Source organism: Phoenix dactylifera, chromosome 4 (assembly GCF_051530095.1).
Source record: "Phoenix dactylifera cultivar Ajwa chromosome 4, Ajwa_hap1_PhDact_Kaust_v1.1, whole genome shotgun sequence".
Lineage (NCBI taxonomy): Eukaryota > Viridiplantae > Streptophyta > Magnoliopsida > Arecales > Arecaceae > Phoenix > Phoenix dactylifera.
In genome coordinates, this window is record NC_143193.1 from 2,646,329 (window position 1) to 2,765,403 (window position 119,075).

Sequence of the window (119,075 nt, forward strand, 5' to 3'; positions counted from 1 at the left end):
GGCTCAAGCTGGCGAAAGAACTGAAAGTGAAGGACCTAAAAGCCTTCAGCGACTCCCAGCTGGTAGTGAACCAGATCCAAGGAGACTTTGAAGCTAAAGAGCCATCCATGCAAAAGTATCTCCAAAAGGTGCGGGAACTCTCGTCTGCCCTGAACTCCTTCAGTATTCAGTACATTCCCAGAGCGGAAAACCTCAGGGCAGACCAGCTGTCCAAATTGGCAACCTCCCGCATGAGCGAGCTTCCCAAGGGAACTACGCTCGAATATCTTCAGGTCCCCAGCACGGAGGAACCAGAGCCCGCCATGTGCATCGACTCCGAGCCAAGCTGGATCGACGGGTTCGTTTGCTATCTCCAAGACGGGACCCTACCTCATGACGGGACAGAAGCTCGCCGAATCAAGCGCCAAGCCCCCCGGTATGTCTTGTACGAGAATAGACTTTATCGTCGATCATTTACTTCTCCCCTGCTCAGATGCCCCCGCCCCTCCGAGGCGGACTACGCTCTCCGAGAGGTCCATGAAGGAATCTGCGGAAATCACCTGGGGGGTCGGGCACTGGCCCATAAGATCCTGCGGCAAGGATATTACTGGCCCACACTCCAGAGGGATGCAACAGATTTCGTCCGCAAGTGCGACCGATGTCAACGGAACGCTAATATCCAGCGCCGACCTTCGGCCCTGCTGACCTCCATCATCGCCCCCTGGCCGTTTGCCCAATGGGGGATCGACATCCTGGGGCCCTTTCCCCTGGCCACCGGACAGAGAAAGTTCCTGGTCGTCTCCATCGACTACTTCACCAAATGGGTTGAAGCCGAACCTGTAGCCCGGATCACCGAACAAAAGATGCGGGACTTCGTGTGGAAGTCCATAATTTGCAGATTCGGGCTACCTCGTATCCTTATATCCGACAATGATCGGCAGTTTGACAATGTCCATTTCAGGAAATTTTGTTCTGAGCTCGGCATTGATCACCGTTTTACCTCGGTTGCCCATCCCCAGGCAAACGGGGAGACTGAGGTAACTAACCGTACTATTTTGCAGGGACTCAAGGCTAGGCTCGATCGGTCCAAAGGACAGTGGGTCGAGGACTTGTATAACGTCCTCTGGGCGTATCGGACTACTTTCCGACTGCCCACGGGAAAGACCCCCTTCAACCTAGCATACGGCACTGAAGCCGTCATCCCGCTAGAGATCGGCCTTCCTTCCCCAAGGGTGGAGCATTACGACCCCGACACCAATTCCTCCCAGCTCAGGAGCAACTTGGACCTCGTCGAAGAGACACGAGAGGTCGCCCGGGTCCGTATGGCAAGATACCAGCAGAAAATGGCCCAATACTACAACTCCAGAGTCAAGCCCAAGCTCTTCAAAGTAGGGGACCTCGTCCTCAGGAGAGTCGAGGCTTCTCAACCGACCGAGCAAGAAAAGCTCGCCCCGAATTGGGAAGGGCCATATCAAATCGTCCGAGTACAACGACCCGGAGCATACAAATTGAAGTCCCTAGAGGGGACCCTGATCCCGCGAAGCTGGAACTCCGAGAATCTACGAATGTACTACCAGTGAAACTCCGAGGGGTTCAAAACAATCAGGGCAATAGACTCAGCCTCTTTTCTGCAAATAATTCTCCCATTTTGATAATCATAATTCTCTTCTAATGTTGGGTCGTCTGTGATCCCCAGATCCCCCGACCAAAATCGGGATGCCTCGAGGTTCGACCGTAGAGTCCCAAACTCCCTCGACCTCGGGAAGTATCGCAGGACGATGGAACATCGACTTGGCGCAAGATTCCCTCGACTAAGGTCGGGATGCCCCGAGGGTCGATCGTAGAGTCCCAAACTCCCTCGACCTCGGGAAGCGTCGCAGGTCGATAGCGCGTGCCCAGACCCATCGACCTGACGAACGATCCCTCGACTAAGGTCGGGATGCCCCGAGGGTCGACCGTAGAGTCCCAAACTCCCTCGACCTCGGGAAGCGTCGCAGGTCGATAGCGCGTGCCCAGACCCATCGACCTGATGAACGATCCCTCGACTAAGGTCGGGATGCCCCAAGGGTCGACCGTAGAGTCCCAAACTCCCTCGACCTCGGGAAGCGCCGCAGGTCGATAGCGCGTGCCCAGACCCATCGACCTGACGAACGATCCCTCGACTAAGGTCGGGATGCCCCGAGGGTCGACCGTAGAGTCCCAAACTCCCTCGACCTCGGGAAGCGTCGCAGGTCGATAGCGCGTGCCCAGACCCATCGACCTGACGAACGATCCCTCGACTAAGGTCGGGATGCCCCGAGGGTCGACCGTAGAGTCCCAAACTCCCTCGACCTCGGGAAGCGTCGCAGGTCTATAGCGCGTGCCCAGACCCATCGACCTGACGAACGATCCCTCGACTAAGGTCGGGATGCCCCGAGGGTCGACCGTAGAGTCCCAAACTCCCTCGACCTCGGGAAGCGCCGCAGGTCGATAGCGCGTGCCCAGACCCATCGACCTGACGAACGATCCCTCGACTAAGGTCGGGATGCCCCGAGGGTCGACCGTAGAGTCCCAAACTCCCTCGACCTCGGAAAGCGTCGCAGGTTGATAGCGCGTGCCCAGACCCATCGACCTGACGAACGATCCCTCGACTAAGGTCGGGATGCCCCGAGGGTCGACCGTAGAGTCCCAAACTCCCTCGACCTCGGGAAGCGTCGTAGGTCGATAGCGCGTGCCCAGACCCATCGACTTGACGAACGATCCCTCGACTAAGGTCGGGATGCCCCGAGGGTCGACCGTGGAGTCCCAAACTCCCTCGACCTCGGGATGCACTGCAGGTCAGCAAAGCGTCCTCAGACCCGCCGACCTGACGTAAGATCCCTCGACCAAGGTTGGGGCGCCCCGAGGTCCGACCATAGGGTCTCAAGCTCCCTTGACCTCGAAAAGAGCTACAAATCAATAAAGCCTCCCCAGGTCCTCTCAACTTCGGCGGGTGTCGTCGGGTCCGTGAGAAGCCCGAGCCCTCACAAGTCAAAAATGACTCCGGAAGTCGACGAGGAAGGGAAGCACCCTACTCCGCCATGTGGAGCACAACTCTGAGAATGCGAGAGGTACATCTAACTCGATGCCCTCCTTGTCAAATTTTATCTACATATTGCTAAGCAGAGTCTCATCTAACGTTGGGGACTTATTTCGCCCAAAGTCGGGCTACTCCAATGGGTCGGCTTAAGACCGATCTCCTGATGACATTATGCATGCTCCGCTCGTCAAATCTCCACAACTCGTACAAGTTTTCACAAATTAGGGCCCAACCCGGCCCCCATACCTAGACTCCGATGTCTAGCTGAGAAAGTGACTTCGGCCGCGAGTGTATCAGCCGAACACAGATACCAAGGCAATCTTTAAAGACCCTAGCCTTGCTCACCGAAACTTCGGCAAAGCCCGAGAACGATAACTATGAAAACCTTCGGCGATAATTCGACTATTAGCCCGCGCTCCCTACGAAGGACCCGGGAGTCGAGTTCGGAAACCCTACTAGACTCCCCGTATAGCGGCACGAACAGACCTAGCCCGGTCTTACTTGAAGGGCTAAGGCCCGACCCCGATGCCTTTAAGAACCTAAAGGCCAGGCATGGCAACTCCTGCGATTCTAAGATCCGAGTTATAGGACTTGGAAGAATTTTCTAAAAAACCTGGTGATGAGAGTACAAAAGTATAATTTTTATATTATCTTAATTAGTATTATAGTTAATTTTTATTAATAAAATTAATTAATTAATGTTTTATTTGTGTTTGAGTGAAATTAATCCAAGAACTCTGGATTTGAGCCCAATGCCTGGCAGCCTGAAGCCATCTTTTTCTTCAAGCTGTTAGCTAGACTTCGATCAGCGTTGGATGCTATTATCCCTCTGATTTTACTTTTTAGGAACTAAAGGTGTTCACTAGAATTTATGCACGTAGGGAAGCAGGCACCTAACATGAATCATATCTCGCAGTTGGCCGAAGAAAAGGTCCTTCCGTATTCATCTCTGACATTGACAAAGCTGAACTTACTTGGATGACTGTTCTCCATTGTTTTGGAATGGTTCCAACGTTTCGTGGTTTTCATTGGTTCCAGAGGTTATAGATTTTATGCATCTCCTCAAGAAATGAAGATGAGCTACTGCATGCTGCAGCTTAAAAGGCTCATCCAAGCATGGGCGTGCAACGGAAAGGGAGGAGGCCAGCAGCCATCGGAGGAGAAGAGTCCCAAGCCGAGTCTTCTTAACTTCCCAACGTCAACATCTGGAGCTTCCCAAACGTCTGCAACGTCCCAGCATATTTCAACCGTCCGTGGCTCCCAACGGCAGCGAGGGAAATCCAAAAGCCAAACCGGCTTTCATCCGTGAAACAACTCCCCAAGCTCTTTTGGATTACAAGCAACAGAGAACCGTCCGTGAGCAACTTCTAAACGTTCGTCATCTCCGAGCGTTTCTTCCCAGCTCATCCGCATTGCCCCCACGTATTCCATGCGTTTCAGCTGCGTTCCAAGCTTCTCATCCAAGCATCATGGCATCCCATCCGCCAAGAAACGAAACCAAACCGTCCGCAAGCCATCTGCCTGTGTCGCTTCCATGTTCAACGCTCCCCACCCATTCGAATCGTCCCAGCAGCGTTCCAGCTTCCCCATCCAGTGAAGGTGTCTATAAAAGGAACCCAAGAGAGAGGAGCAAGAGAATCATCCGGTGGAGGAGAGGGGAGGTCACAGAGCGGTCCGAGAGAAGGCAGCCGCGACGGATCCATCCAGCCGGGCCACGAAGGGAGAAGGCAGCCGCGACGGATCCATCCAGCCGGGCCACGAAGGGAGAAGGCATCATCGGGAGAGCCATCCGGAGGATCTTCTCTTCCAATCTAGGCCGCCGACGGGAGAGAGGAGAAGAGGACAGCTAGAGGCCAAGGGAACCAGGAAGTTCCCTCTTCCGATCTTTCCTCTTAGCCGTGCGACGAAGGAGGAGAGGCCACGGGAGAAACAGAGCACTCTGTTTTCCTAATAGAAGAAAGATAAAAAAAGGGGTTTATGTTATTTTATTTATTCTATGCTAATCCCTTTTATAAAATGTTCCCATTTCATATGAGTAGCTAAATCTTCTCTAGCTAAGGCTAGGGAAAAGCCTAGCATTTTCTTCATGTATTCCATTTAATCATCAATGGGATTTTAATGTTTATTTTATGGTGCAGGAAATTTATAGAAATTATTTCAAACTTATATATTTTTTTTGATTTGTTATTTCCCCCGGGTATAACAGATGCTTAGAAATCCCTGTAGTTTAAAATAGAATTACTGTAATGCTGCCCATAAAACTAAATCTATTTAACTAAGATAATAGATGATTTTGGGAAAAACATGATGAAGTGCTAGGTTGATTCCTGATGCCTTAGTTATATTTTGTCAATTCGAATATTATTTAGCCTTTAGTTTTTGTTCACAGTCAAATTTCTGTGGATTCGATCTCGGACTCACCGAGAATATTACTTTGCTACACCCTATACTTGGGGTATCCTACGTTTAATTTCCCTTTTTAAAAGAGCAAGATTAAAATCGTAGCAAGTTTTTGGCGCCGTTGCCGGGGATTTGCAACGTGCGAACGAGAACAAGACTAAAAATTTCAAATATTTAATTTCTAGTTCTTCAATTTTTCTTTATTTTTAACATAGCTGAAATTTCAAATCTTTTCAGATTCAAGGGCGACACAAAGCAGGACCAGTAACGAGGAAGATCAAGATCACATTTTTTTGGATTTCCGGAGTGAACGAACTCCGGTTGTGAGTATTTAAATTAATTTTTCTGTTTTGCTCATACTAGTCCTATTTTTCCTAGATTAGAATTTTACTCTTGTTTTAAAAAAATTAAAAAAATTATTATTAATTAAAATAATAAAATAATAAAAATAATAAATAAATTAAAAGAAAAAAATTAGCTAGTTTGCTTGATCAACTATTCAACTGCAATTTAATGACATGACATGAAATGATAAAAATCTTCTTGATTGTTGCATATAGTATAAAGCATTTGCATAAAATAATCTAAGGGCTGAACCCATTAACAAGATAAGGTCGGGATTTCATCACTCGTCCTTAGCCCAAAAATCATCCAAGTGCATAAATATCCTAAGCCTAATTAAAATCAACTAGACGTTGGCCCCTAAGGATAATCGAGCTCAATAGGACGAAGACCACTGAAAGTTGCACCAATTTCGCTCTATGACCCCGGTCGATGTCTAGGCAAGCTTTGTCCCTCTAAGTAATTAAAGGGAGACAGTTTCTGTTCGAGGAAAGTGGGTTTTAAGTGGGACCTTTGCTACATGCATCGTGACCCCTCCACTTACCTGGGAGCTTACCTGGTCGACTAGGTTATTAGACCGGATTGGAGGCTTAAGTGTACTCTTCAACCCAGTTAGGAGCTGTCTAGAATTTTTAGGAAAACCTTAGAAATTGTTGGGTGATGCATGTTTTAATTAAACTTTTGTTTTGCTGTATTAGGGTGTTTGTGTAAAAAAAAAATAATAATATTAAAAATAAAAATAAAAAATAATAAAATAAAATAAAAAATAATAAAAAACTTAGTATATGCGGTTGTGGCAAAGAGATAAAACGAATAGATTATTTCGAGTTGAATCAAAAGATAAAAATTTAATTGTTCAAAATTCAAATAATCAAATGGAAGATAATGGTAGTAATCAGGGAGATAATGAATTTCAAGATGACTTACCTATTAGAACGCTTCGTGATTATCTACAACCCACTAGGACCAGTACCCCATCCTGTATGGTTATTCCTACTGCTGCGGGAGCTTTTGACATGAAACCAGGAATAATCCAATTACTTCCAAAGTTTCACGGACTTGATTCTGAAAGTCCCTATTTGCATCTGAAAGAATTTGATGAAGTATGTTCAACACTTCATTTCAATGATGTCAGTGAAGAGGTAGTTAAGCTTAAGTTATTTCCTTTTTCTTTAAAGGAAAAAGCTAAGTCATGGTTACACTCCTTAAGGCCTAGGACCATAGCTACCTGGCAAGAAATGATAAGAGAATTTTTAAAGAAATTCTTCCCAACACATAAAACAAACACACTTAGAAGAAATATCATGAACTTTGCACAAAAAGATGGAGAAACATTTTTTCAGTGTTGGGAAAGATTTAAGGACCTTCTCCTTGCTTGCCCACATCATGGATATGAAATTTGGAGGGTCATTAGTTTCTTTTATGATGGTTTGTCCTCCAATATGAGACAATTTGTAGAAATGATGTGTAATGGTGAATTCATGAGTAAGGAACCAAATGAAGCTTGGGATTATTTTGATCTTTTAGCAGAAAATGCACAAGCTTGGGATACAACAGATAAAAATGGAAAATCAAAAATAGCATCTAATGCAAAAGGAGGAATATATCTTATTAAAGATGATAATGATGTCAATGTAAAAATTGCTAATCTGACTAGGAAGGTTGAAGCCATGGAATTAAGCAAAGCCAATATAGGAAAAGCACAAACTATTGTTGAAAGTATATGTGGAATTTGTGAGAGTAATGCACATGTAACCAAAGATTGTCCTACAATCCCTGCTTTTCAAGAAGTGTTGCATGATCAAGCAAATTTCACCAATACTTATAAAAGACCATTTCCAGAAACATATAATCCTAGTTGGCGAAACCATCCTAACTTTAGCTGGAGACATGGACCCACTGCCAATGAATCTCAAGGAAATTCTGTTCCTACTCCTTATGTGCCACCACATAGGAAATCCCTTGAAGATACTTTGCAAACCTTCATGCAAGGGCAGACTCAAATAAATCAGAATACAATGCAATCACTCCAAGAACTTAAAAATTCTGTAGGTAGAATTGAGGCTCAACTTAATGTTAGGGAAAGAGGGACATTTCCAGCCCAACCTCAATCTAACCTAAAGGGTCAACATGAGGTCCATGAAGCAAGTTCATCCCAACCTAAATTTGAGCAAGTAAAGTCTGTCACAACCCTTCGGAGTGGAAAAATAATTAACAAAGAAATTCCAACAAAAGATGACAAACTTAAAAAATCTATTGAAAAGAATGATGAAGATGATAATGAACAAAATGATCCAATACTGCATCATAAGATAGTTGCTCCATTTCTTCAGCGCTTGCTTGCAGCTAAAAAGGGAATACCTGATCAAGAAATTTTGGAAATCTTTAAACAAGTAAAGATTAACATTCCTCTATTAGATGCCATTAAGCAGATCCCATCTTATGCCAAATTTTTAAAAGATCTTTGTACCATAAAGCGAAAGCTTTACGTACAAAAGAAAGCTTTTCTAACTGAACAGGTGAGTGCTATTCTCAAACACAACACCCCACCTAAATATAAAGATCCTGGTTGTCCTACCATATCTTGCATCATAGGAAACTTCAGGATACAACGAGCACTTCTGGATTTAGGTGCTAGTGTTAACTTACTGCCCTATTCAGTTTATGAACAATTAGGACTTGGTGAACTAAAACCCACCAAGGTTACTCTCCAACTTGCTGATCGATCTATAAAGATACCAAGAGGTATAGTCGAGGATGTACTTGTCCAAGTTGATAAATTCTATTTTTCAGTCGACTTCATAGTATTAGATACCCAGCCTGTCATGAATTGTACCACTCCAATACCTGTCATTCTAGGCCGCCCATTTCTAGCTACTTCCAATGCTTTAATCAACTGTCGAAATGGAATAATGAAAATGTCATTCGGGAATATGACTATAGATTTTAATATATTTAACATTTGTAAACAACCCGATAATGACAATGAAAATGATGAAATTCATGGAGTTAATCTGATCGACTCCATTGTAGAAGATGTTCTTGTCCCATCTCTTTCTTCTGATCCTTTAGAAACATGCCTAACTCATTTCGGAAATACAGATATCAACCAAAACTTTAGAGAAATCAGTGCTATATTAGATTCAGCTCCTTTGTTGGATACAGATAGGTGGAAATCTCGTTTTGAAGAATTGCCCACATGCAACAATAGTCCTCTACCATCTAGTGTTCAAGCACCCAAACTTGAGCTAAAACCTTTACCATCTGAGCTCAAGTACGCATACCTTGGTCAAGAAGAGACCTTTCCTGTGATCATATCATCCCAACTCGAACAAAATCAGGAATTAAAATTATTAGAAATTCTCAAGGAACATAAGGGAGCAATAGGGTGGACAATTGCTGATATCAAGGGAATTAGTCCCTCAATTTGCACTCATAGAATCCACTTAGAAGCTGATGCCAAACCTTCTCGTCAACCTCAACGTCGATTAAACCCAAACATGAAGGATGTGGTTAGAGCAGAAGTTCTGAAACTTCTGGATGCGGGTATGATCTACCCAATTTCAGATAGTAAATGGGTAAGTCCAACCCAAGTGGTCCCGAAAAAATCTGGTGTTACTGTAGTCAAAAATGCCAACAATGAATTAGTTCCAACTAGGGTCCCCACTAGTTGGCGTGTATGCATTGACTATAGGAAACTTAATTCTGTCACTAGGAAAGATCATTTTCCTCTACCTTTTATTGATCAAATTTTAGAAAGGTTAGCAGGTCATAAATATTATTGCTTCCTAGATGGCTATTCAGGTTACAACCAAATTGCAATTGATCCTGAAGATCAGGAAAAGACCACTTTCACATGTCCTTTTGGCACATTTGCTTACAAGAGAATGCTTTTTGGATTATGTAATGCTCCTGCAACCTTCCAAAGATGCATGCTCAGTATTTTTTCTGACATGGTTGAGCGCTTTTTGGAAGTTTTCATGGATGATTTTTCTGTTTTCGGCTCCTCTTTTGAAAACTGTATAGACCATTTAAGACTAGTCTTAATTCGGTGTGAGGAGAAGAATCTAATCTTAAACTGGAAAAAGTGCCATTTCATGGTAACTAGGGGAATTGTTCTCGGGCATGTCATTTTATCTGAAGGAATTGTAGACAAGGCTAAAATTGACTTAATTGCTAATTTACCCAACCCAAAAACTATCAAAGACATACGCTCATTTTTGGGTCATGCAGGATTTTATAGGAGATTCATTAAAGATTTTAGCTCAATATCTAAACCCTTATGTAATCTCCTTCAAAAGAAAACCCAATTTGTGTGGTCTGAAGAATGTCAAAAAGCTTTTGATAAACTTAAAAGCTTACTGACCTCTGCTCCCATCATGCAACCACCTGACTGGTCACTTCCTTTTGAAATTATGTGTGATGCTAGTGAATATGCAGTTGGGGTAGTTCTAGGGCAAAGAAAAGAAAGGAAACCTTATGTTATCTACTATGCAAGTAAGACTTTAAATAGTGCACAAATGAATTACACCACTACGGAAAAAGAACTACTCGCCGTAGTATTTGCATTAGAAAAATTTAGGTCTTACTTGATTGGATCCAAAATCATTATCTACACTGACCATGCTGCCCTTAAGTACCTTCTTTCAAAAAAGGATGCTAAGGCGCGTTTGCTTAGGTGGATCCTTCTGCTCCAAGAATTTTTTCTAGAAATAAGAGATAAAAAGGGGGTAGAAAATGTAGTAGCTGATCACTTGTCCCGTCTCACTCTTCCAGATTCCTTAGATAATTCACCAATAAAAGACACTTTCCCTGACGAGCAACTATTTGAGATCACATCTTCACCCTGGTTTGCAGACATTGCAAATTTTCTAGTCACAGGTGAACTACCAAGTCATTGGAATAAACAAGACAAAAAAAATTTTTTGACTGAAATAAAATTTTTTTTCTGGGATGATCCTTATCTTTTCAAATACTGCCCAGACCAAATTATTAGGAGATGTGTACCTAATGACGAATTTATTAGTGTCATTTCCTTTTGTCATTCTGAAGCTTGTGGTGGTCATTTCTCTGCTAAGAAAACGGCTGCAAAAATTTTACAGTGCGGTTTCTATTGGCCCACCTTGTTTAAAGATTCCCATAACTTTTGCAAAGCTTGCGAGCGTTGTCAAAAGTTAGGTGGGATAACTCGTAGGAATATGATGCCTCTCAACCCAATTTTAATTATCGAAATATTTGATTGTTGGGGAATAGATTTCATGGGTCCATTTCCTCCTTCATTTGGAAATTTGTACATCCTAGTAGCTGTGGATTATGTCTTCAAATGGATTGAGGCAATTCCTTGCAAACATAATGACCACAAAACTGTTCTAAAATTTTTAAAGGAAAACATTCTTTCCAGATTTGGAACACCTCGAGCCATCATCAGTGATGGGGGTTCACACTTCTGTAATAAGCCTTTTGAGGCTTTAATGCGAAAATATGGGATCACCCATAAAGTCGCCACCCCTTATCATCCACAAACAAGTGGACAAGTTGAAGTATCAAATCGATCAATTAAGAATATTTTGGAAAAAACGGTTAACCCAAATCGCAAAGACTGGTCTTTGCGTTTAACTGATGCACTTTGGGCTTATCGTACTGCTTTTAAAACTCCGATTGGTATGTCTCCGTACCGTCTTATTTTTGGCAAACCTTGTCATTTGCCTGTGGAATTGGAGCATAGAGCCTACTGGGCTATTAAGAAATTTAATTTTGATATGGATAAGGCTAGTTCACTACGCAAACTTCAACTTAATGAACTAGAGGAAATCAGGAATGAAGCATATGAGAATGCTCGAATTTATAAGAATAAAATGAAAGTCTTTCATGATCGAAATATTATGAGAAAAACATTTGAGCCTTCCCAGAAAGTTCTATTGTATAATTCAAGACTTCATTTATTTCCAGAAAAATTGAGATCTAGGTGGACCGGCCCATTTATAGTTAAAACTGTTTATCCGTATGGAACTGTTGAGATAGAGAATCCAAACACCGGTAATATTTTTAAAGTAAATGGCCAACGTTTGAAGTTATTTTTGGACAACTTTACCCCAGAGGTTGAATCAACCAATCTGGGAGATCCTGTTTATCAGGATTGATCTCTATATCTGCTAGAGATCCTCTGTTTGTACATAATTTTTCTTTCTTTCATATGACAATTGGTGAGCAACAATAGTGTGCAGTCATTCTATCAGGTAAATTATAACCTTCAGCCTTATTATCCTTCATACAATCATATTTAATGCATTCATGTTGAAACATTGGGGACGATGTTCAATTTAAGTTGGGGGGAGAGATTACTATATTTTTCTATATATCATACCAATTGTCATATATTTCAAAAAAAAATATATATATTTCAAAATAATAAAAAAATAAATAAAATAAAAATAAAAAAATCTCTATTTAAAATATATATATATATATAAATAAAAAAATAATACAAAAATATAATAATAGTAATAACAAAAATATATTTTGTTGCATTTAATTACCACTTTAATTTTCTAAGCAAATAAACATGTGCAGCTATTAAGGCAAGGAGCGCATTATGACTTATCAGAGACCTATTACTAGATCCCCACATAAGTATTCAATGACAATAGGAAGGCCTCAGGAGTTCACTTGTTTTACCTATTTGTTTGTTGACCTTATTCGCAAGAAAAGTACGAGTGTCCTTATCCTAAAGTTCATGATTTGGTTCTCACATAAAGATTGAGTTTGAAATTCCCGGCTAGATTGCCTGGGTGCCTTATGTTCTAACCTTGGTTGACCTATAGTCACAATACAGTCACGTTACATATGTATATATATATATAAAAAAAAAGAAAAAAAAGAGAGAGAAATAATACAGTTTGTCTTCACTGAGTAACAGGGCCTCTTGCCTACAAAGCAGCGAGTGTTCGCGTAAAAAGGTGAAAATGACTGAAATAAGTGACTAGTCTGGCCTCGTGGCGTAGTCTGGTTCGGGTAATTAAGTCCGAGGGGTGTTTCACCTAATGCCTTGAGCCAACTGGATCAAGAGTCATTGACCCAAAGCTCGTTACATGGACCTTACTAGAGCCTAATGGAGTTGGACTGTTGTAGTCACTATGTGAAAAAAAAATATATAAAAATAAAAATAAATTAAACATGAGTAAGTTAGTTAAACTTAAACCAAGTGACATGTGGATGACTGGTTTGACTCATTGTTTTAGAACTCTGTGTACCTGGAATGTCTAGTTGGGATTGATAGCTTCATTTTTATATGCGAACCGTTCTGGATAAATAACATGTGGTATTCGGAAAATTTAGTGGATCGGGAGCTAACAAATGGTAGTTAACACTTGTGAATTTGAGTAGTGCACCTAGAACTCAAAGGGTACTCAATTATGGTGGAGGTATAGGTATTCTGAGATGTCACATTTACATTTGCCTTAAGGGTTGCTATGTTTTAAAGTATTTTCTAACTTAAAAACGATGTTTGTGGGTAACATCACTGCAAACCCTCACGAGATAACACTCGTCCACTAGGGGTAACCTAGGGGTTTAACGGCTTGTTGCACGTGCTAAGTGCAATCGTAATGCTCTACGAAAGTGAGTATTTATTTTAATTCATGCATATTGATATATATATTAATAAAATAAACAATACTTTTGCACCCTCATTTTATCATTTTCACACTAAATTGCTAGAGACTAGCAATAAGTTAGTTGGAGGGTGTGATAAGAGTACAAAAGTATAATTTTCATATTATCTTAATTAGTATTATAGTTAATTTTTATTAATAAAATTAATTAATTAATGTTTTATTTATGTTTGAGTGAAATTAATCCAAGAACTCTGGATTTGAGCCCAATGCCTGGCAGCCTGAAGCCATCTTTTTCTTCAAGCTGTTAGCTAGACTTCGATCAGCGTTGGATGCTATTATCCCTCTAATTTTACTTTTTAGGAACTAAAGGTGTGCACTAGAATTTATGCACGTAGGGAAGCAGGCACCTAACATGAATCATATCTCGCAGTTGGCCGAAGAAAAGGTCCTTCCGTATTCATCTCTGACATTGACAAAGCTGAACTTACTTGGATGACTGTTCTCCATTGTTTGGGAATGGTTCCAACGTTTCGTGGTTTTCATTGGTTCCAGAGGTTATAGATTTTATGCATCTCCTCAAGAAATGAAGATGAGCTACTGCATGCTGCAGCTTAAAAGGCTCATCCAAGCATGGGCGTGCAACGGAAAGGGAGGAGGCCAGCAGCCATCGGAGGAGAAGAGTCCCAAGCCGAGTCTTCTTAACTTCCCAACGTCAACATCTGGAGCTTCCCAAACGTCTGCAACGTCCCAGCATCTTTCAACCGTCCGTGGCTCCCAACGGCAGCGAGGGAAATCCAAAAGCCAAACCGGCTTTCATCCGTGAAACAACTCCCCAAGCTCTTTTGGATTACAAGCAACAGAGAACCGTCCGTGAGCAGCTTCTAAACGTTCGTCATCTCCGAGCGTTTCTTCCCAGCTCATCCGCATTGCCCCCACGTATTCCATGCGTTTCAGCTGCGTTCCAAGCTTCTCATCCAAGCATCATGGCATCCCATCCGCCAAGAAACGAAACCAAACCGTCCGCAAGCCATCTGCCTGTGTCGCTTCCATGTTCAACGCTCCCCACCCATTCGAATCGTCCCAGCAGCGTTCCAGCTTCCCCATCCAGTGAAGGTGTCTATAAAAGGAACCCAAGAGAGAGGAGCAAGAGAATCATCCGGTGGAGGAGAGGGGAGGTCACAGAGCGGTCCGAGAGAAGGCAGCCGCGACGGATCCATCCAGCCGGGCCACGAAGGGAGAAGGCATCATCGGGAGAGCCATCCGGAGGATCTTCTCTTCCAATCTAGGCCGCCGACGGGAGAGAGGAGAAGAGGACAGCTAGAGGCCAAGGGAACCAGGAAGCTCCCTCTTCCGATCTTTCCTCTTAGCCGTGCGACGAAGGAGGAGAGGCCACGGGAGAAACAGAGCACTCTGTTTTCCTAATAGAAGAAAGATAAAAAAAGGGGTTTATGTTATTTTATTTATTCTATGCTAATCCCTTTTATAAAATGTTCCCATTTCATATGAGTAGCTAAATCTTCTCTAGCTAAGGCTAGGGAAAAGCCTAGCATTTTCTTCATGTATTCCATTTAATCATCAATGGGATTTTAATGTTTATTTTATGGTGCAGGAAATTTATAGAAATTATTTCAAACTTATATATTTTCTTTGATTTGTTATTTCCCCCGGGTATAACAGATGCTTAGAAATCCCTGTAGTTTAAAATAGAATTACTGTAATACTGCCCATAAAACTAAATCTATTTAACTAAGATAATAGATGATTTTAGGAAAAACATGATGAAGTGCTAGGTTGAATCCTGATGCCTTAGTTATATTTTGTCAATCCGAATATTATTTAGCCTTTAGTTTTTGTTCACTGTCAAATCCCTGTGGATTCGATCTCGGACTCACCGAGAATATTACTTTGCTACACCCTATACTTGGGGTATCCTACGTTTAATTTCCCTTTTTAAAAGAGCAAGATTAAAATCGTAGCACCTGGGCTCGGAGCTCCCTTTGGTCGGAATGACTGGGATCCGAGAAAGCCCAGATATAGCCCAGGAAAAAGGGCGACTTTGTTAAGCAGTCCGAAAACTAAAATACAAAGTTAGAAGTCGGTGAGACGGTTAGCTAAGACTCTAGCCTCATTCACGACAAGAAAAGGAAAGACGAGCACAGGATGACAGCATTTTTTCATTGATAAAGGGTGGAGAGGCCAATTACAAAATTGGAGGTCGGCCATCCAAAAGCCAACCTCGGATACAATGAAAAAGAAAAAAATACGCCAAGTCTTAAGCGGCGGCAGCGACATCCGCGGGGTCGTCTGGCACGGTGATGACCTCGGGACCTTCAGCCGGCACGGGCTCGGGGTCGGGGGCAGGGGCCTCGGGTGCCGCCTTCGGGACGCCGTCCGTCTCGGCCACCCTCGTCGAAGGCTCGGCGGGATCTTGTTCATACAATCCTGCCTCGGAGGTCAAAATGGCAGGAAGGTCTTCCGTGTCGGACCCGTAGCCCAGGTTCATCCTCGGACGGACCGTCGAAAGGTCGAACTGGGGACAGAACTGGGCCATCTGCTGCCGGAAGTTCTCGAAACCCCGGAGAAACCCGTCGACCGTCTCCTCCTCTAACATGTCGCGGAACTCTTCCGACTCCTTGAAGAGTTCCACGGCATGTTCAGCTCGCTCGAGTGCCCTCCTCTCTCGGACCTCAAGCTGCTCGATTCGGAGGCGGGAAACCCCGTCCTCATATTTGAGGCCCGCGACTTCTGATTGGACCTCCCTCAGGCGCGCCTCTGAGGCGCGCAGAGCCGACCTGGTCAAGGCGTGGGCGGCTCTTTCCTCCTCGAGCGCCTCCGCCATAGCAAGGCGCCCGACCTCGGTGGCCTCTCGCCGAGTCTCGGCCTCGGCCAACGCCGCCTCCAGCTCGGCGATTCTTTTCTTAGCCGGCTCCAACTGCCGGCTGACCCGCCGGGTCTCTTCCTGACATCCCTGGGCGATGAACACCAGGGTGTCGAGCTCGTGAACATGCTGTAGAGAAAGAGACAAAATGATCGTGAGTTAAAAACATATGGATTCGCTAATAACTTTAAGGAAATTGAGAAAAGGACTTACCCGGGCGGTGTTGCAGTAGGTACTGTCAACGACCTCTTCCAGCGAAATGTTCCGGAACTCGGCCCGGTTCGCCGGAAGCATCGCACGCCGGAACACGGCGCGTGCGACCTCAGCATCATGAATAGCTGAACTCCCCTCGGGGATAGGAGAGTCCAGCTCATCCGACTCCTCTTGAAAGTACCTTGAGGAGCTCGGCACGTCCGGCCTCGGGATCTCGGGGCCGCTTGCTTCAGGGCCCCTGGTCGGCTCGGGCCCCGAGTGCTGTGAGGAACCCGAAGCCGGGCCCTCCCGCTGGGCAATGGGGGCAAGGCAAGGAGGGGCCGCTGGGCCCGCGTTGCTGACGACCCGCGCCCGCCTTGGGTCGGCTGTGGAGGCCCCCGCCTCGGGGCCACTCGTCCCGGCCGACGTGGAAGCGCCGGCCGACCTCGCCTTCTTCCGAGGCTGGGGCATAGCTCCCCCGGCCTCGGCCTCACGCCTCCTCAGGCGGGAGAAGAGGGACACGTTGCTGGTTGGCATGTGAGGGATGTCTGAAATCAAAAATTTTCCAAGTGTTAGACCAATATAAACGAAAAGAAAAGACAAACAAGAAGGTAATGCAACTGCTCTTACCCTCGGGGCGCGCCGAGCTCAGACCCACGCTCGCCAGGGCGTCCTCCCGTAGGAGCTCGGTCAGGTCGTAGCCCTTCCCGAGGGCTCGTAAAGAGTCCAGGACCCTCAGCTCCCTCCCCGAGGGCTCGGAGAGCTTGTTGAGGGCCTTCAACCGAGGGTGTCCCCACTTCGGATTGAACCCCCACGGCGCCTCGGACGCCAAGAAGAAAATTTCCCCTTCCACTCATGAATAGAGGAAGGGCCCCGTGAAAGAGCGACATACCACCTCGGAAGGCAAAGTATAGCCACTCCGCGTCCGCCGGGTTCTTCTTTAATAAGAAACACCGACGGAAGACGCTCACGGTAATCGGGATCCCATGCCCGAGACACAGGGAGAGGAACCCGATGATGGTTCTCCACGAGTTCGGAGCAAGCTGTGCTAGGACGAGTTGGTACTCGACCAGCAAGCTGTTCACGAACTCGTGAACGGGGAACCGCAGGCCGGCCCAGAGGGTCTCGCGGTGAACCGTGATCCGACCTGGGGGTGGCCGCGTCACCCTATCTTCCGGCCCCGCAGTTTCGAGGCGGAACCTGGGCTGGAAGAAAAATCGGGAGCGGATTAATTCCAACTATTCCCCCGACAGACTTGACCCAACCTCCTCAGGACCGAGACCCATTTTTACAGAAGAGCGAAATGAGATTGAAAATGGAGGATGAAAACTGGGGAAGGAAAAGGAAGAGGAACCCTAGCAGTTGCAGGGTAGGGACCTACTGGACATCGCCGGAAATCGCTCCGGGCACCGACGGCAGGAGTTGGACAGGGAATAGAGCAAGAAGGAGGATAGCAAAAATAAGAGGCAGCCAAATAAAACCTTTAGGGCAAACTCGAGGGGTTTATATAGGCCCCCCTGACCGCCCAGATCGGCAGGGTCGGTTCCCATCCCCCGGCCGGATTGCGCCACGTGTCGACCTTGGAGGCCGAGGCACCGTATTCACTCCGGATCAATAAATCGGGTACGAAATCGAAATGTTGTCCCATCGGATCTCGAAGCCTCATCATGGGCCCGCAGAATCGAATCGCCTTGAAGAACGAGCGGACGGCACCCCCGCTCCCCTCATTTAATAAGGCCCTGGGGCACGTGGAGCCCCGATGTAGCCTCCAACTCGCCAGATCCATGATCCGGTAACACGAGATCGGAAACGTCCGACCTCAGATCATGCCGCGTGTCCATTTTAAAACACAAAACGGCACACTCATTGATGAACGGGGAGCTTCGACCACAGGATCAAGGCGCCGCCTCGCCGAGCTCGAGGACCCTCATCATGGGTCCGCCGCACGAAGCGACCTCGGTGATCCAAGAGGCGCCACCCCCGTTACAGCCGCCTCGAAAAACGTAAGGATACAAGCCTCATCATAAGTTCACTGAATAAAGCAACCTCGAGGCACCAAAGGGCGCAAGTTTCACCATAAAAACTCCGACAAACACAAGGGCGCGGACGAGATTCGCCCAACTTTAATGATAGACTTTACTTCCCACGTCCGAGCCCGCAAGCCGCTCGAACTCGGAAGTCGGGGGTAGTGTTGGGGGAATAAGACTTTTCCCCCCCAATGACACGAATGCCCCCGAGAAGCCGCACAATCGCCGACCCTGGACAGCCGAAGTCGGCGTCCGACCTCGGAACGCCCGACCTCAAGACATCCGACCTCGAGACCTCCGACCTAGGAAAACCCTGATGTTCAAAGTCTACCTTTATCAGCCACCTACTACGGCCATGCCCCTCTGAGGTCTGGCCGAGGACCATACTCTGACGCCCCCCCCCCCCCCCGGCATTTATTGCGCATGGCTACTGTAAACCTCCAGTTCACTCAACAATTAATGCGGATCTCCGGCTTACTCCACAATTAATGCGGATCTCCGGCTTACTCCACATTTAATGCGCATGGCTCCTGTCATCTACGGACTCTCAGCTCTCCACGGCAAGTTAGCCCAGCAGAGTCTAGTCAACCATGATAAGTCTCTGATCTCGGCCATACCTCCGACACCAATGCAATAATTCGTCTGGTAGCGTGCGAGCCCAGGTCGTACGACGACTTCACCGCCGACATCAACGCAATGATTCACCTGATCGTGCGCCGACCTGAACAACATGCCGAGCCGTACTACGGCCTCGCCCCGTTACATCACAGGTAAACCGACCCCCGCCTATAAAAGGGAACCTTGGCCCCTCAGGTGGGGGGGTTGGGTAAAATTACGCACCCTACAAACACTATTCTTCTCCTCTCTACACTATTTGCCCCCTCCCTGACTTGAGCGTCGGAGGGCCGGCGCCGGAAAACCCGGCCACCGGCTTGTCTGCAGGCACCCCAGACGGAGGACGCCGCCCGCCGACGGATCGCTGCCCCGCTGTGAGGACCTGCTGCTCCCTCTCTCCGACCACCCCAGACGGAGGACGCCGCCCGCCGACTGGTCGCCGCCCCGCCGTGGTGACCTCCCGCTGCTCCCTCTCCTCGACCGAAGATTGCCCCCGGGTCCAATTTCCAGCAACAGATCCTTTTTAATAGAAAGATGGATATTTCTTGCTCATTATCAGACAATCACGTATTTACAAATCTCATGTGGGGCTAATAGTATTCAGGCCCATTTCTAGCCCTAACTATAGAGCTATTGCTCTTCCAAGGAAGATTAAGAAATGTATCAAAAGCAAACATTATAAAAACGCATAATGGAAATTCTCTAAGTGCTAAAGCTTGCCCTATAATCTAGGAAGAATAGTAAAGAGAAGGCTAGTTAATATATCCTTGGTCGCTGAAAAAGCCCAGAGGCTTTGAGGTTTGATGTTTTATGTTATATTTGTGTAAGTCAAATGTCCAAGCAAAAGAGATTTAGCCCTCAACTTGAAAATAAAGTTGCATTGAACTGAGAAGCTAGAGGTATTAGGATATAGCGGCTTTTTTTCTTTTTGATTGCGTTTGTCCCAGTGTTCAGAAACAGTGATTTGATTCGCTTTATGAGGTGTACTCACAATTTAGTGCAAGTAGGAAGGAGTTATTGTCTCCTTCTTTGAGCCATTTCACCTTTGAGCACTCCCTCCAATAAATCTCTTCATCCACATAAATTTTGCTGAGATCTGCTTTAACCTTCCTTCTAGCTTCCATTTCACTGTTTAAGTGGATGGTGGATTTCCGTTTAATATCTAAATCCTAAATGAGGCAAAGGAGATCATTCTCTAATTATATTTGTGTGTTTTAATGCAACGGCTCTAATTTTTAAGAGCTTCTCTGGTGCTCCTAAGTTTTATGACGAGCACTTGCAGGATTATCCATGGTCTCAGTAGACTTCTGAGTATTAGTCATGACTTCAGCGACGCTTTCGCGAACCATTATTTTTCAAATCTAAATATCTTATTTGATAGTTTATTTTCATCAAAGGTAAGTTGCAGTGGAGCATGATCCGAGCAAGGGTTGGGAAGTGCTTTTCTTGATATGATAATGGATTCAAAGTGTCTTTCTTGGTAGAGAGAGCATTGATCTAACTTTGCCACAGCTGGTTTACTCTATGTAAAATCTCTACCTTGAAAGGTAACTCCACCGACTGCAGCCTTCTTATGCAGAAAATGAAGGCTATGGAAATTAAGCTTAATTGAGGATTACCTTTTCTGTCGTTCAACATGATAGCAGCAATAAGATCGCCTCTAATAATCCAAGGTTCTAGCATATTTCCTTCTCAAATCTATCACTCGGACCATTTAAGTTAGTAGAAATGGCTTGACCTGAACTATCAAAATCTGTGAATTCTAGCTGACAAAGATGATCAAGAATTTACACCCCTTCCTCAAATGAACAAAAACTATCAAAGTGAGGGTCTGACAATTTTATTTCCTGTAAACCGAGCATGCTGCAGTCTCTCACAGTTTTCCTTTTCACTGGATCATTCAGATATCTAATATTCCAAGTTAATAATAATGCCATTATATTGAATGCACCAGTTCATACAAAAAGAGTTGTTGCAGACTAGAGAGGTAAGTTTAATTGATAACATCAGAATCCAGTTAGAACCTTACTATTAGAATCAACACACATACACTGATCCTAAGTGTACAAAAACCATAAGGAGATATTCCTATGTAGGCATCCATAGGACGAACTTAAAAACAATGTTCGCCATGGAGGGGAGTTAAGCCTTCGTCTCTTTAGCTGCTTCATCCAAGCTACTCGAAAGCTATAGCTTCTTCCTTCTCTAGCTTTTCAGTGAGGCACTTCTGCACAGGGGGCACCTCCATTTCTCTATGCTTCAGCACAAATTTAGAGGGCTTGCATCCTACGAAGAAGAGGGTAATGTGGTTTCTGGCCTTGGACTCAACTTTTGCATGTGCCGAAGCTGAAAATTAGTATATGTAATATAATCTAGAGAGTGAAGTGGTACACAAATTCCCTTGTCTTCAGCTTTCTTTTGTTCCTCTTTTGCGTCCATTATCACATTGAAACCATCTGATTAAAGTCTCTTTGGTGATTGACCAGTCGATATAGATACATTCCGACACAAAAAGGTATCATGTTGGGGGTTTGTGTTGGATCTTTTGCACGAAAGAATGATTGATCTTCTTTCACGATATCGACCATTGGTTCATACCCTGCATAGATCTCAAAACACTCTACACTCTTTTATTCATCCATCTGCATGGATCTTGAAGCAACCATTGTGTGATCCAATGGTGCGAAGGAAGGGGAATTGTTCTTTCACGCGAATGTTACAATCCCCATCCTCATGTTGGTAGAGATAGGTGGCTTATTTTCTGTAGCATGCATATTCCGAAAGAGTTGATATTCGAAAGAATTATGTTACATTGAATAAACATAAAAACGATAGCAAGCAATTCTCCTAGAAATTAAGGCATGAGCACTATAATATCATGACTTCAAGTACTTTTTAATTTCTTCACTTTTCCTTCTGAGCAATACGTTTTTCTTTTTTTTTTAACTGTGATGTTTATTTGAAAAAATCCATTATTTCTAGCTAATAGTCATTGTAAACAGAGATTTTCACCACCTACTACCCCAGAAAAGGGTTTTGTTGAGAGATGTACATGGTTATGTGTTCATTAATGCAATGATCCCAGAGATGTGTTCCATAAAGTACTTGATTAACCTCTGTTGTGCTATCTTCTCTATACCAGCAAATCTACTAGGCTTAACTAATACACCAGAGAGAAGTTCACATACAAATACCAGTTTAGCATCATCACTTGATCATATATTAAAGAAGGTAATTTTTTTATAAAGCTTTTACTCAAGAAATCCAATATAGGTCAGTAAGTATGGACACATATATTATTACTGAAATCAATCACTCTTTTACAATAGCCGAATTGATTAGTCCATTGATTCAAAATTTGGAGCATACCAACCCAAATCTTCCATGATTCTACTCATCCTTTCCTTCTGTCCTTTGGAGTCACCAAAAGCTGTTGTGAATGGGTATATATATGTGACTTTTGTGGCCATAGATCTGTAGGCAACAACATCTGCTTTAACCAAAAATTCCATCACATCACGTCCAAATCCTCCATCAACCTCGGCCTGCAAATAGTGGCCTGATAATTGCACAATAATGGTAAGCTTGTTTCTTATTTATTACAAATGAAATCCATCTACCTTTTAACATCATTACACACCAAGCAATGTTCACCAGCAAAAAAAAAAAAAAAAGGATTCCCTGTGCTATGCATAAGCAGTTAACTTCGAAATCTTAAAAATGTAGTAGATCCGGGAATGAGGAAGAAGATAGTCAGGTAGAGGATATCATGCAATCAATATCATGACGCAATAAATATCGTAGTCATTTAATTTGTTATCCTTCAATGAAAACTAAACTACATATAGCTATTGCAAAATAACAATAAGAAATAACCAAGCATGGAACTTTCCTTGGAGACCTAAGCATGTAGCTTTCCTGAACCTCTCATACGAACACATATCAAACTTCTTTCTAATTCTATATATAAGCAAACAGAACCTGTAATTTGTCTCAACTTACTTGGGTCCAACTGTTACATGATTCATTCATTATAACAAACATGATAAGATAATAAGATAATAAGATTGTTGACCAGGCAAAGATGTTGAAACATAAATACAGAAATAAGTAAGATGAACATTAATGTGGCAACAATAATATTTTCAACAGTGGTCCTCCAAGATTCTAAATTGACCTATTTTATACTTATTCATAACATGCCATATGGTCAAATGTGTGCCTAACACCTGATCACTATAAACCCTTTGATGTAGTCTTCAGTATAATGCAAGATCAAATTCTGAAAATGATCTTCTAACCAACATAAAAAGCTTGTTTTCATATCCTCAATTCACGAACCATACAGACACCACTGGTAGTACAGAAAAACCAATGAATTAGCTAGTTACTTGGAATGTTTTGTTCTGCTGTCATGGACGCAAAGTTAGTTTTACTGGTCTGCGAAAAGTTTCTATCATAGAAAAACACAATCTTCATTTGATCTTTACTAAATTACCATTGGGAGTTTTCTCATCAACCTTGATCTCTGCATTCCTCTGTGTTTTCAGGATCGCATCTCGCAATTTCTGGAGCAAAACGGAGATGCAATATGTCGAAAGCTTTAAAACCCACAACACTCAATTTTCATAACTCACAGCATGCAAAAGAACTCAAACTTCTTCACCTGAACAGCACTCTCCGAGGAATTCTCAGGAATCACCCATGGGAAACCAAAAGATGATGACTTTGGATTCGTCGACAGACAACCAGGATTTGTGGATGGACATGGCCTAATTTTCCTGCATTAAGACACTAACTTCAGATAGATATCTTCCCAAAACTAATAAAAAAAAAGTTTCTGGTATGAGACAGTTTGGAAAAAAAGTAGAAGCTCTTGGTGGGGTTACCCATTCTCCAATCCAAGCTGCAAATTCTGAGATTGGGAGTAGGGAGTGGTGGAGGGGAGTAGAGAAGGCTGGGAACTGGGAGAAGGGATGGCTAGAGTGGCAATGGGTGAGCTTAATGTCATGGCAAGGGTGAGGGGAGCCAGAGAAGATAGAAGGAACCCTTTGATGGTTGAATTCTGGAAACTAGCCGTTGGAGTCTGATGCTTGGGGACAGTGTTGGAGGAACATGAAGAGAAGAGAATTTTAGTGATTGACATCCCTATGTTTTCTTTCTCCTTCCTCCTCCCTCTTTCTCCTGACTTATCCACTACTGGATGATGCTGAAACAAAATCTGTGTCCATTATTTGGACATGGGTCACGTTCACTCTCTATGTTGAAAAGGTCAAAGGCATCACCCAAAAACTGATATATACACTCGGAAAGTCTGATACTGTTCTCTCTCTCTCTCTCTACTAACTCATTTATACTTATATTACATATAAGGAGTGCAGCTACAGGTTACATTGGTGTTCTCTCTCTCTCTCTCTCTCTACTAACTCATTTATACTTATATTACATATAAGGAGTGCAGCTACAGGTTACATTGGTGCTCTCTCTCTCTCTCTCTCCTGCTCTAGGTTGCATTGGTGTTTAATGGTGCACCAATAGAATAATCATTCCAGCACTAAGCAAGTGCTAGTGAAATGCACAATGCCCACCAAAAAAAGTGCAATGATATCTAGTACAATCTAGGTCTAAGGAGGGAGCTAATTTTTTGCTATAGATCCACACCTAATGCATGCATTGAAAAAGTTAAGTGTGCATAGCCGTGGAAATTGCAGGCGAACTTGTATTAGTTATGGAGTTTCGATTTCGAGGCAGATGTAAAATGCACCAATGTGTATCAGAAGAAGCATACCATGTAAATTTGATGTATCCATGTTCACCTTTCGAAAATTTTACATAGGATCATTGAAAGGAGTGTAGTTGTTAGAGAATAAAGTGTACTTGTAATGGAACCACAATCTTGGATATACTAGGGCAAATATTGGCAAATTGGCTTTTCACCCTATGGTCTGGTTTGTCTTGTAAAGTAGGCAATGTATCTAAATGAATAGCTAATTTGATAAAGGTAACAAATTTAATAGTTGAAAGAGTTATAAGGAATTACATGTTAAAAAAAATTCGGATCAACTATTTCCTGCTTCAATTGCTGTTGTAATTTATCTAAGGGAAGGCAGCACGGACACAAGAAAAAAAATAGGTCGGTCGATTGCATCTTTCCACTTGTCCCCTGTTTGTAAAATGGAATTATTCATATGCAAAAGCACCTTGAACAAATTACTGAATGCATAAGATTCATTCATCATCTGCAAGTTTTTAGGATGTAGTAGGTAATATCCCACTTCAGACAAAGTGGAGATGACCAAATGACTCAGCATGCTTCTTTCTCTACTTCTTAACACATAAATCTGACATTAAACTTGCATGGCCTCCCACTCCAAATAGGCCTTCAGGACAATTCAAACAATCAAAATCAGATTTCCTTTTTGCCACTCGCAGGTAGGGATGAACTCATCTTCCAAACTCATAGACAGCCCAAAAGGCTTCCTATAATCAGAATCTAATCAGGGCTGCCGATAAATAAAATTTAGTCTTCGATATTGAACATCTCATCATGGGCAGATAATTTGACTATGAGCAAATTTGGTATCACCAAAGGAACAAAGCACCAATCGATGAAGCTTCAGATATCCCAAGTAACAGATTCCTACACCAATCAACACCAATGGAACAAACAGCCAAACCAATAGATAAGCTTCAAACACGAACAAGATACCGAGCCTTAAAAGCTCATGGTATGACCATGCCGATTTCCTCATCATGGTTAACTGAATAAATTATGTGCACAACAATTAGCATAACCAGCAAGCCTTATGCCATTCATTTGGGGTTGGCTCCACTGATCATTCTTCAACACTTTTTCTTTTGGGCTGGGGGGTTGAGTTTGGGGTGGTTTGGCCCACAAAGTATGCAACCCTGAATAAATTGCCATAGTAGATCCCTGACCTATTCAATATATCCACATTAATGGAACCACTCCCTCAACTGAAGCCACCTTTGCTCTTTCATCACAACAGGTCCATATCATTTCTCTCAATTCCCCATAATTTTGTTTGTGCCGATTCCTAAATTTCTCTATATTACTCTGTTGTTACTCATCAAGCTCATCTTTCTTGTCACTTACAAATCCACAAGGAAATAGATGGTTAGATTAGAACTTGTAAATAACATATGGCATATATCAAGCTGTAAAAGCTAGACTATTACTGCAAGTAAAGCTTTAACTACTTGTTCATGAACATGTAAAATTTGTGAAACGCAGTTGATGGGGGGTTGGAGGGAAGAATGAACTTTACCCATCCACCAAATAACCATGTTTTCTAACATTAAGAAAGAAACTTCAATTTTAGCCTACACATTACTTTGTTTCAGTTCAGATAATCCCCTTTACACTAATCTACTTGCATTATTTTAAATTCCCAAGCATGAAGAACATGTTAAAAATTGATCTAGTATCATCAGTCATCTCATGGATCCATAAACACAGCCCAAATATCTCAAGCATGAGATTGACAACTACTTCATCAACAAAAACTGTTTTGAGTTTCCCACTTCTCTTAAAAGATCTTGTCCATTCTTGGGTTACTAACCTCTTAATCTCTAATGGATCGACTACAAGGAGAGCTTAATATTTTAGGCTACTATTCTCTTCTAGGCCATACCATTGCAACCATTACTCTAATTTTTAATAAAACTCAAAAAATGATTGGCCAAGGCGGACCCAACGCACACCCATAAAGAATCGCAAGTACAATAGGGAGTGAGGGAACATCGTGCATGGCATGCATGGGGACTAATGAAGAAGACCTGGTCTAAGCTAGCTGCAGTTCTATTGGAAGACTTGGTCATCCAAGACCATTGCAGTTTTAATGAAAGAATTGATCCAGTCTGCTGGATAACGTTCACATTCTAACGTTCACATGCATGGAATAAGTCGAGTGTTTGTTAGCTATTATTTTGTTGTTTGTTAGCTATTATTTTGCATGCAGAGTCTTTATTCTAGGAAACTATGGTCGTAAGTTTAGGAGAGGTTGTTATCCATTGTCTATTTAAATTCTGCCGAATGCATGAATAAAGGCAAGCAAAATGTCTATCCAACTACTTGCGGTACATTCTCACCCGAAGAGAATACTATTACTTTCGCAATTGTAATTCAGCTTTGACTGGGACCTATTATTGGTATCAGAGCCGGGTTACAATGGCAACTAACAAGGAGAGGATCGAGAGATTAGAAGCAAGGCTTGGAGGACTTCAAGATGGCATCAACCGAATGGAGCTGGGAGTTGCTGACAAGCTACACCAACTTGAGGGGACCATCAACCGACTGTCTGAGGCTTTGTTTTCCAATTAAGGAAGGCTCCAGTAACATCAACAATGACCGAGATGGTCATTCTCGCACCAACAGGGAAGAAAATAGAGATGACACGGACGGAAGAAGGCAGATCTTCTCTTCAAAGATGGCCAAACCTGAGTTTCCAAGATACTCTGGCAATGACCCCACTGAGTGGTTCAACCGCGTAGAGCAATTATTTGAGTACCAAGGCTCTACTGAAGCACAAAAAGTCTCCTTGGCTTCGTTCCATCTGGAAGGCGAAGCCAACCAATGGTGGCAGTGGCTGCGCCGAGCATACAAGGAGGAAGGGCGAGTCGTGACCTGGACCATTTTTGAGGAAGAACTGTGGGCTTGATTCGGACCAACCGAATGTGAGGATTTTGATGAGGCACTTTCACAGGTCAAACAGATGGGCTCCTTGCGAGACTACCAGAAAGAGTTTGAGAGACTGGGCAACCGAGTGCATGGGTGGATGCAGAAGGCATTGGTGGGAACTTTCATGGGAGGTCTCAAGCCCGAAATAGCAGAAGGCATCCGGATGTTTAAGCCGAAATCATTGAAGGAGGCTATCAGCCTTGCCCGCATGCGAGACGACCAGCTCCTGCGCCAACGAAGATTTACACGGCCACCTCAACTCAGCCGACCGCAGCTGGACATTTCAACTCCAACGAGATCCACACCAGCATTCCCAGTGAAGCGCCTAACGTGGGAAGAAATGCAGAAAAGAAGAGCTCAAGGTCCTTGCTTTAATTGCAATGACAAGTTCACTGTGGGACACAGTGCAGAGGGCCGCAACTCTTACTACTTGAAGGAAGCACTAGTGCGGGCAACATTACGTGTGAAGAATTTACTGACGAGGTTGCAGAAGAGCCTATATCCGATATTCAGCCCGAACCAGAGATATCCTTGCATGCGTTGACTGGATGGTCCACCTCTAGAACAATGCGGGTTACGGCTAGAGTCGGGCATCATAAAGTGGTTGTGCTCATTGACAGCGGCTCTACCCATAATTTTATTAGTGAAAAGGTGGCTAGTTTGCTTCACTTACCTGTGGTTCCTACCGAGCCATTCACGGTGCGGGTTGCTAATGGAAATCGATTGCAGTGCCAGGGAAGATTTGAGAACGTGCATCGGGGTATCCCTTTTTCCCCTACCCTCTATTCTTTACCACTAACTGGTTTGGACTTAGTATTGGGTATACAGTGGCTAGAGCAATTGGGTTCGGTTGTTTGTAATTGGAAAAATATGACAATGGAATTCCAATGGGAGAATCAAGCTCGAAGATTACAAGAAACTGATGCGCAGCCCATTCAAGCTGCATCTCTGAAGGTGGTCTCTAAAGAGTTGAGACAAGGGAGTTCCATATTTGCAATTTGTCTGCAGTCACTCGAAGAAGTACCACGGAAAGATGTTCAACCGGATATGCAGCTCGTATTGGAGGCTTATGCTGACATTTTTCAAGAACCAACGCAGTTACCACCAAAGAGGGAGGTTGACCACTGCATCCCTCTTATAGAAGGCACATAGCCAATCAATGTGCGACCCTACAAGTATGCCTATTTTCAAAAAGCTGACATTGAAAAACAAGTTCAAGACATGTTAAAATTGGGGCTTATAAGATCAAGTATCAGTCCCTTTTCATCACCTGTCCTATTGGTTAAAAAGAAGGATGGTACATGGTGCTTTTGCACTAATTATCGGGCCCTTAATTCCGTTACTATCAAAGATCGATTTCCTATCCCAACGGTCGATGATATGCTAGATGAACTTCATGGCGCATCCTATTTTACAAAATTAGATTTAAGGGTCGGCTACCATCAGGTACGAGTACACCCATATGATATCCATAAAACTGCTTTTCGTACCCACAATGGTCATTATGAGTATTTAGTTATGCCCTTTGGTCTTTGCAATGCACCTTCTACTTTTCAGACCATTATGAATTCCATATTTCGCCCTTATCTGCGTAAATTTGTATTGATCTTTTTTGATGACATTTTAATTTATAGCCTCAATTGGACTATGCATCTTGAACATGTTCAACAAGCTTTTGAAATATTAAGGCATCACCAATTTTTTATTAAGATCAGCAAATGTGCCTTCGGTCAACAGGAGTTGGAATATTTGGGTCACATTGTTACTCCTTAAGGGGTAAAAGTAGACCAAGGCAAAATTAAGGCAATGCTAGATTGGCCTAGACCTACTAATATTTCAGAATTGCGTGGTTTCTTAGGTCTTACAGGCTACTACCGAAAATTTGTTCGTAATTATGGGATATTGGCGCGACCACTCACTAATCTGTTGAAGAAGGGGCAGTTCGGGTGGACAGATGAAGCTGAGACAGCATTCACTTTCCTCAAACAGGTTATAACTTCTACTCCTACTCTTGCTATGCCTAACTTTAATGAGCCATTTGTTATTGAATCTAATGCTTCAGGAGAGGGAATTGGCGCGGTTCTAACTCAACAAGGCAAACCAATTGCTTTCATGAGCCGGGCCCTGGGAGTTTCAAAACTATCGTGGTCCACATACGCCAAGGAGATGCTAGCCATCATTGAAGCCATATGAACTTGGCGACCATACCTGCTGGGTCGGAGGTTCTATATTCAGACGGATCAACGAAGCCTCAAGTATTTATTGGAGCAACGCACGGTCATACCAGAGCAACAGAAATGGGTGGCAAAGCTGCTGGGTTATGATTATGAAATACTTTATAAGCCGGGCCGAGAAAATGGTGCAGCAGATGCACTCTCACGAGTGGCAGGTGGCCCAATTATTAATGCATTGTCTTTTTTGTAGGCCCAATTATGGGATGATATTAAGGCCGCAGCTATGGGAGACGTGTACATGGAGAAAATTGGCAAGTTAGCTACTGAGAAACCAGGGGCTCCTTACACGTGGCGTGATGGGTTGATTTTATATAAAAACAGACTTTCCCAACAATTCTATTGGCCGTCGATATATCACACGGTGCACAACTATGTCTCCTCTTGTGATGTTTGTCAGCGGGCTAAGGCAGAAACGTTGTCACCAGCCAAGTATGGGATGACATCACTATAGATTTTATTGAAGATCTTTCCCCATCCAACGGCAAGGATACCATCTTAGTGGTGGTGGATCGCCTCAGTAAGTCTGCACATTTTTTAGCTTTGACTCATCCATTTACTGCAAAGACCGTGGCTGAAAAATTTGTGGAGGGAGTGGTTAAACTCCACGGTATGCCCAGATCTATCATAAGTGATCGCGACCCCATTTTTATTAGCAATTTTTGGCGCGAATTCTTCAAGTTATCAGGAACACAGGTGAAAATGAGTTCCGCCTACCACCCGCAGATGGAAGGACAGTCAGAAGTCGTAAATAGGTGTTTGGAACAATACCTTCGCTGCTTGGTCCATCAACAACCATGAAAATGGAATTCTCTTCTTCCATGGGCCGAATTTTGGTATAATACCGCCTATCACTCATCTACAGGAATGACCCCCTTCCAAGTTCTGTATGGTCGTGTCCGGACCCCCGCTTCGTTCCCGGCAGGCCGCCGCGACGGTCCTAGGATGCGGGTAGGCATAAGGCCACCAGCCACCGCGTAGAACCCTACTACCTATCAATCATCAATAAATCTTGAAAAATTTGGCATGATACATGCACAAAATGATCACTTTTCCTATAGTGACCTGTCAGGATTATCTCAATACATACAACAACACTACCTGTCAGAGCAGCAATCACATAATCTGTCACATAATGAACCTGGACAATATATATCAATACATCATCTCAGGCATATAACTCATCTGTATAAAAATCTGGTTTCCATTCCATCCATGGTCAAACCCATATCCACAACAGGATCTATGACTGTAACTATACACTATATACAATAGAAGGTTTATAATACACCAAAATGTATAAACCTTTATCTATTTTATACTGTACTATGGAGCGGCACAGCTAGCAGGCAACCACTAATCCTGCTCCTCTCTATACAATACCTGCCCTGCAATCAAAAACACCAAACTAGGGAGTGAGTATATGAATACTCAGTGAGTGGAGTAGAGAGTACTATGCACATGAGACAAGATATAATCATGGCTCGAGGTGAAATCTCAAGAGCATATGAGCAGTTGTCAAGAACAGGATACACATAACTCAACATAAGAAATAAGGAGTAAATCATCACAATCCCAATCAACTCATCTGGAGCATATATAGAATAATCAAATAAGTATGTATGATAACATGAATATGCTCAACAGGTCATAGTACTGAATCATATAAATCAGGTATCAATAGGCTGAATCATCAACAAGACAGCTATCGGGAGGTGGGTTTTATGCCCCAGACGAACCAGCAACAACTCCCTACTGTCACATGCATATGCAGGATAAGACACCATACCGATAATATAAATGCTAGACAGCTATCGGGAGGTGGGTTTTACGCCCCAGGCAAACCAGCAACAACTCCCTACTGTCACATGCATATGCAGGATAAGACACCATACTGATAATGTAAATGCTAGACAGCTGTCGGGAGGTGGGTTTTACGCCTCAGGCGAACCAGCAACAACTCCCCACTATCACATGCATATGCAGAATAAGACACCATACTGATAATATAAATGCTAGACAACTATCGGGAGGTGGGTTTTACGCCCCAGGCGAACCAGCAACAACTCCCTACTATCACATGCATATGCAGGATAAGACACCACACTGATCATGTAAATGCTGGCCAGTATCCAGAACAGAAATCCATCTCACATCTATATACTAAACGGCACCTCGCGGGAATTCTACATCCGCGGAAAGCCGTACTGCACCTCGCGGGGTCTTACTATGCCCGACGGCAAGCAGAATATAAGTCGTAGGACTGGCCGATCCTACGCCTAGGGCCGTGTCCCCCCTAGAAAGAGACTGGGCTCCGCCAACCCAGAAGGCTACTATGTGCACACAGGCCGATGTTCAACCCCATCGACTATAGGTGTCCTGTAGATACTGTCAAGCCATGCATGAAGGCCATAATGCACCCTCCTAGTACTCTACTAAAAAGGAGCATAATCAAGACTACCACTCACTCGACTCCGACCCAATCATAAACTAACATCAGGGTTGGGAGTGAGGGGTCAAGGGTGTGCAATGCAACTCAATATACCATGAGAAGGGCTCTACAAATCTTTGAAATAGAGAAAATGAAATCAATTTACAAAAGAAGTCATTTCACAATTCGGATCCAATTTAACTACTCATCTACCCCTCGTAATTCCTCTCAATGTTTCCTCAAATGCATGTACAGAATAATCAAGCATGGAGAACAAAACATAGAGGAATCTACTACAACAATTAATCAATAAGCTCCGTGGAATCAAGTCACACTTGGCAACATTTATGAAAATAAATAAGGAATGCGCTCATGGTGCAAAGTACAAACTCCCACTCACCTGTCAATCCGGCATAGCCCTGATACGCCTCCAAAAATTTACAGCAGGCAGTGGAAAACTTCTTCCTCTTATTTCCTAGCTTCTTTCCCAACTGATACATGCATTTACAATACATTTAGTTTTGTATCAAGTGCCATAATCTACGTGCCAATCATAAATATATGAAACTTTAATTGATTCAACTTCCCCGTTTCCTAAATCTTTTCTTCTCTTTCTCTTTTTCTTTTTTTATTAATTAACTTACCATTTATGTGTATTAGGAACTTCCTTGCATGAGTACTGTTGGGAATTGTATCCTAAATGTCAATCGTCAGCATATTGATGATTGAATATTGTAAATAAATTGACAAATTAATAAAGTATTATTTGGCATTATTCATCATTTCATCTTCAAATGAACTCTTATATGATGAAGTCCTTAGGACTTATGTTATGATAAAGGAGAATTTATCTTTGAGTCCTTAAACTTGTTCGCGACCAAATGATATGTTGTTACTAGGACGACAACATTATCGAGATTAGGTCGTTGTGTGACATATACGTTGGTTGTCCTCTTAACCAAGGAGTGTGGAGACATTGGTATGCCATACAGGTGAAGTGTAGGAGTACATTTCACTGAACGTGACCAATTCCGGAATGCTCTACTGTCGAGAGATATTCCGAGTGGATATGGGTATAAGTTTGGCCCTCTGACCTGAGACCGCAACCTGTGACTAGCAAGCAACTCACTGTACTTTGGTACCGGACTACCTGAATTTCTAATTCAGTGACGGAAGGTCACTGGGTGCAGTCAAGTACTTGCGTAGTCAGTTGTGAGTCAAGATGGAATTGACCCCTCCTGGAAACAGGAATAATGTCTTGTGATTAATTTAGCAAAATCTTGGCCAGGGTAATCCCAGTGAGGAGTCACGGGATATCTAAAGTTAATCACATAATGGATGTACTAATTATAGGGTTGACAGTGAGCTCTAAGTCATCCTGACATTAAGAGTCAAAGGGATTGAATTATACAGTAACCATAGTTCAGGGTTCCAGAATATTTGCTTCGCATATATTCGGCCTATTCGGACGTCGGGTACCATTGCTAGATGGTCACATCGATTAGTGTAGGAAGTCGTTCTTATACTACCGGCTTAGGTTCGAACCTATGAGGTCACACGCATAGAAGATTCCTGATTGATCAAGAAGGCTGATGAATGATTAAGAATCATTCAGGGGTAATTTGGTCAATTCGATTGGCAAATTATCTTATAAAATAATTAAAGTAATTATCGGAGGATTAATTAGTAATTAGATTGCTAATGAACTCAATTGGATTGAGTAATTAGACTAAGGATTAGCCAAATTGAATTAGATTCAATTCTGGGCTCAATCAGGGTTTTTGACCTGATTGGATTAGGTCTGAATCAAGAGGACTTAGGTTGACCAAATTAAAATTAAATTTGTGCTTAATTAGGGATTGACCTAATTGGATTAGGTTCAACCCATGGTAATTGAATCATTCTAATTGTTAGGATTTAATTAAATTAAATGGGTTTGATCTGAAACTATTCGGATCTTAAAATCCACTTGTCACATATCCATGCATGGCGCCATAAATTGATTTTTAATATGATTAAAAATTAATTTAATTTATTTAATGGTGCCATGGGACACTTGGCAACATCAGGGACCTCTTTCATCATTAGATGGGTCGAAATGGAGAGATAAATTCATGAAAAGAATTGGATAAGATCAAATTCTCTCTCTTCATGACATATGCCATCCTTATCTTTATCTCACTTCTAATTAAGGTTGAATTTCGAATTTAATCACCACAAAATCACCACGTGACCCTCTAATCTGATTAGGGGCATGGGAATTTCGAAATTGAAAGAGGGAAGTGGCAACATGATGAATGGTTTAGATTAGATCAAGCTTCATCATGTAATGGCACATGAACTTGAATTTTGAATTCAAAATTCAAAACCCCACAAAATCCTCCACAAATATGGGATGGTTGGCATGAAGTTAGGTAGGAGAGCAACATTAAAAGGACCTCCATCATCTGGTGGTCGAATTCAAGGAAAAAGAGAGAAAAAGAAGAAGAAAAAAGGGAAAAGAAAAGAGAGGAACCCTAGTTCATGCATGGAAAAATTCTGCATTCAATCTAGCTGACTTCTTCCTCCTCTAAGTCCATCGCGCCATTAGTGTTAGGGGTCCCTGATAAGAGTCTTTAGATCAGATCTAAGTCCTCTTCAATCCCTTTAAACCTTTCCTCCAAGTTCTTCCAAGAAGGCGGATCAAAAGTTGATAGTGTTTGGAAGATCAAATTTCAGCCTCAAGAAATTCTGCGCAAGCTAGCACTTCCGCAGGATTGGATCTCTTCAGGAACTTCGCGTGGACTTCTCGTAGAGGCCATTCGTGTGCGTGGCTGCGAAGTCGAGGATCAGATCCACAAGTTTCATCCATCATAAAAGGTATTAATCCTACATTAATCTTTTATTATGGTGTCAAGATCTAGGTCTGATTCTCCGAGGTTTTACCCTCTTTTGGGGCTCCTCACGGAGATATCTCCAGAATCCATTCAATGGATATTCGGAGATTAATCGGAATAGAGTTCTTAAGTTTCAGATCTGATAGTTAATCATGCATGAAAGTTTTAGCATAATTGTTTAAACGATTCCGGCATAATCCTATGTGTTCTTAAGGTGCTGATTTCTAGATTTGATCTTGTAAGCATGCATGAATTAAATTGTTTGATTCGATTTTTCCGCTGCGTTTTAAAACTTAAAAAGAACTACGTATGGCTTGATCCCCCTTATGAAGAGGTACGTAGGCAACCCGATCAGGTTCAGCCATGGTTTTAAAAAAAAAAAAAATCCGCATGCTTAACACCGAAGAACCGAGACTCCACTTTCAGTGGTATCAGAGCAAAGGTCCAAGAGTTGTGACCGATCTCCGGAAACTCTCACGCGTGATCGTGTGACGAAGCGTGGCTCTCCGTCCGGAGGCGTATAGAGATGCGTGCTCTGATAGGTATACATGGGTGTCACCCTATTTTTAATAGGACCGAACCCATGTAGGAGTGGAGACTCCCCCACTTTCAGTGGTATCAGAGCCAGGTTCATGTTTAAACTTTTATGTTTTAATTCTTGTAATTAAATCTGAAATCATGAGCATGCTTAGATTAGATCTAAAGTATTTTTTATGATTGATTTAATTGCTGATTATGCATGATTAACTAGATCTGAAATTTTGAATGCATATGATGCATGTTTGTGTTAAGATTTGTAACATAAATAAATCTGAAATCATAATATTGTTTAGATTAGATCTAAATAAAATTTATGATTCATATGATCTCTGATTTTAATGAACAAATCAGATCTGAAAATAAAAGTGAAAAAACAAATACATAAGATGTATGTTGTTTGTATTAATTCATGTTGTTATGTATATGTGATGCATGAACATTAAATATAATGACTTAAACATAAATTTAATCTGATTACATGTGATTAATTACAAAAACTCAGATCTGAAAATATGTTTTAAGAACTGAAAGATTGTAATTAATATGTAATTAAAAAGAAATATGCAATGATCAAAACTTTCATAAGTCTAAACTTAATTGAGAATTAAGTGTTATGAAATAGAATTGTAACTCAATTAATTGACATTGCATAATTCTTTGGGCATATGGGTTAGCTTGAATCAAGTTCCTAGGATTGGGTTAGACCTAAGGTTAGAATCATACATGGACAAATAGAATTAATTGATCAAATCTAATTAAGCAGTAACAAGATTAGGTCAAGAAAATTCTAGATCAATTTACAATAGTTGTAGATGGATCAAGTCCATGTCTTTGATTAGACCAAGATGGAACTTGATTTAGGCTCAGAGGTGTAGCCCGAGTCATTTGAGTAATCAAATCGAAATTGATTAACCAGTCGGTGTCTAAGGTAAGTTTGGCAGTTTTGACCGGTGGTTTTTAATTGGGAGCTACTCGCACTGATTCGTCTTTGCCGAGTTAATGGCATATCCCTTCCACCGATCTCACTTACCTGGCCGACATGGTCAATCACATTTTGATTGGATCACTTAATGATTCGAGTTAGCCCATGCCTATAAGGAAAATCAGTTTGACTGATTTAGGTGTCTCCTTAACCGGTTTGAGTCTAATCTGATTTGGTGAAGTCAGTGGGAGAAATTAGACTAACCGGATCTTCTCATCTATCCTAATTATGAAATCCTCTAAAATTATTAGGTCCTTAAAATGAAATGGTTATGGGGATAACTAGGTCATAGCCTCCCATTAAGTTGGGTGATAATGGGTCCAATGTTTTGATAATTATTGGAGGCGCGACACGCCTGGTACTTATCAAGTATTGGAATTGTCATTCAATATATGATGAGTTAAGTGTACCTTCAATAGGCGGTCAGGTGAGCCGAGCCACACTCGGGCTTGGTCGTCTATTAGTTGATTAGACTTAACCCTATCATTTAATGGTTGGACCTGACTAGGGTATTCGGTGGAGGCGCCACACGCCTGCCGAAGAATCTAGGGCAAAATTATCACTAGAAGTTGCTTGGTGAAGCAACTGGTTTAGAACCTACCAATAGGTGCATATGGGTTAGCCGAGCCACACTCGGGCCTATATGCGATCTATTGGGTTCTAGTGCCCACTAAAGAATTAGGAGTAATTTTTCGAATTGGAGGTAGAGGCTACCAATTTGTATAAAATAGTGGGAGTATCTTTAGACTAAAGTCCAAGTCTACTGTGTTTAGTCAATTCATATACTAATAGCCAAATTTTCTTTTATGTAGAAATGGCCACAAGTTTGTCACTTCGCTCATTATTGGATAATGACAAGTTGACTGGTCCCAACTTCAATAATTGGTATAGAAAGCTGAAAACTCAGCATAGTCAGACCAAAAGGATTAAGGATGACCAAAGTCAGGCAGAATGCTTCTATTGTAAGAAGCAGGGGCATTGGAAGAGGAATTGTCCTCAGTACCTTACCTCACTTGACCCGAACAGGCTAAGCAAGAGAAAAGGGCAATCAGTTGCTGATCAAGGTATTTATATGATAACACCTTGTAATTTCTCTATATGTGATAATTCAACCTGGGTATTAGATACTGGAAGTCCGTTTAATATATGCAATTCATTGCAAGGACTTCAGGTCAATGAGAGATTTGAAAACAGCGAGAGATTCCTGAATGTTGGAGATGGAAGATCTGTTCCAGTTCTAGCTTTAGGAAATCTCAAACTTGTTTTCAATTCTCATGTAGTTGTCTTGAGTGATTGTCACTATTGTCCTGCATTCTTATTGAATGTAATTTCCGTAGGCCTTTTGGCCATGAACGGTTATGAAATTTCAATAAAGAAATATTCTTGTGATATCATTATGAATGGTGTTACTGTAATGAATGGACAATTGAGCAATGGCATCTACTTGTTATCACAACCTGTTAATGTAATGTACACGTCAAGTAAGCGTCCTAGAATAGATAATGTCACGGATGTCTACCTTTGGCATCATAGGCTAGGTCATATTAACAAGAACAGGATGAACAGGTTAAGTAAAGAGGGAATCCTCAATGTTAATGATTGTGAATCATTGACAACCTGTGAGTCATGTCTTCTTGGTAAGATGACCAAATCACCTTTTACCGAAAAAGGTGAACGAGCCAGTGATTTATTGACCCTTGTACATTCTGATGTATGTGGGCCAATAAGCACAGATGCTAGAGGTGGGTATTCATATTTCATTACGTTTACAGACGACCTTTCTAGGTATGGTTATGTCTATTTAATGAGACATAAATCTGAAGCATTTGAAATGTTCAAATTGTATCGTAATGAAGTAGAAAAACAAACTGAAAAGAGTATTAAAACTCTTCGATCAGATCGAGGAGGCGAATACCTTTCCAATGAGTTTTTGACATATTTAGGAGAGAATGGGATTCTCTCCCAATGGACTCCTCCTGGTACACCACAGTATAACGGTGTATCAGAAAGAAGAAATCGAACTCTGTTAGACATGGTTCGATCCATGATGGGGTTTGCAAGTCTGCCCATATCCTTTTGGGGATATGCACTTGAGTCAGCCTGCTACATTCTAAATAAGGTTCCAAGTAAGTCTGTAAATAAAACACCACATGAGATGTGGACTGGACGTAAGCCAATGCTGTCTCACCTTAGGGTTTGGGGGTGTCCAGCATATGTCAAACGTTTGAAGACAGACAAACTTGAACCCAAGTCTGACAAATGTTTCTTTGTTGGTTATCCTAAAGAAACTAAAGGATATTACTTCTACTTTGCTGAAGAACAAAAGTTATTCGTAAGCAATAGAGCTATTTTCTTAGAGAAAGAATTCCTTAGTGAAGGAACTAAAAGCTCTAATGTTGAGCTTAGGGAAGTTCAACATGTAGAAGATCCGACACCATCTACTGAACTAGTTGAGTCAGATTTGATTAGATCAGATCCAGAACCCATCTTAGATGCACCATTAAGGCGATCAGGTAGAGTACCACGTCAGCCGGACAGATACTACGGTTTCTTGGTCCAGGACGGGGATCCTGTCGAACTTGATGAAAACAATGAGGATCCGATCACCTATATGGATGCTATGCAGAGGCATGACTCTGATGCATGGCTTGGAGCCATGCAATCCGAAATGGAATCCATGAAGGTCAATGATGTATGGACATTAGTTGACCCACCCGAAGGGATTAAACCCATAGGGTGTAAGTGGATTTTCAAAAGAAAACGGGGCACAGACGGAAAAGTGGAGACCTATAAAGCCCGTCTGGTTGCCAAGGGATATCGTCAACGTTATGGTATTGACTATGACGAGACGTTTTCTCCTGTGGCAATGCTCAAATCCATTCGGATTATGCTTGCGATAGCAGCACACTTAGATTATGAAATCTGGCAGATGGATGTTAAAACCGCTTTTCTAAATGGAGATTTAGAAGAAGAGGTGTATATGATGCAAGAAGGTTTTATATCTGCAGATGAGTCTAAGGTGTGCAAGCTTCAAAAATCCATTTATGGATTAAAGCAAGCTTCACGGAGTTGGAACATACGATTTGATAAGGTGATCAAATCATATGGCTTCATTAAGAATGAAGAGGAACCTTGCATTTATAAATGGGCAAATGGTTCAGTTATTATATTTCTTGTTTTGTATGTGGATGACATTCTTTTAATCGGGAATGACATTCCTGCATTACAAGGAATAAAGGTTTGGCTATCATCTCAATTTGCCATGAAGGATTTGGGAGAAGCATCTTACATCCTAGGGATGAAGATCTATAGAGATAGATCTAGAAGATTGCTTGGATTATCCCAATCCACATACATTGATACTATACTGAAAAGGTTCAGTATGATTAATTCCAAGAAAGGCTATCTTCCAATGGGCCATGGAATTAACCTCTCTAAAAGGGATTGTCCGACAACCTCTCAAGAAAGAGAGACTATGGATAGAATTCCATATGCTTCGGCAGTGGGATCTATAATGTATGCCATGACATATACTAGACCAGACGTGGCATACTCACTAGGAGTAGTGAGTAGATACCAGTCTGATCCAGGTAGCAACCACTGGAAGGTTGTCAAAACCATCCTTAAGTATTTGAGAAATACTAAAGATCAGTGGCTTGTCTACGGTGATTCTGACTTAAAACTTGAGGGATATACCGATTCAAGTTTTCAGTCAGATCAAGATGATAGCAAGAGCGTGTCGGGATATATCTTCACTCTTAAGGGTGGGGCCATCTGCTGGAAGAGTTCCAAGCAGCATACAGTGGCAGATTCTACATGTGAAGCAGAATACATTGCAGCATCTGATGCAGCCAAGGAAGCCGTATGGTTGCGCAAGTTCATCACCGAGCTGGAAGTGGCACCTTCCATTGATGGTCCAGTTCCTATATTTTGCGATAACACTGGAGCCATAGCTCAGGCAAAGGAACCTAAAGCACATCAGCGGATCAAGCATATTCTGCGACGTTATCACCTGGTTCGAGAGATTATAGAACGAGGTGATATTGATCTTCAGAAGATTGACACAAAAGAAAATCTGGCTGACCCATTTACCAAAGTCCTCGGCATCAAAGAGTTCAACGAACACAAGTCGAAGATGGGTATTAAATACTGTGCCGATTGGCTTTAGGCTAAGTGGGAGTTGTTGGGAATTGTATCCTAAATGTCAATCGTCAGCATATTGATGATTGAATATTGTAAATAAATTGACAAATTAATAAAGTATTATTTGGCATTATTCATCATTTCATCTTCAAATGAACTCTTATATGATGAAGTCCTTAGGACTTATGTTATGATAAAGGAGAATTTATCTTTGAGTCCTTAAACTTGTTCGCGACCAAATGATATGTTGTTACTAGGACGACAACATTATCGAGATTAGGTCGTTGTGTGACATATACGTTGGTTGTCCTCTTAACCAAGGAGTGTGGAGACATTGGTATGCCATACAGGTGAAGTGTAGGAGTACATTTCACTGAACGTGACCAATTCCGGAATGCTCTACTGTCGAGAGATATTCCGAGTGGATATGGGTATAAGTTTGGCCCTCTGACCTGAGACCGCAACCTGTGACTAGCAAGCAACTCACTGTACTTTGGTACCGGACTACCTGAATTTCTAATTCAGTGACGGAAGGTCACTGGGTGCAGTCAAGTACTTGCGTAGTCAGTTGTGAGTCAAGATGGAATTGACCCCTCCTGGAAACAGGAATAATGTCTTGTGATTAATTTAGCAAAACCTTGGCCAGGGTAATCCCAGTGAGGAGTCACGGGATATCTAAAGTTAATCACATAATGGATGTACTAATTATAGGGTTGACAGTGAGCTCTAAGTCATCCTGGCATTAAGAGTCAAAGGGATTGAATTATACAGTAACCATAGTTCAGGGTTCCAGAATATTTGCTTCGCATATATTCGGCCTATTCGGACGTCGGGTACCATTGCTAGATGGTCACATCGATTAGTGTAGGAAGTCGTTCCTATACTACCGGCTTAGGTTCGAACCTATGAGGTCACACGCATAGAAGATTCCTGATTGATCAAGAAGGCTGATGAATGATTAAGAATCATTCAGGGGTAATTTGGTCAATTCGATTGGCAAATTATCTTATAAAATAATTAAAGTAATTATCGGAGGATTAATTAGTAATTAGATTGCTAATGAACTCAATTGGATTGAGTAATTAGACTAAGGATGAGCCAAATTGAATTAGATTCAATTCTGGGCTCAATCAGGGTTTTTGACCTGATTGGATTAGGTCTGAATCAAGAGGACTTAGGTTGACCAAATTAAAATTAAATTTGTGCTTAATTAGGGATTGACCTAATTGGATTAGGTTCAACCCATGGTAATTGAATCATTCTAATTGTTAGGATTTAATTAAATTAAAAGGGTTTGATCTGAAACTATTCGGATCTTGAAATCCACTTGTCACATATCCATGCATGGCGTCATAAATTGATTTTTAATATGATTAAAAATTAATTTAATTTATTTAATGGTGCCATGGGACACTTGGCAACATCAGGGACCTCTTTCATCATTAGATGGGTCGAAATGGAGAGATAAATTCATGAAAAGAATTGGATAAGATCAAATTCTCTCTCTTCATGACATATGCCATCCTTATCTTTATCTCACTTCTAATTAAGGTTGAATTTCGAATTTAATCACCACAAAATCACCACGTGACCCTCTAATCTGATTAGGGGCGTGGGAATTTCGAAATTGAAAGAGGGAAGTGGCAACATGATGAATGGTTTAGATTAGATCAAGCTTCATCATGTAATGGCACATGAACTTGAATTTTGAATTCAAAATTCAAAACCCCACAAAATCCTCCACAAATATGGGATGGTTGGCATGAAGTTAGGTAGGAGAGCAACATTAAAAGGACCTCCATCATCTGGTGGTCGAATTCAAGGAAAAAGAGAGAAAAAGAAGAAGAAAAAAGGGAAAAGAAAAGAGAGGAACCCTAGTTCATGCATGGAAAAATTCTGCATTCAATCTAGCTGACTTCTTCCTCCTCTAAGTCCATCGCGCCATTAGTGTTAGGGGTCCCTGATAAGAGTCTTTAGATCAGATCTAAGTCCTCTTCAATCCCTTTAAACTTTTCCTCCAAGTTCTTCCAAGAAGGCGGATCAAAAGTTGATAGTGTTTGGAAGATCAAATTTCAGCCTCAAGAAATTCTGCGCAAGCTAGCACTTCCGCAGGATTGGATCTCTTCAGGAACTTCGCGTGGACTTCTCGTAGAGGCCATTCGTGTGCGTGGCTGCGAAGTCGAGGATCAGATCCACAAGTTTCATCCATCATAAAAGGTATTAATCCTACATTAATCTTTTATTATGGTGTCAAGATCTAGGTCTGATTCCCCGAGGTTTTACCCTCTTTTGGGGCTCCTCACGGAGATATCTCCAGAATCCATTCAATGGATATTCGGAGATTAATCGGAATAGAGTTCTTAAGTTTCAGATCTGATAGTTAATCATGCATGAAAGTTTTAGCATAATTGTTTAAACGATTCCGGCATAATCCTATGTGTTCTTAAGGTGCTGATTTCTAGATTTGATCTTGTAAGCATGCATGAATTAAATTGTTTGATTCGATTTTTCCGCTGCGTTTTAAAACTTAAAAAGAACTACGTATGGCTTGATCCCCCTTATGAAGGGGTACGTAGGCAACCCGATCAGGTTCAGCCATGGTTTTAAAAAAAAAAAAAAATCCGCATGCTTAACACCGAAGAACCTAGGATTCACTTTCAAGTACAAGGTCTCCTTAGCTTAATCTAGGCTTAATACCCTATTATGGCATGAAATCCTCTATTTTCCCACCCGGATGAACAGTAATCCGGACCGACGGCCGGTTACTTCATCCCGGGTTTGGTCCACTTTCCAAACTCCAATTTTTTTGAAATTTATACCCAATGTTCTACACTCATTGGAGTTTCCAAAATGGTAACATGCATCCCCATCGGAGGCTGATTGACCCCCAAAATAATTCACCGAAGTTGGAACTTCGACACAGTTTTTCCGTAGTGCCGGAAAAATTTGTCGAAATCCGATTCTTCCTCTTTTAACACCCTTTACAACTGTCATCTACCATTTCTATAGCATAAATTCTTTAGAATACTAGGTAGGGACGGGTATTTACCTTTTTTTTCTTGTGAAACTTGACTCCTTGCGTAGAGGGGAAGGAGACCTACGTTTTTTCCTTCAGCTCGCAGTGCAACCGGAGCTCCCTTCTACCTCGAATCCCTCTTCCTTCTTCTTTTTTCTTCTTCTTCTTCTCCTTCTCTCTCGGTTTCCATCCAAAAGCCACAGCAAACCCTCCCTAATTAAGTCACAGCAAAATACTATTCACCCTTTGTTTAATATTATTAAATTCCCATTTTGCCCCTAACACTTCAACATATCTACTGTTATACCATTAACTTTTGATTCCTTTCCAATTTTACCCTTACCACTTCAACGCATCTACAACTATACCATTATCTTTTGATTCCTTCCAATTTTACCCCTTATATCAATTTTAAAGGACTATTCTATCCCTTTTTATAATAATAATAAAAAATTTTGGGGTTATTACAGGTCGGCTGCCCCCAACCATTCCGCACTACCAAGTGGGCCAATCTCCAGTCCACGAAGTGGACCAAAGCCTTTCCTCCCATGATGTATTGCTACGACAATTGAAGGAAAATTTGCATGCAGCCAATAACCGCATGAAATAAATAGCTGATTCCAAGAGGCGCGACGTGGAGTTCCAAGAGGGGGATTTGGTTTTCCTCAAGCTGCATCCCTATCGGCAGCAAACAGTTTTTAAATAGGCATATCAAAAACTAGCTAGCCAATTTTATGGGCCATATCTGATTGAAAAGCGAGTGGGTAAGGTAGCTTATAAGCTCAAACTTCCAGAGGGGTCCCGTGTTCATCCTGTTTTTCACATGTCCTTGCTTAAAAGGAAGTTAGGCGAAGTTAATGCAACCAGTATTGATTTGCCACCTGTTACTGATGAAGAAGAAATCATGCTGGCACCGGAAGCTTTGCTGGATACTCGCTGGGTGAAGAAAGGCTCGAAGTTTGTTGAGGAGAGCTTGGTTAAATGGCAATTCCCTGCAGAGGATGCTACCTGGGAAAACACTAAGGAGCTGAGGGACTAGTTTCCATCTATGGACCTTGAGGATAAGGATCCACTAAAAGAGGGGGGTATTGATAGGCTAAGGCGGACCCAACGCACACCCATAAAGAATCGCAAGTATAATAGGGAGTGAGGGAACGTCGTGCATGGCATGCATGGGGACTAATGAAGAAGACCTGGTCTAAACTAGCTGCAGTTCTATTGGAAGACTTGGTCATCCAAGACCATTGCTGTTTTAATGAAAGAATTGATCCAGTCTGCTGGATAACGTTCATATTCTAACGTTCACATGCATGGAATAAGTCGAGTGTTTGTTAGCTATTATTTTGTTGTTTGTTAGCTATTATTTTACAGTCAGAGTCTTTATTCTAGGAAACTATGGTCGTAAGTTTAGCAGAGATTGTTATCCATTGTCTATTTAAATTCTGCCGAATGCATGAATAAAGGCAAGCAAAATTTCTATCCAACTACTTGCGGTACATTCTCCCCCGAAGAGAATACTATTACTTTCGCAATTATAATTCAGCTTTGACTGGGACCTATTAAAAAATAAAAAACAAAAAAAGCTTATAAACTCAACCAATCAAGTGTATTTTTATTCTTGAGATCAAAACATGCTTCTTCTTCATAGAAGGCCTTCCCCGATGATCCCAAATACTGAACAAGAATGTTAAATTCAAGATTCCACATCCTGTAAAATCAACTAAATTTTTAAAATTTAAAAAGAACTAAAAGCATGAGTGGAAAATGATATAAAGAAGATGATGTAATTTTCCCTCTCAAATGAACTGATGGTAACAATTTCTTTCTGAAGGGAAGAGAAGGGATTTGCCCCTAAAACTCCTTAATGTTCTGATACTCCTTCATGATCTTATAGCTAACATGAACCTCCAAAAAGAGACGATTTTAAAAGTGGAGGCCGCTAAGCCAAGGGTGCCGTGGGGTCCACTTGTCTTGAGCAGTAGTTAGTCTTATCCGCGAGACAAATTAACGGCTCTTCCCGCTTTACTTGGAATTAGGGTCTCCGGGGAGAGAATTAGGGATTTGAGATGGAATCAGGGTCTTGGGATAGACAGAGGGGGGAAGAGGGCTAGGGTTTCGGAGATTGGAGCTCTCTCGAGGCTAATGGCGGCGAAGAGCAGGCAGGAGCTTGGGATTGAAGGCCAAAGGCACCTGGAGGAGACCATCAACGCGGCGTTCCAGATCCTCTCCTCCATGAACGACGAGCTCTGCAACCCCGCCCTTTGGTCCACATCCCCCGCGGCCGCCCACCCGCCGGCCAGCGGCGACGGCTCCTCCGACTCCTCCTCCCACCACTCGGAGGTCTCCACCGGCGGAGGAGGTGGAGGCGGCGGGGGAGCGCTCGATGAGGCCCGCCTCCGCTACAAATCCGCCATCGCGAACCTGCGTGCTGTCATTGCCGCCATTCCCAGCTCTCCCCAGGTATAAATTGGTACAAGTGTTCTGTTTTAGTGTAAAAATTAGATTTTGGAAATGATCATTTATTATAAAAGAGAATTTTTTTATTGATTTAATTGGTTAAAGTTGTCTTTGTGCTGTGAGTGGGTGCTGTTTTGATAATTGAGCACTTCTTATAATGTTACAATCCTTCGATGTTGTGAACCATGATGGCTAGAAAGAATGCATTATGTGGAAATAAAAGAAAAGAGTGAATTTAGGAAAGATATTTGAGAAACATAATATCCCTATTGAATCAGATGACCATTTTTCTTTGACATGGTGTTATGTCCGTTGAGCAAGTCAGGTGACTACAGGGCTACAGGAAAGCCTTTGTTTTCTAATTGTAGATTTTGTGACTTTTGAGCTTGATGTATCTTATCCTTGTAAGCTACAAGTTTCGATGCCACCAGAAACTTTTATGCATGTTCACTGTTGAGAATTGACAATAATTTAACTCTGTAAAATTACAGGAGACAGGTGCATTGGAAGCCAAAGCAGATCCGGCTGAAATACAAAGATTAGAAGAGCGTGTTTCAGATCTAAGAAAGGTAATTTTTGGTAATTTTGCATCATGTTTCCTAATCCATTACTGTTCTTCAGCAAAAGTTCTGGAGAAGCTCATTAAATGTGATATATCTGTTTCCGAATAAGGTTTTGAATTTTTACCATGATGATTTTGTGGGCTTGGAGTTATCCTTCACTCTTCACTTTGCAACATTTAGATTGTGCGCCGTTAGTTTTATTTTTTTTGTCTTCATTTTGTTCCTCCTCTCATTCATTAAGCACCCATCTAACATTGTGGGGCACCTCGACATGATCTTGTGTTCCAATACATAGTAGTCCTTTGTCATAGCCTAGCATGCATATGAACCCATTGTAGAAGTATAAAGCCCCATATTAGACAAACTCAAGTTTCCTGAATTTCACAATTCGCCAAGTTTTTTTTCTTCAACTTAAGGCAATGAATCTCATCCAAACTTGAGACTCATGTCGGTTGAGGTTAATTGTTGCTTCTTTGGGTTCCTTGGATGACATGATGTCACTGAAGTTCACAATTGGCTGCTCTGGTCTAGTCTCCTTCTTATGGTAATTTTGATTTTTGACACTAATGAAACTATTAACAAGAATATTTAATGAGAATTCAGTTTTTCATAATTATGTTGAGTATGATTCTAATGGTGTTTTACATTACATGTGCTTGGCTTGCCTAGACAACATTCAATGAGGTTCAATATGCCTTTATTTCCCCTTGTTTTTACACCACATAAACTTTTAGTGACTTTTGAGCTGGGGCCTTTAGCTTTATCTTCCTCAATTCTAGAGGATGGTTGATGTACAATTTATTAGCATAGCAGTTCCTTGGATGTGTTCCAGATATATTTTGTGGGAATGCCCAGGCAAGAAATTGGTGAGCTTTAAGGTGGATTCTTTTACAACCAAGTTTCCAAGGCTTCCTTCGTAGCTAGCCCAACTAGGAGATTTGATTGGTAGTATGCGGCTTGAAGAGTAGTCAGGCATTCTCAGGGTCAAATTGTAACTTTTTTGCATTTAGAGATTGATCATGGGGAGTAGTTGTCTTATCCATACATCTTTTGTATATCTCATGAGAATTCAAGATTCATGTCTCAAAGTCTGCTAGTTTAATATGCTTTCGAAGTTACTTCTTTCTAAGTAGTGTTATAGATTCAAAGGGTAGAAAAAAGATTTGCACCTTGTGAAGTAAGGAGGATATTGTTAAGAAAGAAGGATTGTCTTGGGCTGCATTTGGAAGGGGACTAAGAGGGAATAAAAGGTACTTAACCCAGTTAGCCTAACCGTTTTCAACCAAACGCTCAATAACTTTTTTAAAAGGCTAAGACGGATTTTGGAACAACTTTCTACCCCTCCAGAAGTTGAAAAAAATATATTAGAGGGAAGCTCCAATTTGAAGAACACACGAGAAGATGTTTCAATTTTAGTGAAAATTCTATAGAGATGATAATGCCCATGCTAATTCTTCATAATATAATATAATGTAATGTAATATAGTTTGTAATATTATAATATAATAAAATAATATGATTATAATAATATAATAATATATATTACAATATGATATTATTATAATATAATAGAATGTATTATAATACAATATAATATCATATCATATCATTATCATATTCTTATTGTATAATAGTATTAAAATACTATAATAAATATTATTATACTAAAATAATATTATAAAAATATTATTATATTTAATAATAAATATTATTTATTATACTATTCTGATTTACTGATTTTGACAGCACAATTGGTAGGCAATTGAAAGCACTATACTATGTCCTTCATTGTCATTTGCTGATGCTAAAAGTACTTTCTTAATTTGGTTACTAAATAGATAGTAAATTTCCACAAGACTTAGAAAATATAATTACTAAGCAGAAAATAGCTTTTTATTGAAAGATCTATTGCTTAATGCTCTACAGATAAAAGCTTTACTACCTATGACAATACTAAACCGGGCCTTAATCCAAGAATAAATTGCTCCACCATATAGGGTGGAGTAATTTATTTCAGAGTAAGGAAGAGTAGGAGTAAGTTAACCCATTTACTCCGGGTTAACTTATTCTGCTTCCAAATGCAACCATGTTCAGGAAAATTTTTGATATCAAGTTGCTTATAGGAGGCAAGTGATGTGTAGGTTAGGGAATAAGGAAAGTAATCTTTGTAGTTAGGAGTTAGATTTGAGCAATAAGTGTTATCAAATGAGTTGAAATAGGAGTTCTAGGGGCATTTGCAATACTTTTGCTTTGTGGAGATATTTGTAAGGTGCTGCAATGGTTTAACATATATCCAAGTATAAACTTGTTAAGGGGAATGAGTCAAATTATGGAGGAATATTTAGTTGTGCTCCTGTTAGTTGTATTTTGTTTTTGAATGTGACATATAAGATGATTGCTAAGGATGGGAGGAAGGGTCGAACTAGCCTTGTTTTGGAGGATCTTGCTTAATCTGAGGGTGGTATTCTTTTTTTATTGCTCTGAAGAAGGTTATAGGCAGGCACGATCATCATGATGAAGAATTCTGAGCTAAGAACTGCATGGTCATTTATGAGTTAGATCATATTATGGTCTAACCGATGATCTGAGACTTGTTGCACTTTATTTAAGTAGTGCAGAACCTTGCGGTGCCTTGTAAAACAGATTTTCAAGTTAACCACTTCATGAAATGTTACTGCAATCAATAATCTTCTGTTGAAGTGCATGAATATGTAAAGTAGGTGTGCTCCCTCTGATGGTTGATATTCCCTCATACTCATGCCATTGTGATTGCACTCAGATTTACCGGGTTGTTAGCTTTCAAAAACATATTTTGCTTCACACTGATGCTACATAACTCTCATGGTAATCAATCACACTATCTACCCTTACCTTAGTATGGAGAAGCAGAAGGTACAGGGGATGTTTCAGCATCTTGATAGGACTTTGAAAATAAAATAACTGTAAATTCTTTGAGAAGACTAGTGATTCTTTCATTAGCCTGGATGAACCTAATGCACTCAGTTCCTTCTAACATTAAATATATAATTTCCAGTTCTGTATCTGGTTCAGTGTATTCTCTTGGAATTTAACATTTAGTTTATCCATTTTCCATAATTAATCAGCAGTACTTGCTTAGCCAATTATATGGTGTCTCTGTTTGCTGGTGTTGCTGCTAAGGAAATCAATCCCACCGTTGCAGACTATTTATTCTCAATTGTTGGGTTTACAGTGGCATGTGATGTAAGACTGCTCCATCAGTGGATGGTCATAGTATAAATCTTTTTTTGTACGTTGTAGTTCAAGTTTTGAGCAAAGGAAAATACCATCAACGATGCATGACACTTGCATGCACATGGCTGGTGATTTTTCCTACTCTAAGTGATTAAAGTGGAGATTACCCTCTTGTACGAATTTTATGGAGGCCTTCTACATGAAGACACAGATGGTATATGCTGCCAAAGCATTTTCTCTATTTGGTCTAAAAAAGTAAGTTTCAAGATATGTTGTTTGAAAACTTGAATTTTTATACATGCATGTAAACACGCAAGTAGGTAATTCACATTTGCATTGACCAATACATCCTCCATCTGGTGGGGGGCATGTTTGAATTCTAAGCTTTAGGTAAATAAACATAAAAGTAATGGGAGTAACTATTTGTTTCCTTAGGAACACTAAGGTGTCTAATAACATGCAAATAAAAACTTAAGCTAAAACTGCTAGTTGATAGTATTTATCATGAAATGGTATAAACTGGAAAGTCATTCCTATTTGGCGTTTTTAATTCTGATCTATATTGGAGTTAGGGCCATTGCCCAAGGATCTCATGGGTAAATGAGTTATTGGTCAACATGTTCTTTTGGCTATTTTTTCTTCAAGATCCACTATCACATTGGTTGTTTGAGAGGAAGATCACTCTTCTGTTATATTTTTGCAGAAGCTGAGTGGCACGTAGCTTTAGTATCGAGTTGTGGTATAAAGTATGCTGCATATTTGTGTTTATGTGTGCACACGCATGTGTGAAATGTTATGCTATGGTTTTAACCTGACCTGACTTACATGTTAAAACACATTGTAGACCATACTGATGGAGTAAACCCAATGTTACTTGATTGCAGGAGCTTGAAAACAAGAACAAGTACCTTAAGCATCTTATTGATCAACTTCGAAGTCTGATTACTGACATATCAATGTGGCAAAGCCCCTGTTCAGCATGAAACTTGAGCCAGATAATTAGCTGTTTACTTCAGTCTCTTTTTTCCCCCACTTATTTTGTATACAACTTTTAGAAATACAGCTAATGTATTTTATTTTTATGTTGAAACTATGTGAATTTTTTACGTTGCATCTATTTACAATTGGACAAGGAAGAAAAGAAAAGGAATAATATTTCTTAGGTATTGCGTCTATTAAATAGCTTTGATTTGATGTTGCATCGACTCAACCCAATTCAGTCTTAATCTCAAACTAGTGGGTGTTCGCTACATGAATCATTTTTTTCCATTTTGCATTGTTCAGGGCTTTTATTTTTTGAAAGATGCACCGATATCTAGTCTTTCCTTTTACCATATCTCATTCTAACTCTATTTTTTCTGCGTGCATCAAATCACTACTTCATACTAATGCATCTTCGGCCTATATGTTTTGATATTGTATGTAAAAAAAATAAATTTATGTGCCAATAAGTAGGTGACAATGTATTAAAATTGTCGAAACTAGTCCTTTATACTACGAATGTCTTTTTCCCTCTTATGCCCAACAATAGTAATTCAATTAATTAGTAACTAGGGGTGAGAAATGATTTGTTTTTTGTATTCTCTACAAGGTCGGTGGAACTATTCCGAACAGGGTAGAATCGTTTCGAACCGGGCGGTTTCAGTCGTATCAAGCCATCTTGGTGGCGGACCGGGATAGTTTTGACAATGGAAACAAAATTCTCGTCGGAGCGGGAGAAGAAGGAAAGAGAGTGAGCGGGAGAGGGAGAGAGAGGGAGATGAAGGAAGAGATAAAGAGGTGGAGGCTAGCCTTCCGACGGAGGGCTGGCGGAGGTCGGCAAGTTGCGCGGAGTTTTGGGTTCCACGGTCGGATCCTCTATTTCGTTCGAAATAGAGGTCTGAGCTCTTTTTTATTTTTGTGACTTTTAAGTGATTTGCCAACTTCACTTAAAAGTTCTAAAAATAAAAAAAAAAGAGGTCAGACTCCTGTTTTGAATGAACTAAGAGATTCGGTTGCACGACCCTCCTCCACCTGGGTCGTCGGCCTCCACTGGCCCTCCTCTACCTGGGTCGTTGGCCTCCACTAGCCCTCTTTCTCTCTCTCTCTCCTTTTCTTTCTTATTTGCCCTCTCCTCCGCCTCCTCTACTGTATTGATACAGAGCCGGCACGGAACGATACTGAGACATACTGTTTCGTGTCGTCGAATAATCGGTCTGGGCTCCGGTTCTGGCACAACAAACTCTAACCCTCTAATTATCTGGCTCTAGGATAGAGGAGGAGGAGGAGAAGGACGTAGGAGGAAGATGGAGGAGGGATGGCAAGAAGGTGGCAGTGATGGTGGTGGTGGCCTAATGATAATGAGGTGTCATCGACTTGTAACGAGGGTATAGGTGGAACAAGGGATGAAGGACTTGTAACGAGGGTATAGGTGGAAGAAGGGATGAAGGAGGAGGGTAGAGAAGGATGGGGTGGTAATGGTGGGTGTAATCTGCTCATTCCAAAGGTAGAGGAAGAGGAGTGTAGAGAGGACATGGTATGTAAAGATCTAGGAGCTCACCAAGAAGTCGTTGAAGGTTGTTATTTAGATTTTTTAGCCCTATATAAGCACTCAAGATGTTCTCAACATATAATTGATATGGGACTAAATATTTATCCGCACAGGCCCTCAGACACTCCTACAGTTTAAGCTCTGGCATCCTCGCTAGGGTAAGAGTACAAATCCAATCACATACCCTATGATTGGGCAGCGGTTATCCCTAGAAGGGTCCATACTACATTATCCTCTGGTTAGGAGTAGTACTGATTAACTATTTAACATGTTTAACTTGTATCAACCTATTGTAAATCGAGCTAGATTACTTGTTTAATAAAATGGTTAAGCTTGGATCTGAATTTTTAACATATTTAATAAATAGGTCAAGTTCGGATTGTTAGATTTTTGATCTATCATATATCCAACCTGACACATATCATGTCCAATCTGATCCAATTGCCACCTCTACATTTAGTCTATATGTACCATAGGCCTATGATATCATTTGTAACAATTCCGATTCTCATCCAAAAATACTAGCTAGTTATTATTTTGATTCCTTGGCCTTATATAAATATCCTAAGACCTTCTCAGCATAACCAATGCAGAACTAAACACATGTTTGTATGGATCCTCACACTTATGTGAGGATCCATACGAGTATAAGTTTAGTCCCACGTTGGTTTTGCATGTAGATCTTTGGAACATATACAATGCCGATAGATTCAAGCAATGTCTCATGGTTAGCCCTTTTAGGTGACGTACTAAGTTGTTAAAAATAGTATACAACTGACCCAACCATGACCAATGTATGATTAGAGGACATTACAGCACGAGTCCTTTTGGAATTTCCCATGGACTGACCATGGTATTTGTAATTATATATGATTGGATTTGGACTCTTAGTCTGGTGAGGATGCTATAGCTTGTGAGGATCCATATGAGCATGCATTTAATCCTATTTGACTTATATATTAGGTAGATCTTGCATACATATGTAGGGCTGAAGAATCCAAGTAATTCTTTCTAGCTAGCTTTTTTGGGTCCTGGTTGTTACATGATAGAATCCAATAGTGATGGTTAGGGAGCTTCTATGAACACAAGGCATCATCATCTCATCGTGGCAATGGATAAGCAGAAAGAAGGAGATGAAAAATGGGAAGGAGAAAGATCAAACTAACAAACATTTAAGAATGGTGCAGCAGATTTACTATTTCTAGGCCATCAAAGCTAGACATTAATTTTGGTGTAATGAAAATGATAATTTTGATGTTAAATATTCTTAAGTTTCGAACTTTTTATTTGAATTTGTAGCTACAATTATGATGATCATTCATTCAAAATAGTCTGTGGCAGTTGTATAATTCATGGAGAGATGATGCGTGGAAGTTGAATTAATGTTGATACTAAAATGTAGATCTACAAATTCAACAATTTCAGGCATGAAGGATGGTGATTTCATATGGTTTGGATAATTTTCAGGAGAAAAACATGGCCTTCTATTTTATGGACAGGGCTCGTTATACATGTTTGCCTTATTCTATGACATTGACATGGACCTAAAGAATGATTGTTTGCTGGAAATCACAAATTTCAGCATTTGATGGATAGAAACCTACAATAATAAATGAACGTAGACTAAGGAATGTGCCAGCTAGAATTACATCAAGTCCCCATGCCCATTTTCGTTGAAGTTGGGCAGGTTATGGAGTATTAGAGGATATTGTGATAAGATCGGGATTCCGAAATAATTTGGCGAGGTTTGAAAATTATGAATTTGAAAATTTTGGTAGATTTAGAAAAGGTTGAAAAAAACTTCAGAAAAGCAAGTTAAAAATCTATATTTTTTTTCATACATGTAGTTCGGTACATAGTTAAGTTCCTGTAAAGCTAATAGTCAGCAAAAATCTTAAGAGTCTGTTTGGATATTTTTATGGAATTGAGCTGAAAAATTTATAAGAATCGAGTATGTTAGTCCATCTAGCTATTATTTTCTAAGAACATATCCAAACCTAACCAAATTCTAGCATTGGAGCTGCATGAAGGAAGAAAAAGATTCATGGAAGTCTTTTTTTGTTCTTTTTATAGGATTTAGGCTGGATGGAATTTAGTTGATACAGTGCTATGCTTAAATAGATGGCCCAATCCACGAATCATATAGAAATTTCAGCCTAATCCTATAGAAATAGCCAAATAGACCATAAAGTTGACAAAAAACTTGACCAAAGATGATTCAACAACTACTATTTACTAGATTAACAAGTTTACGAACCCTAAAATGTTACAACATCCTCTCCTTCAGAACATTCAGACAATAAAAACTCCTCACATTCATGAAAATGCGAATTGAAAAAAAAAAATAATTGAAGACTTTGCAAATTCTTCTAGCCTACCACCACAATTGGTTGTTCGTGTTGGAGCTAATATTACGGGCTGTACGTTATATATATCTTGAGGTTTCATACCTCCTACATCACCACAAAAAAAGAAAAACAAATCAAGCAAAATCTATAAAATCATGTATAACTTGAGTTAATCTATGGTATCAGGGACATCTCATACAAGAAATATAACGTACATACATACAAACATATATATATATATATATACACACACATATATATACAAGAATTAATCCTTTGATCAACATGTTCCTTAAATAATATTTATTAACAAAAATATATCAGTTGTGATTAGAGGGTCCATTATGATTTGGAGATCATGGACCCAACTGAGTCCTGTGTATGGTTTGGAATGGGGATAGAGAGGTTCCTTGCGCTGATGGCTTCTTCTTATCCGGCCGGCTCCTGCGCCCGAGCCGGTAAAACAGCTAGTCCGGCCGGCCTGGTCCGGTCTAGGCCGGTCCGTGTCCTCTCCACCGCCTTGGCAGTTGGCGCTATATAAACCCATTCGTCACTCTCACATACGCCACTCGCGTTCTTTCATCGTCTCTACGTTCTCTCTCTCGGTCTGCGTCGCCCTCTCTCCTTCCGATAGAGGCGGCGATCATCGTCGTCCAGAGGCGGCGGCGGAGGCGGCGGCGGAAGAGGAGGAGTTCGGGGAGCGGCGGCGATGAATCCGGACACGCTGGCGATGGCGTTTGTGGGGCTTTACTACGAGACGTTCGACAAGAGCCGGGCGGATCTGGGGAGCCTCTACCGGCAGGGCTCGATGCTGACCTTCGAGGGGGTGAAGAAGAAGGGGGTGGAGGCCATCGTCGCCAAGCTCACCAGCCTCCCCTTCCAGCAGTGCCAGCACAATGTCTCCACCATCGACTGCCAGCCCTCCGGCGCCGGTGGAATTCTCGTCTTCGTCAGCGGCTCCCTCCAGCTCCCGGGCGAGCAGTACCCCCTCAAGTTCAGCGAGGTATTCTGATCAACATCACATCATCTCCATCTTTCTTATCTCGATCTCATTGCCGGTTTGATCTGTTCTCTCCATTTGGGTTTGGATGATAGATCTAGGGTTCGTTTCGTTTGCGATCTGATGAGTTGGTGGTTAGGAACTAGGTTTTACATGACCTGACCTAAGGTTTTATGTACTTGCGATTTTAAAGAGTAAAATTATGTTGTCACCGGTAGTGGTTGTCGACATGCGATCTTTTTGTTTTCTTTTTTTTTTTTTGGAAATTGATTGGTGCTTTTATTTGTGGAATCGGTTTGGGCGTGAGGAAGGTAATCATGTGGTTGTAACGAAATGGATAATGTCTTTTAGCTTTTCTGATCTGTTGTTACTTATATGAGTGATATATTCTCCAAAGTAGATAGTGACTGTTGCACTTCTATAAAAATACAAATGCTTAGACATGTGTTTGAATTGCTGTGGTCAATCAAAAACTTGTTCACTGTAAGTGAAGTTATGAACTTCCAAGATAGATTGTCTAATTTTAGGATTGAAGTAGTTTATGTTGGAATGCTTGGCCCTTGGGTATATATTATTCTACTGGTTCAGATAATTGTGCTATTACCTAATAAATGGGACTGTTCTGCAAGTTACTTTAAGGAATCAAATGTTTCTTTAATAAAAAAACAAATGTTTATTGAAGGATTAGTGAGCTGAACCAGTTAAGTAGATACAAGAAGATGCAAATGTGATGATGCTCCCTTACACCACCATGGTATACGAGATGGCTTAGATAGGGAATGCATTGTTTCTGACCTTGCTTGTAGACATTGTTAGAATGCTGCTAAATATTTGGTTTTTATCCCCCTTAACTGAATTTAGGAGGCAAAGAAAGGTTAACTCCATTCATAGAAAATGCTTTACTTGAAGGCTTGTTGTTTACACTTAAAATTTTGTAATATGGTGCAAATAATTTATGGTGTGTTATACGAGAAGGTAATCTAATATGATGACGTGAGATCAAAATTTCTATGTATATCTATCAGACATGTATTTTATTAGATTGGATGTTCCCGCATAAGGATCTTGCCTATGCTTGTCCGAGGCATTGTAAATGTTAGGAAAACTCTACTGGTATATCAAGGGATGTAGATTTTGGTAAGTTATGAAATTCTGAGTTGTTGATATATTTTCAAGCTTATGTGCCTGGAGTGTTGGATATATAACAATTAATGAAGGGGCTATCTGTGATTTGAGCCCTTAGGTTAATAATCACATATAGCACTACTTAAGAGAGTGGAAATAATGCTTAAGATGATCTGGCTTGCTGACTTGAGATGAGCAGCAGCAAACTTTTGGGATGATATGAAAAGGCTATGGGTCTTCTAGGGGTCAAGGATTGAAGTAGCTAAAGTTTAAGGTGCAATGGTGTTTCATTTATGCAGAACGAGGTACATCAGGTGCTTGATTTAATAGGAAAGATGTCAAGGTGAGGAAAAAATGCGGTTAAGAGAAATTCTCTTAGTGCTGGATCCAAGAGGGTGAGATAGCATAGGATTTTGTCTAGGAGGTAAGGAGATGGCACCAACTGGTTCTGTTGGCTTTTTATGCAGAAATTGGGATTTATATGAAATTATATCTGTTATTGTAGAACCAAAGTGTGAAAAGAAACAAGGAAGGAGAAATAGGAAAGGGAAGGGAGAGAATGACAAGATCGATGGTGGGGAGGAATAACAAGAAAAGAAGCACTGGCATAAAGTCTATCTATAACAGTTATGGCATTGTTTGTTATCAAAATTCCAACTGAATTCCTTAAGAAGCAAAAGAAAGGCAAAAAATTTGCCATGAACTGCAGAGTCATACCATGCCTCGTCAGAATTTATCTTAAATAGTAGGTATTAATGATAGAAAAAGCAGCTGGCATGTGTGGATTGCTCTTGACCCTCCATCTTGCTGTCACTACATTGAAGAAAGAAAGAAGGAGAAGGCTGTCTGGTGGCTTCTAGATTGAAGTAGAAGAGAAAAATGGATGGAGGAGGCGGTTCTCATATGAAAGAAGAAAGGGACAAGGATTAGGGAAAGCGGCTAAGGGAGGACTAGAGATGATTGCCATCTTGAACATGAAGGAAAAGAAAGTCAATGGGAAGGGGTTATTTATGTTCAGAATCTCTGAGGCATCTGCACTTTTTTTTTTCATGTTTCATTTCCCTAGGACCGCAAGTTTTATTAAATGTTGTAAGATGAAAGCTTTGTTATTGTACGTGCATTACAAGGATAAAATGTAAAGCTAAAATAAAAAATAAAAATAAAGAGAAGGTAATGATGATTAAACAATTTTCACTTGCCAATAGAATTCTATGGTTAGTTTTAGAGAGTACTGATACAAGATCTCTGTTTTCGTATATTCTGAACAGTTTGATGTTTTGAAGGCTGGATAAGATTGGATAATCAGAATCATAAAAGGTCAATTACAATTACAGTCAGATGAGATATTACAATAGATGAATGACAATTTGATCAGTATAAGTCACCAAGTGAAATATTGCCTCACTAAATTTGTTTTATTTTGTTTTTCTTTTTTACCTATAAATATTGATATAATATGTAGACATGCATATATTAAATGTTTCTTGTTATTGCCCCACCTTGGCACCTTGAGAAAAGAATCTTTTCTCTGGCACTGATAGGCAGCAAATCAGGTGATTCCCAAAAAAAATAGGCCAGTGGATATTGGCACGGTAAATCCTCTTAGAACACTAACCACATGCTTTACTAAGGTCTAAAATGGCATTCCATTTTCCTATACTATTTTTCTGTGGTTATATTCTCTTGTTTCTTCTCTTGGTTTTCTGAAACATGGTAATTATATTTGATTTGATATTAAATAAAGTGATTTAGACATGTTATCCCCCATTCTCTGCCTAATCCTAGAACTATACCCTTTTATTATAAAAATACATTTAGAACATCTTTCAGTGAATGGGACCAAATAATCCCTGCCATCCAACCAATAAATCGCTTGTTTCTTTTTAACACTAGATGGCAGGTTAGTGCAATCCTGGTCAACTGTCTGTTTTGGGAGTCGGTAGAACAGGCTATGTGAGACCAAAGTAGTCCCGTTCCTTTGTTTTGATTAAAAATCTTCAGATAAAAGAATGACGGATCTGGAATTTAATTTGATTTTTGTTGATTGTGTTAGTTGATACCCAATGGATATAATACTGCTATTCATTGTCTTCTTTGCTTTGTGCATGTTGCTTCCTGTCATTTCAAGAGACATGGGTGTATTTGTTGTGCTTATCTCTATGATCATGACATCTAATCAAAAGCCATACTGGGTTTGTTTCTTCCGTAGATGTTTCATTTGTTGGGTATCCCTCAAGGAAGCTTCTATGTGCTGAATGACATATTCCGGCTGAACTATGCATGAGGAGCCACAAAGCAGCAGGTTGTGATAGGAATACCAGGAGATAAACTGTTTTGTGTGACGGGTTTTCTATGGAATGAGGATTGTTGTTTTCTTGTTCAGCTGTTTGTTTCCCTTTCTGTTGAATGGATGGTTTGGAAAAAGGAATGTTAAAACCTCTCATAGTTTTACAAGAATTAAACCATGATCATTTCTATATGTCATTTCTTACTGTTTGAGGGGAGACGCATTCTGTTTTCTTCAAAAGTAGATGAATTATGAAATGAGTGCTTCCAAGGGCAGCTACCCAAATTACACAAAAAGTCCGATGCTAACACTAAGGTGAAGGTTTTTGCAATGGAAACCGGTACTTGTGAGTTTATTGGGGTGATTTCATTGGAAGATCTGGACTAGCCATTGGAAACTGGTACTTGTGATCCTACAGAAGAAAATTTGTCATGACATGCATAAATCTGTTCATGATGCTATTAGGGATACCTCGTGAGCCTCATGGGCTGCTGTGTTTTATAGGCTGCACCAGGTGAATATTTTGGTTTTCCATGCATGATTGGGCGATACATTTGGAGGAGAGAGACTGTATGATTTTGGAAATACAAATTGCTCTACTCTTCAGAAAAATCCTTGGAATCTTCTGACTTGTGCCTGCCCTTCGATGAAATAATAATCAATGGTCTGCTGATAGTTTCTTAGTTGTTTTGGTTACCAAAAGTATTATGGAATTGCTGGTTTGTCAATCAATCGAGGCTGAGGCTCGAAGTTTACAGCACGAGGTGAGCTGCTCATTTGCTGCATGTGAATGTTCTTTTGTTCTGCACCTGAGGGAAGTGCATCTTCAGCTGTAAATTGTAATATTTGTTTGCAGGACGTCATGCCATTTTGATGGTAAGTTGTTTTACCGATGGAGTGGTGTAGTCAGAAATTTATCAGATCCATTTGGTTGATACCTGTCCAACCACATTTCAACACAATATGATGGAGACAAATAAGCAATGGCTGTTTTACTTTGTTCTCATAGATTATAGTCACTTAATTATTCTTATATAAATTTGTATCTGTACTATCATTGCGTAGAATGATGAAATTGAAATTTTAAATTAAAAAGTAGAGAATTAGTGGATATGATTTTAAAAAAATTTTATAGAATAACAGTAAAATCTATAATGTTGTATGGCCCAAATTATTGGGTAATAAAGAACATGAAAATAAATATAGTAGAAATGAGAATGTTAAGATGAATGTGTAGGAAAACTAGAAAGGATAGATAAATGAATGAATACGGACGAAGAATCCTTATAGGATTAAGGCTCTTATTTTTAAAATATACGCTAGAAGTACTCAAATTTATTTGGTAGAAGCTCTTAATTGTAACATAGCATGCAGTATAAGCTACCATTATATCACAATTCACAACATACTGATGTTTATAAGGCTGTTATGGTGGTCATATAAGCTACATTATGCTATACTCTCTGGCTAGTATTCTACAAGGTTCTCAAAGTTGTCTCTTCCCTTGAGTGGAGTTAGAGGACAATCTTGAGGAGCTGATGGTAATCATTTTAGTGTAGATGCATGAGAAAGAGACAATGATCGGATTGGGTTTTACTGATCATGGGGTTGTGGTGGTGGATGTCAGAGATGACCTCATATTTACAATGGCCGATTCATCTGCACCCAACCTGATGGCTTGTTTGCTTGCTTGCAGGAATCTTGAAACAGCTTGGTTTACATATGCACTTGCCTCCTTGACAGTCATCTTCTTGCTCATTTCATGGCCGAAGCTGTTTAAGAAATAGTCACCATTAAGAACAGCAGCCAACTCAACCAACTCGCCCTGAAACTCTGATAGCCAGTTATCTTCTTTCGCTTTAGCTTGTCTTAAAGGAGCTACATCTGGCAGAATGTCTGAAAAAGAGAAAGAACTAAGTCAAATGTCGATGCCAAGACCAAGCTACAAACAAGTAAACTGGCGAGAAAAAACTAAAAGTATTCTCTATACATCATTTGACGCATCATGAAAGATTAGCATCGCAGACCAAACTCACAACCTTATTTTCTATATCCTTCAATCACATAACCTCAAATAAGGATTTAGCATGCATTCCCAGATTATCAGGTTTGAGGTACTATATCCTCAATTAGAAAGCTAAACTTTTCCCCTTCTTTTCACTTCCTGATAGATGTATCATGATTGTGGTTGGTCAAAGTTTTGTTCTTGAAGAGGATTACAAAACTATGGTAACATCTCACCAAATTGAATTGTAAATTCGCATTGTAAAACATAAGATTTGTTAAAACAGAATAAAACGGTAGCAATAACCATCAATTCATGTTCCAACTAACTTAGGTAGGTAAATCAAACAAAATAGGTAAAAGAATTTACAAAGGTCTTAAACTTTATGGAAATAAAGGTTGAATCAGATTGTTTAATATTTACGTCTTCCACAATTTCATGTTATCACAACTGTAGTTCCCATCCTGAAATCATGAAAGAGGCGCATAAACAGTGATGTCAAGATGAAAAAGGTAATACCAACTGCTATGAAGAACTACATGCTGCCTGTGTAACTTCGAGTTAAACTAATTATGTATCATTTGTTTAAAATCACTAAATATCTTTAGATGTTTTTGATTTTAATCATATGCATTAAATAAAACTCAATGAAGACATACATTGTTTTTTAAAATTATAATTGTATAACTTAAATGATGCTCATAGAGAAACTCTGAAACTTTTACTTGCCTCAATAGTGGTCTTTCCACTATGAAAAAGAACTTGATAACAAATATATGTTAGTGGAACTAATGAAATCATGAGAATCTGTACCATCGATTGATGCATGGAATGTGTCATACACTCTCTTGGTCGCTTCTAAAAGTTGTTGCCGCTTACATTGCTAGATAAGAGACTGCAAGTGAAGGAAAGGATGGGAAAGCATACCTGGGCAGTCTGTTCTTGGCGACGATAATTCACCTACAATGTGCTCAAACGTCCCTGCCCAGGCATCTCTCTTCGTCAAGAAATCTGATGTGAGGTTGAACATCTTTTTTATGGTTGCAGGTATCGAAGAGTGTTCATATTCCGAGCTCGCACTCGGTCCATTTGGTCTGTTTACCACTGCATCAGATCAGAAAATGATCAGATGTACAAACCGAACCTCTATTATAATTATACAAGATGAGAAAAAAGATGCTCTCCTCATGCACCTATTTGTGATGAAGCTTGAGTGTTAGATTGTAACCTAAAAATTGTGATTATTTACCTAAGTGGCAACAGACATCTCCATTCATTAAGTAAACCTTTCATGGCAGTCAAGGGCAATATATAACAGAATGAGGACTACAACAAACAACAACCATATCAAAGGAAATTCATACTTATGCATCATACATTTAATGAAGTTTCGTACTAATAAATATTGTAAAATATATATTTCGAAAAAGAACAATGTGTTATGGCTTGAAAACAAGTCTTCAGGCTCTGCCCCTAGCAAGCCATCAGGAATATTCTATTTATACCATATCATAGAAAAAAAATACCTAACAATTTTCTTCAGAATCTCCCAATACTTTCTTAGATTTCAATTAGATGATGAAAACTTGACAACTATCAAACAATAATTCAATATAAGCAATCTATTCTTCCTTATAAACATATGACCACAGTTGAACAAGATATCATTCCAACAACTTTACCATCTTATCATGACATTATGATTGAAAAAAATAAATGTACCCAACCATTTGAATGTTAACTTCTTCTGATACGAACCCGTTATAGTTGGTACCCTACACAACTTTGATTTAAGAATTTCCACTACGAAATTTAAATACCAATATACTTGAACTCCCCCCAAGATGTTACTTTGCAGATAAAAACCCAAGAAACATTCATTATTATGAGCCAAGATGTAACTTACATGCCACTGATTACTGAAGTATCATAAGACATCAAAAAGAAAATCTAATCATAAACAAAACAGATGAGCTAAACAAATAAAGAGACAATATCTTGCATTTTTACCTGTTCCTTTGTTGATCCAGGGTGAGACCATGATCGTCGGAATTCGAACTCCCAGCCGATCAAACCCGAAGAAGAATGGCTCCGGTCCCATAATTCCATCAGGATTGGGAACTCCTCTATAAGGAGTGGTCACATGATCATAGAATCCGCCATGCTCATCATAAGATATGATCAAGAGGCTCTCATTCCACTGCGGGCTCGACCTCAATGCCTCATAAACCTCCTTCACCAGCTTCTGCCCATTAGCAACATCATGCGAAGGATGGTCGTCGTCCGCCTGAAGCGCCGCCAGATCAAAGTACCTCGGCTCGATCACACTCAAGTTCCGCAATTTCCCCTTCTTCGCACGATCCTTGAAGGCTTTGAAAAGATGGAATTTTGAGATGTGCCTCAATCTCCTCAGATTCCTGTAGAACAGAGTAGTGGGAATGTTCTGAAAGTAGACATCAAAATCCAATCCATCCTCGTGTAGCGAATCAAAGATGGTCTTTTGCGGATACCCTCGGATGAGATTCCACTTATCGTGCCTCACCGCGCCATGGGATGTAGCGGAGTACACGAACAGCCTGTTGGGCTGCGTCGGGCCGGGAATCGACGAGAACCACCGGTCGAACACCGCGAATTCTCGGACCAAGGCGGCGAAGACCGGCACACTCTCCGGCTTGAAGCCCTTCATGACGGCGTCGGAGAGGTTGCCGGATATGGTGAGCGCTTGCTGCACGAACCCCGACATGGAAGGGATGGTGCCGGAGCCGAAGACCTGCTCCATCACGTCCTCGAAGGAGTGCCCGGGGTCGGGATCGACGAACTGGGCATCGTCGGAGACGCAGACGCGCTGCGAATCGGGGGCCGCCGTCGAATGCGGGTTGCATTCGTTGCCGGTGAGGCCGTCGATGGCCGGGTTGACGGATTGCTTCATCCAGCCGAGCATGTGGTCGAAGGAGCGGTTCTCCAAGACAAGGACCACAATGGCCTTGATGGGCTGCTGTTGGGCGGCATTGAGGTGGTAGGGACGAAGCGAGGTGGCGAGGAGGAGCAAGAGAAGAACGGGAAGGGAGAGCTGGGGTGTGGAGTTGGATCTTGGCATGGATATTGGATGGAGATGCTTGAGGACTAGAAATGGAGTGGGAAAAGATGGATCTTTTGACGACTTCTAGAGCTTGAAGAGATGTTGTTAGAGAAGCTGGCTATTTCTGAGAACTGATATGAAGGGATGGAGAGGTGAAGTGGATGTGGGCATTGGGTTGGAGACTGTTCTAAGAAAAGGTGGAAGAAGCAGTGAAGAGGGTCTCAAAAGTAGAGGGAGGAGTGGAGATATTTCTCATGATCTACATGGTGTTGTAGGAATTTTCTTTTCTTTTCTTTTCTTTTCTTTTATTTTATAGAACGGCAATTTACACAGCAAGGGTGTAGACTCCATGGCTTGTCCAACGAAATTCTTCTAAATGGTGCGTTGCATATAGGGCTGCAGATAAATTGGGTCGACTCATAAACCGAATCGATCCATTTTTTTTTGCTTGATATTATTTATTATTATATAGTGAAATTTTGAATATAAAAATATATAGATTCAGACTCGATCTGGATCCGACCCGATCTGAATGATTCGTTGGATCAAAATTCGTGTGCATGGACCCGATTCGACCTTACTCGATTTTCAACTGGATCGGATCTGGATCCAAAATTAAGACTCAAACAAAAAACTAGGTCGGATCGGAGTACTCAGGATCCGACCTATTTGCAGTCCTAATCGCATAGCAGGCAATACAGTCGGCCGCACTATTCGTCTTCCAATAATATAAATAGCTCGAAATGTCGTAAACTCATCCATAATTATATATATATATATATATATATATATATATATATATATATATATATATATATATATATATATATATATATATATCCCACGGGAGACATTGTTCACCTGTTCTAGGCAGCTTTTGGTTGCTTGGTTGATGCTTTTTTTTTTAATTTTTTTGTACTTTTATTTGGTTATTGAAGTGTTTTGGGTCCCACGCACCGCCCACGTCGAAAAGAAACGGGGGGCTGCCAGAGCTTAATTAGCTAGCCGTGGGCTGGTAACATCTTCCTGAGGAACAACAAAGTTATCGAGCGTTCAAGGCAAAACCTTTACACAGTCAGGCTTCAAAATTTGGAAGATCCAGTTTTAGATTACAGTTTGCATTTGTCTCTAATCCTATCAATAGACTCCAACTATTGCGAATAAAAAAATATATGCATGTAGTATTTAATAAATATGTATATTTGGTATTAAAAATATTTACTCAAAATTATGTGCATTCTATTTTTCTTTAAGGATAAATTAGAGCACATTGGTTAGAGAGAGATAAGGAGAAGTACTCAAAAATTATTGGAACCCGGCTATTTGTTAAAAAAATATAAATCTGAAAAAAAAAATTTGTTAAAACTTTCTTTTTCTTAGGCTGGATGGTATGACCTAACTGCAGCTTTGACCAGAACTTCAAATGTTCCAAAAATCTCAACTTTCGATGGTTGTTGCGGATTTGATTATATCGACTCATGGGTTCTATGACCATCGTGACCGTATAGAACTGCCAAATATTAGTTTGAATTGTATGATCTCTTGCCGCTTAAAGCAAGGGATAGAGATCCGATACCAAGAGGCATCATTTATTAGTACCTCAATTGGACAAACATACACGTATTCTTGGAATATTAGGCTTGATCTACCCCGCTCGAGTAAAAAAAGAGCGTAGAAGTATGCAATTAGAATCCCTCGTTGTTATTAAAACAAAAAAGAGAGAAGAGAAATTATTAATTATTGAAAAAAAAAATGATAGATGGGATTTGTGACCATTAAAGGTGGGACACATCAAAGGAACAGTTTTTTTACAGACCAAACTAATTTCACAGGTGAGTAAGCTATGGTCCCACTTTGAACCTTAGGTCCATGATATCATTAGCCCATAGAAAGAGACAAGCATCATTTGTGGCTAAATTCCAAGTTGTGCCGCCCCACATAAGAAAAGGCCAAGTGGAACGTGCCGTGATGTCCATGGGTTGGAATTCACGACCTTGTACGTCGAACCTCAAAAGGACCCACCGAGATACCACATGCCACAACATGGTGTAGTAGACTCACATTGGTTCGACTTCATTTTGTCCATGCATTAACAAACACGCAAAAAGCTGTATCCAAAGGGAATGAAGTCCGTGTGTAAATTATTACTCATATTGCCAATGTTTTAATGCTATGTTCACACGCTAGTATTGGACTTATGTGCTGATATGCCTCAGAGCCGATTACAGCTCACCTAATAGATTCGCCACCTAAAACTATCCAGAAAACCGCTGATCCAATTAGAATTTAACGATCTTTCAAATTTGAAAATCCTCTAACCTTGGCCACGATTCTAGACAGTTTTTAAAACTGCGCCAGTGAGATGCACAGGGCGTGATGCGCGTGTGAAACATTTGTACATAATTCTCGAAACGTGTGGTGACTTGCCGATCATGACCAACTCACGTGCTCGAATCCTTCGACAACGGATGTTGGTTCTCGCCTATACAATGCATTCTTGGGAGGATTTTCCAAATAAGTACTTTTGCACTTTGGCAAACCAGGGCATTATCACTTTCGAAAACCTCCTTTATTTCCTAAGCATCGTTCTGACTTAAGCATCGGAGGGTTCTTTCTAGATATTCTTTGGCAAGAGGACTTCTTCGTCCTTCCGATTTCAGGTTGGAGCCTGTCTGTGGATCAAAGTCTCGGACCCAAGCAGAGTTCTCTAGGGCGATTCCGAAGAGACTGCAGCTTCGCACGACTCAAGCAGCTCATCATCGAGAGGCCTCCAGCATTCTCTTCCACTCTTCAATGGGAACATGTGGAATGATCTTTATATTAATCCTAAGCTATCTTTCTTTGACTTGGTCCTAATAATTAAGGGTGATACCCAGTATTGATATAGATTAGGAACTGGGTGAATGCCTTTTACAAGGCAAAGTCAACTGAGGACAGGTTCAGCCTTGAAGAAAGAATGTTTCAATAAAGAATAATGTCACACAAACTCCAACCACTAGGGAACTTGAGCTGCAAAACAAATTCAGATACCCAAAGGAGTTTCCTTTCACAGGAGAAAAAAGAAAAAAAAAATACATCTCATGATCACAACACTGGATTATGGAATAAGTAGCAGCATTCTAAAGAGCGGAGTTTAACTGCAAACTCTGAAAAAGCACATTAATTAGATATAGTTTAGCAGATCAGATGATCTTTGCTGCAACTAGAGTGGTGAGAGCTAAATTTAATGGATTATGCCAAGGATCCATTCTAGCAGGAACCAGTATAATTGTCACGACCCCCGCCCCGATCCGGCGGGCCGCCGTGACGGTCCTAGGGTGCAGGTAGACATAAGGCCACCAACCACCACGTAGAATCTTACTTACTTATCATAATCATCAATAAATTCCTGAAAATTTTGGCATGATATATGCACAAAATAATCACCTTTTTTCTATATTTACCTGTTAGGATATATCAATACATACAACAACTCTACCTGTCAGAGCAGCAATCACATAACCTGCTACAATATAAACCTGGACAAGATATATATATATATATATATATATATATATATATATATATATATATATATATATATATATATATATATATATACACCTGCTTCCCAATCCATCCATGGTCAACCCATATCCACAACAGAATCTATGACTGTAACTATACACCATGTACAACAGAAGGTTTATATTATACCAAATGTATAAATCTCTATCTACATTATACTATGGAGCGGTACAACCAGCAGGCAATATCTAATCCTTCTCTAAACGACATCTACCCTCCAACAAAAATATCAAACTGAGGAGTGAGTATATGAATACTCAGTGAGTGGAGTAGAGAGTATTATGCACATGAGACAAGATATAATCATGGCTCGAGGTGAAATCTCAAGAACATATGAGCAGTCATCAATAACAGGATACACATAACTCAACATAAGAAATATGGAGTAAATCATCACAGTATCACTACAATCACAATCAACTCATCTGGAGTATATATAGAATAATCAAATAAATATGAATTATACATCATGAATATGCTCAATAGATCATAACACTGAAATGTGTAAATCAGGATATCAATATGTGAAGTCATTACTAGACAGCTGTCGGAAGGTGGGTCTTCCGCTGCAGGCGAACCACAACAACTCCCTACTATCACATGCATATGTAGAATAAGACACCATACTGATCATGTAAATGCTGGCTAGTACCCAGAACAGAAATCCATAAAAATCATCTTACATCTGAATACTAAACAGCACCTCGCGGGGTCTTACTTTGCCCGGCGGCAAGCCGATATAAGTCGCAGGACCTGCCGATTCTACACCTAGGGCCGTGTCCCCCCTAGGAAGGGACTGGGCTCCACCCACCCAGAATGCTACTATGTGCACACAGGCCGATGTCTAACCTCATCGACTATAAGTGTCCTGTAGATACTGCCAAGCCATGCATAAATGCTATAATGCACCCTCTCAATACTCTACTAAAAAGGAGTATAATCAAGACTACCACTCACTCGATCACGATCTAATCATAAACTAACATCAGGGTTGGGAGTGAGGAGTCAAGGAAGTGCAATGCAACTCAATATACCATTAAAAAGGCTCTACAAGTCTTTGAAATAGAGAAAATGAAATCAATTTACAAAAAAAGTCATTTCACAATTCGGAACCAATTTGACTACTTTTCTACCCCTTGTAATTCCTCTCAATGTTTTCTCAAATGCATGTACAAAATAATCAAGCATGGAGAAACAAGATTATAGAGGAATCTACTACAATATCAATCAATATGCACAAGTGGAATCAATTCACACTTGGCGATATTCATTAAAATAAATTAAGAATGCTCATGGTGCAAAGTACATGACTCCCACTCACCTGCCAATCCGGCACGGTCCTGATACACCTCCAAAATCTACAGTAGACGGTAGGGAACTTCTTCCTTTTGTTCCCTAGCTTCTTGCCCAACTGTGACATGCATTAATTATATATTCAATCTTGTATCAAGGACTCATAATCTATGTATCAATCATAAATATAAAACACTTTAATTGACTCAACTCCCCCTCTCACTAAATCTTTCTTTTTCTATTAATTAACTTGCTATTTATGTGTATTTTGATGCAGGAGCATCTCACTCACACCTTGGGCTATTACAATTGGGGCAAGATGCGATAAAAAATTGAATCATTTCTGTTTCTAAAATTTTCCTGACTTTCGAGCTGTCTCCAACTTCCCTAGTCGGCTCTACTGAGGCTCGAGTCGACTCCAGTTGACCTCGACTCGACTCCGGCGCGTTTTGAGGCGACTCCCATCATTTTTCTCACCTTCTTCATCTCGGATGAACAGTAACCCGGACTGATAGCGGATTACTTCATCCTGGTTTTGATCCAATTTCCGAACTCCAAATTTTATGAAATTTTTACCTAATATTCCACACTCATAGGGATTTCCAGAATGGTAAATATATTGGCAACAGAGGCCGATTGACCCCCGAAACAATTCACTAAAATCAGGACTTCGACACAGATTTTCCGCAGCCTCGGAAAAACTTGTTGAAATCCGATTTCCTCTCCTTTAACCACTTCTAACACTTCTATCTAACCTCTCTACACCATATCCACCCTTTGTATAGCCTAAATTCTTTAGAATACTAGGTAGAAATGGTTATTTACCTTTTTTTTTGGAAAATCGAGGTCTTTGCATAGAGGAAAAAGAGACCTACGCTTTTTCCTTCAGTTGGCAGTGCAACCGGGGCTCCCTTCCACCTCAAATCCCCTTCCTCTTTCTTCTTTTCTTCTTCTTCTTTTTCTTTTTTTTCTTTTTTCACCGCCTGAGACCACTCCCTTCCTTCTCTCTGTGTCTCTCCCTCTCTGTTTAAATCCCACCGCCACAGCACCAATCCACTGCCAGCACAACTCAAAACCCCCTTTAATGTCACATCAAACTCCAAAATTTCTATTTTGCCCTTGCCACTTCAACGCATCTACAATATGCCATTATCTTTTGATTCCTTCCAATTGTAATCCTTATATCAATTTTAAGGATTATTCTATCCTTCTTTATATAGAAAAAAAAAATTAGGTTTATTACAATAATGCAATGAGCAATTAGGTGTTAGCAGATGAATCCAACCTACCAATAAGACTAAAAGCGGCAGATGATAAAATTTTTTCAAGTCCTATCTATTGTAAGGATGCCTTCATCCTAATTAACCACAAAAAAAAAAAAAAACAAGCTATATGTGCTAAGGGAGACACTAGCCACAGAGCTGACACAAATTAACCACAAAAAAACCAGATAAATGTGTTAAGGGAGGAAAACAACTTGCAAGGACTGTCACAGTGATTACATAAAAATCCGGTGCACAGATGACTTCTAGAGGATCCTTTTAAACTTCATTAGGATAAAAAATGGTGCATAATATCAGGTGCAAGGGCATAATTGAGCTATGTGATTATTGTAGACAATGAAGGAAGAAGTATAGTGGAAATTTTGCATGCAACTAGAATAATTTGTAAATAAAAATACATCGCATTGGATAGGTCGTAGACATCAGCCCGGGGATGATATATTTGTCCAAATGATTGCTATCAGTAGATGCTTCTTCTCTGTCAAAACTTCTTAGTATTGAATGCCACCTCTTTTATAGGTAGTAAGTAGTAAATTAATCCAACCTCGCGACCATTACTATCACTTCGAATCCATCAGATTTACAGCATAAGCAATTAGTATATTTTCAAGAATATGAATCAACCAAAGACTTCATATATTTGTACCTTAGAAACCTCTTGAAAGTAGTTTGCAGATCAACTACAGAAGGATCACAGATATGGTATGTTCAAATGAATGTCCAATTGATCTCCAATAGCATGAGAAGCGATGCGACATCTCACACAATTCATTCATCAAGTAGCATGAGAAGCATTGTTGTTTAGAGTTATGGATGGTAGATCAACATGGGTGATCTCCGGAACACTGATTGGATGGAGAGAGGGTGCTTCACTATGTGGCTTCTTGGCTCGGCCCTTGAATGATCCTTTGATCATATCTCCAACAGCTCTTAGTGGATGGCTTAATTTCTCCTTGATGGCGAGCAAGAGGGAGACCTCATTGAACTGCCAATAGGCAGTGATAATGATCATGACAGAAAGCAGGCAATGAGTAATAAAATTTTGCCTCCTCACCCTCCTTAGCTCCCTCACTACCTCATCCATCCCCACCTTATCGATGCTGCAATCATCATTCTTCGATGATGAGGAGGATGATGGCTCTTCCTTATTGTGTGAATCTGCAGGCAATTGGGTGTTGTTGGCATCTTTCTGCAGGGATTCCAACTGGACACATCACAAGTTCACAACATTCTAAAATAGATAAGTTCTTGAGCTCTGGAATAGCATGACATTAGAAACAACACATAATGGACAATAACAAAATAATTTCATTAGAAAACACTTGCTCAAAAAATAACTGGATCTCATTCTTGTTCTTAAATATGTAAGAATTTTTAGACTAGAACTCTGATTGGGTTCTTCATTTGTTTGATGCAAGGAAATGAAGCTTTGACTCAACTGACTGACACCCTTTAAAACAACTAAGGCAGGCAACTGTTCATCTGTCTTAGATTGAACTATTGAACAGAGGGACTTCCATACTAGAATTCCTAGTGGATAATCAATGTGTTTCATGCAAGAAAAATATAAGTTCTGTTTAAGCTGATTGACACCATCTAAGATGAGTGAGGAACGCAACTTTTGTTCATTACATTACATCTATAAAGACTAAAAGCAGGAACTTTTGTACAATGATTCTAAGAAGCTAATGCAGGAATTTGATCCAAGACTATCAAATAGCTGATTCGATTGATTGATATTCTTGCAAATAACAAAAGTACAGAACTGTTTGTTTGTTATCTTTGAATCATCAAAAGATGGAGTGCAGGAGTTCTCAGACTAAAATTCCAAGAAGGCAATTCAGGGGTTTTTAGACTGGAACTCCCAGTGGATATATCATGTATACGTTGTGAGAAAATGAAACTGTTCACTTGACATCTTTTTGACTTAGAAAAAAAAATAAATATATGAAAATTTCACAAGAATTAAACTCCAATTGGAGAATTCATGTATTTGGTGCAATTGAAGTGTTATTTAATTACATAAAAAAATCGAAGCACAGAACTGCAATCTTGTGTGCCAAAAGATTGAAGACATGGTTTCTCTTCTAGAAATCCAACATAGTAATTCATGTAATTGATGTAAGGAAATAAAACTGGTGATTCAGTTGATGAATACCCTGTCAAACATGCGTTTTATTAAAAAAGAATGTGTTTTATTAATTAAGTGGAGATATAACTCAAAAGTGAGAGTCCTTAAAATAGATGCTCCAAACTTACAAGGAAATATTTTTCTACTCTTATATAGAGAGACTACCTGGGAGAGCAATCTGGAGAGGAGGAGGTCTTCCTCTTCCTCTTCTTCTTTGCCCTTTACTGTGCTCTTCCTCTCCTCCAAGAGCTGGTGGAGAGCCACATGTACCAGCTCCAACCTCTCATCCTTCTCTTCAACCAACTCCATACTGAACAAGAAAAAAAAAAAAAGAATTCTAAGCAAGTAATCCAACTGACCACCCACTGCTTGTTTGCTTTTTCTTTTTAAATATTTTTAGCTGTCAGTGTAAGTGTCTATTTTTCCTACAGCAAGAAAGCACACAAGGACTCAACTTCATGCAGCTGTCACACATGGCAAGCAGCCCACTCTCCACCATTATGTGGCTACCAAACGCCCATGGTGGTCCTTGTCTTTATCCCCTAAGGATATATTTTTTTAAACACCAACAGAACCTACTAAGGATGATTTGTTCATTGGAAAATGAACTTTTTTTTCAGTATGCCAATCTGTGACCCAAAACCTTTCTCTTGTCACATGGATTGAAGCATTTCAAACATTTTAGTATGACTCAGATCGATTGAATCAACATGCTAGTGCCAGTAAATAGAGAATTTTTGTTGTAACCAGCCTGCACAGAAGTTTTTTTTATTTTTCCACTCTACACAAATATCAAAGGTCAGGTGTCTCAAAGGATTATCAAGGGACAATGTTGTTTTCTGATGGAAATTTGCCAAACTATGTGTTGTCACAATATTTTAATACTTAATCTTGGGAAGTTTGGATATGGATGAAGGTAGAATTCTAGAGCTTCCTTATGCTGCCAAAAAATAGAGTTTCTGCTGTTGTTTTCTATGGTGGGCTTGGGTGTCCTGTTTCACTGTTCGGCTCATGGGATCCCATGAATCTTTTAAAATTAACAACCCAAAAGGATTCCTTAAGCCAACCTCCCTCAACTGTGCTGAAATCATTTATGAGGTCACTGCAGTTGAGGCCCAAAATCCAAAAATTTGAACCATTCCTGCATCAAAAATTACTATCCATCTTGGTCTATTTGACAAGAAGCACAACTATGATTAAGACGAAGCAAATTTAGCCATAGCATTTCTGGGCACTTGGGCAGTGGCCCCATAATAATTCCAAGATATGTTTGGTTTGCAATCGAAATGAAAATACGAATTGGAATTAGGAAGGATTGAAATGGAAATTAGAATGGTCATATTTTCCGATGCATTTGGTTCGTCACAGAAATTAGAATTGAAACCAAAATAAGATTTGAACACCAAGAGAGAGTTGGAATTGGGTTTCGGGGAATTGGGACATTCGCATTTCCCTTGGAATAGGAATAGGAATAGAAGCATAGAACCATCCACAGTCTTATAATTCTAATGATTTAATAGAAAGATGCGAGTGTATATGGTCTGGGCTATTCTGTATCCATCTTTATTACCCAAGATCAAGTGGAGCATCTTAGTGAACCTAGGCACCGAACTAGAGGCCAGTTAACAAAGACTTTTTTTTTTTTGCTTTTTCTTTTTCTTTTCTTTTTTTGATGTAAGGGAGAGTGGAAAAACACCCAGTCACCCAAAGTTTTTCACCCCAAGTTTTTAGTTAATACAGTCCATGATTTGATTGGCACCCTTCTGAAGGATTTGTATGCTAGAAATCAAGGCAAGGGCTGACTGTTTGGGCTAAAATCCAAATTGCAGGCCACCATTGCCTTCTGATTTGATTGTCTTGTGATGAGTAAGAGCAAGTTAACAACAAAGTAGGTGATATCATCATTAATGATATTGCAAGCATTAATAGGAATCCGACCGCATATAAATGTCATTAGCACAAGATGTGACAAAATTTATCAAAGCGTACAATTAGTTAATAAGGGGAAGACTCCTTAATAGGTATATATATTATTAAACATGAAAAGGAAAATTAAAACCCTTGCTAGGCCTAGAAGTAGCATCAGCAAGGTGGACTGGAGAAAGCTTGGAGGCCAGAGATTTTTTAAGTTTTTTTTTTAATCTTTTGGATTAATGGTGAGTCCTATGATGGCATGCTTTCACAATTTAGAACTTTCCAGTTTCAGACTATAATTACAGGTGCAAGGTTGGTACCAAGGTTTCAAAAATAATGTTATTTTTACTGTAATGGACCACCACCACAACCATTCTTAACTGTTTTAATGATTATAACAATCATTATTTACTCCTCTTGTAATTAAGAGCCAATTAATTCTAAATAAAATAATTCAGGCTATTGTAACTGAAAGAAATAGACAATAACAGGAAAAGCCAATAGCATTATTGTTTACTTTAAAAAAAAAAAAAAAAAGGTGATAGAAACCTTTTTTGGATAAAATTTATAAAAGAAATTGATTTCAGAAATAAATATTATTCTATCAAGGAACAGTGCAAATTCAAAATAACAGCAACTATTTGTTCTAAAACAGATAACTATAACACTGAACAACCCATTGTAACAGCCATTGTCATCTTCCTTTTATACATACATCCATACATACACACTACCAACAGATACATGCAATGCATGCTAAAAAATTAATTAAAAAAATTGAAAGTGGAAATATATGTGTGTGTGCATGCATGCACTTCAGAAAATTTCTGAAAATTAAACTTAAAAAAAGTATATTATATTAAGAGAACAATGCAAATATAAAATCACAGCTGCAATTTGTTTTATATCAGACTGTTGTATCACTGAATAACCCATTATATCAGCCATTATCCTGATATTGTCATGCATAACAAAGGATCCTCAACCATTATAACAGCTATTATTTAAATCAGGATTGCAGTAGATGACCATATAATTCAATTACTCCAAATCAAATTTAGGCAGGCTAATGGCTTTAGCCCGCAATCCTAAACCCAAAAATATATATTTTAAAAAGTTTTGCTACATCGCATTGGTAAAAGCTACAGATAAAGCATACTGCTTGCACTAAACCATAGCTATAATGCCATTTAAGGTTGGGGAATTAATAATACGAGAGATACCACCAAAATATCTTTTTTTATGCATCCTGTAATTGTTGAAAACTTTAGATTCTATTGGATATCACTTCCAATTTTCAAATTTTACAAAAATAAATTATTTTTTTCTGAAAACTGAAACCAAAAATTTGTTTTATACAGATAATCACTTCTTTTATGTTTGATGGTGGAGGCACTAAAGGAGATAGAAATGGCGGCAGCAGCAGCAGCAGCAAGGATGGCAATACAAAGAAGCATCACTATGGACAGCCACCGGTAAGGCAAAGGTGGCGATAGTGATGATAACGATGATTAGTGGTGGCTGCCGGCAGCATGAATAACAGTGGCTAGGAATGGTGGCCGACGAACTGCAATGGGTAGTGACACAGAGAGTGCTGGTGGTGGCAATAATGCCTATGAATGGTTTAATTTTCAAAAAAAAAAAGTTTCTAATTTTTACAATTTCTAAAAAATACAAAAGGATTTTTAGAAAAACTAAAAATAAAAAATTGAATTACCAAACAGCATTTCTTTCTTGGTTTGTATAATAAAAAGAAAGAGAGAGAGAAACAGATACAATGCCTAATAGATCCTTCAACAAACTTCCTATTCCTAGATTCAGAATTTCAACAGTATGATAACCCTTACAGCAGCACGCAGCTGTGCCATGCATGCACATATTGCTGATTACATTTGATCATATGTACAACATTAAGAACAACAATTTACAAGAACAAATATAGGACCCAAAAGCAATTCAGTACATTATGAACAGGCTGCTTGAATGTTGCAATATCATCAAACAATCACTATCTGGATTCGCCGAAACCTGATGGCTAGTGAGTCAATATGAGTCCAAGTCTTTCCAAATTCAAATCAGTTCATGAAGCCGTCATTTTCTATTATCTCAAAATCATCTCGAAATCTTGATGTTGCTTCATCTGACACAGGCTGTGAATTAACATAGAATAAAGTTTAGGCACATGGTTTGAGATTTATCTGAATACCAGAAACGGCAGAAATGGCAAAAGTAATCTAAGCACTATAATGACCATTAGCACAGCTAGCAGTCAATATGCCACTGAATGCAAATTATGTGGGGAAAAGGATTCTAAAAGAAAACCATATAATCCAAAATTTTGGCAGAAGTTCGGTAATATCGCATTCCAAAAGAAAGAAAACCATATAATCCAAATTATGAAAACTTGTCAGATGGTCTTTGCAGTTCAAGATTGCCTCTCTTGTTTAATATCCCAAGAATGGAAAAGAAACAAATGGTTTACAAGCAAACAGTACATTTGAAGGCAGAAAATAGAACCAAACAACTGTAATTAGTCCTAGATCTGTCAAATATTTATGGTATAAATGTTGGTGGTTATTACCATAGCTTGGCGATATCTTTCAAGCATTCGACGGTATTGCTGCCTCGCATCAGGAGAGTCAACCATTGAAAGTACTCGAGACATAGCTTCATCAAGAGCTGCATCGACTTTCTGCTTTCGGAAAACCTTGGCTACATCTTCTTCTTCCTCTTCATCACCAAGCAATTCCGGTTCAGCTCGAAAGCCTCGTAAACCGACCCCTCTCCGACGCCACCTGAGTACAACTTTTTCTACAACACTGACAGCCCGAAGGATATCTCTGTACTTCCTTCTTACCTGATGACCTCTTACATGGGCCTGTCAAAATTTAAATTAAAAAAAGTAGCTACATCAGAAGAATATATGCAACTCCTTTTTTCACCAACAAGAGCATCAACAATTATAGGAGACAGATTACAAAAAGCCATCATCCCTATAAGCATCAATTCTGCATCTAAAACAAAAAAGAAAAGCGAAAAAGAGAGAGTTCAAGACCTGTCATGGAATGGAAGTTGCAGTTCATGTTCTAATAGATTCAATATTCAAGCTTAACCACTGCTTCATCACAACATTTAATCCACAAGAAATTAAGAAGCTCCATGCTTTTGTAAAGAATTTTTAAGCAGCACTCAATTGAACTGCATATTATTTAAGTTGTGTGGTGCATTTTTTCACCAAAGGATGTGGAACTCATGATATTTTGCTAGAAAAAAATGCAATATTGAATGGATGCACGTTTCTCCTTCCAGATGTACTTCAATCTCTCAATTATATGCATTTAAGATCTTGGTTACATTCCAGCAATTCAATCTTCATGGGACATTGTTTCAATCCTCTTTCAGACACCTTTTAGAGCGCTGTCTAGGGTTGTCAGGCAAATCAACAAAGAAACAAACAACTAAACAAGGGCAACATAGGTATATCAGAAATCAAACATCAATCAATATACATATCATTATAAATCAGAGAGACAGTTAGGCAAGCCTTCTTTACATTCTTCTAAATTCACTAAAAATTGAATTTAGATTAGATAACTAAATAGAAACAGGTTTGAGAACTCTAGTAATTTTTCATTTTGACTGAAAATTTAACAAAGTTGTTTGGGATATTTGGAAACACTAACAAGTAGATAACATTTAAAGAATGAACTAATTTCTTGATCCCCTTGCTGATGAAAAGAATCTATATGCATAGATTAGGTACTGAAGATTTAATGCCATATAATAACCACTGAGAAAATTTTATACAGGTTCATAGGTTAATTGTCTGATGAGTCGAAAAATGTGAATATTTTATGAAAATAAATACATAAAATATTCCAGAAAAGATTCATATCTCTGTATCTGCATCAATTATTTTCCCTTCCTCCGAACCACTCCCATCCCTGTCCCAGCATTTTTACAGCATCTAAGAATATTTTGTGATTTGTAACACAATCCCTATTCCCACGGAATTAGAAAGGAACCCACGAAAGAAACAACTCATATTCAACTTGTGGTACTAAAAATTGAAGAATGCCTTTTCAAGTATGTAAAATATTTTCACTAACCAATTTGCAAGTATGTAATATTTCTACTTAATTTTCTTTTCGCTCTTTCTTCTTGATAACCACTTGATTCTCCTCTAAAACCCCATTTCCCAACAAAATGGTTCATTCAACTTATTTCAAAATCAGTTAGAAAAGCTCGTGAGACCTTGCAACGTGAACACCCTTCATGCTCAAATAAATTCATCCAAGAAATGCATTTACCTAAGCTTATAATTGTCAAACAATCTGTCCTAAATATATAGTTGGTCAATGGGTAGTTCAATTTACAACAGTTCATAAAATGACACAATACATATATTATTTGGCTCATAGCTCTGGTTTTTATACTTGTAAACTTCAGATGAAACCACCTGGTATCAAGGAATGCCAAACCGTGCTAAATCGGCGGATTCGAGATGTACTGAGCAGGATAGGTCGGCAACAGACACAGTTCTGGCTATGTATTTAGTTCGCTCCCCCTAGCTTAGAAACATCGACAGAGAGTGTGAGAGAGCAACCCTTTGGCTCGAAAAAGAGGGCAAGAGAGCGATCCCCTTTTGCAAGCACCGCACCCCCCTCCCGATGGTCCGCCCTTCCATAGATGGTAGGTCTCTCTCTCTCTCTCTCACGCATACGCGCACATGTACTCAAGTTAGGTTTAGGCAAGATCCGCAATCTCGGTACCGGGTACCGTATCGATATCTTATCAGTTCAGTATAGTACAATATGATACACCCTTGTACCAAAATAGTTCTCCAACCATTTTTCTTAATTTTCATCTCGGTACAGGTCGATACGCCTCGGTACAAGTCAGTACAGGTCGGTATGGGGCAGTACTCCTCGGTACAGGCTATACGGGGCTTGTACCGACTTGAAGTCAAGTTTTATACCGATTTTCTTTTGGTACAGTATGGTACACCCCGTACCAGGCGACACAAGGCGGTACAGCAAACCATAGGTTTAGGGTTTGTAAAGGCGATCCTCCCCCCCTCCCTCTCATGCGTACACGGCTTAGGGTTAGGGTTTGCCAAGGCAGCCCTCCACCTTCTTGTCTCCCTCCCTCCCTTTCCCTCTCTCTGAGAAAGGGAACGAACCGGTCCCCACTTTTTTTTTTTTTAATTTTTGAAGTTTGAATTGAATTCAGCAAACCATATGCCGACTTCGGTTCAATATTTAAAAATAAAAAAAAAGTCCGAAACAGACCAAAACAGCATAGTACGGATCCACACCATACTATACCGCCGGCCAATCAGCACAATTCCCAGTATGGTTCGGCGGACCTTTCCCAGTGTGGTCATACAATATTGTGAATGCAATTGGAAATCTCATTGGTGCACACGTACACGCGCCATTGTATAAAAAGAATGGGACAGTGCAGTTAAGTACCTGTATCTTTACTACATGGTGACGTAAAGTTAGGAAGTCTTTTCGTCCTTTCCAACCTCGATATTTCTTTTGAATAGATAGAGCCGCTTTATCAAACTTCTGATCATGAGAACCATGAAACAGCCTTGATGCAGCAGAAAGCCCTTGTATGTCTTCTTGAGTCATACCATAGTCATCTTGACTTAAAGCAGCCTTGTAGCGCCTCTTTCTGAAAGAGTGAGCACGGAAAGCAGCTTGTATGCGTGCTGCGGCTTGAGCTGCATTTCTGACAGCTGCCAAAGAATCTTTAAGTGAAAGCTCATCTTCTGTTCCACCACCATGTATTTGGACACTCCTCTGGGATATGCTTTCCACAGCTCTCTCAGCCTCCACCTCTGCGGACACTTTGGAAATCTGATTTTCCTCCATTGTGAGAGAAGAAAGATGGCTAGTTAGAGCGACTTCTGAAAGATATCCAGCAAGACCTTTGTGGCCTCTTGCAGAAGCTATAAAACCTGGTGTTTTGCCCACTGGATCTTGTGGAGTGGGATCTGTCACAGCTCCAGCTGATGCACCAGCAGCAAGAAGTTCAGCAACCATATTTTCCCTGCCACAGAAAACATTTTTAACTGTAAAAAATAACATTTGTCCACTATGGAGCAGAACTTTAGATATACACTAAATTACAGAAATCTCAACATTTTCTTTTTCTTCTTTGTTAGCACATATAGCTCTGCTTTCTCAATCAGAAAAATTCAAAGTTAAATGCATGGCCACTTGTCTATATTAGAAACATCATCAAATAATATATTTCATAACAAAGATTTCAATCACCTTCCAAAATGTGCAGCCCAATGGAGGGCAGTCCATCCATTTGCATCACGAAAATTTATGCCAACACCAGCACTAAGAATAGGATTTAGGGCCCACTCATAGCCCAAACCAGAAATCAAATGTATAATGCCTTGCTCTTGCTTGGATAACAAGCAACTTGCCCCATCATTTCCTTGATTTTTTGATGATATCCAGTGCTGCAATTTATCCTTTAATAGCTCTTGCATGATCCACTCTATAGAACCTAATGAACTTTCACAACCAACTTGGAGTGACTCGATGATTTGCCTCCACGGATCATCAGTTGTTTTCAATTTTCTGGACTGTTCAACTTCTGCGACAGCACCTTTTGAAACTGTTAAACTATCATGTCCACATAAAAGAATCTGTACGAGTCTGGCAAGCAATGACAACTCTTCAGCACTTTTTGTTGCATCTATTGATGACGAAGTGCCTATGGAACTAGAGGTTTTTGCTATTGCACGAAATTCAAATTCCCGTACTTCACTGCAGGACTCCCTATTCCCAGACGTGATGCACAATGTGACCTTACCAGGACGATGTTGAGGAGCCTGGCAACGAAGGACACCATCCTGAACAATTTCGAGAGGAACCTCGAGATCACCAAACATAACTGCCCAGGCACACTCTGAAGGATTGCAAAGAAACTCTCCAGTAATAATAACCTGCATTACAAGGTTTTGCATCATAAGCTTGTTTCTCATTCACTAAGTTGGAGAGCAAAATTGTTGTTTAAGGAAAACAATTATTACAATTCTGCAGAAATATATGAAAGAATAATTAGTTTCAGAAATGTGTTTATATTAAGAAATGGAAGCACAAAATTTGACGGACAATCTAAAACTTTGTAAACTTTAAATGCTAAAGTAGAACAGGTCTTTTAAACTGATTGCAACTTTAAAAAATGGCATGACTTATTGGAAATGGACAATTTTGAATATTGAATGCAAAAGATGGTATTGGAGAGATGATGTACGGAAGAGATAAGCACAAAATGTACTGAATAGTCATGAAACAAATATGCCTTATTCACACTGTTAGCAATTTATCTGTAATTAAGAAGGGAATCAAATACAAGGACGGATACCTAAACCTTAACCAGAAAAAGTTAACCCATCTACAAGGGATCTTTATGGGCCAATATATGATCCACAATGGACTGTTTTTATGCTGGCTTTCAGCTGTCAACCCTTCAAATGATTGGCACTGATCTCCTGGCCAGGCAACTTTGAGCAACAGAGAGCTCTACCATAAAACCTATGAAGCCCATATAAGCTTATGAAGTCCTCTTATTGATCACACAATTTAAGCTCATGAATCCACGGGGTAACCTTCCATATTTCCCATAAAGCTATATAGAAGACATGACGAAAGAAAAATCTAAAGCTTTAAGTAGAGAACTACATTCATTTCCAAGTCGCGACCATAAACCCAGATGCCAAAACAAAGCGGAATAAGATACAGGTAGTGATAGGAAAAAACATAAAGCTAGGTATGTGCACAAGAAGCTGACTACAACCAAGAAATGAAAAATGATTTAGAAAATATGCAATGTAAACAATAGGGAACTTTACCTGGTGTTTCCCATCAATTTGCACAAAGAATAAGCGTATTTCGCTAGTTCTCCCATGGTTTTCGTACATGTTTCTTGGTTATTTGCATAATAAATCAAGTCGAATAAAAAATGCTTGTGGAAAATAAGAAATATAAATAATTATAAAGCCAGATGTCCATGTGTCCGCATGTAGAATAGCATAAATAGTAGTCAAACTCGTAGACATTGACATCTTTATCAATCTTCCCAAGTTCTTAACCATGATCAGCCTAATATTAATTCTAAAAATACACATGAGAAAGCCTTTCATTTTAATCAAACTTAGCATCAGAAATTGTTGCTGCAAACTAATTTTAGGTACAAGTTTTGGAATTGATCAGTACTGAAATCTTCAATTAAAGCAGTGGTTATTTTATACCAAGCCATAATCTGTGAACTACTCTTGCAAATCCCACGTACAGGGTACTAACATTTTTAGCATAGGCTCCTCAATGAAAGATAAATATTCTCCACCAGAAACCTCACCTGAGTACATAAGAATCCATGTTTTGAAGCTGATATCTTGAACTTCACATAAGACTTTTGTAGACATTCAGTAAAAAAAAAATACAAGACCTCCAAATCATTTTCTGACCACGTAATTCTTACAATACTTTCATGTAAAACATGTCTATAAGAACTGGAAAAGATTCAATTGCTAAAACACATGTTAAATCCTTCAGTGGACTCTTTTGAACCTGAGAACAAGATTCTGCGCCTATATCACTTTTTTTCTTTTTTTTTACAAATTTGTGAAAAGGGGATGGCCAAATCCCACCTAATTTATTAAAGAATGAAGAGACCCTGTAACCATATCACATTTTGATATGTGCAACATCTCAAATACTTTGTTGAATCCAACTTTCAACACAAGAATCAAAGTAAGAAAAAACATAGATAGTATAATTAATAACAATTTCAACTTTCTACAGTGTACCTTGGTACTTTCAAATGAAAATGCCCATTCAGGACAGATTTCATGAATGCTGAACCGTTGTTTCTGTGCTACAGTCAAACTTGAATACATTCCAACAGAACTTTCAAATTGGCTGTGGTCAAACCATGAGCCCGAGAAGTCAGGAGTGTATGTATCATTCCCAGCAGCTAAAGGCACAGTCCCCATCCAATCAGTGCTATTTTCTTTTCTGAGCAGAAAGTTGGCCTCAACAATACTTGTTCCAGAGGAATGGTGTACTCCAGCATCTGAGAGCTGTGAACTAGAGGTTGGTGACTCCACAGGATTGCCAGAGCCTAACAAAAATCTTCTTGTTGCTGATAGCTGTAAACTTAGATCACTCTCAGAGATCAGGTTACCAGTAGGCCTACTCTCTGCTGTAAGCCAAGTCAAATTTTCTGACTCCTCAAATGGAGTTGCAGACATATCGACCCTTTCTGAGGAAGAGATCCACGCATCCTGTAAAGAGAATGCAAATGAAAATATTTTGTAGTCCATTTCTGAAAGGTGACCAAATTACATGTCCTATGTAATGGCATGCTTTTGCAAAAGGAAAGATAAATCTGTTTTTTTAAGAAAAAAGATAGGAAAAGCTTAGGACTTGTTTTTTGCTAAAGCCAAAGATTTCAAAAGAAGCCATTACTAAAAACTCAAATTCATGCACCTGTCAAAGATGGCATACCAGAAGCCAGTTCTTAGTCATAGCAAAATAGTTTATTTCGATAATTTAACATATGACTGGACTTGTAAAAGATGCAAGAAATAACAGCCAATCTGGTGTACCTTGTGGCTAATGCTGAAACCAGAGAGAATCCAGATATAATGATAGAGAAATAATATAACAAAATATGAAACTCTTACATGGTTGAACATATTTCTAGCAGGAGATGCTGAACCAAATGCCCTAGTGCTGCAATTGGAAGACTCAGAAATGCCATCTACGACTGAGATATTTGAAGTGTTAACATGGGAATCAACTCCTGCTGAACTCGAACTCAACTCCAGCATGTCTTTCCATGAAGGAGATTGCTTCCTCTCAATACCGTAATCCAAGCATGGTGACTGGTTTTGCTGCATTACATGATCATCTGGGTGAAATGTGAATAAGACAAATTTTAGTTTCAGATATTTTAAAAGTTAGAAGAAAACAAAATAAAAGATGCTCGGACTATTGAGGTTAAGATAGCATTTTTGGTATACAACAAGCAGGAAAAGAAACTGTGAGAATGTCGTAGCATGATAGATCAAAAAACTAGTTTATCTCTCAGACTGATCCATAAAATTATTCATTTTCTAATGCAAATTCATCTGGATATGAGATAACTGTGACTATAAATTGAAAAAAAAACATACTTGTGCAGTGACTTGATTATTAAATAGAGTAGTGAATTTAAGAATGACTAAGAAGGAACAAGAGTCTTGAAACCTACATAAGGAGTTATCTGGTTGCACTTTTCATGCTTCACTATGATGGTATAGAATCATAAGGACATCGATCCGTTCTATTAATTTTTGAAACCAATAAACAAAAACAATTAATATTAGCTACATATTTTGATCATTACTACAAGATAAATTCCAAAAAAAACACTAAATAAAAATTGACAGCAAGCTCATAACATTCCCTGCAAAGTTCTGAAGCTTTATCAATTACCGATACCAGAAGCTTCAATAAAACTTGCTCATTTTTCTGCATATGTGAGCAGTGATAACACAAGCTATTAACTGGGGTTCATTAAAATGTGACCAATGTGTTAGCAAATACATTTGATCCATACGATTTAATTAACTAGGGTAAGTAATTCTAAAAGGACTGCGACCAATAAATATAACTTAAGTTTGATACGGTTCCTCCTGAATTATTTTTGTGTTCAATCCAATGTAACAACAAGATCTCACCCTGCAAATCATTGGCAACCGCATAATAGGTTCCATGGTGATTAAACATAGTTTTAATAAAGCTAATTCAATGTTAACTAACCAATTGATTCCCAAAGCTTAGGCTAATTAGGGAAAGGGTCACTAATGTATACCAAGCTTAACACCCCCTCCCCAACATGTGGCCAAGACCATACACGTGGAGGGATAACTGAGTCAAGACATAGAAATTAAAAAAAAATAAAAAATCAAGAACAATCAAACATATAACTGAACTAGAGGATATTCAAGCTCATGGCCTCCAACAAACTTGAGCTCTAACATCACGTTATCTAACCAATTGCCCCAAAACCTTACGCTGATAAGGAAAGGGTCAATAGTGCATATCAGGCTTATCATTAGAAACTGGGAGCAAAAAAGCAAAAAGGAATCAAGATGAAATGTTGATAACAATTATTTGATAAGATAATATCAACTATTGAAATTTTGAATTTCCCAGCTTGACATTATGGGTATCAAAATGAAGGTTTGATATATCGCATAATGGAGGCATACACGGCATGTCCAATCAAGGTCGGAGAAACTAGTATCGGGCACCGTACCGGTTCCCCAGCAGGACGACTCAGTACGGGCCGTGTCAAGCCCGTACCAAAAGAGGAACCGTGGCAGAGAGAAAAAGAGAGAGAGAGAGAGCAGAGGAGGGAGGGCCAGAGGAGGGCCAGCGGGGGCCGGCGGAGGCCGCGGCGTCCGCCGGCGGCAAGCGACGCCGCGGCCAGACCCCTGTTTCGTTCGAAATAAGAGAACCGGCCGCTGCCTTGGCTGCCGCGGCCTTCGCCACCCCCCCTAGGTGGCCTTCCGCCGGCGTCCGCCACTACTCCCTTCCTCCCCCACTCACTCTCTCTTTCCTTCTCTATCTTCGACTCCAACAATCGTCTTGTTTTTCCAGCCGAAACCATACCAGTGAGCTACCAGTACAGCTCAGAACGAGCGGACCACTCGGTTCGGGACAGTTCCGCCAACCTTGTGTCCAACACAGTACATACCGCAAGAAAGTCGCTGTATCTACTCATGATTTGCCATTGCAAGGCAATACAACATGAGGTATATAAGGGTAGGTATAATACTATTAGGCTGTATGTATGCAATATGGTTGGTGTTTTCAAACCATGATAGAATGAAAACTCTCATGTGTTTGTTAAGTCCGCATGCATGTGAAAAAGGCATCACAATTAAAACACTTAAGATACACAAAAGAAACTTTTTGAATGAATGTTACTGAGAAAACATGGACGAGAAGAAAAAACTTTTGAAGTACCTCTATAAATATGGATACCAAAAATGGCAAAAGTTTTATCTAAAAGTGATGACGGGGGGGGAGAGAATACTCAAAGCATATGGATGTATGCATGTGCAAAGTGACCCTTTAAGTATAACTCAACCTCTCATATCTTATTAAAGGTTAAATAAAAGCAAAGAATTGCAAAACATACAGATCCAATTCATTACAAGCATCCAACATATTCAAATATTAGAATCTTCAAATATGATTCCTCCACTATATCAAGATCAGAATGCTTATGTGAGCATGAATGTCATCCTAGGAGACAGCAATATATTAGATAATAAATAAAATGAATTTTCGCAAGCGCTGCAATTCAGCTCCACTTGGACATGATTTGGCATGGGTTTGGTGTAGTTCAGTTTTGCTTGGTCACATATAGGAGAATCAGATTTGGAAGCCTATCTAGGTGTCCGAGTTGGCAAGAGGAAAAAAGGGGGATACAGAATACGTAAGTTAAATGATAATTTTAACTAAATCATAGATTTGTACCTTTAAAAATTGTCTGCTTAAACATTAAAAAAAAAATGCTGAAAAGATATTGTTTATCAAACTCTTTCGATATACATGTTCTCATTCAAACCAATTAACATAAGGTTACAAGAAAAATAATATTTTCAAAGTTGTTTGAATATCCACATCCTTTACAAATATCTGAAAAGAACAGATAATCACTCCGGATGTCAAAATAGAGAATCAAACTCATTGCTGGAAGAGTTGAAATCTTCCAACATTTAAAAATAGCTACCAAAGAACTTCATAAGTATCTAAGTGTCTAATAAAAATCCAACTCAAATACGTATCCCCAATGGATTTTTGGAGCTGGACATGAGTGTTCACATAAATCAGGTGTCTTTCACTTTTATTCCATTTCGTAGAGGTTCTTCTCTTACGAAATTTTGTCTAGCCATTCTACTTCCATGCCAGAGGAATGGGATTCAAACCCATGATACAATATTCTCATATGTTGATTTAGAAAACCAATGCCTTAAGCCACTGATTCATTGCCTCCAACGTCTTGATTGGAATTGGACTTGTCTGGTTGGGTTGGTTGCTACAACATATGGGCCATTTGGTTTGGCCAATATATGGACTCAAGGTTTCAAATACCACCGAAATGGGACAGTATGAACGTACCATACCATTCCTGCAGGTTTCCAGCACCGCTATACAGTGTATCATACAGGATGCAGTCCCGTACTATGTATCAACATCCGGTACTGTATAATTCTGGCAAAAAAAAGGTAAGAGGTACGGTACTGGTATTTGAAACCTTGTTAATGGTCTGACGTCTACCCCTTAGCCAACAAGATTGTGCAACTTAATGGTATCAGTTTAAGGTGCCACTTTCTGTAGGCAATGGGGATTTATATCAAGTTGTGTATCGAGCAGTGTGTATCCAATTATACATTTGTATGACATTTGTTTTACGTGTGTAGAGTGCATCCAAATACTTGTATTAAAAGATATAACATATTTATTACAATGCTGTTTGAAAGGCATCTTCACATATTAGTAGACAACAACATGGTTATATAAGAATAATGGTCTAATTCTATCAATCAGCTTTTCAAATACATATAGACTGTCTTCTTTGGTGTCATCAGTTAGTAACATAGGTCATAATGGATAATAATATATCCACTATGACTAAGGTTAAATTCATCTATATATAAAAAACAGCAAAATCATTTAAGTTTACATACAAGGTGAGATCAAGATGCGGTAATATAGGTGGTTAAACCTAATTTCAGCCCATGCATTACCGCACAGGGAGACATACTAGTATGGGCATGCCTGTCAACATATAGAAAACTTATCAGACCAGGAAAATGACATGACAATCTAGATAATAACTATTGAAGTTAATTTTGATACAAATGTCTTTATATCATAGCTTACTACTATAACACTATATAATAAGCTGCACCTTGAACTGGTCTTCCTACGTTCCAGACTTCAATTGGCCCCAAAAATCAGCATATTCAATATTAGCCCAAAAGTAAGTATTGATGGATAGGAAACAGCAGTGAGACAATGCTTGCGAAAGGATGATCATAAACATAAACATCTACCCTAGCTGGTTGAGTCAGCTTCACAAATCATCACTATCATAATCATCCAACCCTTTCCTTCTCAAATATGGAATTTGCTATAAGGCAGAACATTAAGTAGATAAGGCTACATGGAAGGAGTGATGAGATATGACAAGCAATTGTCAACCTGACATCAAAACTCTAGAAACTGGTGTTGAGCTCCTCACAAGAGAGGGCTCTGCTATGAAACCTATAAGGCCAAATGATGAATATAAAAATATGACTTATCCATCACAATTTAAGCTGATGCAACCAAGGAACAACCTTCTGAATTCCCTCAAGCTCCTGATGTCATAAGCACAGATAAGACAAGAAGCCAAATGAAATACAGTCCGCTAGTCAGCTTTACGAGCTTTCAGCCAAGCGCTACCTAGGGTTTCATGACTAGCTTCTCCAAATCCTTAAACATACTCTTCCTCATGATATTTTCTTTGTTTGACCACATATTGACCTCAACATCCATCCTGTGTGATTAGACAGTTAAACCATCTTTCTTGCCCAAATTTTGAACCATATTACACAGGGGACCTCTCCACTTCATCAACTTTGCTCTATTTACTATTTAATATTTTCATCTGGCCCTCAAGCTTTTTTAACAAAATAGACTCTACAATGGAACTGGTTCAAAAGTGTTATTTCTTGACTATCAATTCCCTGTTAACAAAACATAATAATAATAATTAAAAAAAGACTTAGGCTTTGTTTGGATGCAGGCTAGCAAACCAGGGGGTGAATAGATTTAACTGTTTGTAATCACCCTCAAACCAGCTAACAAGCGGTTAAAATTATCCACTATTTGGTTGACATTCCCAGGGTCAGTGAGATAAAGTGGTGGAAAAGTGTTTGTGTGTGTGTGTAAGAGAGAGAGAGAGAGGAGAGAGAGCTTGGTGCCTAATTTTATTTCACCCTCCCCTATGAAATAAATTTAGCCTAGTTAGATGGACTTTTGACCCTATGAGTGAAAAATATTATCCATCTGCTGGTGTTTCACTGGTTAAACTGATAAGCTCTCCTTATCCACCAGCTAACCAGCAAGCAAAACTATCCTTAGGGTTTAAGACAGCCTATGAACCAAGATACAAGTAAAACTGTCATAATAATTAATCTGCACCAGGCATTGCAAAGATTACCACTACAAAATGATGGAACATATATAGGTTGAATATCACTATGTTTGCGAGGAAATTGTCGATAAGAATGTTTATTTTGTAATGTCTCGATATTTACCTACAAAAATACGAGCAGCTATCAGGTTCAGGCAAATGTCCCAAATAGGGTCAACTTAAACACTAGTGGGTTTTTCTACAGTAGATCTCTATTTCGACCCTACATGCAGATCCTTCCATTGTATATCAGCCATCTTGCATCAGATGATGTAAATGTAAATTCAATCACTTCCCATGACAAAATAATTTGTGAAGTTGGAAAAAAGAAAATGAATGAACTTCATACAAATTTTATAATTTTTGCTTGCTGGTTAACTGGTGGATAGGGAGAGGTTATCATTTTAAACAACGAAACACCAACAGATGGATAATATTTTTCAGTCATACGGTCAAAAGGCCACCTAACTAGGGTAACATTATTTTATAGGGGAGGGTGTAATAAAGTTAAGCACCAAGCTCTCTCTCTCTTCTCTCTCACACACACACTTTTCCACCACCACCACCACCACCCCCCACAAAAAAAAAAAAAAAGACTGCCAGCTCCTTGGTTATTTCTTCTGCTTATAAAGCTGATTCTTTAGAATGATTGTAGCACTAGGCCACTAGCTAATTTGACCATGTCAAGCCCAAACCTGGCCTATTCACAGCTCATACAAACCTAAGACTACGAGTGGCTTGTACAATCACAAGTCAGTTCATGCTTACCCAAGTATGGTCATTATGAGATATGTTAACCACCTTGGCCCAAGAAACGCTAGGACAAAAGAGTGTGCTTTGAAAGCTAATGAGCATTAGTTTAAAGTTTACAACGTTAGAAGTTAATGAGGTTCCCAACAGATCTGCTAGGAAAGACATTTTCCAAAATTAAATAGCTTGATGTCAAGGACAAAAGTGCCACCAACACAGGGCTTGCCGGCCAGTGGTTGACATGTCATGTGCAGTGCCTTGCCAACATTATTAAAATGCAAAGGAAAAAAAGGGTTTTAACTTTTAAGCATGGGACGGCACATAACCAACCAATGCTGGATGCCAGGAATCACCCAAGCAAGGTACATGCTGGCCTGCATAGACTGGTACAGCCTAGTGGTTATCTCCATGCATGATATTTATGTTTAAATGTTGACATATTCACAAAATTTTACAGTGCAATGCATCAACAGTCCATTGCTTTTTGTTCTATCATCACTCTTTACTTCTTGTACAAGAAGTAAGTTTTCAATTATAGAAGGAAAAGAAGGAAATAAGCCTGTAAAATACAAATATGCTTAACTCTTGTCATATGGTGAAACTAGATTTAATATAAGCTAAATAAGATGGAATATCGATGCTGAAACAACAATAGGCATGCTATACTCAGTTCTACTTTGTACTTCATAATCAAGCTTTTCAAGTATCATAAGAGATTCATAGGCAAATGAGCCGATATATGTCAATAGATATTCAGGAAATCTATGATAACCATCCGCCAATTTGAGTAATTAAAAGAACAAATACCAAAAGTTTTCAGAGACTGAATGCTGTTGTAATTTTTCTGCTTTCTGGCTTCTTCAAGTTGACCTTGCCCTGTAAATTCCAACCCATGGAGCAGATTTTCACGTGATTCCTGTAAGGAGTCCCTTGTTCCAAAATCCTGATCTTGTAAATTCTCATTCCGATCAGTGTACACAGGCAGGTCATCAAAGAAGATAGAGTTATCATCATCATCCAGACTTAACTGCACTGCAAGCTTCCGCAGAGCTTGACTAACCTCTGGCCGTGATGATTGACCATCACTTAACGATTTATCCATTTTATTGATGCGGTCGCTCTCAAGGTTCTCTATAACAAACTTAGAACTAACTTCTTCCACAGACCCTGGACTGCAAGAGCTCCGATATGGTTCATATAGGCCATTAGTTCCAGACATGAAACCTCGAAATTGGGCATTACTAACACTGGTGCTCTGATTGAAAGTTGAACAAGATTCAGTTGACAAGTTTGAAATAGATCCTGAAACATATCTTCCCTGCACGACACAAAAGCAGCAAGTGCCATAGTGAAAACTCCAAACGTATCTTTCCTTTTTCATAGTTCACTTTTGATCTAATGAATATTTGTTGTAATTTTCTTTTGTATAAACTTAATACAGAGCAAATAGACAGCAGAATAATTACAAAATCACGTCAATAGAATAAGGTCATCTTTTTTTCCCTTTTTGGTATATAGTCATCTTCTTTGTTAACTTACAAAAACATGAGAAATTAACATAAGAGAAAGACAACAATAGCATGGAGTACCAAATGGATAACAAAGGCACCTTTGAGAAAACTATCAAGAAGTACTTATTTGTTGCAACTCCAAGTAACATAAATCAGTGCTGTCCTTTTGTTGGGCTCAGAGAGTTCTTAAAGTAGATAAAGAGTGTCCGCAACTATTTCTATGAACTGATGATGATATTGTAGAGAATTGAACATCATCAGGTACAGAACAAGCTCATTTTAGTATATTGGCTTGTGAAGAATGGTGCTACAGAAATTGTTATTCGTGTTAGTGATCTGCAACCAAATTAACAGTTCTTTGGTTTCAGAGTTGTTGAGCAGATTAAAAAAATGTTGATAACTAGTTCTATGAACTGGTGATATGATATTTACAGAATTGAACATCATGAGGTATAGAACATCCTCATTTCAGTACACTGGCATGTGAAGAATGGTGCGATAAGATGGCGATTCATGTTGGTAATGTGCAGCCAAATTGACAGTCTAAGGTTTCTTTCTTCATTCTTGGATTGCTGTAGAGTGTTCTGGAGATCCCAATAAAGTGAGGCCTCTTGATTTCTTACTTTTGTATTCTATTCTTTCAGTTACAACCCTTGTTAGACTTCTTCCTTTTTAATTAAACCCACAGCCTTTTACCCAGAAACAAATTTAAACATAAATGAGTTCTTGTAAAGGAAGGTCCATAACACACCTCAGCCACTTCTCTGTAATGAACAAGAACAATGTGATCATAGGCCCTGCAAAGAGAGAAAAAGTAATCAAAACAAGAGACAAAACTCCTGAATATAGTTCCAGATGAAAGCATAATGATGTTTTCTCAGGAAAAACATAACACAGCGTGCATATGGAAAATTGTTATATAATATACACAGTTTTGCATGCTTATAGAGCAAGCAGATAGAGTGGAAAATTTATGTATCCCATAGAACATGGTGATATAGGAGATACTTGGGGATTCAATAGAGTGAATGCGCCCATAGCAAAAATGCTGACACATAATTACATGGTAATTGTAGAACTTTGGCAGCTGCATTCTAAAGTTTACATGTTAGGAGAATAATCAAAGCTTTCCTAAGTAAAAAACAAAATTAAAAATCATAGCAAGCTGTTCCAAGATGCAAATGGACAGTTGAGAAGTCAATGGTCAACAAAAAGGTGACAGTAGGAGGCTGGCAGCATTCTAAGTGAAATTGCTATTTGCTGAAGTGGGTGAAGGTAGAGCACATCAGCCAGACCTTTTGAAGCAAAAGAAGCTGTTGATCATGATCAATAATAGTTAAGGGCATAGTGCTTTTAAGAAATCAATTGAAAGAGTTAAATGCACTACATAAAATCCACTCCAATGGCCAGTTATCAACTTAGAACTATCATATCATCCAAGGATTTACACTAGAAATCCTCTCTAGTGATTCTAAAGTAGCATAAGAGAGTGACATTTTCCAATTTGAAGCTATGATGAACGTATGTGCATGCCTAACTAATTATGACAGCAGCTGCATACTCCATCCAGCAATTTCATGAAATATGGTCTGTATAATGAGTGTTGAATTCTATGTAGAAATGTTGATAAAACACATGAATTAACATGATGGTTTGCTAGACTAGAGTTTCAATTTGCATTTGCCAATTTCAATGTTTTAAAATGCAGTACATACTGCCACATATGTGCCTACATATGTGTATGCGGTCCCTTGACCGCACCACATTGCCTATATGCAGTACTTACCATATGTGGTCATTCCATGTATAGACCAAAAAGCTGGTCCATTTAGCATTGCTTGACTATCTATGGCCTACTCAGTACAGCTGCATATGTACGTCCATTTAGCATTCTAGAGCTGTATATGAAGCCCACTCTTATGCGGGCCCATGTAGATGAACCAGGTTCAAGCTGATGGTTAGGTTTGATATTGGTTTTAGGTGAGCCTGACATGGCCATATGGGTATTAATGGTGCTAAAATGTTAATTATGTTATAATTATTGTTACTGGATATTAGATACTAAATGCTAAGCACTAATTGTCAGTTATTATTGTCATTAATATTGTGATGCATTATGGGTTTACTGTACTTAATAATTATATTTATTTTTAAATAATTCAAAATTAGTAACCAGTAACCACATATGCAGCCTACATATCATATATACACTATGCAGTCCCTTGATTGCCTACACACCATAGCCACATTTCAAAACACTGGTTAGTTTATGTATAGTTTTGACAACATCCCAAATTACCCTTTGGACACAAGTAAATGAAACATTCCATTATTGCCATGTTTCTTTGTTGCTGCAGTGAATATATCATTATGTTATGCTATATAAATCTTCAAGTGCTTGAAAGAAGAGCAAGGGCCACTGTACAAGCACCATTCCCCCAAATAAAGGCGAGCTAAGATGCCCAGTAAACTAGAAATGACAGCACATTGCACGCACACACAATTTTAGGGGAACTAAAAATTGTAAAACTTGACTGGTCTTCGGCCTTCCACCAAACTAGGACAGAAAACGTAACTACTGATGGCATCATATGCATATATGGTTATGCTAAATTGTTCCAACAATCCCTTTCCCAATGTTACATCTATCTGCAAATTTTATCTCAGAAATGCTCCTAGAATTTTTATGAACATGCCATCAATTAAGCTGGCAAATTGATAGTAGCAAAATTTGTTATGCAATTGTACTTTAATGGAAACAAGGCTAGAACAACTATACAAGTGGAATTCGACATGAATGACTGTACAAATATGGTAGGTTATGCATGAATGGTAATAACATATGTCAATATACAAAAATTACTTGGTCAATCTGTTGCATTAATTTGAATGCAGCACAGAACACACAGGATGTAAAGCTTTTCTTCTATGAAAATGTCATTGATAATCCATCTTGATGAACCTTCCTCCATGATTTCTTATGACCAAAAAAATAATTGAAGGTGATAGGTCATGGTAAGATTGTCTGAGCAATTTTCTATCACTTGTAACTTTAATCCTTACAGAGTAAACTCATATGAATGACTAGTTGAAACTTGAAAGTACGGCAAGCATGTGTACTAGAATTGTGCAAGCGTTTTGACAAGCTGGAAGATATAATTATCAGAATAGTAGATCCACAGAAAAAAATGGAAATAGGATAAATTAGTAAAAAGTATTTGAAAATCTATTAATGCTTGTATGTGAACTTACGGGTCCAGCATCCAATAACTTCGCCTCTGAAAATAAGGATTTTGCTCTCCATGAGCATAGTAACAGTTCAGGACATCTACATTCCCAACCTATAAATTCACATGTGAATAACATCAGGGAAAAAATGATGTTTGGCCAAACCAACCAGATTAAACAAGAAATAAACAACATATACTGCAGATGACAAATGAGGCAACCATTTCCTACAAATCAAGTAGAAAACACAACTGCAGTCCCACAAATTCACTGGCCAGTGGTCACTGATAATCAGCAGTAAATAATTCAAAGTCAGGTAATAGAAAATACATATTGCTTGGACAGTTCTATTGCTGTTGGTACCAGACACTAGGGTATGTGTCATAGCAGCGTAACTTTAAGAAACACAATTCAATATCCTGGAAATACCTATTTGGATGTATGCATACTTTGAATTTACAATAATGCTTGACTTATGCTTCTAACAAAATAATAATCATCAAATGCAAATTAGATACAAAAACATGACATTTTTCAGTAATGACATTACAAAATAACTTAGTTAACCCATTTTAAAGCTGCCAGTTTCTGGAACCTAAAATAGATTCTACTAAAGTCCTGGCCATTTATGAATTATCTAACAACCTTTTCCATCCTCTTCACAAAAGCCAGGTTGGTTTTCACTAATCACAGTATAGACCTGCTACAAGCACCACCAAGAAAGCATGAATATTTCTTTTTTGCAAATTGTCTATGTCATTTAATCTAACTGAGCTACAATGTTGTACAAAAACACTCTGTAATGAATTCTAAGTTCTACAAAAACCAGTCAGGGCCAAATGATGTAAATTGCAAAGTTATAGAACAATGTGTTTCTCATGTTCCAAGTACTTCTTTGGAAACATGTGGCTGTTGAAACTGGTATCCAATTGAAGTACGATCAAGTCGGCCAAATTAACAACTATCCCAAAAGCCTAGCGGTCATTCTTATAGATAATGGGACATGTCAGATGAAGACATTTGTGAAGGATGGGATCTAGGAATTTTTTTCTTTTCAAGTCTTGCTCCTTTATTTAAACAAAAAAAAGGAAAAATATCCAAGTATGCAAAAAAAAAAAGTAGAATTTTCTCAAAATATAGAAAGATGCTTAAATTCAACTCATATGATCTTAAAGTGAGACTTATAGAGTTTATAATGTTGAATAGTGAAACTTAATACAGAAAAAAGTCAATTATTTTGTTTTCATTGCAATAAAAGGTTCTCTGAAAACTTTTTTCAAAAAGAAAAAAGAAAAACTCTAAAATCATGTTATTGATGAGGATAGATTTCTTTGTATTCCTCTGAAATCCTAATAACCAAGAACCAACCAAGCACACATATGCATATTATATATGTGCTTTAGATGGTCTCTCATTGAAACCATCCACACAAACATGTACATAAGAGTACCTAAAAGCCATAGCATCCAGGAAGTTAATGATGTTGTTCTCTCGATTCCCTTTCAATTCACGTCAGTTTTTCTGATGATTCTAATCCAATTGAGGGCTCGTTTGGTTCGCGGGAAAAGAAGGGGAGAAAGTGTGGTCAACGGAAAAGTAAAGAGATGCCTCTTGTTTGGTTAAAGTTTTCAAAGAAGAGAGACGGAAAAGTTGTATTCCCATGAGAATATGATTCCCACGTTTCATAGAAAAGTCTTTCCCATGAGAAACATGGAAAAGTTACTTTTCCGTGAGCCAGAAATCGAAACATTTTTATTTTTTTCCAAAAAGGCCCTTCAACATCAAATCAAGGATCCATATTTGATCCAAAGCATTAAAGACCTAATTTTTATTAAGGGTATAATAGAAATTACACATAACTTTCCTAAGAAAATGGATGGTCAACCAAACATAAGCATTCTGAAAATCTGTCACTTTTTCATGGTCAACCAAATATGCCAAAAATACTTTTTCAAGCATCCTCTTCCCAGAAATCTGCTTTCCAGGAATCATATTCCTATAAGAAAAAATGCTTCCCGCGAACCAAACGAGCCCTAAAGGAGAATGGCAAATCCTAAAGCCAAAAGTTCCAGTATATAATTTGATGCCAAGCAGTACAGAATAAAGCCAAGAAACTTTAATAGGAGAGTTGTAAAAACTCTTAAGCCATAATCAGTAGGTTGCTTCTTTAATGCCTGGGAACCACTCCATTAATGCCAAAAAAACTCTCTCCATTGTCAAACAGCACAGATAATACAAGGAAACTCCTTCATTAACGAGCAAAGTTTCAGAAGATGAAACACACTCTAGCGATCAGCTCATCTGCAATGCAATATAACTTATGGCCTCCTGAGCTGGCATTACCTACAATATGCATGTTGTTTGTTGGTTTCTTGCAACTCATGTGATGCCCCGTTTTGTGGTCATCTTACATGTAATTTGCTACACTCGAAGCACCATTTCTGACTCACTTTTTGCCCACAAATTGTCCATTACAGTTTCAAGTAAATTCTGATGGATCATCAATTATCACCTTACTGTTAGATATTTTATCTTTAAGAAAGATTCTCATGTATCAAACAGATACATATTGACACCATGACAAAGACCAGCATTCCACATATTTCGATATATTGTAAATGACAGTGCTACATAATTGCACAAAATATGGCATACTATGGTCAAATGAAGCACACAATGTCAGTTGCCAATTATCAAACATAATTTCTTGCTATCATCTTCCCCTCAACTTTCCTCTTATATGCTCTTCAGCTCAACAATTTTTTCATGAAGTAGCATACTTCTCAAAACTGCTTCTTTCTCCTTGTAAATCTCTATGTATGATTATCCTCAAATTGAGAAGTGAGAGTTCGATTGCCAATTTGTATAATACAGCCACAATATATCCAATATGCATAGTATACTTATTGGCCTTATATGTGTTATGGTGATGCCGCCATTATAACGTATAGAAGAGTAATGGAATTTTACGCTAAAAACTCAAGAATACATTGCATGCTTCTCCTTAAACATTTGCTCCATTTTGCACAAACAAACTAGTTTTGCAATTCATTATCTTTCTGTAAAACATAATTAATCAGTGATATTTATGACAAATGTAAATAACTCTGAGAATGCAGATGTAACAAGCATAGGCAAGTTGCTTGAACAAACCTTAAGTCGTTCATGTGCTTCTCCAACAGTTCTTCCATCTCTCTTCCTTCGCCACATATGACCATCTTTACGGAAAAAACGGAGTATTCTACGGTTGAAAAGGAACAAAGAACCACCTGGAGACAAATCGGAGGCAATCAGAATGTATAGATGAATAGAATCAACAACATCAAACTTCTAGTGTATGATAAATTCTGCATTACTGGGTGGCCTCTGGGCTGGCTCTTGTGAGAGTGGGAATCTCTCATAATTCTGTAAGATGAAGAGAACTTCAGAAGGCTTCAGCCAGCGTGTATGAGCGTCTTGCTGAAGCACATTTATGTCATAAACTGAAATAACACAAAAAAGAAAACACATAAAGCAACAAACCAAACATATGTCTAATTATTATATCAGCATTTCAATGCAGAGAAAGGTTAATAACAAGTTCACACCACAAAGTCTAAGGGCTTGTTCAGCATTGTTATTGTTTTTGTTCCTGTTTCTCCACAAATTAGTGAAATACCACATGGAGATTGACATTGAAGATATAACTTGCACAAAACTTCTGCTATCCTTGCTTTTATATTTCCTTTTTTTGAAACCAATAATTCTTTACTTCCGAAAGCTCTAAGGATCTTACAAACAATTTTAAAAACAAAAGATTCATGATACACGTCATCCAGTTAGTTCTTTTTTCTTCTGAGGTTTCTGAGAACAAAAACAGAAAACAGAAGCAATACCAAACAGGCCCTAAGTTCCCGGATTAATTTTTCATTAATTCGCCATATATAACCATCCTTGCTCAAGTAATACCCAATCCCAGCATCCAACAACAAACGTCAAGAGCAAAGTACTTTGGTCCAACAAAGCCAATGATTACGAAAAAAATCTCAACTTGACAACTGAACATAGTACCATTTTGAAAATTAATTTCCATTTTGCTCACAACAATGACAACATGATCCCAATTCAAAACAAAAGGTAATTTAAAAAACAATCTTTTGTCCTAAAAACGACGCAAAAACCTTAAAACTGCAGCACCCCCAGATCTAAAAGTCCCAAAATTTCTCAAATAGATTTCAGATCCATCTACCAGATTCTCAAGACAACAAGTCAATTCTAATTAATTTTCCCGACAGAAAATTCAAAGCAAAAATTAGACAACAATTGACCCGAGGTCAACGAACAAAAACATCAAGGAAAAATCGAATCTTGACACTTAAAAAAAGAAGAAGAAGAAGAAGGATTCCGCGTTACCGGGCTGCATCTTCTTCAGCAGAAAGCACAAGCTTCGATCTTGGCGACGGAATTAGTCGGAGCCCCAGTGAGAGCGAGGGTTTAAGAGGACAAAAGCCTAGGGACTGGAGCGATATTAGACTAAGGGGGAGGAGAAAGGCGGGTTACCGGGCCGCATCTTCGTCAGCAGAAAGCACAAGCTTCGAATTGGCGACGGAATTAGTCGGAGCCCCAGTGAGAGCACGGGTTTAAGAAGACAAAATCCTCGGGACTGGAGCGATATTAGACTAAGGGGGAGGAGAAAGGCGGGTTGAACCTTGATAGGGATGAGTTCGCCCTTCTTTTTTGGTGGGAGAAATGGCGGAAGATAAATGAAAGAAATTACCAAGATGGGAATTAGATGAGAGAGACGAAGAAAAAAAAAAGGCAAGCAGCCGTCATTTTAAACGCAGCTCTCTCGCGGACGGTGACAAGGTCGGTTAATGTCCTCTCAACGTTTGGAAAATAGCAGTACATACGGTTTTTCACCTGCCGTCTTTTTCGTATGTCTCCAAATCGATCATCGTATCTCGAATAGATACATAACATCAAAAAATATTTTAATCAAATTTAAAATGTTAGACTGATTTAAGTAGGAAAAAAAATCTACTCTGACTTTGAATGTTGAACAAAGACGCTCCGTCAATTAAAAAAAAAAAAAGGATCCAAGTTCCTCCTTCTAAATACCCAATACAATATACATAAATATTTACTACTTTCCAAGTTCTTCCTTCTGACTTAATCATCGGAAAAACTTCTTGACTAAATAAGCTCCGTCGACTTTCTATATCTTCTTTTTTTTTTATTTGTAGGTTATCTAGTACAAATTGGATCTTCCTCCTCTTGTGCAGATTTTTTTAAAGGCCTTCCACCTATCGGATTGCATTTTGGCGATAATACTAGTATTGCACACATGACACAAGGACATATATACTGGTAGTAGAGGCTTGACACGGGGAAATTGATATAGACAACCATGTTAGAGGAAGTAATAATGTTTAAAAAAAAAAGTTTATCTTATTAGCCAAGAATGCAAACAAGTGATTCCAAAGTATGTACATGATATGCTTGGCCCTCTTTCACACTCAATCACCATCTAAGTCAGGTTGCATTTGCCACTAATATCAAGCTAGACTTGTTCTGCTACGCAAATACATTTACTAATGCACTTCTTTTTATTTTTAATTCTTGTTGATCAAATGAACTAATGAGAATGTAATTTTATTAAAATGATGGATAGGTATAAAATATCTAGCTAAGAAATGGCCCAGTCTCAATGGTAATGGAAGCGTGAGGACCATAGACAAAGGATTGGGGTGGTTTTGTAATAATAAAGATTGGTTGACAAAGTCCTCTGCCTTTTGGATGTGCCCATTTAGGATGTCTCCATTAGTAAGTAATGTCTCAATCGTTGTAGCCCTCATTGACATGAACTTTAAATCTGTCATCCATGAGCCTTTGTTAAGCCATTGGCTGGACTCCAATGAAACATCTACACATAAAAAAGAATCAATTGCTGTTTGGACAGATCCATAGCATGCGTATTCACAAGAGCATCCAAAATTAGCCGCGTGTATAGCGTATGAGGTGATGGCTGTCAAACTTAAGTTCCAGAATTGTTGATGCTAAAGTTTTTGAAGTAAAAATTTTATAAAAAAAAGCTATTTGCTATTTGGTAACTATATTTTTAAAATATTATAAAATTTTAATATATATTTGGTAAATAAATTAAAAAAATTATTTTAATACAGTAAAATAATTATAAAAAATATTATATAGTATTATATAATAAAATATAATAGAGTATAATATTTTTGGTAGGTGTGTTCCATCTCGCTAGATTTTAGATATTCCAAACCTTCTCTCTCACACACGATGCTGTTGGATCCAAACAATCACCGGGGAAGAATATATTATATGATATTTAAAATATTCCAATGGTTTCGAGTCACGCGGTATTTGACAAGGTACTTGGAAGTACTGGCAGACACTATCGACTTAGTCTCATGAGCTGTCGATTTTATGAGCCGTCGATCCATCCGCACACATATTTAAAGAATGTCTTTGGAGAGAGCAGCTAGACAAAAAGGAGAATAATTCTCACCGAAAATTTCTTGGGAGAATCTTTTGATGCAATGGTGCCGCAAATCATGGTCCACGTGTATCATGACAACCTCGTGGATGATTTAATACACCCGAATACCTCCATTGGTCGTAGAGGCTCTCATGATACACGTGCGTGGGCTTAGGATGAGCCTGATCTTTCTCCTGGGCATGCCCTGTTCAACCATCTTGGCATAGTCCATACATCCTGATGCCTTTCAATTTTTTCGGCCAATGTTGTCGGAGCTGAATCGGACTGGACCAGTTGGTTCAATCAATTGAACTGAGAATTAGTCAGCTAACCGGTCCGGTATATATATCTTAAGTTAGATCGGTCAAAAATTGATCAAAAATTGGATGAGCCGGTTGAACCAGATAAATCATAGAAATTTGAAATCTAAATTAAAATTCTTGGTTTAAATACTTACTAATTTATTTTTTCTAATTTAAAAAAATTCTACTACACTTATCATGATCAGGGCCAGGGTTCGGACACTTTTTTTATTTATTTTTTAAATTATGACATCATGCTGATGTTAGTATTTTGCGAACTAATTGAATCCGGAACCGGCTAGCAAAATGGTATAATCTCTGGTATAGCTTCGACCCCACTCTAAATATAAACTTAAACCCTACAAATTGAAGGGAAAAAGTGAAAAGAAGTACACTAAGTTAATCTGGGATAAATTAGGTATTGACTAAATTATATAGCACCAAAAAATCTTTCTGATCCTCTATTCCTAAGAGGAATATTTAACTGTCATGACAGTGGCTGAAAGCAGGTTGGCATCCTAGAAAGAGATGGTTGAAAGCCATATTTTATGACAGCTGCTATTGGTTTCTAAAGAAGTGTTCACAGTATTATAGTGATAATTATCTTGAGTAAGGCCATGATACCTTCCAATTCCAGCAAAACAAGCATGGTCCAGAGCTGCAGCAAGGTTGCTGTCCAATGTAAGGATGACTTTGTCTCCATCCTCATCTTGATACTGTAAAATCTTTGTTAGAATAGGACTGCCATCAACTGTACTACTTTACAAATTAGGGAAGTTATCTCTAAGACCCCAGTACTTGTGGCAAATGATTCCTATAATTGTCATCACCCACCTTCTGAATGATAGAAGTGATATAGGTATGTCAAACTGCATGTGTCTGAAATGGTTACCACTAAAATAACTCTTTAAGAAGACAGAAATTTTATACAGATTGATAGTTATTAGAGGTGCAAATGAGTTGGGCCGAATCATAAATGGCCTCGCCCCCAACCCGATTTCTAGTTCGAGTCTTAATTTTGAACCCAAATCTAACCCAACAGAAGATTGAGTCGGGTCGGATCGAATCTACTGCTATAATTTTTGATCCAATGGATCATTCGGATTGAGTCGAATACATGTATAATCCGGACCCAGTCCAAAAAATTTGGGTCTAGTTCGAGTCCGGTTCGAGTTAACCCATCAATGGCTTCAAAACTTGTTTGCATCTCTACGGGCCCAAATAATTTTACAAATTCGAGTCGGGCTGGGTCGTAGGATTGAAAACTCAAAATTATCCAAATTTCAAATAGATCGGGTCAGGTTGGGTCGGGTCTGAATGTAGTAAATCCAAATCCGACCTAGAAAATAGAACGGATCCAATTTTAGAATCCGACCCAATCCCATGGGTCCTTCAAAATAGATCGGGTCAAATCTAAGTAGGTCAGATTAGGTCATGGGTCAACCTGACCCATTTGCAGCTTTGATAGTTATACTATGAAAGATAATGAGAGCACAGATTGTACGGCAGCTAAACCTATGCATCTGCCCTTTCTATCCTCGAGCTAAAATTCTAATTTAGTAGGTGAAGGTTGAAGAAGGATAAGAAGATTCCACTATGTCAGTTTCTTCAGATGCAATTTTGATGGAATTTTCACCAGAACACAACCACATGACTCTGGGATGCACTTGAGGATAACCTCCATGCATCATCATCATCATCCTCTAAATGCCTCAAGGCCTTAGCAGAATCCCAGAACTTTTGCATCATGGAAATCGTTGCCTCATTTCCGACTCCCACCATGCTTCCAACCTTGATTGATGACAAGCAAAGAGATCTAGATTACACCCCATCATCAATACACAGGGAACAAATATCATAAAGAAAAATACATTAGTTAAATTGAAAAATATTAACTATATGTGATTGTAATTAAGTATGATATTCTTATTACAGAGGTTACACTGAGACTTATAAACCATACGACAAATCCGATAATCCCTGATAAATTGCTTTTGTTTCTAAAGCAGATGATATGTGACAGTTGTTCACCTACTTGGGATGTTTGTGATAATTAACATAGCTAAATGATGGAAACAATGGCATCATCATGCATATAATTAATTTCTAGGAGCAGAACTCTAAGTGATCTTAAAACAAAAAGGCTGAAAGCTGAAGAAGTGAGGTCACCTCTTCACCTAGATAGTGACCTTTGGACCTCCACAGGAGCAAGTGTGTGCCAGAAGCTCAAGCTCTTAGCATATAAATATATTTGCATGTCGTATAGGGAAAAAGAGTTGAACTAAATTAGACAAATACAATGACATCTTCAACCTCAACAACTAATTATGCTTGAAAGTTTCACTTCTATAATTCAAAACCTTAAACAAGATAATAACTATTTATAGGTGCTAGCCAGTATTGTTAAAATCATCTGATTGATTAGGAGCTTGATTGATTTGTGATTGATTGTGCCAAACTTAATTGGCCTGCCAAACTTTGTCAACCTCCTAGTTTTATATAAAGGCTGCTCCTGTACATTGTAATAGGCAGACAAAAATACAATTTTCTTCTCTCTTTCTTCTATTTCAACAAGTATAATGCATAACCAAAGCCAATTTTGATCTTACAAAGTATAGAAGATAGGCTTTAATTATTCTTTCCCATTCACTTATGCTAGCTGAGGGTCAAATCTATGTTGTTTCTTAACACTTCCATTTGGGCTACGTATTGTATCTACCCACCTTTCCTGATGACACAAAATCTTTGTTGTGCACACCTACATCTCCATCTTCTAACTCTTAGTGCAGTTTCACTGTCTTCAACAATTTGCGCACTTAAGAAGATATCCTTCTCAGTTTTACAAACATCCACCTTATGAATCTCATCTATGTGATGCATACCATACGTGCTTGGGCCCTCATTGTTTCTGACCTTATTCCATACTATATTGCAGGCATTGTTGTTGTCTTTTCTTGGGTTTTAAAGGGCCATAACAATCACATTGGGGCTACGGCAGGGATGTCCTTTATCTCCATACTTGTTTATTATTTGTGCTGATACTTTGTCACGAGCTTTGCAGAGAGTTTGCGCTAGCCGGGAGCTGGTGCCGTATAGTCCGGCACCAGGGGCCCGACCCCTTTCCCACTTATTTTTCGCTGATGATTGTCTTCTTTTGACCAGGGCACGAGCGGATGAGGCACGGGTTCTTCGCAGGGTGGTGACGGACTATTGCATAGCGTCTGGCCAGAGAGTGAACTTCCGGAAGTCAGCTATTACCTTCAGCCCCAGTACGGAGTCCAGAGTTCGACAGGAGATCTGGGGGTTACTGCAGATACCAGAGCAGGAGGGGACGCTGACCTACCTGGGAGTTCCCATCACCGGCCGGCGACAGCGAGTGGCAGAGTGCTCGGGCCTGGTGCAGCGGGTACAGAGCAGGCTTGAGGGATGGAGAGCATCTTCCCTATCCATGATGGGGAGATTGACTTTGGTTAGATCAGTGTTGGGATCCATACCGATGTATCTCATGGCCAACACTGTTATGCCAAAGACGACCTTGTTGAGGATTGAGCGTCTTCTCCGGAGTTTTTTGTGGGGCTCACACGGTGGAGGCCATGGAGTGCATTTGGTGGCTTGGGAGCAGGTTTGCCGTCCTATTAGTGAGGGCGGTCTTGGGGTGCAGTCCCTGATGGAGAGGCGCGAGGCGCTCATCGCTCGGCATGCAGTTCGGTTTATACTTGAGCCACATAGCCTATGGAGTCAGGTGATGGCAGCCCGATATGGACGAGGGGGCCTGGGGGGGCATGGAGGGGCCGCCGAGTCTCTTTCATGTGGCGTGAGATTGTGAGGCACTTACCGACTGCATTAGCGAGCACCAGGTGGCTGATCGGCGACGGGCAGAGCATTGATGTGACCAGCGAGCCATGGGTGGACACCTTGCCATTGAGGAGTTGGCCGACCATGGTCGATGTAGAGGCAGTAGAGGGACTACGGGTTAGCGACCTTTTGGCAGTAGGTGGAGCAGAGTGGGATGATACTAGACTTCGACATCTATTTGGGGTACACCTCGCAGCGAGGATCCGGTCTCTTCCGTTACCAGGATGTGGGGGGCGGGATGTCAGGGTATGGGGCACATCGAGCCAGGCCAGTGTCAGGCTAGGAGACCTCTCCCGTGTCATCCAGTCAGAGCGGGAGAGGGGGCCGGATTGCACATGGATCTGGAGGCACGGTCTCCACCCGCGGGTAGCCCTCTTCTTATGGAAGGTGTTCTGGGATCGCCTTCCGACGAGAGCTGCGCTGAGTAGGCGTGGTTGGGGGATCCCCGCAGAGTGTGGAGCGTGTGGGGCTGTGGAGTCGGTAGACCATGTGCTCTTTCAGTGTGTATGGGCGAGATTGACATGGCAGTGGGCCGGGATCCCGCAGGAGGCCCGGAGTGACAGGCCACAGTTCCTTCACAGGATACGACAGGGGCTACCCAGTTCCGGGACGTGTCAGGAGGCTATTAGAGCGACTTGCACAGCGCACCAGATTTGGCTGGCAAGAAATGCTCGTACTCTCGGCGATCGTAGGGTGTCACCGAGGTTTGCTGCGGAGCTTGCTCGTGTTCAGGCCTTTGAGTTTGTACCCACCACCTCTTCAGACAGACCTTTGACAGCTCGGGACACCTGGGGCCCCCCCTCTGCTTCGGCAGCCCACCATATGGTGTTTTTCACCTGGGAGCCCCCACCCCCGAGTTTCCTCAAGGTCAATTTTGATGGGTCGGTGTTGGACGGCGGTGCGCGGGGTGGTGCGGGCTTTGTTATACGAGGCCCGCACTCCAGGGTAGTTGCAGCAGGTGGCTGCCAGCTGTTCGATACGTCGGTTCCGGAGGCAGAGCTTCGAGCAGCCTGGGCGGGCGTGCGCCATGCGAGGATGATCCTGCGAGCCAGGTCGATCATTTTGGAGGGCGACTCCACCACGGTCATCGGATGGATTCGGAGGGGGGCGACGGGTGATGGTACAGACCACCCTTTGATCCGCGACATAGGGAGCATGATGGGAGATGAGCGAGCCTTCCAGGCTCAACATGTATTTAGAGAAGCTAATGGGGCAGCCGACTGGGTGGCGGCCCATGCGGCTCATCACTCAGGGTATACCCTTTGGTCGGGGGAGGAGGAGCTGCCACATGCGCTCCGCGAGTTGCTTTATTTTGATTTTCTTGGATGTATTCGTACACGTATTGTATGAAATACCCGTTTTCAGCAAAAAAAAAAAAAAAAAAAAAGGGCCATAACAATAACAAGACACCTCAAAGATGCCCTTCCACTTTGTCCAATATGCTTTTAACACTATCAGATATATATTAATCTTTCTCATCAGCTTTTATTAAAAAAAAAAGAAGGAAGAAAGGAAAGTGATGAGGCTGGGGTATCACTTGGCAGTCAAGTCTGAAAGCATCTTCTATTTTTCCTACTTAAGTATCATTCTATATATATCTCTAAGTATGCATTACCACCATATATCCTACGTACTAAGCAATCAAACTTACTTCCATCTCATCATTACCACAGTACAATATACGTTTCTAGCATAACTATGGCACTTCTTATTGGCTATCATTTTTTTGAACAGAGGAGAGACAAGGTAGCTGTTGGAATATGGACCACCTCAAAAGTACTCAAATAAACCATAAATAATTTAATTTCACTGAAATAACCGGTTCCGATGTGTACCTCTTCAATGTCGTTTTCTTTCGATCCACAATAAAATAAATAATACCTGTAGATCGGTCCGAGACGTGTAGTCACTGTCTTTGAAAGAGATTCGCCTCCTTACGTGCACCGGATTCTGGCGATCCCTTTCCAAAATACAACGGACCGTTGGATTTGCAGACGTACACAGTACTATAAATTCTCTTGAACTCGGCGGGGACTTTTCTATATGCTCGTATATGATAGTATGAAGAAACAAAGCTTTGAAATCAGAAAAAACGATAAAAATGAGAAAACACCTTTTTTTCTTTTCTTTTTTTTTTTCCCTTTCTTCTCGGTGAGGCCTTTCATAGCCTTCACGTTGGAGCCCAAACATCTCCCTATTCAAGATGGTTTTGAAAACTGTCGTCCATTGATTTCTTCAACGGGTAGATCATTCAAGTTGGTAACTGTTAAGTTCTTCAACGGGCAAGTCATTCAAGGATCGGCTTAAATTTCAAAACCTCTTACAATAGCTACAAAAATAAGGTGTATACAGATGACCTACTGTCTTCAAAACTACTTCTAACAACGTTTCTCTCAAACAATAAAAGGAAAAAAAATATAAAAGATAAAATAGAACTTCTCTGAAATATTTATTCTGACAATTGTCACTATTCTATAGATTTACTTGATGACCTTAACATACATTGGTGTTTTATATTTCTTACTTCACACCCACCAAATAACTCCTTGCTGTACTCAGCACTTTTCCAAGTCCACTAAAATCATTTTTATTTCTTTTCTGCTATTTATCAAATATTTAAGCATGAAAGCAACCTCTTTGGTTGTCATTACTGGCATAAATAAATGAATTTATTATTAAGTTTTTTTTTTTTTTTGACAGAAACCAGCACAGTTTGGTTGTGGTGGAGTGCTTTCAAAAGGAGCCTATCCATACCAACCCTAGTGTGGAATCTTGATCACCTTCAGGTTTTCCCTGAAGTTGGTCAGTCAGGCTTGATTAATAGATTTGATTTTATTACCACTGTCGGAACATCTTTTTTTTCTTTTTCTTTTTCCTTTGTTGTTGTTGATTGATGATTATGATATTGAGGTCTAGAAGCTTGTTGTTAAGATTACTTAAAAATTCTATTGTGCTCCACATTGGAATTGTTTATATCTGTATTTAATTCTCTTAGATGATCTCATGAATTTGGGAACAGAAGATATCCTATAAAACTAAGTGGCCTAGGGTGATTAACTATCAAAATGAAGGATAGTAAAACATCATATCTGAAAAAATCAATGAACATGCATGCAAGAAGATCATTAGTAGCATCGATCGCAGGCTGAAAAAAAAAGAAAAAAAAAAGGGTTTCAAGTGCCAGTCTATGTCATCTAATGCCAGCCAGTAACTTAGGTCGACAAACACCTATTTATTCTTTGTTACTTTGTAATCAAAGAAGGATATCAAGTCCTTTTCTCTCTCTTTTTTTTATTATTATTTCGGCATGGCATGGCACGGGTGCCAGCAAACACCGTGCATGACCACCGGCACTTTAGCTAAATCCTTGGCTGGAAAGGACATAAATGTGATAGAAAGGAAAGAAAGAGAGGGCTTTCTTGATGATTTGATAGACCATATACAAAAATGAACTGACTGAGAAGATAAATCTTGCAATTTAGATCCTGCTGAAAAGGATTCAACTTGTTCTAATCTCTTTCCTTTCTTCTTTTTTTTTTAAAAAAAAGGAAAAGAAAAGCCTGGAGAATTCACTCTCTCAAAATTGGGAACTCACTAGGCATTGACAACAACCTAGAAAGCTTCTGAAACAAAACGATGATCGTTAAGTCGGACCTACCCTTACAGCAGTAGGAAAAATACAGATAGTGATATAATAATGATCATAATGCATGAAGAGCACAGCCAGAAATATCATTAATGGCTTTCAGGAAACTCGAACATCAATCTTGTAATTGACATGTCTTCTTTTTGCAAAAACATTGTTTTCTTTTCTTTTGTTTTTTTTTTTGGTATAACGGTTGCTCACGTCAATCTAGCGTGAGTGCAACCAGCAAAGTCAAGAGAAATAAAGTGGCATAAAGGTAGGGGCAGTATTAGACCATGTTCACCGGACCTCTCTTGAATAATGAGCAGCAAAGGAGACGATCCAATCAGCCGCTCTGTTTGCCTCCTGGTATACGCGAGCAGTCTGAAAGGAATAGCAGTCTCTTACCAGCCTCTGGATATCCCTAAGCAGTAGGTCGTCGTCGCTCTATCGCTCTACATTCCGAATCCACTCGATCATCATGGTAGAGTCTTCTTTCAAAAAGATGTTATCAGCCCCTAGGATATTCCTCGCATAGGTGATATCCTCCTATGCTACCCTGAGCTCCACTCCTATAACAATCATGTCACAAGTGCACCGTCCACCTACAGCAATCAACCTGGAGTTGTGATCCCGGATCACAAAACTCATCCCTTCTTTTTTAAATATTAGAAAGGCTTGTAAATATTTGCTATGAAAAGCCTGAAGATGAAGCTGCTTAACTACTAATTTACTTTGAAGGAAATGATGGATAACCATGCAATCCTATAAGATGCTGCGTTACCATCACATGCATAAATTTGTGCACAACAATATTTACCTCCAACATTCTCATTCTAGTTGGGGAAACAACACTAAATTAAATATAAATATGTAACAAAATTGTCTTGATAGTGCACCTGGAATAGGATTGTGGGAAAAAGAATATGTAGAAAAAAATATTGTAGTAAACTTTTTCTATCTACATCCATAAGGTAGGCATCATATATATTTATAGTTGAGAATGTACAAGAGATTACAATTAGGACGATACAAAGATAGAAAGTAAAAACAAATAGATCCCTACGATCAGTCCTAAATTTATGCTATTCAAATTTCAAAATTTAGAATTCAAAATTCAAATTTTTTAGAATCATGGATTTTTGATATGTGGCTTGATATGGGGCTAAGATGAAGATACTATCAATACCCTCCCACAAGCTAAGGTGGGTACCACCGAGAGTTTGGAACGTAGTTGTTGAAAGTGTTGGAAGGCAAGCCCTTCGGTGAATATTTCAGCGAGTTGGTCATTGGAGGAGATGAATTGGACATGAAGCTGATGATGAGCCACTCGCTCTCGAACAAAATTAAAATCAATTTCAATATGCTTGGCTCAAGCATGAAACATGGGATTGGCAATGAGATATATGACAGATCAATTATTACACCAAAGTGTAAGAGTTTAAGAAAGTGAGATACCCAATTTCTATAGTAAAGATTGAATCCAAATTAATTCAGTAGTACCATTGGCAAGCCCTTTGTATTCAGATTTTGTACTTAAATGTGCCACAGTGTGTTGCTTGTTAGCACTCCAGAATATGAGATTAGAGCCAAAAAAAATATTGAAACCACTTACAGAACATAGGTCATCAGCATCACTGGTCCAATGGCATCGGAATAAGCATGAAGATAAGAGAATAGGCCTTTGGTTAAATAAATACTATTATTGATAGTGTGCTTCGAGTAGCGAAGAATATACTTGACAATATCACCAGTGATCTGAGATCACCTTGCTGATCCTATTTGGGTCACCAAATGCCACCTTACTGGAATGATATGACCCCTTTGGCGATGTCGTAAGGGTAGAGGTTTGATTATGGTTGGAGTCAGGCCGTAAGGGTGGGGTGGGTATAAGGTAGAAAAGGAAGGGATTAGCTTATCCTAATCTTAAAAAGAAGCCAAGAACATCTAAGAAATTGATTCTTGCTTGATATTGATTTAACAACTTGCATTCATTTGGTGAAATAATGCATAAACACATGATCCATGATGTTGGAATCACTGGGCACAAGAATGAATCTTTCCGGCTTACCAATTAATAGTCATTTTCATTCAGACATTTCACCAAACACATCACAGGCATAAATGGATAAGCACAAAGAGACAAGATTTACGTGGTTCGGCAGCAAGTGCCTATATCCATAAGGAGGAGGAGCAATCCACTATGTTAATCGTCCCAATAGGGTACAAACAGAGCTACATCAAGGCCCAAAATATGGGCTGCCGAATGATCACAAGAGAAGGCAATAGTAAACCAAATATAAGGTAAAATAACCGATCGAACCAACCCTTCTGCAGCCACAATGGTAGATCAAAAATGTAGTATGCAAAACAATCTTTCTACGGCTCCAATGGTAGATCAAGGGAATATCAAAAGATCTTATCTTCCCTTCTTTCTTATACTGTGAACAGCAAGAATAGGGGCTCACGGAAACAAGAAGCCACAGAGAGGAGTCACGGCAGAAGAAGGAAGAAGGTCTCTGGTGAGCGGAAGATCAAAGAACAGAAGCTTGTTGTTGCCGAGAGACCGAGAGCGCACGAGAGAACAGAAGAGGATGGAGTGCGGCGATCGGGATCCACCTCTCACAAAAAACCCTCGACAAAATAAGGGAACCGGCTGCCTTATATAATGGGATGTCAATCTTGCAAAAAAGTCCCTCTCAAAACTGTGATTTGGAGCAAAGTCCAAAATAACCAACAATCCTCCTCCTTGCGACAAATCATGTACCTAGCATCAAACATGGATTGATAAAAATAACCTCCTCCTCACTACAAGCCCGGAAGGGCATTAACAAGTGCTCACACCAATCAAGTTCAGAAAAGTCCAGAACTTAATTGATGTGATTGGTTTAGTGAGAATATCAGCCGGATTATGAGTAGTGTAAATTTTCTGAAGCTGGACATCGCCATTCTCCACCAAGTCTCTGATGAAGTGATACTTGACTTCCACATGCTTAGTGCGTTCGTGATACATCTGGTCTCTGGCAAGATACAAAGCACTCTGATTGTCGCAATGAATATCCAAACGGTCCTGTTCAAGACCCAAATCCTGTACCAACTCTCTTAGCCAAATAACTTCCTTTGCTGCCTCTGTCAACGCTATATACTCTGCTTCTGTAGTAGACAAAGCAACTGTAGGCTGCAAAGTAGCCTTCCAACTAACTGCACAACCAGAGAGAGTAAATACATATTTGGTTAATGATCTTCTTCTGTCCAAATCACTAGCATAATCTGAATCAGAAAATTCTGTAACAGTGCAATTACTCTATGCGGAGAATACTAATCCCAAATTAGAAGTGTTTTTCAGATATCTAAGTATCCATTTCACAACTGACCAGTAAGCCTTTTCAGGCTTATCCATGTATCTGCTTATTACGCTTACTGCCTGTAAAATATCAGGTCGAGTGCAGACCATTGCAAACATGATGCTGCCTACTGCACTTGTATATGACACTCTGGACATATATCTCTCCTCATCCTCAGTCTGGGGACAGAGTCTGGCAGATAATTTGAAATGACTGGCAAAAGGAGTAGTGACTGGCTTGACTATAGACATACCAAATTTATCCAATACTTTCTTAATATATCCATGCTGAGTAAGAAAAAGTCTACCCAACTGCCTGTCACGATTGATCTCCATCCCAAGTATCTTCTTTGCCGGTCCAAGATCCTTCATCTCAAATGCAGTATTGAACTCAGCTTTCAGATTTTGGATGACTGATATATCCTTGGTTGCTATCATCATATCATCCACACACAACAATAAATAATAAAAGGATCCATCTGAAAACTGCTGGTGATATACGCAACTGTCATATGGAGATCTGTTGTATCCATGGTCGACCATAAACTTATCAAATTTGCGATACCACTGTCTTGGAGACTGCTTGAGACTATATAATGATCTCTTAAGCAAATATACATGATCTTTCTTGTTTGAAATCTCAAAACCAGGTGGTTGTTGCATATAAATCTATTCCTCTAAATCACCGTGAAGAAAAGTTGTTTTAACATCTAGCTATTTCAGCTCTAAATCCTAAGAAACAACTAAAGCAAGCAGCACACTAATAGAAGAGTGTTTGACTACTGGAGAAAACATCTCCTTATAGTCATTTCCCTTTCGTTGCTATAGCCCTTAGCTACCAACCTGGCTTTATATCTAAAATCCTGAGGACTGGCTCCCTCTTTCTTCTTGAAGATCCATTTGCAGCCAATTACCTTCTTGCCCTCTGGTAATCTGACTAATTTTCAAGTCTGATTCTTCTCTAAAGATTGTAGTTCTTCAACCATAGTCATGGTTCATTGTTCAGCCTGTGAACTACTAATAGCCTCATGATATGTGGTCGGCTCATCACCAATAGTGTCTGCAATGCTCAGAGCATAATAAACTAACCCAGCACAAGCTGAATCCTCAAAGCCATACCTTTGAGGTGTTCTGATCTGATGCCTGGGTCTACGAGTGGCAATGCGATCAATTTGATCCTGACCCTGTATGATAACCTCCTCCTGAGTCTGTATCTCTGCATCTGTCTGTTGGTGCTGCTCATTCAGAATAAAAGTATCTTCATTTGCCTGCTGCTGCTGTGATCTGATAGTCTGATCAATATTCATAACAGTTCTATCCATTTGATCCTGATCCTGATCTCTCTGAGAAGAACTAGATTGTAGCTGCCTTAAAGGAGTGGCTATCTCATGAAATGTCACATCCCTACTGACTAGATATCCTTGGGATCCAGGCTCCGTGCACCATAGTCTGTAGCCTTTTATCCCATATGCGTATCCAAGAAATACGCACTTCTTAGCCCTGGGGTCCAACTTTCCATCTCTTATATGTGCATAAGCTGGACACCCAAAGACTCTGAGTACTGAATAGTCTGCAGGTGTTCCTGTCCACATCTCTTTTGGAGTTTTCATGCCCAATGCTGATGCTGGAGATCGATTTATAATGCAGCAGGCTGTGTGCGTGGCCTCTACCCAAAAATCTCTACTTAATCCAGAATTGGATAGCTTAGATCTGACTCTCTCTATTAGTGTGTGGTTCATGCGTTCTGCCACACTATTTTGTTGAGGTGTACCTACTGTGATTCTATGTCTGACAATGCTCTCTGATTTGCAAAAGTCATCAAACTCAGTAGAACAAAATTCTAATCCATTGTCAGTTCGGAAGGTTTTCACCTTCCTATCATTTTGTCTCTCGACCATAGCCTTCCACTTCTTAAACATATCAAACACATCACTCTTATTTCTGATAGTGTATATCCAGACTTTGCCGGAGTAGTCATCAATAAAAGTGAGTAAATACCTAGATCCACCCTTGGATGCAATTAGGGCAGGCCCCCATTGGTCAGAATGAATATAATCTAATATACCAGTTGTCCTATGCATGCCTGTAGAAAAGCTGACCCTGTGTTGTTTTCCGAACACACAATGCTCATAGAATCCAAGCGCACCAACCTTCTGACCACTTAGCAAACCATGTTTGCTCAGCTCCTGTAAACCTTTGTCTAAGATGTGGCCCAATATCTGGTGCCACAGGTATGTCAAATGTTCAATAGAAGATTGTACTGCTGAAGCCTGTCCAACTATTGTACTACCATCCAAATAGTAAAGAGTTCCACACAGTTTTTCTTTCAATGAAGTCAATACTCCTTTATTGATAGTTATTGATCCTTTACCCCATCTACCCTCGAAACCTGCACTATCGAAAGCATATACTGAAAGAAGGTTTCTCTTTAATTGAGGAACATATCTGACATAGTCCAAAGTCACCATAGTGTTTGCATTAGATTTAATTTGAATTGTACCAACACCTTCCACTTAGCAAATGCCATCATCTCTAAGAAGAACAGTGCCCCCCCTCACATGATCTAAAAGAAGAGAACCATTCCATATGGGGTGTCATGTGGAAGATGCTCCAGAGTCCACAATCCAAGTATCACGATGACTAATACTGCAAGCAGCTGTAAATACTATATCATTTTCATTACTATTGTGACCTACTATTGCAACTGCAACTGTTGCCGAATCTGAGACGGTTCCTTTATCCTTTTGTTTCCTCTCTTTCTTAGACTGTAGAAGTCTACATTCTGATTTTCAGTGGCCTGGCTTCTTGCAATAGTGACAAACACCTGATCTTTTGGACCTAGATTTTGATCTGATTTTGGATTTGCTTCTATCTTGTCCACCTTTCTTCTGTTCATCTCTACCTCTAACTATAAGTCCTTGAGCTGGAGTCTGAACCTGATGCTGTAGCTGTACTTTCAATCTAAGCTCATTGGATAACAAAGTAGTTTCTACCTCTTCAAGACTTATTGTCTCTTTTCCATAGAGCATAGTAGTAGTAATATGCTCAAAGGACTTAGGTAGTGAGTAGATCAGGATCAAAGCCTTGTCTTCTTCATCTACTTCAACTCCAATATTTGTTAAATCAAGCAGGAGCTTATTATACCCATTCAAGTGATCTTTGAGTGAAGTCCCTTCTGCCATACGAAATGTGTGCAACTTTCTCCTCAAATACAGTCTATTAGTAAGGAAATTTGTCATATTAGACTCTCTAATTTTTTTCCATACTCCCTTAGCTGTATCAAGATCCACAGCATTGCGTAGAACTTTATCACTCAAGCCCGAAAACAGAGTCCCTAGTGCTCTCTCATTAATCTCTTCTTTGACAGCCTCATTATCTCCTGAGATTGCATCCATACCCTTGAGGGCCTTTGCTACATCCTCTTTAACCCACAAGTATTTCATCCTTACCTTCCATAGTGAGAAGTCTCCTGTGCCATCAAATATAGCCACTTCATGCCTTATAGTAGTGGAATGAGAAACAGAAGCCGAATCGTTAGCCCTAGATGAATTTTGTTGCCCGTCAGTAGCCATAGCTCTGATACCAATTGTTGGGATCACTGGGCACAAGAATGAATCTTTCTGGCTTACCAATTAATAGTTATTCTCATTCAAGCATTTCACCAAATACATCACAGGCATAAACGGATAAGCACAAAGAGACAAGATTTACGTGGTTCGGCAGCAAGTGCCTATGTTAATCGTCCCAATAGGATACAAACAAAGCTACATAAAGGTCCAAAATATGGGTTGCCGAATGAACCAACCCTTCTGCAGCCACAATGGTAGATCAAAAATGTAGTATGCAAAACAACCTTTCTACGGCTCCAATGGTAGATCAAGAAAATATCAAAAGATCTTTCCTTCCCTTCTTTCTTATACTGTGAGCCCTTGTTCTTGCTGTTCACAGTATAAGAAAGAAGGGAAGGTAAGATCTTAGAATAGAAGCCTATTGTTGCCGGGAGACCAAGAGCGCACGAGAGAACGGAAGAGGATGGAGTGTGGCAATCGGGATCCACCTCTCATGAAAAACCCTTGACAAAATAAGGGAACCAGCTGCCTTATATAATGAGATGTCAATCTTGCAAAAAAGTCCCTCTCAAAACTGTGATTTGGAGCAAAGTCCAAAATAATCAACACATGAAAACCATATAGGCAATAAATTAGCTTGGGCCTTGCCATCATACTTTTCAGAACTTTCGTGATATTTGCAATTCAGCCAAAATGATAGCCACTCAATAAATCAGGACCATTTTTTCCCAAGGCAATATATGCTAATTGCTCATAGATGGGTTTTTAAGACAATATTGGTTAGAAGACTTCTAATTGCACAATTAGCTAAAATTTAATTGATTCAACATGCGATTAATATGTGTGGAGATAGACTATTTCTAGAAAGTTATTTTCATTTTTTCTTAAAAAAAAGTAAAAAAACCTACTTTCAATATTTTCAAAAATAAGAAACTTATATTTTACCACCACCGCCAACACCGTCTCTGCCACAACCACTACCACCTTAGCCACCACTACTACCACCTTTGCCGCCGCCAGCATTGCTACCTTTCTAGCCGCCACAATATCGCTACTATCATCGCTAAGTCTATCACATTTTTGGTGCCTCTACCACCACCACCAAACTAGGATAGTAATATAACAAGATGACATATATTTCTATTAGAGAAATTTCAAATGCAATTGGCAATGTTAAAATCTAATCTAAAATTGGTTATGGCTCTTCAACTGATCCTTGTGATTGAATCTCATAATAAAATATGACTTATAAAACTTATAATATTAGTATAATTGGCATGACTAAATCAACTAAACCTATCATAACTATTATAACTTTACATATTTCAATAACTCACAATAATGTATTATCAAGTAGATTGCCAAAGGTCTTTGCATATATGTGCTCTAGGTCAGGCATGCCACCCATACTCAGCTTAAGCTGCTTACTTGATTATTGTTTAGTCTCAGACTAATTTTATCTTTGAGACTATCATTCTTAAAAGAGCTAAACTTGCATTTATTAACAACTTAACTCAGCCTAACTTGGCTCTAACTATTTTTGTAAGTTGAAAGTTGACCTGAATTCTCTTATCTATAGGCAACAATCCTCTAGCATTAATGTGGCTGCCCCAAAGATTATGTTTGTAGAAAATATTTTGCAAGCTAGCAATAATTTACATATCTCAACATTAGCCTGTTTGAAAATAATTTACTCCATTTCATTTTTTAATATTTTGTCTTATTATTATGATTTGTTTAAGTTTTCCAATTACGATAACAACATGATCTAGATTTAAAAAATATATAAAATCAAAACACCTTTTCTATTATCTTCTATCATAACTGTTACAATGACAATTTCCCCAAAAATTTTAGTTAAGTTATTATTTATAACTATTACACATATAATCTTGTGAATTTTGATGCTTCATTGACTCTTTTCTTGTTGAAGAACCAAAAAACTAATGTAACATCTCTTTATCATTAATTAACATCGTGTTAAGTTATGATTTTCTAAGTAACTTATTCATGATTAAACTCAACAAAGCCGTTTTCTTTTATTGGCCATTACTGTTAGTGGCCATCTTGTAGGAAAGGACGACATGAAAAGTGCTAGATTTTATAAAGTTAAATATTATAAATTGCTGGATTAAAGCTTTTGAGAAATATAATAGAATATCTATTTTTTTTCTAAGACCGAAATCTCTATGTGAAAAGATGATCTTTATAGACTCTCCACCGATGGAAGTGAAATACGAAAGTTACAAGTTATTTTTCAATCAACAAAATGAGAAAAAAGAAAAAACCAAACAAAGAACGATCCTTGTTATGTCA

General features: G+C 39.6%; 6 protein-coding genes and 1 non-coding gene across 7 annotated transcripts; 2 read left to right on the forward strand and 5 right to left on the reverse strand.

Annotated features, from left to right (window-relative positions):
• Positions 1-7,065: 7,065 nt before the first annotated feature.
• Positions 7,066-7,172, reverse strand: LOC149753598 (small nucleolar RNA R71). The gene has a single exon (XR_016409285.1). It is a non-coding gene; the product is annotated as a small nucleolar RNA R71 (small nucleolar RNA).
• Positions 7,173-22,032: 14,860 nt separating this feature from the next.
• On the reverse strand, positions 22,033-24,346 carry LOC103697760 (thylakoid lumenal 17.9 kDa protein, chloroplast). The gene is made up of 4 exons (XM_008779683.6): positions 23,994-24,346; positions 23,771-23,885; positions 23,603-23,672; positions 22,033-22,663 (listed from the first exon to the last, which is right to left on the reverse strand). The coding sequence occupies exons 1-4, from the start codon at positions 24,248-24,250 to the stop codon at positions 22,443-22,445; spliced, it is 663 nt and encodes a 220-aa protein (XP_008777905.5). The 5' UTR covers positions 24,251-24,346; the 3' UTR covers positions 22,033-22,442.
• A 21,717-nt stretch (positions 24,347-46,063) lies between these two features.
• On the forward strand, positions 46,064-51,437 carry LOC103719807 (mediator of RNA polymerase II transcription subunit). Its single transcript, XM_088719589.2, has 3 exons — positions 46,064-46,484; positions 46,973-47,050; positions 51,142-51,437. The coding sequence occupies exons 1-3, from the start codon at positions 46,167-46,169 to the stop codon at positions 51,238-51,240; spliced, it is 495 nt and encodes a 164-aa protein (XP_088575715.2). The 5' UTR covers positions 46,064-46,166; the 3' UTR covers positions 51,241-51,437.
• Positions 51,438-55,684: 4,247 nt separating this feature from the next.
• LOC103719808 (nuclear transport factor 2B) lies at positions 55,685-59,766 on the forward strand. The gene is made up of 2 exons (XM_008809216.5): positions 55,685-56,138; positions 59,470-59,766. The coding sequence occupies exons 1-2, from the start codon at positions 55,845-55,847 to the stop codon at positions 59,542-59,544; spliced, it is 369 nt and encodes a 122-aa protein (XP_008807438.3). The 5' UTR covers positions 55,685-55,844; the 3' UTR covers positions 59,545-59,766.
• Positions 59,767-60,851: 1,085 nt separating this feature from the next.
• Positions 60,852-65,339, reverse strand: NPC6 (non-specific phospholipase C6). The gene is made up of 3 exons (XM_008809217.5): positions 63,563-65,339; positions 62,480-62,656; positions 60,852-61,443 (listed from the first exon to the last, which is right to left on the reverse strand). Exons 1-3 carry the CDS (start codon positions 64,647-64,649, stop codon positions 61,148-61,150), a joined length of 1,560 nt encoding a protein of 519 aa, XP_008807439.3. The 5' UTR covers positions 64,650-65,339; the 3' UTR covers positions 60,852-61,147.
• Positions 65,340-71,389: 6,050 nt separating this feature from the next.
• LOC103719810 (uncharacterized) lies at positions 71,390-73,420 on the reverse strand. The gene is made up of 2 exons (XM_008809218.6): positions 73,071-73,420; positions 71,390-71,978 (listed from the first exon to the last, which is right to left on the reverse strand). Exons 1-2 carry the CDS (start codon positions 73,212-73,214, stop codon positions 71,550-71,552), a joined length of 573 nt encoding a protein of 190 aa, XP_008807440.3. The 5' UTR covers positions 73,215-73,420; the 3' UTR covers positions 71,390-71,549.
• A 3,186-nt stretch (positions 73,421-76,606) lies between these two features.
• Positions 76,607-100,413, reverse strand: LOC103719811 (calmodulin-binding transcription activator 4-like). Its single transcript, XM_008809220.6, has 12 exons — positions 99,974-100,413; positions 98,938-99,063; positions 98,735-98,850; positions 95,606-95,694; positions 93,105-93,150; positions 91,650-92,160; positions 84,538-84,764; positions 83,659-84,135; positions 81,107-81,792; positions 80,294-80,879; positions 77,401-77,697; positions 76,607-76,969 (listed from the first exon to the last, which is right to left on the reverse strand). Exons 1-12 carry the CDS (start codon positions 99,981-99,983, stop codon positions 76,895-76,897), a joined length of 3,246 nt encoding a protein of 1,081 aa, XP_008807442.3. The 5' UTR covers positions 99,984-100,413; the 3' UTR covers positions 76,607-76,894.
• Between the last annotated feature and the right edge of the window lie 18,662 nt (positions 100,414-119,075).

Excerpts from the sequence above, each read along its gene's own strand:
- LOC103697760 (XM_008779683.6), bottom strand. The coding sequence starts at position 24,250 with ATGTCAATCACTAAAATTCTCTTCTCTTCATGTTCCTCCAACACTGTC. Across the intron at positions 23,886-23,993 it reads CAGCTTGGATTGGAGAATGG|GAAAATTAGGCCATGTCCAT; the intron begins GTAACCCCACCA and ends GTCTTAATGCAG. Across the intron at positions 22,664-23,602 it reads TGATGAGAAAACTCCCAATG|GCCACTATTTGCAGGCCGAG; the intron begins GTAATTTAGTAA and ends TGCAATTATCAG.
- LOC103719807 (XM_088719589.2), top strand. The coding sequence starts at position 46,167 with ATGGCGGCGAAGAGCAGGCAGGAGCTTGGGATTGAAGGCCAAAGGCAC. Across the intron at positions 46,485-46,972 it reads CCATTCCCAGCTCTCCCCAG|GAGACAGGTGCATTGGAAGC; the intron begins GTATAAATTGGT and ends GTAAAATTACAG. Across the intron at positions 47,051-51,141 it reads GTGTTTCAGATCTAAGAAAG|GAGCTTGAAAACAAGAACAA; the intron begins GTAATTTTTGGT and ends ACTTGATTGCAG.
- LOC103719808 (XM_008809216.5), top strand. The coding sequence starts at position 55,845 with ATGAATCCGGACACGCTGGCGATGGCGTTTGTGGGGCTTTACTACGAG. Across the intron at positions 56,139-59,469 it reads ACCCCCTCAAGTTCAGCGAG|ATGTTTCATTTGTTGGGTAT; the intron begins GTATTCTGATCA and ends TTTCTTCCGTAG.
- NPC6 (XM_008809217.5), bottom strand. The coding sequence starts at position 64,649 with ATGCCAAGATCCAACTCCACACCCCAGCTCTCCCTTCCCGTTCTTCTC. Across the intron at positions 62,657-63,562 it reads CTGGATCAACAAAGGAACAG|TGGTAAACAGACCAAATGGA; the intron begins GTAAAAATGCAA and ends GATCTGATGCAG. Across the intron at positions 61,444-62,479 it reads GCCAAGAACAGACTGCCCAG|ACATTCTGCCAGATGTAGCT; the intron begins GTATGCTTTCCC and ends TCTCTTTTTCAG.
- LOC103719810 (XM_008809218.6), bottom strand. The coding sequence starts at position 73,214 with ATGGAGTTGGTTGAAGAGAAGGATGAGAGGTTGGAGCTGGTACATGTG. Across the intron at positions 71,979-73,070 it reads TCTCCAGATTGCTCTCCCAG|TTGGAATCCCTGCAGAAAGA; the intron begins GTAGTCTCTCTA and ends TGATGTGTCCAG.
- LOC103719811 (XM_008809220.6), bottom strand. Across the intron at positions 93,151-95,605 it reads AGTTATTGGATGCTGGACCC|GGCCTATGATCACATTGTTC; the intron begins GTAAGTTCACAT and ends CTCTCTTTGCAG. Across the intron at positions 92,161-93,104 it reads ATTACAGAGAAGTGGCTGAG|GGAAGATATGTTTCAGGATC; the intron begins GTGTGTTATGGA and ends TGTGTCGTGCAG.